Source organism: Microtus oregoni, unplaced genomic scaffold, assembly GCF_018167655.1.
Source record: "Microtus oregoni isolate MIOR12 unplaced genomic scaffold, Mior012 000025F_ref0000491, whole genome shotgun sequence".
NCBI classification, from domain to species: domain Eukaryota; kingdom Metazoa; phylum Chordata; class Mammalia; order Rodentia; family Cricetidae; genus Microtus; species Microtus oregoni.
Genome location: NW_024543084.1, coordinates 25,651,790 through 25,794,136, shown reverse-complemented (window position 1 = coordinate 25,794,136; position 142,347 = coordinate 25,651,790). Strand labels below are relative to the sequence as shown.

Here is a 142,347-nt window from a genome sequence, read left to right as displayed (position 1 = left end):
TTAAAAGTAAAAATAAAAAAAGAATTTAAAATTAAATCACTTAAAGATGGAAAACACACAGAGAATCTGGATACTGTATGTTATTATGTTCTCCTTGAATTGTTTGAATACTGAGGAAGGAGGAACAGCTACTAAAAGGTATTTGTTTATAAATGTTGCTGAATTAATCAAATATAGATATTTTGAAAATACCTTGACTTCTAAATTGAAGTCAAAAGATATATTACTTTGGAGAAGATTTGCTTTTGTTTTCGCAGGAAATAAGAGGCTGTGATTCATTCCAGTTTAAGAAAAATAAGGTTTGATCAAGGAAGGCCCCCTTGAGCAATCTCTGATAGGAGCAAATGGCCCAGATGTCTGAGTTCCACATCTAAAACAGATGTAAAACTGCTGGCTGAGATGATCAAGCCACACAGTCAAGATTTGGTCATAATTCTAAATTTTCTTTAGGTCTCCATAAGATTAGCTGCACCCCTAATCAGCAGGAAGTGGCATAGAAAACTATGCCCACATTCCCCAGAAATGGATTATGGATATTTATCTTTGTTTAGAGTGATGGTTACAAGATGTTATGGATAATAGTCTGAACAAGAAAGCTAAATAAAAAATATTACATTCAGAGTTCTTGTTTTGAAAAACATAGGAGGTAAGTTCTGTGGGACAGTGATCATTTATCTTGCCACTTGTGTTTTAATAAAACACTGATTGGCTAGTAACCAGGCAGGAAGTATAGGCAGAGAAAACAGGCAGGAAGTAGAGGTGGGGCAATGAAAATAGGAGAATTCTGGGAAGAGGAAAGAGTTGGTCTGCAGCCATCACCCAGACACAGAGGAAACAAGATGCAAATGCCTTGCTGATAACAGGGACCAAGACCCATGGCTACCACAGACTGAAATTATGGTTTAAGATGTAAGACATAAGAGTTAATAAGAAGCCTGAGCTAATAGGCCAACCAGTTTATAATTAATGTAGACCTCTGTGTGCTTCTTTGAGGCTGAACGGCTGCAGGACTGAGCAGGACAGAAAGCTCAGTCAACATACAATAAAGGAACTTCTGAAGGTATTACCATTCCTGACTTCAAACTCTATTATACACCTATAGTAATAAAAACAGGTTGGTATTGGGGGAAAAAAAGATATGTGGACACATGGAATCGAATCAAAGACCTGACATTAATCTACACACCAATAAACACCTGATTTTTGACAAAGAAATAAAAATTGTACTATAGAAAAAGAAAGCATCTTCAACAAATTGTGCTGGCATAACTGGATTTTGACATGTAGAAGAATGCAAATAGATCCATATCTATCATCATGCACAAAACTGCAGACTAAATGGATCAAAGACTTCAATATAAATCCAGTTACATTGAACCTGACAGAGAAGAAAGTGGGAAGTACCCTTGAATGTATTGGCATTGCAGACTACTTCCTAAATATAACACCAGTAGCACAGAAACTCAGAACAAAAATTAATAAATGGGCCCTCCTGAAACTGAGAAGCTTCTGTAGGGCAAAGGACATGGTAAATAGCACAAAATGACAGACTAAAAATGGGAAAAGAGCTTTACCAACCTCACATCTGGTAGAGGGTTGAACTCCAAGATAAAGAACTCAAGAAACCAGACACCAAAATAGCAAATAATACAATTAAAAATGGGGTAAACTGTTAAGCAGAGAACTCTCAATGGAAGAATCTTAAATTGACAAAAGACATGTAAGGAATTGTTCAGGACTACTAATCATGAGGGAAATGCAAATCAAAATCCCTTTAAAATATCATTTTACAATGGTCAGAATGACTAAGGTCAAAAACACTGATGGCAGCTTATGTTGGAAAGGATGTGGAGTAAGAGGAACATTCCTCCACTGGTCGTGGGAGTGCAAACTTGTAGAGCCTATTTGGAAATCAGTATGGCTGTTTTTCAGAAAATTGGGAATCAATCAATGCCAAGACTCAACAATACCATTTTTGGCCATATACCCAAAATATATGCAATCATACCACACGAACACTTGCTCAACAATGTTCATAGCACCATTATTCATAATAGCCTGAATTTGGAAAAAACCTAGATGCTTCTCAACTGAAGAATGGATAAAGAAAATGTGGTCCATTTTCACAATGGAATATTATTCAGCTGTAAAAACAATGACATCATGAAATTTACAGACAAATGAATGGAACTAGAAAAAAGCACCCCGAGTGAGGTAACCCAGACTCAAAAAGACAAACACAGTATGTACTCACTCATAGTGGATATTAGGTGTAAAACAAAGGAAAACCAGACTACAATCCACAGTTCCAGTGTAGCATGAGTTCTAATATAAACCCGGAGACAGATATTGGGAAAAATGCTGAAACCAGAGAGATGAAACTAAACCATGGCCACCTTACCTCTCCATGGCAGTCTCAAGATGCAACTTAAAATAAAAAGGAGGTAGTTCTATCCTCAGTCACCATGTAATGCATTAAACTATGCCCTCTTTAAATTTAAGTTTTTTGAATGTGGATGCCCAGGAACAGTTTGTCACAGATAGATTTTGGCATGATTGCACTCAAGCAACTTTTGCTCAGGTGAAATGGAAGGATCCTTGTGCTGGATTATTGAAGGTCCCTGATCCTGTTTTGATATGGGGTTGAGGGCATGTATGTGTTTTTTCACAGGAAGAAAATGAAGTTCTATGGCTATCTGGGCACATGGTCCAGTGTGTGGAACAGAGAAATGCTGGCCCTGATGGTATTGTGGCTGCTGATGTTCCCCAAAATGGGTTGGAGTGAGCCTTACTTAACGGATGTTCCTGATCCTCCAGTATTACTCCACAGAAGGGGGAAACAAGGAGGACACACGGATCGCCCTGGGAAGGGGAATCAGATAAGATCTCCTGGGAAAACTGGGGGCTAGGAGGGTTAGTTGGTAAAGTGAGGGGAAGGTGGATGAGAACATGAGGGAATGGGATGATGGGAGGGAGAGGACAGTGGAAGAGCAATAAAAGAGATACCTTGATAGAGACAGCCACTAGGGAAATTCCCAGGAATCCACAAGGATGACTGTAGTCAAGACTCCTAGCAATAGTGGAGAGGGTGCAGAACAGACCTTCCCCTGTAATCAAATTGGTGAATGCCCTAACTGTCATCCTAGAGCCTTCATCCAGTAACTGACAGAACAAATGAAGAGATCTACAACCACGCACCAGCTCAAACTCTGGGAATGCAGCTGAATAGAAGGAGGAGGGATCATATGAACAAGGGAGGTCAAGATCATGATGGAGAAATCTACTGAGACAGCTGAAGCAAGCTCGTGAAAACTAATCAACTTTAGACCAACAGTTGTGGAACCTCCATGGTACTGAGCAAGGCCCTCTGTATGTGGGAGACAGTGGTGAGGCTTGAACTATCTGAGGGTCCCTGGCAGTAGGACCAGGATCTACACCTGGTGCATGAGCTAGCTTGTTGGAGCCCATTCCCTATGGTGAGATGCCATGCCCAGCCTTAATGCCAAGGGGATGGGCTTGGTCCTGCCCTAAATTAATGTATCAGACTTTTTTGATTCCGCATGGGAGCTCTTACCCATTGGGAGGAGTGGACAGGACATGCATTTCGGGGGGCAGAAAGGGGGAGGAGAAGTGGGAAGAGAACTTAGCTCAAAATGTAAAATGAACAAATGTAAAATTAACAAAAATAATAAATTACAGAAAAAGTAAATTGGTGAGAAAAGGTGATAGGCATTTGCAAATGTGCAAAGAATAGTTTTTCTCTCTCTTCACTCATTTCTGTGACAAAGACCCACAAGCACTTAAGGGAGGAGGGCCCATTTGGCTCAGTTTAATGGCTCTAGGCTATCATTGAAGCATTATGATACAACTGGCCACATTGTCTACAGCAGGGAGCACAGACAGGACACAAACCCAGAGTAGGCACAGACACTTAAACTCTGCCACTGATCATCCAGTTTGGCTTCCCCTCCGTGTCTGCTCCCATATGAAGAACAAGTACGAAGCGAACATTTTCCTCTGAACCAGGACATTCCAGCCCTTGCCCCAGAATGTCATGGTCTTCTCATAATGTAGAAGGTGTCTCCCCATCCCTGACAGTCTGCACAGGGCAGGGTTTGTGTTGCTTCATCCCAGCCTGCTAAGCCTGCCACGGGACTAGACTCCCTGATTTTGGCAGGCTGCAGGCTAGAACTGTGCCCAGTGTCTTTCAGCAGCCCTGGGCTGCATGAACCACATCCACCTGAGCACACTTTATGTCGTGTACTCTGGGGAATAACTGCTCACACCTAGGTCAAAGCTCTACCTTTTTCATTTGTAGTGTTTTGTTCCTTTTCTGAACCGTTGCTCTGGATTTAAAGTCTTCCTTAAGCTTACTTGAGCATCACTGGGATTCCTGTGTTTCACCAGGAACTGTCTTGACCGAGCCTTGTCACATCAACCTTGGAGTCATGCCCACAGCTCCTTCATGTTGGCCTTTCCTGCTGCCTGCTCTTGCATTTCACTAACACCACCTCCATGCTTGTGTTTATCATTAAGACTGCCCAGCTTTTCACATCATAAAGGTCTTGTCTGACCATGGGCTTCAGATAAACACTAGAAACCTATACCTTCCCTGAGGTCCTTGCTGCATCAATCTTTTAACTCCCTAGCTAATCTAAACAAAAGCTCAGTGTTATGGGAATAACTCTTGTTGTAAAATAATATTCAAAAACACCTCCTCAGAAGACAAACCACAACCTAATCAGAGCCTTTGAACTACAGTGCACATCTGTGTTCTCAAGGACTGACCATTGGCAAGGCACTCTACTGATGGGAGAGGTTTGCCTCCTCCCAACTTGGTTTGCCAAGTCTCTCAGTAAGAATGCTACCTCAAGTCTTCCTTGCACAGAGTTTCTATGCAGTTCAAAACCAGCCCTCAGCTGGGCGGTGGTGGTGCACACCTTTAATCCCAGCACTTGGGAGGCAGAGGCAGGCAGATCTCTGAGTTCGAGACCAGCCTGGTCTACAAGAGCTAGTTCCAGGACAGGCTCCAAACCAAAAAGAAACCCTGTCTCAAAAAAGAAAAAAACAAAAACCCAAAACCAGCCCTCTACACAGGTCTATTTAAACTGTTTACCTGGTCTTGATTTAATTTTGGTATACGGTACTTATCTAAAAAAGTGTCCATTTCTTTCACATTTTCCAATTTTGTGGCATATAGGCTTTTGTAGTAAGATCTAATGATTCTCTGAATTTCCTCTGTGTCTGTGGTTATGTCCCCCTTTTCATTTCTGATCTTGCTAATTTGCGTGTTCTCTCTCTGCCATTTGATCAGTTTGGATAGGGGTTTGTCGATCTTGTTGATTTTCTCCAGGAACCATCTTTTTGTTTCATTGTTTTCTGTGTTTCTATTTTGTTTGATTATTTCCAGTCTTCTACTCCTCCTAGGTGAGTCTGCTTCTTTTTTTTTTTTCTGACAATGGTAGAGAACAGCTTAAGAGACTTAAAGGTACGTACCAGTCTAAAATATAAGACTCATGTTTTGTAGTCTGAAATGAGATGTAATAAATAATTATTATACGTAGAAAGAGTGAACAAGAATTGGGCAACGTGGACGCCTCTGACGGGCCCTATCAAAGGCATTTGACCATTGCTCAAAACACATTTAACAGAGTTAGCATGAGGAGATTAGTGAAAACCGAATGAAGAGGCAGGGTAAAACCAGGAGAGTGTGGTCACGTGATCTGGGCCTCAGCCAAGATGGTGGAAAAAGTCACCTGACCCATCTGTCCCTCAGCCAAAATGGCGACCACCACGTGTAGTCTGCTCTGTTGGAGAGCCGCCATGACATAACAGAAGCCGCAGCGGGGAAGGGCAAAAGGCTGGAACCGAAAACAGCCATCTATAGTTTTAATGGGGCCATTTATTTGGACAGAGACGGATAAGTGTAAGGCATTAAAGCATGAGGCCGGAGTGATAAGTCTGGATGGCTTGGCTCCCATGGTCAAGGCTGTGAAAACACTCGCAAAAACCGTGGCACCTCAAGCCTACAACGAGAACGGCTCCCCGTTAAGGCGAGATGCAGATGGCATGAACACCCAGGCCCTGTGAACAGGCATCCGAGCTCACAGGGGGGGTGCTATAACCTGGCTGGATCGACTCAAGCCTCCGACAGGAGAGGGATTCCCGGGCAGGAGGGATTCAGCCAAGGTCAGGCCGCACCGTAGCGGTGTGCTGCACCGTAGCAGCAGTTACGACAAAAAGAAGGAAGAAAAGGAATGAAAAAAGAAAAAGAGGGAGAACTGGAGACCCTGGGCCTCCAGGCGTGGGTGAGCTAAGGGGCTGGCTAAGGCCAGCCGTCTCAGGCACAGGCTTAGCATAGGAGACAAGCCGAATTGAATGCCAGTGAAGGGAACAACCAAGGCCCTGAAGGCCCCCCGTGGTTGGAGGTCCCCCCATCCCTAGAAACCGCGAAGGGTTGCCAGGAGCTCAACGGTCAATCCCTTGGGTTAAAAGAGATGGTTAAGCTGGCCGAGATGGGGACACTCACGATTAGTTGATTTGTTTGAAGGAGCTGCATCCAGGCAGATGGAACGTGGGTCGTTGTAGAGAAGGTACTCAGGTCCTGATTCTGCCCCGGGAGGGAGCTCAGAGTCCTAGACGGTGCCTAAAGCCAGAACTCCGGCCCCAGGTGGAAGTCCAGGGCGGGCAAATCATCTGAGTCATGCGGCACCAAAATGTTATTCTTTTTTAAAAAATGCTGCAAGATCCCCACGGCAGTAGGCAGCAGAAATAGCTGCTGGTCCCAGAGCGGTTGCCCAAGCGGTGGTGGCGGGCCATGTAGCGGCAGACAGCGGGCCCTGGGAGCAGCCAGTCCCAGGCAGAGATGGCTGCTGGTCTCAGAGCAGTGGTGGCGGGCCATGTGGCAGCAGGCAGTGGGTCCCAGGCAGAGATGGCTGCTGGTCCCCGAGCAATGGCTGGTTCCAGGCAGGGAGACACATGGCGGGCGGGCAGAAGACAGAAACATGGATAGACACGACATGCAGGGTGAGGTTGAATGTTTATTCAGGGGGTTATGGAGGAGGAAGGGTGAAGGGGGGGACAGAGAGAGAGGGAGAGAGAGAGAGAGAGAGAGAGAGAAGAGGAGAAAGAGGCAGAGAAGGGGGGAAGCAGAGAAGTGGGGAGAGAGGCAGAAGCAAAGCTGCCTCTCCGAGAGGAAGATGGAAAAGAGAACATGCTCAGGCTGGAAGCTGAAGATCAGCCTGCCTCAGCGGATGGAGAGGGGAATGGGTGTGGCTTATCTCTTAAAGGGACCAAAACCATACATTCCCAGGTCTTCCTTATAATAAAAAGCACACACGTCAAGGAAGCAGAAAAGGAAGGGCCCAAGATGGCGGCAGGCAGGTCAGAGGTAATGGGAGTGGGCGTGGCTTGTCTCTTAAAGCGACAGGAAAGCACAACACCCAGTGCACACGGTACAGCTCTGAGGGGACAGCTGTCCCCAGTGTTCACGGTACAGCTCTGAGGGGACAGCTGTCCCCAGTGCACACAGTACAGCTCTGAGGGGACAGCTGTCCCCAGTGCACGTGGTACAGCTCTGAGGGAACAGCTGTCCCCAGTGCACACAGTACAGCTCTGAGGGGACAGCTGTCCCCAGTGCACACAGTACAGCTCTGAGGGGACAGCTGTCCCCAGTGCACACAGTACAGCTCTGAGGGGACAGCTGTCCCCAGTGCACACAGTACAGCTCTGAGGGACAGCTGTCCCCAGTGCACACAGTACAGCTCTGAGGGGACAGCTGTCCCCAGTGCACACAGTACAGCTCTGAGGGGACAGCTGTCCCCAGTGCACACAGTACAGCTCTGAAGGGACAGCTGTCCCCAGTGCACACAGTACAGCTCTGAAAGGAAGTGTGAGGCCAGCTTGGGATACATGAGTCTCTGCCTCCATTTTAATAGCCTCCTTTTAAAAAATACATTTATTTTTATTTAATTTGCCTGCATGTAGGTCTGCATGAGGGTGTTGAATTCCCTGGAACTGGAGTTTCAGACAGTTGCAAGCTGTCATGTGGGTACTGGAAATTAAACCTGGGTCTTCTGGAAGAGCAGTCAGTCAGTGCTCTTAACTGCCGAGCCATCTCTCTAGCCCCTCTTAATAGCCAACTTGATAATGAAACCTGTGATGGCTATTCTTGGCTGTCAACTTGACTACATTGGGAATGAACTACAATCCAGAAATGGAGAGATGTTCTACTTGGTTTGAAGCAGGTGACTCTACTCCTGGTTTGGACCTTTGAGGTAGGAAGACACACCTGTGAACTGGATCTTGAAGCGGGAAGACACACATGGGCCACATCTCCTGCCAGGAGCCTACATAAGAACACGGAAGAGGAAGCTCTTGCTCTTAGCACATCTGACACTGGAGCCGACTTTGGGATTCCAGCATCTACAGAGGACCAGCTGAAACATCCAGCATCATGGACTGAGCAACTGCTGGATCCTTAGACTTTCCACTCACAGCCATTGTTGGATTAGTTGGGCTCAGCCTGTAAGCCATTCCAATAAATCCTTTCATAAGTAAATAGAGAGTTTCAGTCCATAAGTTCTATGGTCTAGAGAACCCTGACTGGTACAAAGCCTTTGCCTCCTGGATACAATAATGCTCATCTCAGGAGTGGGAATCCTCATAGAAGGTTCCTCCTGTTTCCACTCTCACACTTGCTCACCCGTCCTGTGGACTTCCTATGCACAATAAGTGGAGATATTGTCCTGTCTGCAGCCAGGTCCCTGGTCACCCTCCCTAAACTGAAATGGGTGGGAAGAGGAGATGCCTTGCCGTCAGTTGGAGATTTTCAACCTTGAGATGCAGTAAAACAACTTACAAGGACGGCACACTTGGAACTGAGTGACAGGGTAGCACTTTCAGTGGCAGTGGGTGCTGGCTGACAGCCCTTACAGCTCCAGGAAGTATCTGCTCCAAAGGCTGTTGGGGGTTTCACGTGCCAGTCACCAGCAGCCCCTTGCAAGGCTAGTCTGTGGTTACCAACGTAAGAGGCAGGATCAGGCCTCCAGCAGGTCTTTGGAGCAGCTGTGGGAGTGGATTCCCGTCTGCAGTCCAGCTGTAAGCTGAGACTTGGTGGACAAGGTGGGGACAAGTCCCCAGACCTGCAGCTTGTTCTAGTACAGGAGCTCTCTGAGGGGGAGGGGTGTGGAGGACTGGTAGGGCGGGGAGGGGGCTGGAGTGGGGCAGAAACCTCCAAGCCTGTCCCCAGGGAGCTGCAGGCATGCAGGCAAGCAGTGTGCAGCGCCTTCCTGTGAAGACCAAGTGTCTGAGTTCAGACCCTGAAGTCTTCCCTTCAGTTGACAGCAGCCCTGCGGTGTTGGATTCATTCCTCAGGTGCCGCTGAGCCTTGATCATGGAGTGTGGTCATGCTTACAGTGGACGCCGGCAGAAGAGAGGGAAAAACCACACACCCAACTTAGTGCAGAGAGGAAGATCCCTGGGTCTGTCCAAAGGTGTCTAAAATTCAAAGCCAGGTGCCCAGACCTCTTGTCACCACAGAGGTGGGAATCTTCCTGCTTCTGGAAGCTGCTGTGACCTCTGCAGCTTTTCCCTCATCTAGGTTGTCCCTTTTTGAGGTCACTGCCATACTAACAGCTTCCAGGAGCTGGCTCTCTGCAGCTCCTTACCCTCAGGGCTTGGGCCTGCTGACTGCCCTAAAGGTCCATGTTTCATTCACCCCTAACAAGAGCTTCCAGAACCCTAAGAAGAGTCATTGTTTGGTGTCACCAGTGTCAGGCAGATTTATATACTCCTTTACTCCAAAAAAGCAACCTGCTGACAGAGACAGATGCCTTGAGGCTAACGCCATGGACAGACAAGAGCATGGCAGGGACTCTGAGGAGTAGCTAAGACCTGTTGCTGTCCAGCACAGTGGCCAGCAGCCTCACCTCCCCAGGAAGCAACTCAAATGCAGGTTGGTGCTGGAGAGCGGCTCAGCTGGGGAGAACGAGCCTTGCAGCTACTGTGCACCAGTCTCTTGGGAACTCTCCCTCGAGAACCAGAAGGTCTAGCAATTTCCCAGACTCGGGAAGCCCTGTAGTTCTGAGCTGAAGGGGCCCATCCCAGCCTTCTAAGGCAGCAGAGGCAGGTTAGGGGAGGGGACCCTCCAGGCCAAACTGAGTGGTTGAGTCTGTCACACTCCCCCAAGAAAGCCCAGCAAACTCACTGTTTCTCCTCACTAAATTGGGTGCAATCTTTTCTTTGGCCTATGACTGGCACTTTGGGATGAACAGACATTTGGTCATGTCACCCCAGGAAAAGTCAACAAAAACGTGCATGGAAACCTAAAAAAGAAAAGGAACAAATGCATAGGTGTGTATGCCTGTCATCTGTGGGAAACACGACTCAAATTCTGCAGTAATCGAACTGAGACTCTCGGTAGCAAAGATGGCCATCCTGGGTTACATAAAATGAAGACAGGAATGAAGGGAGTCTCATCGAGGCCAGCGGCCTGCACCTTCAACTAGGTTTTGCTAACACACCTTAGGGACTGTAAGAGCTTTGTAGTTTGAGGGCCGGAGTGGGTGCCTCCACCCACCTGTACACACCTCACACCCTGGGCATAGATTACGCAAGCCTTCCCAGTACTCTTTCATACAAGTCTCAGGCTGGCCTTGAACTCCTGGCTTCAAGCAATTCTCCTGAGCTGGATGGCCTGCCATCCCAACAAGAAAACCAAACCAAACCCCAATGAGCAGTCAGGATAGTGCACACACCCTCGGAGGTCAGAGGATTAACTTGTGGGGTTGCTCCTTCCGTGTGGTACAAGGACTCTGGGCAGCTCAGTCAGTCAGCTGGCTACCAGCCGGGCCTTTTCACACATCGGGCACTTGTTAATGATTTACTTTTGAACTTTATGCAAATGAGTGTTTTGCTTGTATGTTCCTGTGTGAATCACAATGTGCAGTGCCCACAGAGGCCAGAAGGTGTCAGATCTCATGTGGGTGCTGGAGACGGAACACAATGTGCAGTGCCCACAGAGGCCAGAAGGTCAGATCTGATGTGGGTGCTGGAGACGGAACCCGGGCGCTCTGACAGAGAGCTCTTGACTGAGCTGAGCCATCTTCCCGTCTTTCCTATGGTGTCTGAACTCAGTGTCTTAGGAATCTTCTCATGAAGGATTCTTGCTCTCCAAAGCTCTCAGGAGCTCGCCCTCTGCATAAACAAGAGCCCGGAGTTGGGTGTGAAAGCTACTGTCAGTCACCTTTGCATCCTGATTGTTTGTCTATGTAAACAGGGTGTCACTATGTCACCCTGACTGGCCTGGAACTCAACAGGTCCACCTCCATCTGTGTCCTGCGTGTTTGCGCCACTGGGCTTGACTTTGCCTTAGCTTTTTAAAGCCTGGCTCTGCTTCAGACACGAGGCACACACCTCTCATCAAACAGGACAGGGTGAAGTGTCTAATACTTCATATAAACTTGGTGAAGATAAGGAACTGGTTGGATAGAAGGAAAGCGCCTAGCGGTCGCAGCTTGGCCCTGACTCAGGTCCAGCCATTTCAGAGGAGAGCCTGGCTATGATCAGTGAGTCCATCATGCCTGGGCAGGGACTCTAGCTACCAGAAAATGAAACTGGCCTTCAGTCTGTTTCCCACATCACTGACCTGGTCAGCTAGATGCTTAGCTAGCTGAAGACTGACTGATTCAAGGCTACGTAGCACTGGCTGCTCTAGCAGAGGCCCAGGTTCCATTCCCAGCACCCATATGGTGACTCACAACATCCATAACTCCAGTTCCAGGGGACCAGCTTTCTCTTCTGGCCTCTACAGGCACTGCACGGATGTGGTACAGAGACACATATAGGTAAAACACTTATACACATCAAAAATATTAATCTTTTAACAGTTAGCTGTAAGACACTAGAGCAATACTGCATAAACCTCATGTACCACATGCAGATCCAGAAAGCCTCTGCCCAGAGTGACTATGGGGTGGAGGATGAGGGTGCTGGCCTGCTAACAAGTCCATTGGTTATAACCATTCAGTGACCAATATGTATAGGTGGAAAGAAACTTAGAACAAAGCGAGCAGAAGACCTGCTACTGAGGTAGGACCAAGCACCCCAGAACATCTTCATCGCCATGCACACCACCAGATGAGCCGCCAAAAACCATGCCATGTGACAGCAGTGTGACCACGAGCACACTTTCAAAGCCAGGAAGAGGGTGGAGGTGCGGAACTTGCAGGCAGGAGAACCAGGAAGTGTGTGGAGGACGAACTGCTGTGTCTGCCTGGTCAGATCATCACAGACTGCCACATGCATGTTGTGGACAAATTAAAAAATAATGAACACACCTCCCCCCAAAAAAACAAAACAGAAAAGCACCATGCTGGAAATTGATGCATTCTGAAAACTATCTTCTGGCCAGGCTGGCTACGGTGTCTGAGGTGTCACTCCCGGGGCCTCGACCAGGAGCCCTCCAGAAGCAGGGACAGTACATGGTGACGCCATTCCTTCCACTCAGGCCATGTTAGGACAGCGAAACTTAGCTCTCACCAGAGTCCAGGTGAAAATGATGCAGCCCTTGACTGGCCACAGCTGCTGCAGGATGGCTATGCCCTGATGAGAGGCCCTGGACCGCACTCCTGGCACACCATGGCCTCTTGCACAAGCTCTTGCTTTTGGTACTGTCTTGGGGACTGTTGTACCCTCCAAGATGGGTCTTGCTTACCATGAAGCCTGTAGAACCCCGAAGGCCCTAAAGAGTGGACACTGCTGCCAGCCTGGGGCATGGCCCTTCTGAGCTGCTCAGTGACCTAAGGCACCCCTCATCTGAAGAGTCTTAGGTCACAGGGCTGCCCCTGGGTCCTAGGTGATACATACAATTCCACAGTTCTCCGTTGGTGGCGTACTTCCAAGGGTAGGAGTAGACAGGCCGCACATTTGTCAAGGCGGCTGACAAAGCCACCTGCAGACATTTGTCCTGCTTGTCAGTGTTGTAAGGAAGGGATAAAAAGAAGGCTTATCATTCAGGTTGTGCTGGGCAATGGGAGAAAGGAGACAGCACTTTTGCAGCTCAGAACAGGATGTAGGAGGGTCTTCTATCTATCTGTTGTTTTATTGGTTAATTAATAAAGAAAACTGCTTGGCCTGATAGGTCAGAACATAGGTAGGTGGGGAAGACAGAACAGAATGCTGGGAGGAAGAAAGTAGTGAGGCAGACGTCATAGCTCCCCTCTCCAAGATGGAGGCAAGTTAGAATCTTCCTGGTAAGCCACCACCTCATGGTGCTACACACATTAATAGAAATGGGTTAATCAAGATGTGAGAGTTAGCCAGTAAGAGGCTAGAGCTAATGGACCAAGCAGTGTTTAAAAGAATACAGTTTGTGTGTTGTTATTTCGGGTGTAAAGTTAGCCATGCGGGAACCGGGCAGGATGAGGCCTGCTCGCCTCATCACTACAAGAACCTAACAAAGAAACTCCATATCTCAGTGCTAAGGCCAGGTAACAGGTGTGAGCTTCAGGATCACAGAGTGGGGTTGTCACTTCAGGTTACACAGGTCTGGTGACAGCAGGGGAAAGAAGCAGCAGTTGCTTAATAGTGCAGTAGAATCACAGCTTCCAGAACCTCCCATATCTCAGTCTGGACAGCCCCCCAGCCATGCCCTCAGCCCCTTACTGGGGAATCTAGGCTGTCGCTCTACCTGAACCACATCTCCAGCCCAAGAAGTTTCTAAACAACTTTCTAAATAGACACTTCTATGGGGCTGAGGACATGGCCAGGAGGGACCCTGGCCCAGCATCAAAAAAAGAAAAAAAAAAAAAAAAAACAACCAGATAGATTTTCCACATGAACAGTGTCCAGAAACACTTATCCGAACTTAACGAGTTAATAGTTCTCTAGAAGAAAATACAACGGAACGCAAACCCCATGACAGCACAATTCCTCTCCAGAATGAAGGGAAGCCTTGTCTCCCCAAACCATGGTCCTAAGCAGAGGAAGGCAGAAAGGCATCCAGGCTATACAAGGTTAGGGGATCAGCCAGCAGCGACATGAGTCTTTGTTCTGATAAGAGAGTGAAGAGGTCAGGAATGCTAAGGGTGGAAAGGACGCAGTCGATGGCAATGCTTGCAGCAGCTGCGCAACCCTGGGCTTCAGTCTGACCTGGTTCAGTGACATCATCAGACTCTCTTCCACTCGCTGGAGCATCCTGCTGTAAAACGCTATTATGGCTCGGTTCAGTGATGCACACGCGTGATCCTAGCTCGAAATGGGTTGAGGCAAGGGGATTAAAGGTTCTAAACCAGCACAGACCGCATCATGACAGTCTCAAAGACAAAAACAAAACAAAACAAAAAACCTGATGTGGTGGTACACAATTGGGATCTCATCTCAGCACTCAAGAGAGCCTGAACTAGCCTAGGGTACTTGAGACCCTGTCTAAAAACAACCAAAAAGAGGGGCTAGAGAGAGGGCTCAGTGGTTAAGAGCACTGGTCACTCTCAAAAGACCCAGCACCCATAAGGCAGCTCACATTTGGCTCTAAGTCCACAGCATGCACATGGTGCAGACATGTGTGTAGGCAAAATACCTATACACATAAAACAACAATATATACAAGACAAAAACATCAGGGCTGTGGTGGCGCACGCCTTTAATCACAGCACTTGGGAGTCAGAGGCAGGCAGATATCTGTGAGTCTGAGGCCTGCCTGGTCTACAGAGTTCAGGGACACTCAGGGCTACATAGAGAAGCCTTGCCTCCAAAAACAAACCAAATAAAAAAAAATGAGCAAAAACAAACCAAAATGAAAACTCCCCTAGTGAGCCAGCTGTGGCTGCCCTCAAATACCTCCTCTTAGCCTCTCAGCTGGTCCCTTATCTCAGCACCGATGGCATGGCGACCTCTGGATCTCCTGCATTTCAGCATTGAGCTCACCTCACTCAAACAGACTTGGAAACATGAGCCTTCGGAGTATACTGCCAATATCACAAGCAATAATGTCATGGCCACCAAGCAGTAATGGAGAGGTGGCCCCAAAGTCACTTTATTAACAATCAGCTTGAAAGTACAGCAAGGTGTCTGCTCACTTGTCACCACCAGCAACTCTTCCAGAGAGGCCAAACATGTCACCCAGGCCCTACAGGCTATCAGCTTAGGGCCTAAAGAGGACGCTGGTGTCCTTGGGGCAGGACTGACTCTTTCAAGTCCTGGGGTGACTTCAGCTGCCCCAGGTGGACCCTGTCATGGGGTTGGGGGGAGCATTTGGAAGCAAGACTTCACTGGCCCCAGCATGGCCCTGCAGTGCAAAAGCAGCTGCTCCCTGTCACAGCCAGCCCTGCCCCCAGTTCATGATCCCACTGATTAATAACAATCCGTACAAATCAAACCAAAGCAACCCCTAAAAAGTCAACCCAGCAGTCAGGACAGGCTTCTGAGATGCTGGGAGAGGTGGGATGCCAGGACAAATGAAAGATTAGGTGTGTCTTTCTCCTACGGGAGCATGACTTTGTCCTGAAATCCCAGAGCAGAGCTGGAACCATGGCTGATGAGGGTCAGGTGGCTGGGAAGTGGGCCTTCTCCACCCAGATGAACTTGAGCCTTCTGGGAAAGTCCCTGGTTTTCCGGTGAGAAACATTCTTGAAATCATCAGAAACAGAAACGGAGCCCAGACAGCCAGTGAGCTCTGTCTGGGTTCTCAGGAGCCGAACAGTCTGAAAAAGTCAGGGAGGAGAGCGGCCATGAGGAAGGGAAGCAGGACACACACTCAAGACCAGCCTGGGCTACATGGCAAGACTCTATCTCGAGCACACTGTTGGGGGTTACATTCCATGATCATCACCTAGAATCATTTCAGGAGGTCTCATCATTACTGTCAAACTTGACGGCTCGAGTTTGAGCCACAGAACAACATGGTGGAAGGCGAGAACCAACTCCTGTAAGCTCCTGTAAGCTCCCCTCTGACCTGCACACGTGCACTGTATAACGTGTGCGCCCCACCCCCCACACTCACATTTCACACTGGGGCCTGTCTGCCAGGGGCCGATTCAGATCCATACCACACTATCTAAAAAAATCACTCAGGGTCCTAGGACCCACAAGTCTGTGGTAGAGCTATCGTAAGTTTGAGGGCAGCCTGGCCTACACAGTCAGACTCCATCCCCAAAAATTATGCCAGGCGTGATGGTATACTCCTTTAATGCTAGCACTTAGGAAGCAGAAGCCAGGTGGATCTCTGTGAGTTCCAGACCAGCCTGGTCTACAGAGCGAGTTCCGGGCCAGCCAGGTCTACACAGTGAGATTCTGTCTTAAAAGACCAAATAAATAAATCAAATCTAGCCGGGCAATGGTGGCGCACGCCTTTAATCCCAGTACTCGGGAGGCAGAGGTAGGCAGATTTCTGTGAGTTCGAGACCAGCCTGGTCTACAGAGCTAGTTCCAGGACAGGCTCCAAAGCCACAGAGAAACCCTGTCTCGAAAAACCAAAAAATAAATAAATAAATAAATAAATAAAAATAAATCAAATCTAAGAGAGTGGCCATAAAACAGAAGCCAATTGTGACCGTTCCTGATGGCTTCTACCAAGGCCTTTGAGAAAGGAGTCCACAGACTGCTGGACATGGGAGCCACCACCCACTATAGGTTAACACAAGCAGCAGGAATGGGACAAACATGGACAGGTGGGACCTGGAGCCCACACTCCAACCTTGTTACAAGCAGCCTGGCAGAGACCCAGCACCCTCACAAGTCACCCAGGGGTTGGCAACATGCATCAGTGGGCGCCTGCTGTCAAGTCTGACAACCTGAGATGGATTCCCGAGACCCACATGATGGGAAGAGAACCGACAAGCACCGAGCAGGGCGGGACTCACACAATCATGCAGAGCATCATGAACACATTCCACAGGGCGATGAAGATCCGGAAGTACCTCAGGCTCAGTAAGAACTCCCGGATGTTGTCTCCTGTAAAGCCAGAAAGCATGGTTCAGAAGGCCATCCCCCTGCTCACTGCTATCCAAATGGTGGCAGTTCCAAAGACTCTGACTGGTGCTAGAAAAGGCACGTGACTTAAGTCTGTCTAATAAGAGTCTGTCCTGGGACGTGGGCTCTAGTTATCAGGTCCAGGTTTGCTAGACTGAGAATTTGCCAGCTCTGGGTCCACAGCACAGCATAAACCCAGCACCTGCCACCACTCTTGTTTGCCTACTTGGTTGTTTTGTTGATTTTTTAAAATGTTGACTTTTCATTCATTTAATATTTAATTTAGATTTTTCAAGACAGGGTTTCTCAGTGTAGTACGAGTGGTCCTGGAACTCCCTCTGTAGACTGGGCTCGTCTTAACTCACTGAGATCCGCCTGCTTCTGCCTCCTGAGTGCTGGGACTAAAGGCATGTGCCACCACCAGCTAAAATGTTGACCTTTTTTTTTGTTTTGCTTTTTTTTTTTTTTAAATAGTAAGGCATGTTCAAGTCAGAGGGCAGACTAGGGGTCAATTCTCTCCTATAGTGAGAAACCTGGGGATTGAACTCACACCATCAGGATTGGTGGCAACTGCCTTTGCTGGCTGGACCATCTCAGTAGCCTCTGCAGGTTAGGCTTTGAGACTAGGTCTCTCCAGGGCTGAGGCTGGCTCGGAGTCTGAACTGCCTCCACACTGCCTGCTCAGCCCCCACCAAGTAAGACCTCAGAGGCCCATCACCTGTCCTGATTTTTAGCTGAGTTTTGTCTTGTTTTGCTTTGCTTTGTTTTTTGGAGACAGAGTACCACGTAGCCCAGGCTAGCCTTGAACTCACTATGTAGCTGAGGATGACCTTGAGGTCCTGATCCTCCTCAAGTGCTGGGAGGACAGGTGTGTGCCACCATACCCAACTCACTGTTTTTATGACCCGGCAATAATTTCACATCTCAAGTGAGGGGAAAACAGAAAAAACATATTTTTGTGAGACACAAAAATGACACTCGGGCACAGTGGTACCTGTCTGTAACTCTAGCCCTCACCAGGTCTGCCAAGTTTGAGCATCCTGGGCTATATGAGCTCTTGCCTCAAAAAAATCAAAACAACAAAGTGAGCCCAGAGACTGACTTTCTAGAAACTTCTTCCAGGTCTGAAGTCAACCATCCTCCTTGTTTCTCCAGAATCAAAATAATTGCTGATTAGGTGATCTATGGGGTGATCCCAGGGCAGCACCTGCAGGCAAGGGCTGTCTGTGAACACCTGGCAAGCAAGGTTGGAACCGTTGGCAGCCACCTGCCACCCTTGTCCTGCTCTTCTCACTGCGTGCGGGTTCCCATGGCACCCGCTTAGCAGCCAGCAGCACCATTTGTCCGTCTCCAGTGTCGTCTGCTACCGCACCACTGCGACAGGGACAGACACTAGGAGAGATGTTTAGAAAGCACCAGTGAGCAAAGCCCAAACCCTTGTACCAGGCTGGCGGGGTGGCTCAGTGGGTTAAGGTGTTCACATGCCAACCTGGTGACCAGACATCAGCTACAGCACAGGTGTGTGTGTGTGTGTGTGTGTGTGTGCGCGCACGCACACACGCGCATTTCTCATAAAACAAGAAAAACTTAAGACTGTTCCTCACAAACAGGACAGGAGACTGGGCCAGGCCCTGGTTCCTCAGTTCAGACACACAGGGAAAAAAAGACATGTACACCTGCCCAGAAACGCTCCAGGACAACTGGGACATATGTCTGTCAACCTCTTGGGCAGCCAATGAGAAGGCTCAGGTATTGAGGGTAAGAGGCACAGGAGAGTGACTGCAAGTGCATATCTACAGAGGGGACCCACCCGAGGAGCTGCACACGCGTGGCCCCACCCTTCTGTGAGGGTGCTCTGACCAATCCTGTATTGTCAGCCTGGGCACACATCCTCCTGTATGAACAGATGGCTAGGATGATAGCCAGGGCCTGGCTCATGTGCTCATAAAAATGCAGCCACATGGGTCAGACGGCTTAGTGGGTAAAGGGACGTGCCACCAAAGCTGGAACCTGAGGTCAGTCCCGTCCCTAGCAGCAGGTGGAAGAAGACCCCCACAGAGTGACCTAAGTTTGATGCCTGGGACCCACATGACAGAAAGAGAGAATGGACTTCTGCAGCTGTCCTCTGCATGACATCATGAGCACTCCCTCACACACAGGGCATGGGTGCAGGACAGGGGAGGGCAGGAGGAGCAAGGCTGGAGGAGGCCACTGCAACCGCATGCGGGAGAAGGCAGAGGCTCCAGAGGGCCCACAGTCTGACCATTTCTGGGAGGGTAGACAGATGGGTAGGTGGGTGGGTGGGTGGAGGGGTAGGGGATGGGTGAGAAGGTGGATGGGTGGGTAGGTGAGTGGCTGAGAGGGTAGGTGGAGGGGTAGGTGGGAAGGTGGACGGGTGGGAGGGTAGGTGGGTAGATGGGAGGGTAGGTGGGTGGGTCGGTAGATAAAGGGGCTTCCCCAGCACACACTGAACCCTGGGTCCCAATTTCCAGCACCTGATAATCCAGGAGCGGTGACAGGGTCTTGCAACCCCAGCACTCAGGAAGTAGAAACAGGAGGACCGGGAGCTTGAGGCTATTTCAGGCTACAAATAAAACCGACACCAGCCCAGGACACAAGAGACTGTGCCTCCAAAAAAAGGTAGAAAAAAGCAAAGGAAAACCCTGTTTCCAATCCTGACTCTTGCCTCCTGCTCCTTCCAGCCTCAGGCTTTGTTCCACCATGACTGGTCACTCAAAGGGCCTCTGCCACCCTCCTGTCACCCTGTGACACCCTCTGACTGGGATGTGGTGGGCACGCAATAAAGGTGATGAGCAAGGCACGGCACCCCTGCCAGTCCAACACCTAGGAGGCTACCGCAGCTCCACAAGTGTCTCAACCGTAGAAGGAAGAAGATGAGGGAGAACAGGGCCAGCAATCAGACCATGTAGATTGGCAGGAAGCATGCTTACCTGTGCTGGGTTCCCTCGACTCCTCCCCGAAGCCTTGTGTGTCCTTCTTTTTCCTATGGGAACATAAACACCTCTGGGTCTCCTGACCCTGTCACCCAGCACAGAAGGCCAGAACCTACCTTCGACTCGCTGTGTGACCTGAAGCAGTGATACACCTCTCTCAGGGACACTACTCACCAGCCTAGCTGGTGTGCAGCCAGACAGGGGGATCAGAGTGGCCCCAAACGCCGGTGAAAGATATTTTTGAGGGATGAGCATGAGGCTCTTTGGAGGTGCAAGTAGAACCCAGGAACAGAGGGTGCAGATCTTTTCTTTAATACTAATTTGTGACTGAGAGGAATGAGTGTGATATGCTATACAGCATTTGTGTGGTCAAAGGACAACCCACAGGAGTCGGGTCTCAGCTTCTACCATGCAGGCTCCGGGAATCGAACTTAGGTACTCAGGTTTGGCACCAAGCGCCTTTACCCGCTGAGCCACCTCCGGGCCAAGAGACTACAGATTTAAACGTCAAGGCCTTGGTAGGCAGCACGGAGGCGTGGCTAGAGGAGGACTGGAGGGGCGTGGACCACGCTCGGGGCTGGGCTAGCTGTGACCTAGGGCGTGGGCGGGGCCTGGGCGTGGGGACGCCGCCCAGAGCGGCCTACTCACAGTTTAAAGTTGAGAACAGCCCCGGCGTTCATCAGCAGCGTCCTGTGGAGGAATAGTTACGGTCACTAAGGCCGCCCCCCGCCCCGTCCGGCTGCCACTCTCCAGCCTCCGACACCCTCACTCTTATTACCCAAACAGCAGGATGTCTCCGATCATCCTTACAGCCGAGGAGGGCGCCCGAACCGGAAACGGAAGCAGTGGGAAGGGGCGGGAAGAGTCACACGAGGCGACCAATACCGAATCAACACTGACTGGGTTCCGGATGGAGCGTGACGTCACCCATGGGGCGGAGTTTGAGGTGCGCACGCACGCTCCGTGTTGCGTGCCGAGGAGTCCCAGCTGTGGATTCCCCTTGGCCGCGGTTCCGCGTCTACAAGGAAATTGTGCCCTTGATCCCTGAACCACCCCGGAGACGGAGTGCGGGCTTTGTGGGCTCCTTGGCTGCACGCCGGCTCAGAGTGCACACAGTTGCGGGTCAGGGTGTTCCCCGTGCCTGGGCTGTTCCCAGGGCCTTGGGCAATGACGGTCCTGATCGGACAGACCTTACAGAACAGGATGGGTGGAGGTTCTGACCTATGGGATCTAATGGGTCCCTACCTCAGTGTACCCTATGGGACACCAGGGTCTGGGCTGGAGTCCACAGAGGAGTTCTGTGGAGCCTCTTGAGACAAGATTCTCACTGAACAAACTAAATAGGACATGAGGGTTTGGGTTGAAGGCGCCTTGTGGGAGGCGGAGTCCTGACTTGCACATCCACGTGAAGAGACGGGCTCCTCAAGAATAAAACATGAAATTCTTGGCTGAGGTCCGCCGAGGCGGGGATCTGATCGGCGGGCATCTTGGGGATAACAGGGGTCGGGATTAGGCTAGTTCCACGGAGGAGAGACAGGGTCCTAACAGCTGCACAAGGACCGGAGTCCCGCTCGAGTGGGCTGGATGCAGGGGACAGACCGGCGGGCTGCGCAGCAGAACCGTGTTCTGGCCGCTCTGCGGCCCTGCGCCTTGCGCTGAGTGGCGCAGGCGGCCCCATCGCCCCTCCTCTCCCGGGGGCCGGGCCGGGGGCGGTGCCTGGCAGCGCTGAGGGCTCAGTGGCGGGGGCGCAGTCGCCTGGGCGGCGGGCGGCGGGACGCACCGGGTCAGGGGCCGGAGAGGTACCCGCCAACGCCATGGACCTGATATCAGCGCTGAGCCTGGGAGAGCTAGCGCTCAGCTTTTCACGGGTGCCGCTCTTCCCGGTCTTCGACCTTAGTTACTTCATCGTCTCCATCATTTACCTGAAGTATGAGCCAGGTGAGTAGGGGCTCCCAGGAGAGAGGTTGTCCATCTTTTGATGATGGAGGCGCGGAGGAGGCAGAACTGATCCTGGGACTGGATAGGAAGGAGGCAGAGTGCTCCCACGCGCGCGCAGGTGGAGGAGGTAACCCCGGGGATGGAGGAGCTGTGCAAAGCGGGCTGCAGATGGGTAGAACGGAAGGAGAGGCGAGCGCTTGCTTACTGTAGGGAGGACAGGTGCTATGGGGTTTGGGTGGGGTTGGGGTTGGAAAAAAGGCTAGGAGTCGGGTTAGACGAGGCTTCGTGAACTTGAACTTGGGCAAGGGGCATTGATGGTGGCGAAGGTTGCAAGCAAGAGTTGGCTTTGCCCGGGCGAGGTCAGATGTTCTGGACGTCGGCTGCCATGACCTCCCTTCACGCCCTTGGAATGACTGCCGAGTGACTATATAAGGACTGACCATGCTGGGGGCTGCGATCAAGTTCAGGGAAAGTGACACCGGTGTCCCCTCTGTACCGCATCTCTTGGCATCCTCTTCTCCTCCCTTCCCGTTTGTCGGTTGGGCCAGCTCTGGCCTGGGATTCTTCCCACTTAGGGAGCTGAAGCGGTTCCAGGATAGGGCAACTTTAGGTCAGGCTGCTCTCAAGAGTCACGGAAGGATAGACCCTACTTCTTTGATTTAAAAAACCAATTAATTACTTTTATTTATTTGTGTGTTTTGGACATGTGTGGAGGTCAGAGGACAATTTGCAGAAGTTGTTTTTCTTCGGTCATCACGTGGGCCTCCCGATGGAACTCTGGTGGTCAGACTTGTGGATGGGCTCCTTTAGCAGCAGAGCTAGCTCCTCTCTCCCACCCCTCCTCCACCCACTCTGTTTAATGAGGGCAAATGTAGCTCACTCTGTTAATGCCAGAACTCAGGACCTAGAGGCAGGGAATAGCAAAGCTAGCTCCAGGACAGCCAGGGCTGCACAGTGCGTTCTTGGCCAATTTGACTACAGACCGTCTCAAAAATAAATAAACAGACAGCGCCTCCCTGGAGTGTTCTATTTTTACACAAGTTCAGCAGAAGCACTTGTGTCCTGTTCAGCTCCCGTAGCTTTAGTTATTCTACGGAACCTGCAAGTTTGAGGGTCAGGATAGTTTCCTTCCAGGAAAGTGTAGGACCCTTTGAGGGCGCATATGTAAATCAGTTCTTTCTGAGGTGACAAAAATAGCCTGCAATGTTTACTTAAATATGGGGACCTTCAAGATGGCCCACAAAATGGAAGGGGAAAAAATTTAAAAAGGTGTTCCTGTTAGCTTCGCATGCATCGTTCTCCAGCACTTTCTTGGATGAATTTGTACACGTGTCCGAACAAGCATAAATACATGCTCTTATGCAAAGGGGCTGGAGGCTTGTGAGGCATCCGGCTTGTGTTTTTCTTCCCTTTGCACAAACAAGAGTCTGTGTCTCCAAAAGCTGCTCTGGGTAGCCTTGGCTTTGCAAGGCAAAGTTCTCACTTGTGCTTTCGTTTGGAGAAACTGGGTTTCCCATCAGGGGAATAATTCCTGGTGGCTTCTGCCGAACCCAGCATGCCCCAAGGTCCACCAGGAGGAGACAGGAGCCCCCAGAATGGGCTTAGTAAAAAGTGTGCTGAAAATGGGGGAGGGATTCAGCATTGTTATTTTCAACTCTTTTCATGTTTTTATTGTGTGTGTGTGGGGGGGGGGTGAGTGTGCCGGGATGTGCATGCGGAGGGCAGAGGACAATGTGGCGCAGCTGTCCTTCTTTCGGTGTGGATATGGGCGTGAGCCCAAGGCTTGGCAGTGAGTATCTTTGCCCAAAGTGCCATTCACTGCCCCCTTTATTTGTATTTTAAAATCTTTTCAGTTATCATCATCATCATTATTAACTCATGTGTGTATACATGTGTGCCACAGAGGTCATGGAGGTCAGACGACAGCTTTGTGGAGGGATCAGAGGTCATGGAGGGGTCAGACGACAGCTTTGTGGAATCAGCTCTCGTCTGACATTTTTACATGGGTTCTGGGGATCACACTCAGGTGGTCACTGGGTAGCAAGTGCTGTTACCTCTGAGCCCTCTTGCCAACCCCTATTTAATAAAACAAAACTAGGGCTGCATGCCTTTAATTCCAGCACTTGAGAAGCAGAGACAGTTGGATCTCAAGATCTCTGGAGTTCAAGGCCAGCCTGATCTACAGAGAGAGTTCCAGGACAATCAAGACTACATAGAAAACCCTATCTCGAGAAAAACAAAACAAGACAAAACACCAAAAAAAACCAAACAAAACAGGGTTCACTGCATAGCCCAGCCTGGACTCAAACTCAACGATCCTCTTTCTTCAGCCTTTCCTGTGCTCGAATTCTAGATGAGATCCATGTCCATTCTTGTCTGAATATTTCTGCAGGGGTTTCACAGTAAACCATCTGTGCCGCAAGTGTAGGTAGGAGTTAGAATGTTCCAGAAGGTTTGGGATTTATTCCCGAGAACTTCATTAGTTTCTTAACCTTACCTGCACAGCAGATTTCTAGGGTCTTTTAAAAGTCCATTTCCACCCAGAGTTTGTGGTACACACTTTTAACGCCAGCACTTGGGAGGCAGAGGCAGGTGGATCTCTGAGTCTGAGGCCAGACACTGTAAAATCAGCCTCAACCTAGTGCAGTGCCCACCTATTATCCCACCACTCAAGAAGCAGAAGCAGAAAGGTGACAAGTTCAAAGCCTTAGCCAGATCCTGTCTCAAAATAAAATTGTATTAATTTTTTTAAATTATGTATGTAGGTCAAAGGGCAATGTAGGTTTCAGGTCTCTCCTTTGACCACATGGGTCCCAGGGATTGAACTCAGGTCATGAGACCTGGTGGCAAGTATTACCTGCTAAACCATCTTGCTGGCTCTCAGGGGGAAAATATCTATGTGTGTGTGTGTTTTGTTTTCATTTTTGAGAAAGGGTTTCTCTGTGTAGCCCTGGATATCCTGGAACTCACTCTGTAGGCCAGGCTGACATCAAATTCACAGATCCGCCTGCTTCTGCCTCTTAAGTGCTGGGATTAAAGGCGTGTGCCACCACAGCCTGGCAAGATTAATTTTCATTTATTTGTGTGTACTCAGCAAGAGGGACAGCCTAGAACCCCCCAGTGTGGGGCTGCAGCCTAGAACCCCCCAGTGTGGGGCTGCAGCCTAGAACCCCCCAGTGTGGGGCTGCAGCCTAGAACCCCCCAGTGTGGGGCTGCAGCCTAGAACCTCCCGTGTGGTGCTGCAGCCTAGAATCCCCCCCCCCCCCGCGTGGGGCTGGGGTGGGGCTTGTTGGTAGAGCTCTTGCTGAGTGTGCAGAAGACCGTGGATTCCATCCCCAGACTCTAAAACCCAGACTGGTTTAATCAGAATACCTGCATGCTTGCATTTGAAGCCCATCCCCACCCATGTTTGCTGCATATCTGCCTGGAATAACTCCTTCAATATTTGGGGAACAGGATGTCGAGGGTCGAAGTAAACTAATATGTAGTGAGCCCGCAAGTCCCAAGGGACTGAGACTCATACCCAGGTCCCTGTGACTCCCAGAATAACAGATTAGGCTGCAAGAACTGTTCTTTTCACCCTTCCCTTAGGAAATCAAGGTGGTTGATGAGCTGCCAGGCAACACATACCTGTTATTTCGGCAAACAAGACTGACCCAAAGAACCTTAGTGTAGGCCAGCCTGGGCTTTTTCTCAGCCAAAGATGGTGGCACATGCCTGTAATTCTAGCACTCAGGCAGAAGCAAGTGTATCTCTAGATTTTAGACCAGGCTGGTGTGTACAGTGAGTTCCAGGACAGCCAGAGATCATGTCTTCACTGCCCCCCCCCCCCACCAAACAATAAAATAAAAAAGATGGTGAAGTATTCAGGAGGCAGAGATCGGGTCCTCAGGACAAGCTGGCTCCATATGTGCAGACACACATGTGCACAAAGCCCCTGCATATGCATCGTGTCGTCCCCCCATTCAAACATACATGCTCGACACACACACACACACATACACATGAAACAAAAGGAACAGGTGAGGGCTTCTGAGGTGGGACCAGTCTGCTTACACTAACTCAACAGTCAAACTGGCCCCCATGCCTCCATTTCCCCTTGCCTGTCTGTGACTTGGGCTCATTGGCAAATTGACCCCATTGCCCTGTTGTCTACAGGCATGTAGTCCAGTGATATGGAGATCTGGATTTTGGGTGTCTGGGAAATCAGTAAGAATTGGTTCTATGCACTTGGAAGGCTCTAGAAGAACGTGGGGACTGGTGTTTTCTGGGTCAGGCTTTCCAGAGAGTTCTTTTGCAAGAAAACTCAGAGTGTTTAGAGATGCAGGACACTGAACCGAACCAAAACTGCCCAAGAGAGCTTGTTCCAAATACCACTCAAGGGGATGGTTTCTAGAAGGGAGGAACTAAAATAAGTCAGGGCTGCTTGTTAAAGTGAGAACTCAACCCCAGCCGCTATGCTGTGTGTTCCCCCACCACATCCAACCTGCAGCGGAGGGAACCCAAGGCTGGGTGCCTGTTAGGAAAGTACCTCACCAACCGAGCTGTGTCGTTGGTACCAGTCTAAGCTGGTTTTATGTAGCCCAGGCTGGACTAAACTTGCTCAACAGCTAAAAAGGACCTTGAACTCTTGATTCTACTGCCTGCATCTCCCAAGTTCTGGGACTACAGACATGCCCAACAATAACAGACTTCATTGTTCTTTTAGGCCTCACTATGTAGCCCAGGCCGGCCTCAAACTCATGATCATCTTGAGTCCTGCGTGTTGTGATTCCAGCCACCACGCCTGGTTCCTGTGTGATGGCGATGGAATCCAGGGCTTCAGGCATACTAGACCAGTCCTCTGCTCCCTGAGCTACAGCACCAATTAATAGACAAGTTTATTTTTTAAGCTGAAAAATACAAAGCTTTGGGGCTTCGGTTGTGGCTCCTGAGCTATGCTGTTCTAAGTCTGTGCAAGGAATAGCACCAAAAAACCATAAAGAGGGCAATTTTTACATCTCCCGCAGGCCTCCCCAACCACTAATCTTAAGGACCAGGAGACACTGGGGATTCTAGGCAAGGCTCCACCCCCGAGCCACACCCCTAGCCTCTCACTGGGGGATTCTAGGCAGAGGTGCTACTGCTGGGCTATTCCTTGAGCTCACAGTGGGTGGATTTATCTGGTGTGTGAAATTTCCACCCCCCAGATATTTCAATCTCATGCTAGGTCCCAGAATATCTCTGGCATAATTGCTAAGGGCTAAGCAGTTTCTTTTTGTCCTGGTAGGCGATCTTTGATAGAGCCAGGGAGCCTAGGCTTCTCCAGGTTCTAAGTGACTGAACCTGACATCTCAGCAGTGGGGAGGTTGAGGCAGGAGGCTGGCAAATTAACGGCTAGCCTGTATTAGAGTGAAATACCATATCAAAATGAATAAAGAGGGCTGGAGCAATGGCTCAGCAGATAGGGCTGCTCTTGCAAAGGATCTAGGGTCCCTCGCAACCACCTGTGATCCAGCTCCAAGGGATCTGACGCCCTCTTCAGGCCTCAACAGGTACTTATTCACAGGATCCACAGACACATGTACATGCAAGCATTTATACACATAAAATAAATCTTTTCAAAATAAATAAAGATAATGAGTTGAATCATTATATCTCGAAGGCTATATGAGCTCATCCCTCTGCCTTTTGACAACCAAAGAGACAGGCTGGCTGGAGACTGGTGGCAGACACTTGCTCAGGGCTACATAGGCCTGAGTAGCAGAGTGAGGGGGTCAAGACTTTACATAGGAGGTGCTTAGGAAGCAAAGCCTGTTAGCCCCTCCCCTTCAGCTGTCTCTAGGATGGTCCCAAAGGGCACAAGAAACACCCTGGAATAAGACTGCCCCTGGCAGCTATTTTTAGAAGCACATGCAAGTGTCTTTTCTGCAGGGCAGGAGGGAGGGCTTCAGTAGCCTTGACCCTGTGGACTCACCAGCTGCTCTGGGATTAGTTCTCAGGGGAAGCAGTACTTTAAATAGATGCAGGAAGGGGTGTTCTTTCCCCTCCCCTCTCCCTCCTCTTCTGTCCCCTTTCCTCTCTCTCTCCTCCCCTCCTTTTTTTTTTTGAGATTGTAAGTATATACCAGGGTACTTGACAAGGCTGGTTATGCTTCTGTGTGTTCCTGAGTACATGCATGCACGTGTGTGTGCGGGAGTTGGCTCATTCTTCCCACCATATGTATTCCATAATCCATCTTGGTGGGTGAGCTGTCCCCACTGAGCCTCCTCCTCGCCAGCTTCTGGGTCTCATGATTTCGAAGGATCTGAATTCCTGTCCTCACGGTCTCACAGCCGCTCACCTGCCCTGGCTGTTCTCTGCGGCCATTAGTAAAAGATGGCGTCATTTACCTTGTTTTGTCCACACTGGGTGGAGTTTCTTAAAGGTTGCATTTATGTTTTGAAGTGATTTTGTTTGTTTGAAATGATTTATTTATTATATCTGTGTATGTGTTTGTGCGTGTGTGGAGAGCACGTGTAGACTCGGTGACATCTGGGGAAGTTGGTTCTCTCTACCGTGGGGTTCTGGGGATTGAACTCATCAGACTCGGAGGTGGTCGGCCTAGACAGGACCGTCTTGCTGGCTCATTTCCACTGTGATAACAATACACAGATGTCTTTGCTGACAAAGAGAAAAGAGGTTCAGGGGCTGAGGCTATGGCTCAGTGGGAAGCCCTGGGTTCCATCCCCGGCACTGAAGGTTGGCTTGGCTCAGTTTGAAGCCTGAAAGTTTAGAAGGGAGACTCCCTGTTTGGCCTTGTGGGAAATCACAGGGCAGTAGACACTCAGGGGAAAGGCAGAGGTGGCAGAGGCCAGCAGGGCCACCCTGGCCAGGTTGCTTTTTTTTTTCCCCCCTTTGAGACAGGGTCTCGTGTACCCCAGGCTAGTCTAGAATGTCCCCTGTAGCGAGGGATAACCTTAAATTTAAGATTCTTGCCAGGCAGTGGTGGCACACACACCTTTAATTCCAGTACTCAGGAGGCAGAAGCAGGCAGATCTCTGTGAGTTCGAGGCCAACCTGGTCTACAAAAGCTAGTTCCAGGACAGGCTCCAAAGCTACAGAGAAACTCTGTCTCGAAAACAAACAAACAAACAAACAAAATACCCTTAAGATTCTCCTGTTTCCCTTCCTGTGTGCTGGGATTACAGGCCTGCATCAACCACACTGACTTTATACGGTGCTATGGGTGGAACCCAGGACTCCAGCGTGCTACCCACTGATCCCCAGCCCAGCTATGCCTCTGAAACCACCACATTCTCCCAGGATGTATCTCCAGCAGGCTAGCCTTGGTATCCCAGACCTAATTCCATACCCTACACCCAATTCTTAAAGGATCCTCACCTCTAAGCCCAACACCTTGGGGACCACTTTCCCAATCCATGACCCTTGGGGGTCTGATCGCCTTCTCCACCAAATGAAACTGGTCAGAAAAGGAGGGACTCTCCAGTATAAGCTGTTACACCAGGGGACACCCAATGGTGGCTCAAGGGTGTGGCTTTATGAGATGGGGATGATGTTAACTTAAGAATAGAGCCTGAGTTTACTTATTTGAGACAGGGTTTCTCTGTGTAGCCCTGGCTGCCCTAGAATTTACTCTATAGACCAGGCTGACCTTGAACTCACAGATCTGCCTAAGTCGTGGACCACCATGCTAGGCTGCTTTTATTTCTTGTGTGTGCGGGGCGAGTCAGGTCTCCCCCATGCAGGTCCTGGGATGGAACACAGCTCATCAGGTTTGGTGGCAAGTGCCTTTACCAGCTCAGTGGGCCCTGATGAAATTAAATGAGTTTTTCCTATAAATGCCTCACCCCATCTGAGACTTCAGATGGCTTCCTCAGTAGGTACTGGCTAATCGCCACTGCCTCTTCCCTACCTTGGTGGTAGAACTCACGCTCAGCTTGCAGCTGGTTTCACAGGGGAAGCCCTGGGTTTAATCTCCAGCACCCAGAGGGCTAAAAGGGCAGCCTGCCTGCAGGTGTTGTCATGCTCCTGTAGTCACTCTTCCATGCCTTGCAGGAGCTGTGGAACTGTCCCGTCGCCACCCGGTGGCGTCCTGGCTGTGCGCCATGCTGCACTGTTTTGGGAGTTACATCCTGGCTGACTTGCTTCTCGGGGAGCCCATCATTGACTACTTCAGCAACAGCTCCAGCATCCTGCTGGCCTCTGCTGTGTGGTAAGCACCTGGAGGCCCTGGAAAGGCTGAGCCTGGGGTCAGGGAGGAGGGAGGTTAAAGGAGCAAGGACCCCAGTCGCCAGATGCTCCCCAGGATCTCCTGCTGGGCTATCCTTCCTCCTGACCCCAGGTCTTCTGTCCTCAAAGGTACTTGATTTTCTTCTGTCCCTTGGACCTCTTCTACAAGTGCGTCTGCTTCCTGCCCGTGAAACTCATCTTCGTGGCCATGAAGGAGGTGGTGAGGGTTCGGAAGATTGCCGTGGGCATCCACCATGCACACCACCACTACCACCATGGGTGGTTCATCATGATTGCCACTGGCTGGGTCAAAGGTAAACAGAACTATGACAAGGAAGATAAAAAATCCCCACAGGGGTCCCGTGAGACAGTCCAGTGAGGTGGTCAGTGAGATGGTCCAGTGAGACGGCCCAGGGAGACGGTCCAGTGAGAGACAGTCCAGTGAGGCGGTCCAGTGAGATGGTCCATTGAGACAGTCCAGTGAGGCGGTCCAGTGAGATGGTCCAGTGAGAGACAGTCCAGTGAGGCGGTCCAGTGAGATGGTCCAGTGAGATGGTCCAGTGAGGCGGTCCAGTGAGATGGTCCAGTGAGATGGTCCAGTGAGGTGGTCCAGTGAGACGGCCCAGGGAGACGATCCAGTGAGATGGTCCAGTGAGACAGTCCAGTGAGATGGTCCAGGGAGACAGTCCAGTGAGATGGTTCAGTGAACCCAGGGAGACGATCCAGTGAGATAGTCCACGGAGACGGTTTAGTGGTAAAGAGCTTGCAGCAAAAGCCTGTTGGCCTGTTTGATTCCTAAACCCACGCAGGAGAGAACTGACTCCCACAGGTTGTTCACAGCTCACCACATGGGCTCCGTGGCCCATGCACCTTCACACACCATGTGCAGTAACAATGAAGTTAATAATAATAGGGGCAGCAAGATGGCTTAGGGGAAGAGTGCTTAGTCCCCAGAACCCACACAGTGGAAGGATAGAACCAGCTCCTGAGAGTCGCCCTAGTCCTCTGACCTCCACACCTGTGTTACAGTTTGCTCATGTACATGGACACACTCCCCACTACCCCAAAAAGTATAAGTAATATGTAACTTCTTTTTCAGACAGAGTCTCTCTTTGTAGCCCTGGCTGGCTTGGAGCTCATTATGTAGACCAGGCTGGCCTTGAACTCACAGAGATTCTCCTGCCTCTGCCTCCCGAGAGCTGGCTGAAGGTGTGCGCCACCACACCTAGATAAATGTAATAAAACAACTGTAGGGGCTGGCAGGAAGGCTCGGTAGGTAACTGATTCCTGCCAAACAAGGTAAGCTCAAGCCTTGGATCCCACAGAAGGGAAGGAGAGAACTCACTTCATGGTTGTCCTCTGACCTCTGCATTACAGCTGTGGCATGCTGACACCCATACACAAAATTAACAAATAAATAATAAAATCATAAAAAGAAATTATTAATTTTTTTTCAGTAAGTGAGATCACAGCAGTTAGCTGGGCGTAAGGGTGGGCTCCTGTCATCCCAGCATTTGTGATGATGAACCAGGGAGGACTAGGCCTGGGCACAGGGAGGTCAAGACAGTCCCTTGTGGCTGGGGACACATCCAATTGCTTCTTGCTGGTTTGCCCCGACTGTGCCGTACGAACCTGGGTAAGGCTTTGCTGTGAGCCTCATTTCCCCAGCTGTCAGGGATGGTCTTCTCCAGACTCAGAGACCCCTCATGAAGAGAAGGCCCTTTGTGTCCTTGGGAACTGAGGCTAGGAGAAACGGGGCGTGCGGTGGCAAGCTAGTTCAGTGGTGCCCTCCCCACAGGCTCTGGTGTTGCCCTCCTGTCCAACCTGGAACAGCTGCTTCGAGGAGTCTGGAAACCAGAGACCAATGAAATCCTGCACATGTCCTTGTAAGTACCCCCTGTGGCCTCTGCCCCTCCTCCCCTGGAGACACTGCTGGGGTAAGGACAGGAAGACTTTCTGCAGAGGTGATATTTGACTGGGGTTTTGAAGAGTGAGTAGGGGTTTTCTGGCTACAAAAGACTCCCCACCCAGAGCCTAGCATCACTGCTAATTGTCAGGTTAGAAAAGGTGCATGGCCAGGGTGCAGAACATGAGTGGAAGGAAGGAAATGGAGTGGGATGGAGACTGGACAGGCAGACAGACAGACCATGTGGTGTGGAGGGCCGAGGGAATGACCCTTGCAGGACCAGTGCGTTGGGCCTGACACATCCTACTTCTCTTTATTCCTTTGTGTGTTTTTTTTTCATTTTCCTGTGTGTCTGTGTGGTGTGCACGTGTGGAGCACATGAGTGCGTGTGTGATGTGTGTGTGCAGACCTTGGGTTGTTCTGTGTGTCTGTGTGGAGCACATGAGTGCGTGTGTAATGTGTGTGTGCAGACCTTGGGTTGTTCTGTGTGTCTGTGTGGAGCACATGAGTGCGTGTATGATGTGTGTGTGCAGACCTTGGGTTGTTCTGGGATCATCAGTTACTTTCCCACCGTATCTGAGGCAGGGTCTCTCAGTCAAACCCCAAGTCCCTGATATGCCCAGGCTCACTACAGCATGGAGCCATCTCCCCAACCTCCAGTTGTTTAGTGCTGGGGAGGGTAGCCTGAAGGTCACCTCTCCCCGACATGTGACCTTTACTCACTGTCCAGGGGTTTGACTGTCACATCTGCCTCCTTAGCCTTTTGTATGGTGACCTCGGCTTCTAGCAGCTGCTGAGCAGATGTGACCCCCTGCACCCAAACCCCATAGCCACCAAGGTCACACTCTCTACACCTAGCTCAGGTGCTCAGCTGGCTTCTTCACGTCCAGTCCCAGACGGTGCCCCAATGGGGCACCCGCATTCTGCAGGGTCTTTACCCCCAACTGACCTAATCTAGATAATCTTGTGCCAAGAGATTTGCCTCTGGGTTGGTTTTTGTTTTGTTTTTCAAGACAGGGTTTCTCTGGGTAGCCCTGGCTGTCCTGAAACTTGCTCTGTAGACCAGACTGGCCTCGAACTCAGAGATTCTCCTGCCTCGATGCCTCCTGAGTGCAGGATTAAAGGCGTGCACCACCACCACCATTGGGCTCCAGGTTGATTTGTCAAACTGAAAGATTCAACATTACCAATCCAGGAATGGCAGTGTGCTCCTTTAATCCCAGTACTCGAGAGGCAGAGGCAGGGGATCTCTATGAGTTCCAGCCAGCCAGAACTACACAGTGAGAACCTGTCCTGAAATGAAAGGGAAGATTCCCCATTATCAGGGTCTGTCACCATCTATACATCCGCAGTCAAGAGATGCTGGTAAACACTGGCTGGAGCCATGGCTCAGCAGTTAAGAGCACAGGCTGCTCTTCCAGGGGACCCGGGTTTGATTCCCTGCACCCACATGGCAGCTCACAGGCATCCGTAACCACATTCATGGGGAATCAGATGCTCTCTTCTGGCCTCCACAGGCCCTGCATACATATGGTTCATAGACACGCATGCAGACAAAATACCCATAAACATTAAATTAAATAAGTAAGACTTTAAAAAAGAGAAAGATTTTGGGTTCAAGAACTTGCATTGGTTTCTCTAGGGTTCACATTTATAGACAGCCAGGCGCAGCAGCACACCCGTCACTCCGTGCTGGTGTAAGAAGCCAGGTGCAGCAGCACACCTGTTGCCCGGTGCTGGTGTAAGAAGCCAGGTGCAGCAGCACACCTGTTGCCCGGTGCTGGTGTAAGAAGCCAGGTGCAGCAGCACACCTGTTGCCCGGTGCTGGTGTAAGAAGCCAGGTGCAGCAGCACACCTGTTGCCCGGTGCTGGTGTAAGAAGCCAGGTGCAGCAGCACACCTGTTGCCCGGTGCTGGTGTAAGAAGCCAGGTGCAGCAGCACACCTGTTGCCCGGTGCTGGTGTAAGAAGCCAGGTGCAAGCACACCCGTCACCCCCATGCTGGTGTCTTAGCTGTTCTACAGTTCCTGGCACATGACCAAGTCATTCATTGGAGCTTAGGTTCCAGAAGACTGAGTCTGTCGTGGTGGGAGACCTGAGTAAGCAGGGGCGTGGCAGCAGGAGCGGGGAGCTCAGGGCTCACATCTTGAACCACAAGCAAGAAACTGAGGTGGCTAAGGCCCTTAGCTCTCAAAGCTAGCCCCAGCACTTCTTCAACAAGGCTACACTTCCTCAACCTCCCCAACAGCTCCAGCACCGGAGACCAGAATGGGTACATTCTCGTTCAGATTACAGCTGGGAATGCAGAGACACTGCCAGCCCACCTAGCAAAACTGGTAGACTCCAGGTTGGGTGAGTGAGAGACTTTGCCTCAAAAATAAGGTGCTAGGCCTGCGAGACAGCTCAGTGGGTGAAGGAGCTTGCAGCCGAGCCTGATGAATTCAGTCCCCAGACCCTACATGGTGGAAGGAGAAACCAGCTCCCTAAAATTGCTTACATGGGTGAGAGACAGAGAGATGCTGGGGTGGGAGCAGAGGAATGCCATGGGTGAGGAGGGGCAATAACTCAGCTCTAGGTGAAAGTACAGATCTTTCCGTCAAAAACGGTGGCCCTCACTTCATAATAAGAGCCTTGGAGACCCAGGAGAGAGAATCCTTTTATTTTACAACCTTGGGAAGTCAGGAGTCATCATAGGGAAAAGGCTAAGATGGCTGTCACCCTGGTTTGGTCACAGACCTTTTCTGTTTCCCTACTGTGTGTCACTACCCCATGAATTCCTCACTAGCTGAGTTCTTCCCCCTAGCATAGTTTCAGCCCCAAATTCCCCAACCTCAATGGGCCTGACCCCCCCCCAAGCTGTCTCATACATGAGCTCAGACCATAACCCCCCAACCCAACATAAACTAAAATGCTCCCTGGTAAGCAGGCCCCAGCCGCCAGCCAGGAAGACGGGTCCAGTGCCTCCTGGCCAGCTGTGACTCTGCTGGGCTTTTAGTGAAGCCTGAACTGAGAATGGAGCATAGTGACCCATGTCTTACACCCCCAGCCCCACCAAAGCCAGCCTGTACGGAGCCATTCTGTTCACCCTGCAGCAGACACGCTGGCTCCCCGTGTCCAAGGCCAGCCTCATCTTCATCTTCACCATGTTCATGGTGTCATGTAAGGTAAGTCCCTGGGATGGGACACTCGCAAGAATTTCATCGGGAGGTTGAGGGATGAGGGTTGAGGAAGAGAATGGGCATTGCAGGTGGGATGGAGGTGCTGCTCCCCTGTATGAGAGACCCCGGGGACAGGAAGCTGAAAGCCACCGTGATGGAAGCAGAAGGAACTTGGGCATTCCCTGTCTTTCTGCCGAGAATGCTGCCCCTAGCTCCCCAAGCGTAGAAGATCCTGCCTAGGGATGGTCCAGCCCTGGAGAGGAGTGAAGCCCTGGAAAGGGAGTGAGTCCTGCTGTGGAGGGGGCAAGAGGATCAACATGAGTTTGAGGCCAGACTGGGCTATGTAGTGGGTTCCAGACCAGCGAGGGTTACCTAGTGACATTCTGCCTCAAAAAATCAGAACAAACCCCCTGGGCCCTGTGGCAGGGAAAAGGGAGGGCCCAGGATCAGGAACTCAAGGTCATGTTCAGCTACACAGTAAGTTAGGGACCTGCCTGGGCTATATAAGACCCTGCCTCAAAATACAACACAAACTAAAAGCAAGCAAGCAAAGACAAGCAAGTGGGGAAAGAGGTTGAAGAGAGAGGATGGAAGGGTGTGAGGGAAGACAGGAGGGAGAGAGAATGATGCTCAGAGCTCTTGAGTGTGGTGGCATGGGGGTCTGGGGGTGGGGAACTGTGAGGGACTCTTCCCAGCTTCAGATGGTTGACACCTATGTTCCCACATGAGCGAAGGCAATGCCTGTCTCTTATGTTCAGACTTGGCTGTATAATGAACAGGATGCTAGCCTGAGCTACATGGTACCCTAACTCAACACCAGCAACAAAATTAGCACCCAAGTGTAGGTGTTGGGAGGGTGACAACTGGTTGCAGCATCCCTGGAAGTTGGGGCTTACAAGCTTGGAGGTGTGGGAAGCCAGAGGGCTATGGCAGGCCCACTCCCCCTCACTGCTCCTTTGTCCGCCCCCTCCCTTGTGTTTCTTGGGCTCCCTTTAGGTGTTCCTGACGGCCACGCACTCCCACAGTTCTCCATTTGATGTCCTGGAGGGCTACATCTGCCCGGTGTTGTTTGGGGCAGCTTGGGGAAGTGACCATCACCATGACAACCATGGAGCACCACATAGCGGAGGCTTGGGCACCCAGCACACAGGCCTGCCTGCCAAGGCCAGGGAGGAGCTGAGTGAAGGCTCCAGGAAGAAGAAGACCAAGAAGGCGGATTAAGGAGCAGCCCCAGGCATCCACAGGATGTTGGGGAGAAGGGTGTGGACTCAGGGAACCTCAGAACTTAGGGGCATACAGAACTCAAGAGCTCCCCTCCACCAGCCTCTACTTCCCTCTCCGCGGTTTGGAGCCATCCGCTGCTCGCAGGGCTGATGCAGGGCTGAGATGCGAGGGTACAGGAGTTGGGTAGGAGTGAGAAGCCCTGCTTTCTGCTAGACCCCCTCATGACGTCACAGCCTGGGATCACACCATCTTCACAGTGCCAGCTGCGGAAGCCCTGGCCAGTCGACTCTTGGTTTTCTTTCTTTGTTCTTTCAAAATATATCTTGTAACCAAAAGCCACGTGGAGCCTCAGTTAGCCAAGTTTTAAGGACATGCTGGGGTGCCCCGTTCTTTCCAGCCAGGACTTCCCTGTGACTCCTTCTGGGCATCTCGGGGCAATTACCTCCTCTGAGCCTCCTGCTTCCTCTCAGTAGCGTGGAGATCCCAGGTCTTCCTGTGTCCAGAGGGTAGAGAATGTCAAGTTTCCTAAGCAGCATCCTGGGCCAGGGAGCCTGCGTGAAGGATGGCACCGTGTGCTTTGTACGTTAGGCCTAGGATGTTTGTGTTTGGGCTCAGAAGGTCTCACAAGTTACTCCACTGAGCAGACAGACCCAGGGCTAACCACAGGCAAAAGGAAGGGAGCCACCTTCATGCGGGGCAGAATGCCCAAGAGCTAACAGCCTTGCACACTCATAACTCATAACACAGCAGGTGTTCCTCATGCCAGTCAGCATCGTTCATTCATTCAGTCATTCAACAAACATGGGTCCACACCTACTCCGTGTGCAGTGTGGTGCTGCTGCTGGGGCGGAGTGGGCCTTGGACAGGGCAAGGGCATCTGGGGGAGGTGAGAGTGGGGCACGGCTGGGCTTGGGCTTCTGGAAGCACCCCGTGTTGCCTTTTTGCAAGAAAGCATCTCCTCATACCTGAGCCTGGAAGCTCCTGGGTTTCCCCATCCTGGTGTCGATCAAAGCTCAGTGTGAGTCATCAGACAATAAATGTGTGAGTGAATCAAGCGCTTCTGCTTTATTCGACCTCAAAATGTAGGAATGCCGTGGGGTCTGTTCTTAGGGACGCTGGGGCCTCCGGGACAGGAGGAAGACCTGAAGCCTGCCATGCAGGGTCAGACACGTCCGTCTTCTTCAAGACACTGGAAAGGTTCACAGTACGTAGGAAGCTGAGGCAGGAGGATGACCACTTCTAAGCCAGCCTGAATTACCAGAGTAACACCAAAAAGAAAGGAAAAACGCAGGACAGACGGGGAAGGTGTGGAGATGGGGAGGCAGGGAGGGAGCATTGCCAGTTAGCACTGTAGCTTTCAGGAGTTGCCCAAAGGGGCCTGGTGGTCCTGGCCGCCCCGTCTTCACCCTGCCTTTTCACAGGAGCTGAAATGCGGAGGCAGGAAGAGTCCTCGGCTCTTGGCAGCACACCCCAGGCATGGGAGCCAGGTGGGTTTGTGCTTTACGGAGCTAGAGCCTTTCCCTGTTCCTGCTTTTTCATTTGCCTAGGAGTTTACCTAGGATGGCAGAACCTGTGTATAAACCGTGGAGGCTCTGATCTCGGCTGGACTCAGAGCAGCTGAGGGGATTTCAGGGGAGCCGCCTGCTGCCCTCCACCCCAAGGCGCGGGGATCTCATATTCTGACTGGACAGACAGGATGGAAATAAAGAGCCTCCCAACCTATTTTGGGAAGAAGGTGTGATAGCCTCTGGCTGGCTTGTGGTCAGGGATCCTTGCCAGGCCCAGCTGCTTTGGTGTCCATGAACAGATGCCGGGACTCTGACAGCCGGATCTTAAATTCAGGTTAATTATAGGATTCAAGCTTGGTAGGATCTGTTGTCTGATACCAAGAACAGGGTTCTTCATGTCATTTAAAAATTCTATTTAATAGTCCTTGAGGAATAGCTTAATGGTAGAGACCCTGTCTAGAATCCCCCAGTGAGGAGCTGGGGTGGGCTCAGGGGTGGAGCCCCTGCCTAGGATCCCCAGTGAGGGGCTGGGGCGGGGCTCAGAGTAGAGCCCTTGTCTAGGATACACAAGGCCCTGGGCTCCGTCTACACCACCATACACACACTGAAAGATATAAGATATACATTCATACTGTGGAGCACAGTGACAAACTGATTTGTTGGTTTTGTTTGTTTGTTGTTTGTTTTGTTTTGTTTTGCTTTTTTCGAGACGGGGTTTCTCTGTGTTTTTGGAGCCTGTCCTGGAACTAGCTCTTGTAGATCAGGGTGGTCTCGAACTCACAGAGATCTGCCTGCCTCTGCCTCCCAAGTGCTGGGATTAAAGGCCTGTGCCACCACCGCCCGGCTGTTGTTTGTTTTTTTTTTTTTTTTTTTTTTGGAAGTTTTATATTTATGTACAGAAAACTCAGCAGTACATTTAACCCAGTTTAGTGGCGAGTTCTTTGGCCTTTGCCTTTTCCAGCTTGGCAATTCGAGCCACAGATTTAGGACCCAGGACGTTGCCTCCCCAGTGGCGGCGGATCTCATCATATCTGTCGTTGTAATTGGTCCTAATAGCTTCCACCAGCTTGGCCAGAGCACCCTTGTCTTCCGAGTTAACCTGTGTGAAGGCAACAGTGGTGCATGTCTTCCTATGGACCAGCCGCCCCAGCCTGGCCTTTCCCTTGATGATGCAGTAGGGGACCCCCATCTTGCGACACAGAGCAGGCAGGAAGACCACCAGCTCAATGGGGTCTACGTCGTGGGCAATCACCACCAGCTGAGCCTTCTTGTTCTCTACCAAAGTGGTGACTGTATTGACGCCCGCTCGAAGGACAGGTGGTCTCTTAGTCGGGACATCCCCTTTGCCGGCAGCTTTCTTCTCAGCACGGGCCAGCAGCCTCTGCTTCTTTTCCTGCTTGGTCTCTGGCCTGTACTTGTGGGCAAGCTTAAGCAACTGGGTAGCTGTTTGCCGGTCCAGGGCTTGGGTGAACTGGTTAATGGCTGGAGGAACTTTGAGCCGCTTATAGAGGATGGCCCTCTGCCGCTGCAGCCTAATGTAGCGGGGCCATTTGACGAAGCGCGTGAGATCTCTCTTGGGCTGGATGTCCTGCCCAATGCCGAAGTTCTTAGGCCTCTTCTCAAACAAAGGATTCACCACCTTCTTCGCCTCCTGCTTCTTCACGACGGCGGGGGCCGGGGCCACCTTCTTCCCCTTGGCCTTCTTTCCCTTGGGCATCTTGCCGGGCTGGAGAAGAGAGCCTGTTGTTTGTTTTGAAACAGGGTTTCTCTGTGTAGCTCTGGTTGTCCTGGAGGTCACTCTGTAGACCAGGCTAGCCCTGAGCTCACTAAAATCCACCTGCCGCTGCCTCCCAAGTGTACTGGGATAAAAGGCGTGCACCACCATGCTCAGCCTCCGGTTTTTATTTTTTAAGCAGTGCCTCACTGTGTCCCTGGCTAACCTGGAACTCTGTGTAGACTAGGCTGGCCCCGTGTGTAGGTCCTACACTCACAAACACTCACAATCTCGGACGGAATCCTGGACCCTGCTCATGCTCAGCTAGTGTCCTGCTGCAGAGCCCCGCCCTCTCACATTCTCTGCCTCTCGTTCTACTTTCTCTGTTTCATCTGTTTTCCCTTATGTCTAGCGATATCCTAGGAGCCTATAGTATTTCCCCCACCACCACCATCCTCTTTCACTTTGCAGAATGTCCTCCAAGTTCATCTGATTTTTACTTTAGATGGGTCTCATTGTAGCCCTGCCGCTGCCTCTAAGGGCTGGTACTGTAGGTGTGCATTCCGTTTCTCTCTCTCTTTTTTTTTTAATATTATTTATTTATTATGTATACAATATTCTGTTGGTGTGTATGCCTGCAGGCCAAAAGAGGGCACCAGACCCCATTACTGATGGTTGTGAGCCACCATGTGGTTGCTGGGAATTGAACTCAGGACCTTTGGAAGAGCAGGCAATGCTCTTAACCTCTGAGCCATCTCTCCAGTCCCCCATTCCGTTTCTCTTTAAAGACGAGCAAGGAACACCAGAGGACTTAGCTGGGCACCAGCCCAGCACATGCTGGCCCCTCTCCAGGTCCCCTGGCCTCCTTCCAGCAGCCACCGCATGCGTGGGCAGACCGCGTTTACAGTGTGGGATTTCTCTGCTGGCGTCCGCCTGGGGCGGCTGGGAAAAGTCCCAGCTCAATTAGCAAAGGAAACCAACATCTAATTGAGCTGGCAGAAGACAGCAGAGAGGTCAGAGGTCAAACATAGGCTCCTGGCAGGCGTCATTGTTTTACTCAGAACTGGTTGGGAACCCGGTGAGCTCCTAGGCAAATGGAAATGCTGCACCAAGGAAAGGCTCCCGTGCCTCGGGTGTCGCCTGCCAAGCATAAGGGCCACTGAGCATTGATACCCCAGATACCATCCCAGAGCAGACTCAGCGTGTACGTGGAGCCCAGGTTCTTTCTTCGCCTTCTTAACAAACACGGCTTCTCACTGTGTCTTTAAAGTTTTATTGGTGTGTGTGACCCCTGACTATTTGTACCGCATCTGTAGCTGCTCTTGGTTGTCACATCGGGATTAAGACATTTCAATCTCCTCAACAGTTGGAAGTATAGATTTTTTTTTTTTTTTTGGTCCTTTCTAGAAAAGAGTTGGTAACTCCTAGACTGGCTGGCTGGCTGGTGTGTATGTGTGTGTGGAGAGAGAGAGAGACAGACAACTAGCCATACCTACTCCAGTACTAAAGAATCTGATGCCCTCTTCTGGTCTCCTCAGGTACTGTGTGCATATGGAGCACAGATGCATGCAGGCAAAATAAAATAAAAATAAGTACCCAGGCACACGCCTTTAATCCCAGCACTCGAGAGGCAGAGACAGACAGATCTTTGTGAGTTTGAGGCCGGCCTGATCTATAGAGCGAGTGCCAGGAGAGGCTCAAAGCTGCACAGAGAAACCCTGTCTCGAAAAAACAAACAACAACAACAAAAAAGAAAAATAAATAAATAAATCCTGATATCATTTTTTTCTGAGACAGGATTTCTCTGTATAACAGTCTTGACTGTCCTGCAACTTGCTTTGTATACCATTCTGGCCTGGAATTTACAGAGATCTGCCTGATGAGTGCTGGGATTAAAGACATACGCCACTATCGCTCTGTAGACCAGGCTGGCCTCGAACTCACAGAGATCCGCCTGTCTCTGCCTCCTGAGTGCTGGGATTAAAGGCGTGTGCCACTACCTGGCTCCCCTTTTCTTCCTTAGGAAAAAAAATAAATTTGCTTGGTGGTGGTGGTGCACACCTTTAATCCCAGTACTAGGGAGGCAGACAGAGACAGGTGGATGTCTGTGAGTTCTAGGCCAGCCTGGTCTACAAAGGGAGTTCCAGGACAGTCAGGGCTATGCAGAGAAACCCTGTCTCAAATATATATATGTGTGTGTGTGTGTGTGTGTGTGTGTGTGTGTGTGTGTGTGTGTGCATATGGTGTTTTGTCCACGTGTGTCTGTTTACCATGTGCATGCCATGCCATCAGAGGCCAGAAGAGGGCAATGGATCCTCTGGAACTGGAATACAGATGGTTGTGAAACTCTACATAGGTGCTGGAAACTGAACCAAGGCCCTCTGCAAGAGAAGCTAGTGTGTTCTTAATCTCTGAGCCACCTTTTTTCTTTTCTTTTCTTTTCTTTCCTTCCTTTCTTTTATTCTTTCTTTTCTCTTTCTCTCTTTCTCTTTTTTTTCTCTTCTTGGCTTCTTGGGGATAGAACCTAGGGACTCACAGAGGATGAGTGGGTGTATTACACACCCGCACCCCTCCTCTCTTCCTGCTTTTAGTTTAGATGAAGGGCCTTGTTAACTAACCCAAACAGGTTTTGACTTCTTTAAAGTTTTTTAGTTTTTTAGTTTAAAAAGTTGTATGTGTGTTTATGGGGTACATAGCATATATGTGCCTGTGTCTGCAGGGGCAGAGGAAGAGATGAGCGTCCTTTATCACTTTTTGTCATTCCCACAACACAGTACCCAGGAGCCTGAAGCCAGGCTGCCAAGCCAGCACTTGTCAGGGACCCCACACAGCCCTGGGGTTGCACGTGAATGGGACCATGACCAACTTTTTTAAAAAGTTGGATCCAAGCTTATTTTATCTTTTATGTGAAAGGAAAAAAGAAAATAAATGCCTATAAAATTATTCTAGGCGATTCTCTAATGAAACTTGAGTACTGACTGCAATGGTTTAAGTAAAATGCTGCAGGTCCCCGAGCGGCGGCAGGCAGCAGGCAGCAGGGCAGCGGGTCCCGAGACCACAGCAGGCTACAAAGGCAGCTGGATCCTAGGCAGCGAGCCCCCGAGTGGCCCATGGGCCACGAGGATCAGTGGGGTCCTAGGCAGGAAGCTACATGGCAGGTGAGAGACAGAGACAGATGGGCACGCCATGCAGAGTGAAGTTGGAAATTTAGTGAGTTATGGAAGGGAAGGGGAGAAGGGGGAAGAGCAGAGAGAGAGGGGCAGAGAGAGAGAAACGGAGAGGGGGAAGGGGAGAAGTGGGGAGAAAATAGAGATAGAAGCTGCGTCTTTGAGGGAGAGACAGAAAGGGAAGGGACTCAGGCTGGAAGCTGAAGACCAGCTGGGGGAGTGGGCGTGGCTTGTCTCTTAAAGGGACAGAACAGACCATTACAGTCCCATCTCTTTTTTATAATAAACAGGCGGGAGGTTAGGTACCACAGGTAAAGGAATTGGGGCGGTGGATTCTCAAGACTGCTTCCAACTTGTTTGTGCGTGTCATCTTGGGGGAGAACCTGAGAAAGCTGGGTGCTGGTCACATCCTGGTGTAGCTGGTCTCTTTGTTCCTTCCAGTGTTTGTGTTATGGAAATATCTGGTGTCTCTTACAGCTGCTTAAGGTATTGACAGAACAGAGAACAAAGTTAAGTTTAGGGGGAAAAAATTTAGGACCAGGGAATTGAGAAGGGTGTATCTGACCTGTATAAGGTGGATCCTTCAATTTGGCTCCCTGGAACTCACAAGAATTCTGTGGGTTTGTGAAAACAGAAGTTTTAGACAGCAGCAGAATGATTGTGACAGATGTCTTTGCTCAATGAAAAGTATTTTTAAGACTATGGAAGGCAGCGTGAGAGAGAAATTTCATCGTGTGTATTTGTCCTCACTCTTTTATAACTTGCAGGTACATGTCTTAATAACTTGTATTTTTCTGAAATTTCTTTGGTGAGGTTGTCCATTTAAACTGACAAAACCTCTCAGCTGTCAAACTGCATCAGAGATCTTTGAGAAGGATAAAATTTTACTTGAGTTGTTGATTTAAAAGCGACAGGGAACTTACTTGGTTGGCACCTAGGCTACTCCTCAGGGTCCTCCATGGTTGCTGAGGGTCTTATTTGCCTTTTACTGTTTTATACAGGGCGTGCCAGGCTCCAGAAGATCCTGTGGGCTAAGAAATCTGTAGGAAGACAAGCCTACCTTGACCTGAGCAGCTAGGCTGCCAATTCCAGTGATTCTGTCCACTGTCTGGAGATCTTCAGTTTAGATGAAAGGCAGTTTTTCCCAGTGGTCAGCACATGGCAGTTGAAATGAAGTGTGGATGGATGTTGTTCTGTGCCCATTTGTCTTCTGTCTTCTTTGGAGGAAATAGAGTGCTGCTGCTATGAGCCAACCTGCCTCTTTTTGTTATATAAAAAGTTGTTTAATAATTAAATATTTAAATGCCATATTCCCCAGATCTCTGAGCAGTTGAGGGCTGTATATCAGGTACAGCTATAGTATAGAATCTGCCTGGAGAGCTGGGCCCAAGCTAGACTGTACTGGCTCTCAACTTAACAGGTAAAGCAAGGTTGGATTAAATATAAAGTATTTTTGTAAAAGGCTTAAAAATACATAAAATTTAGCTGGGCAGTGGTGATGCATGCCTTTAATTCCAGCACTCGGGAGGCAGAGACAGGAGGATCTCTGTGAGTTCGAGGCCAGCCTGGTATACAAGAGCTAGTTCCAGGACAGGTTCCAAAGCCACAGAGAAACCCTGTCTTGAAAAAACAAAACAAAACAAACAAACAAAAAAACCCAAAGCAAACCAAAACAAAACCCCACTTAAGTCATACTATAAGTAAGTACAGAGGACCTGGTGCACACCCTTGTGGGCCCAGTCCACACTGCTTCAGTCTCTGAGCTCATGTGAGCTTCATTCCCCTGGCGTCCTCCATCTCCTCTGGTCCTTATACTCTTCCAGCCTCCTCTTCTGCAGGGTTCCCTGAGCCCTGAGGGGAGGGATTTGATGAAGACATCCCATTTAGTGCTGAGTGTCCCAAGTCTCTTACTCTGAGTCTCTGTATTTGTTTCCATCTGCAGCAGGGGGAAGCTTCTCTGATGATGGCTGAACAAGACACTGATCTATGAGGATAGCAGAATCTCAGTAGGAGTCAATTTATCGCTACATTTCTTTTAAAGACTACTAGTATTTGGCTTAGCTCTAGGTCCCTGGGCTATCTAGTCTCTAGTTCTTTATCACCCAAGTGGTGTTGGGCATGGATTCCATCTTATGGAGTGGGCCTTACGTCCAATCAGATATGGGTTGGCTACTCTCTCAAGTTGGTGCCACTATTGTCCTAGCATATCTTGAATGCAGGGCACCATTGTAGATCACAGTGTTTGTGTCTGAGTTGATGTTTATGTTTTTCCTTTGGTAGCCTGCAGAGCACCTTCCTATACCAAAGACACCAGCACGTAGGGGTGGATGCTCTGTGTAGGCACCAGTTCAACATCTCCATGTTCAATGGTTCATGTGGTTGTTGTCTTCAGCAATGGGGCCTTGCTCACAGTTTGTGGAGAGGAATCTATTGTCTTAGCAACAACCTGAATTGTTTGGGGATATCCATGGAACCCCTTTAGCCCAAAACTCAATTAGATGTGACCCAGATCCCAGCACTGGAAGATGGCCAGTCGGGACTCTGTCTCCCCCATTACTTGGTCATTTCGTTTAGATGCCCTTCATATATGTATATATTTTAGTAAGTTTCTACTGTATTAGGTTTCCTTACTATTCCTCAAATGCTCCGTAATTTTAGCTGTCTCTTCCCGCACTCCCTTCTCTCTTCCCTCTCCCCGCTCTCTACTTGATCCTGTCATCCCAGCTGCACCCCATCTATCCATCCATAACTATTCTACTTCCCTTTCCTGGGGTGATGGCCTGTCCACACCTCACCTTCACAAGTCCCTTACTCTGTCCATACCCTCGGTGGGTCTATGGATTGTAGCTCGGTTACCATTGACTCACCAGCAAATGTCTGCCTATAGCAAATGCAGGCCGTGTTTGTCTTCCTGGGTGTGGGTTACATCACTCAGTATGATTTTATTTAGTTCCATCCATTTGCTTGCAAATTTCATGATGTCATTGCTTTCTAGCAGCAGAGTCGTCCTCCATTGTGTAAATGGACCACACTTTCTCCATTCATCAGTTGAGGGGCATCAGGTTGTTTCCAGGTTCTGACTATGACAAATACTGCTGCTGTGAACATAGTTGAGCAAGTGTGCTTATGGTAGGATGGATTCTCTGGGTAGATGCCCAAGAGTGGTGCTTCTGCATGTAGGGGGAGAGGCTACTTGTTCATCCTGCTGCCCAGTTCCTGGCCGCCCTGCTAGCGTATCTCTGAAATAACCACACAGAAACTGTATTCTCTAGATCATTGCTTGGCCCATTAGCTCTAGCATCTTATTGGCTAACTCTTACATTAATTTAACCCATTTCTATTCATTTGTATATTGCCACGTGTCAGTGGCCTACCGGCAAAGATTCTAACTGGGGGAGGATTCTAATTCTGTCCCAGGAGGAGGATCCATGGCTTCTCTCTCTCTGCTTTCCTTCTCCCAGCATTCAGCCTAGCTTTCCCGGCCTACCTAAGTTTTCCTTATCAACAGGCCAAGGCAATTCCTCTATTCATTAACCAATGAAAGCAACACATAGCCAGAAGGACTTCCCACACCAGCTGGGTCTTAAGGTAGATTGATTCCCAATTTTATGAGAAATCACCCTATTGATTTTCAAAGGGGCTGTACAAGTTTGCACTCCTACCAGCTATGGAAGTGTGTTCCCTTGCTCCACGTCATCACCAGCATGAGCTTTTACTTGTGTTATTGATGTTGGCCATTCTGATGGGGGTAAGATGGAATCTGAGTCTTTTTTTATATGCATTTCCCTGATGGCTAAGGATGTTGAACATTGTTGCGGGAGGTCCTCCCACTCCTCCAGCCTATCACCGCTGAGGTACCAGCCCACTGGGGCGTGGTTTCTCTCCCTTTAAAAAAGCGGCCACTTCCCTCTTCTCTCTCTCTTCACTTCCTGCTCCGCCTGCGACTAGACTCCTTTCCTGGTTGCAAAGAGGGCTGTTGCCTGGGACAGTGATCTGTAAGTTTTTTCCCCTTTAAATAAATACCACCCTAATAATCATAACCCCGAATTGGTGTGGCATTGTTTGTGACTTACGCCTTCATTTTGGCGCCCAACATTTGGTTTTAGAACCTCTCCTTTCCCCACTCGCAGCCGCAAGTTCGGCTTGGCGGCTGCGGGCTTGGCGGGCGCAAGTTCAGCTTGGCGGCCGCGGGCTTGGCGGGCTCTAGTTCGGCTTGGCGGGAGCCCTCCCCTTCCTCAGCCGCCAGCGGCCTTGGACTCCCCACGTGGATTTAAACTTCACAGGCCCGCGTAGTCTCTGGCCGCGTGGTTTGCTCTTTTCTGAGTCATTTTTAAATCTCCCTTGCAAGTACAGCTCTTAAGTGGCACGAACCAGAGCACGTGGTTGCTGAAAGCTGCAACCCCTCAGGGTGACTTGTTCCGTCTCAGGAATTGATTTAATTAGATTTATTTTGTTGAGAAACTTGAATTTTCCAGTTTTTAACATCTACTAAGGCACTGAAACAGGACCATGTTTTCACCGCGACTCTGCAACAGCGCCACCTGCTGGATAATAGGTAATATTGCAGTTTTTGTTTCTAACGTAAATTTTACTGCTTTGTTTTCACTAATACAATGGATTAGTAAATTTATATTTACTAATACAATGAATTACATCATACAAGGTTTATATGATTATGGGGATACCTTAATTTGCTTGTTACTAGCCTTCAGTTTTCTTTTCCATATTCTATCATTAAGGAAGAATATGGCACTCCTAAGAACTATTGAATCTTTACGAACTAATAATGAACAACTAATTGACAGGATTAAAATTATTGAAAATCAGAGGTTATCTGAACAAGTGGATACTATGACAGACAAAATTGATTCCATATCCAAGGGTATTAGAAAGTTACCTGAAAGGATTCAGGCTGTTGAATTTGACGTTCAGACTTTATCACAAAGTTTTGATAAGGTAACAGACAGAATGTACCTCCAAGATGGGAATCTACATGATATACAAGAAAAGTTTAAGGAGGACATGTTATCTTTTAAGGAAAAAATTAAAGCTTTGGAATCACAGGTGCAGAATGGGGACCAAAAAATTGATACCTCAGTGAAATCACTGGAAATATATACAGGTCAGGAGATTCAGGATTTAAGAGAGACAATGATAAAAAGATTTGAAAAGATTGGGGAAATTATTGCAGCTGGTGAACAGAGTAAGGAGGCACAAGGACAGGATACAAGGCCTCCACCAGCTATTAGAACTGGCTTACCCAGGGTTCTAGCGACATACCCTATACTTAATTCTGAAAAAGCATCAACTTCTAAAGGCTCAAAGGGAGTCAGAGAAGCTAGATGGACGCCAATAGCAATGAATGATCTGAAAGAAATTAAGCAAGCTGTTGTTAATTTTGGCTTGCACAATGCATATGTAAAGGAAATGATAAGGACTTGGGCTTCTAATGCTAGAGCTACTCCCCATGATTTCCATCAGTTAGTGTCTGCAGTTTTAGATAATGGACCTTCCTTGATGTTTGGAATTTATTTCAGAGAAGAATCCAAACATATGGAACAGCAAGGAAGAGCAAAAGGTATTGAGGTTTCCCAAGATCAAATTCTTGGTGCAGGAGAATATGCTGATCCACAGGTCCAAGCTCTTTATGACGATGAAGTACTGTGTCTATGTCACCAAGCAGCTTTAAATGCTTGGAATAGGATACAAGATCCAGCAAAAAGGGTCGAATCATATACCAGAATTAGGCAGGGACAGAGAGAACCCTTTATTGACTTTTTGCAAAGATTAATTAAGGCTCTGGACATAGGGGTAACAGACCCAGAAGCTAGACGAATACTTCTTGAATCTCTAGCTTTTGAGAATGCAAACATAGAATGCAAAAAGATAATTGGGCCTTTAAAGTCTAGATCAGCACCTATGGATGAATGGATTCAGCATACGATGAATGTTGAGACGTTTAGCTATAATGATGAATCTTGGGTAGGAGAAGCGATTTCCAAAGCAATGAGGAGACATCAAACTGCCAGGTGTTTTAATTGTGGTAAATTAGGACATTTGCAAAGGAATTGCAGGCAAAGAATTTCTAGGAATAATATCTCTTCTGGGAATGACAAAAATAGGAGACCTCGGCCTTCAGGTATATGTAGGAGATGCGGTAAAGGCAGGCATTGGTCCAACGAATGTAGGTCAACAACAGACAGACGGGGCAATCCGATATCATCGGGAAACTCCTTGGGGGGCCTCTCGCAGGCCCCCAAGCCAACAGTGGCCCAGTCATTCCCAGTCACAGTGGAGAACGTGCCTCACCAAGAAAATTAAAAGCTCCAATTTCTGCTGTAAAAAGTAATACTGGTCTAAATGAAGAATTACGTGTGGAGGATGAGTCAAAAAACCCAATAGGACAGAGTAAACGTATATTTTGGCAGACTTCTATTAATGATCAAAGACCAAAGCTAAGAGTCTGTATAAATGGCACTTTTATTGAAGGCTTATTAGACACAGGTGCGGATGTAAGTATCATTACCCCAGAATCTTGGCATCCGAATTGGCCTCTTCAAGAGGTAGATGTTCAATTCCTGGGAATTGGAACCCTATCTCGTGTAAAACAAAGCACAAGATGGGTTGAATGCATAGGGCCCGAAGGGCAAATAGGAAGACTAAGGCCATATATAGCCAATATTGCCATAAATTTATGGGGCCGTGACCTGCTACAGCAATGGAATACCCAGATTAACATTCCTGTATTTCCAGGAACTCATAATTCTGGGAAGGATATGATGAGGTATTATGGGAAAAGGTCACCAGCCATTCAGGCTGTACAAGAACATACAGCAAATACCAAACCTTTAGAGGTACCAACGGCCCTACCTTTAAAATGGCTAACTGAGAAGCCAATATGGACCAAACAATGGCCTCTAGCTGAAGATAAACTACAGGCATTGGAACAGCTGGTGCAAGAGCAACTAGATGCTCACCATATTGAAGAATCAACCAGCCCTTGGAATTCTCCTGTATTTGTTGTAAAAAAGAAATCTGGTAAATGGAGAATGGTGACAGATCTAAGAGCTGTCAACAAAGTAATTCAACCTATGGGCCCACTACAATCTGGAATTCCTTTGCCTTCTCTGTTACCAAAAGGATGGCCTCTTATAGTTATTGATTTGAAAGATTGTTTTTTCACTATACCGTTACAAGAAAAGGATAGAGAAAAATTTGCCTTCACAGTGCCTACTTATAATAATTCTCAGCCTAATAGGAGATATCAGTGGACTGTCCTCCCACAGGGTATGCTCAATAGTCCTACACTGTGCCAATATTTTGTAAGTAAGCCATTGGAAATAATTCGTAAACAATTCCCCAAGTCCATCATTTATCATTACATGGATGACATCTTATTATCTGATTCAAATAAAGATACTTTAGAAAGGATGTTTGAAGAAGTAAAGAAAGTCTTGCCTAGGTGGGGATTACAAATTGCCCCTGAAAAGATTCAAAGAGGAAATTCTATTAATTACCTAGGTTACAGAATAGGGTTAGAGAAAATTAAAACGCAAAAGGCACAAATTAGGAGAGACCGGTTAAAGACTCTTAATGACTTCCAAAGATTGTTAGGAGACATTTCCAGTCTACGACCAGCTGTTGGGATAACACCTGATCTAATAGTTCATTTAAACAAAACCTTAGATGGTGATAAAGATTTGAATAGTCCAAGAGAACTGACAGCTGAAGCAGAAAAGGAACTGACAATGATTGAGGAAAAATTACAGGAGGCACATGTGGATAGGGTGAACCCAAATCTTAGCTGCATCCTAGTCATATTGCCTTCCAGAATTTCTCCTACAGGGATTCTAATGCAGAGGGAAGATATTATTTTAGAGTGGATATTTATACCTAATAAACCAAGTAAAAAATTAAAAACTTATGTGGAAAAGGTCTCTGAATTAATTATAAAAGGTAAGCTGAGACTTCGTCAACTAGCAGGTATAGACCCAGCAGAAATTATAGTGCCTTTTACTACTGAAGAAATAAAAAAGTTATGGGAAGACAATGAACCGTGGCAAAGAGCTTGTGCTAACTTTTTGGGAGAAATTAATAGCAACTATCCCAAAAGTGATAGACTTAATCTCATAAAAAGAACTTCTTGGATTCTTCCTAGAATTGTACGTGATGCTCCAATAACTGGAGCCCGTACGTTCTATACTGATGCAAATAAATCAGGGAAAGCAGGTTACAAGTCAGATGAATTGAGTAAGGTGGAACAAAGCCCTTATAATTCTGTCCAGAAGGCAGAATTATATGCCATTCTTATGGTGCTAAGGGATTTTAAAGAACCTCTTAATATAGTTACAGATTCACAATATGCAGAAAGAGTTATCTTGCATATTGAAACCGCTGAATTTATACCAGATGACACAGAGTTGACTTCACTGTTTATCCAGGTACAAGACATAATCAGGAACAGGCTTTGTCCGATGTACATAACACACATCCGGTCCCATACAGGTCTGCCTGGTCCTCTAGCCCAAGGCAATGCTGAGATTGATCAATTATTGATTGGAAGTGTGTTGCAGGCCTCGGAATTTCATAAGAAGCATCATGTCAATAGTAAAGGCCTAAAGAAAGAATTTTCCATTACTTGGCAACAAGCTAAGGACATTATAAAGAGATGCCCTACTTGTTCTTTCTATAATCAAACACCGTTGCCTGCAGGGAGTAACCCAAAGGGTACTAAGAGAAATGAAATCTGGCAGATGGATGTGTTCCACTTTATGGAATTTGGTAAATTAAAATATGTACACCACACCATAGACACGTATTCAGGTTTTCAATGGGCTACTGCCCTGAGCTCAGAAAAGGCTGATTCAGTAATCACACATTTATTGGAAGTTATGGCCATCATGGGTATACCTGCGCAAATAAAGACAGATAATGGTCCAGCATATGTATCTAAGAAAATGAAACGCTTTTTTGATTATTATAATATAAAACACATTACAGGTATACCAAATAATCCTACAGGTCAGGCAGTTATAGAAAGATCAAATCGTACTATAAAGGATATGCTGAACAAACAGAAAGGGACTGAAAATACCCCCAGAAATAGATTACATAATGCTTTATTAACCTTGAATTTTCTTAACGCTAATGAGAAAGGAACGACAGCAGCAGAAAGACATTGGATAATGGAAAAGTCTGCTGAACTAAATCAACCGATTTATTTCAAAGATGTGCCGACCTCTCAGTGGAAGCCAGGAGATGTGCTACGTTGGGGAAGGGGTTTTGCTCTTGTTTCCACAGGAGAAGAAAAATTGTGGATACCATCAAAATTAATAAAGTTTCGATTTGAAGAGGAGAAACCTCTTGGAAAGGAGAAATGACAACTCATCCACAACGATGATATTCATACAGGTGGTAAGAAAAACATATAGAATGGGGGCAGGGTTCTGTTCTTATCTCCACAGGAAAACACTCATCTTTGAGAAATTCAAGGGACCCTGGATGTTTGGATACTGACAAATGGAAAAATACCTGCCCAATAGGAAATATGAAGACAACTGAATGGATTGTGTAAGTAATATTAAACCATATTTCTAAATTTTTATAAAGCTGGTTTTGAAGTTGGACTTTGGCTCAGTCCCTCTCCAATTCCAAGCCTGTTAGTAAGAGAAAAACCCAGAGTTTCTGGAGTTTCTGTCTCATGTCAAGAGCCATGATATGGGACAGAAAGAAATATGAGTTTAGAAAACATCTTTGCTTTTCTTCATATCTATCATACTTTTCATTGAATATATCTATCATGTCTTTCATTGAATATATATATATGTTTATATATGTCTATATGATTAATGTTTAAGTTTTTCATAATGAACAATGAGTTTTTCCTGAAGTGACATTTGAAGTTTCCAGGAAGAAGATGGGGCCCCATAACAACAACTCCACCTGGTTGATATGACGTCATGATGCTGATAGCGCTACTACAAGACCTGCTTTTGGTACCAGCTGCACAAGACAGTTCCAACTTGGTTAGCTGAAATGGTGCACATCTTATACAACATTTTGGCCAGACCTGCACAAAATACTCAGAGACTATTGGCAATTTTAAAAGACATTGATCTTGAAATTTAACCATCATTTCACTTTCACAGGATCCCCCAGAAAGAACGTCGCCCCCATGACAGCTGGAAGTAATTCTAGAGGACGACGTCCCCTTTCCCAGTAAAACTTGCCCTTGGGTTTAGGGACATCATTTAGGGGTTGATTATAATTAGTACACGATTGAGGGTTGGGGGAGGAATTTTATACGCTCAGGGATCATTTAAAAAAAAAAAAAAAAAAAAAAAAGAGGGATGATGGGATAATAGATTTGTAATTGTGAGTTACTGTTTTTAGACAAATACATTGGTATAGATTCTTGTATATTGATACAAAGTTAAATTATATTGACTATTGTACGCATGCATGTTTCTACCTCTGTTTAAAACATTTTTTTTATGTATTGACATATATTGTATTGATATATATATATATATTGTATATATTTACCATATTGCAGTGTACATTTCTACCTCTGATTAAGATACTTATATAATGATTGTGTATTGATATATATTTGCCTACTGCAATGTATATTTGTACATTGTTTATATTTGGAGGTCATTGTCCTCATTTGTTTCACAGTCGTTTATTGTCTTAGTCTTTAAGTTAGATAGATATTGAGAATTATATAGACTAATAGTCATCTAAGTTTGTCATTTATAATAGACTAATCAGGTTCTTTAGATATATAGAGATTATACTCAGTATAGATAGATAATCTTCAACTTCTTCAAAGAGCTGTAGAAAATGGCCTTTAATCTAACTCAGAGTTTTGTGGTAGTGAGACACAATTGCTCCTGGCAACACCACTCTATTCCCGAGAGAATGTTGAGCACCAAAGACACTCCACCTGGAGCCTTTCTTTTTGGCAGAACTGGCGTTTGGGCAAAGAAATGCCCATACCTCAACAACTGACAAAGATACAGAGCATGCATCAATGGATAAAACAGGACTGTCATATCCTGCCAAGACAGGGTAAGATAGTTTTGAAAAGTTGCTTGCCTTAGAAAATGGTATGTCAGTTATGTTAGGCCTTAGCCAAAGTTGGTTGCTTCAACGCTGCTAATGTGACTTTGGGTGATTGCCCAGGTAGCTAGTTGTCTCTGTAATTTGTTGCATGTTTTGGAAGTTGTTCTACTGAACTTCCTAATTACCCAGGTAACATTATTTCCCTTCTCAGATCTTCGATGGGGTTGAAGACTATATAAATGTAGTTACTTTCTCTCATGACTTGGCCAAGTTATTTATTATACAAGACCTAAGCTAGTTAGAATAGGATATTTGTACTTATTGTATATAATTTCATAGTAGGTTTAGAACTCTCTTATTTAAACAAAAGGGGGAGGTGTTGCGGGAGGTCCTCCCACTCCTCCAGCCTATCACCGCTGAGGTACCAGCCCACTGGGGCGTGGTTTCTCTCCCTTTAAAAAAGCGGCCACTTCCCTCTTCTCTCTCTCTTCACTTCCTGCTCCGCCTGCGACTAGACTCCTTTCCTGGTTGCAAAGAGGGCTGTTGCCTGGGACAGTGATCTGTAAGTTTTTTCCCCTTTAAATAAATACCACCCTAATAATCATAACCCCGAATTGGTGTGGCATTGTTTGTGACTTACGCCTTCAGAACATTTCTTTAAATGTTTCTTGGTCATTTTAGATTCTTCTATTGAGAATTCTCTGTTTATGTGTGTACCCATTTTTAATTGGATTATTTATTTTCTTGTTATATAGTTTTTTGTTCTTCTCCCATCCCATAGGCTGCTGCTTTGTCCAAATGCCCTTGTCCTTTCTGTGTAGAAGTTTCTCGGTTTTCTGAGGTTCCATTTATTAGTCGTTGATTTTAGTGCATGTGCTAACCACAGCTGATTTTTTTAAAAAAAAAAACTTTATTTAACCTTATTTCATGCACATTGATATAACAATGTCAGATTCTCTGGAACAGGGTTACAGACAGCTGCGAGCTGCCATGTGGTTGCTGGGAATTGAACCCAGGTCCTCCGGAAGAGCAGTCAGTGCTCTTAGCCACTGAGCCATCTCACCAGCCCCCACAGCTGATTTTTAAATTTTATTTCTTGAGGCCAGGTCTTACTATGTATACCAGGGTAACCTGAAACTCCCTATGTAGACCAGGCTCGCTTTGAACTCACAGAGATCCGCCTGTCTCTGTCTGTCGAGTGCAGGGATTAAAGGTGTACTCCAGCACGCTCTGCCTTGGGTTTTCTGGGGGCAGCAGAAGTCCATCACCCCCTCAAATGTGCAAGCGTAGCGGTGTTCTGATCTTTCTAGAACCTCTGTGGTCTCTGGGACAGGGAACTTCGCCCATTCACGCACATTTCCCGTACCTACCCACAGAGGGCGCCACTGTTCCTCTCTGCATTCAACTGTGGCTTGACGTCACTCAGCTTGGATCCCTTCCTGACAAAGGTGGGGATGTGTCAGGCTTGTGGGAGACCGCCAAAGGCACAGAAATTCCCTGGAGTCCAGTGCTTAGGTAAGCCACTGTGAGACCAAAGACCTGATGGCTCTCCACACAGGTTGGAGGCAGCAAGATGAGGAGTTCAAGACTATAGGACGGGATTTGTAGAGATGGCTCAGTGGTTAAGAGCTCTGGCTGTTCTCCCAGAGGACCCAGGTTCAATTCCCATGCACCCACATGGCAGCTCACAACTGTCTGTAACTCCAGTTCCAGGGAATCTGACACCTTCATACCAATCGCACATAAAATAAAGTTAAATAAACATTTTTTAAAAAGACTACAGGACCCTGTTTTAAGCATATGCAACTAGAGCTTGTTCACATGGCTTTCTGGAGACATAAGGATTCCTCTGACTTCCAAAGTGATTTCCAGGATAGCCAGGGCTACACAGACCCTGTGTCAAAAAAAAAAAATCACCCCAAACCTCACAACATATAAATAAAATGTTGTATACAGTATTACACTGACATATATTTCATGGCTATAATATGTATCATAAGTATAGTTAATGTATATTGTGTGTTATGTGTTTATGTGTTATATGTTGTATGTATGATTCATATAATATACGCAACTAAGGAGTAATGTGTTACATATGTAAAACCTACACTATCTACATATGATATATAGTGTGAATTACATACATGTATGCATGAATATATGTACAGGTAATAGCCAACATATTTACTAAGTAACACAATACATTACTGCATTATTTAATATGCAATATATTATATAGTTATATGTCTATCATATAGCACACATATAACACATGTTATATGCCTATAATGCTTCTATAATGTATGTCATGTGTGTAATACATATTGCATTGCATCGTGTAACTTATTTTACACATATTATTTTGTTATATATACATAGCATAGATTAAATATTAGTTATGTGGGATGCATTATATATTATATGCACAGGTATTACATTATACATATACAATACAGAACATGTTGTGTGTTACATCTATAGGATATTGTTACATGTGCCAGTGGGTCATATGTTCTACGTGAATGTGTCTGCGTATGATTCTCCCTTAGGATAAGGGGGACACCTACTCTTCAGCACCTACCAAGCCCTCGTGGTGTCTGTGTTCCGCTCACCTGCACTTTCCAAGAATACATAAAATCACAACTGAAAATCACAGCACACACTGTACTGTATCATCACTAGCGGCAAGCCGAAGGGAGGAGACGGCACTCCTGCAGGGACCCTGGCAGTGTGGGAATTCGTCTGTGACTGTCTGGTAGGGCAGAAGCCAGGCATACTGCTTCTCCTGGTTGGTTTTGCTGGGTTTTTGTTGTTTTGTCAGCTTGACACAAACGACAGTCATCTGGGAAGAGGGACCTCAGTGGAGACGACACTACCATACGACTGACCTGGGCAAGCTGGAGGGACATTTTCTTTCTTAAAAACATTTTAAATTGAAGCTGGATGATGGTGGTGCACACCTTTAATCCCAGCACTCGGGAGGCAGAGACGTGTGGATCTCTGTGAGTTCAAGGTCAGTGTGGTCTACAGAGTGAGTTCTGGGACAGCTAGGGCTGCTACTCAGAGAAACTATGTCTCGGGAAAAAAAAAAGACAAAACTCAAACATTTAAAATTGGAGTATAGTTATACCACTTCCCCTCCCCTTTCCTCCCTCCAGCCCTTCCCAGGTTCCCTTCCTGAATCCCTGAGATGTCCCTGACTCTCACAGTGACAGCCTCCTTTCCTCTGACAGTATTGTCACACACGTGCATGTGTGAACACACATGTATACACACAACCTGCTGAGCCTGTTTTCATTGTCTGTGTGTATGGCTTCAGAGCTGACCACCCTGCACTGGACAGCCAGGGTCCTCCTCCTGGGAAAGGCTAACTCTCCCTCTCCCAGCAGTCGTTAGCGGCCTGTAGTTCTTTGTCTGGGGTGGACCCTGTGAGATTTTTTCCCTTCCAGATTGGCAAGTCCGCTGATATTGTCCCCGTTTTGTTTATGCAGCCGTTCCTAGGGAGACTGCTTCACAGTGGACTTCCTGGGATTCTGGCTCTGAGGATCTTCCCGGCCCCTCTAAGCAGATGCTCTCTGGGCTGGGATGCAGGAGCTGGGATGAGGGCGTATCACTGGGGCTGTGCTCCCACATCTGCTGATCCCCACTGTCCAGCTGTGGCTGGCTGTGATGGGTTCCAGTTGGTGTGAAGAGGCTTCTGCCACGAGGGGTGGGAGCCACACTCAACTGTGGGGCTGAGGATGAGATGCAGTCTGCAGTACGGAACCAGGCTCATCTATCACAGTTGCACTAGGTCCCTGTCTTAATTAGGGTTTCTGTTGCTGTGAAGAGACACCATGAGCACAGGAAGAAAGACATTTCATTGGGGCCGGCTTACAGTTCAGAGGTTCAGTCCCTTATCATCACGGCAGGACAGAGCAGCATGCAGGCAGATGTGGTGCTGGAGCTGAGTGTCCTACATCTTGATCCCCAGGCAACAGAAGATTGTGTATCACACTGGGCATAGCTTGAGCACAGGAGCCTGCAAGCCCACCTCCATGGTGACACACTTCCTCCAACAAGACCATACCCACCCCAGCAAGGCCACACCTCCTAATAGCGCCAATCCCTAGAGGTGAGTCCATGGGGACCGTTCCTTCAAACCCACCCAGTCCCTGACCTCACAGCCCCGAGAAACTGGCTCGAATTTCAGTAGCAGGCACAATTTCCTTCCTGCTGAGTGGGCTTCAGGTCCAATCAGACAGCCATATTTTCTTAGTGATTGATGGGGGAGGGCCATCTCACTGTGGCCGCTTCCATCCTTGGGCAGGTGGTCCTGGGATATCTAAGGAAGCAGGCTGAACAAGCCACGGGGAGCAAGCCAGAAACAGCATCCTCCACGGCCTCTGCTTCAGTTCCTGTCTTGAGTTCCATCAGACTGTGACCGGAAGCTAAAATAAACCCTTTCCTCACCAAGTTGCTTTTGGTCGCGAGGTTTCACCACAGCGATGGAAGCCATGACTATTCTACATTCTGCATGCTCGGCAAAGCATACCCAGCCCCAAATGTCACCCTTCCTTCCCCACTGGGGCTGCCTAGTTAGACCAGATGACTTGGGTTTGAGATCTCCAGGACCCATATTGCACAGGCCCCTGTGGTTCCCTGAGACCAGAAGGTGGTGGAGGTACAGGTGGCCGTGAGCCACATCTGATGTGGGTGCTGGGTACCAAATTCGGGTCCTCAGGAAGAGCAACAATCCTGCGGTCCTGGGATAGGATCACAGCTTCTCCTTACCGTGCTGGTGACAGATACAAACCAACCAGCAGCCTGCAACGCCCCCCTCCATAGAGGGCACACTGCTGAGAGCCTTCAAACCTGGCACACAACAGTTAACCACCGGGCTTGGCCAGGTGCCCAGCCCGGGCTGTTCCATAGTTCCTTTCCTTTATCCCAGTTGCTGGGAGAACTCGGTGGGGTGACCAGAAAGTACCTAAGACAAAAGCTACCAGGAAAGACAGAGCCTTGTTTTCACTGTGGCTCTGGGCCCAGGCAACTTCCTTCTCCCAGGGACTTCAGAGCTGGTGCTCTGCCTGCCAGCAAGAGGGAAGCTAGCGTCCCCAGGAGAGCCTGGAGCAGGCACTGCAAAGGGCGCTGAGCTTGGGGAAGACCCACACACACTCTTGTTGAGGTGTCTTCAGTAACACTCGGGAGCCAAAATGATGGGTGGCTGCCCAAGAACCCACTGAGGCACAGATTCTTCACGAAGCCTCTTACTGAGAGCCAGGCGTGCATCTGTGGAACCCACATTCCCCGGGTAATTGAAAATGGAGAGATGAGCGCCCTGAGGGTGAGTACCTACTCCACAGGACACAGGGTGTGAGTACCCACTGCACAGGACACGGGGTGTGAGTACCTATTCCATAGGACACGGGGTGTGAGTACCCACCGCACAGGACACGGGGTGTGAGTACCCACCCCACAGGACACGGAGTGTGAGTACCTACCCACAGGACACGGGGTGTGAGTACCTACTCCACAGGACACGGGGTGTGAGTACCTACTCCACAGGACACGGGGTGTGAGTACCCACCCCACAAGACACGGGGTGTGAGTACCCACCCCACAGGACACGGGGTGTGAGTACCCACCGCACAGGACACGGGGTGTGAGTACCTACTCCACAGGACACGGGGTGTGACTATCCACCCCACAGGACACGGGGTGTGAGTACCCACCCCACAAGACACGGGGTGTGAGTACCCACCCCACAGGACACGGGGTGTGAGTACCCACCCCACAGGACACGGGGTGTGAGTATCCACCCTACAGGACATGGGGTGTGAGTATCCACTACACAGGACATGGGGTGTGAGTATCCACCCCACAGGACACGGGGTGTGAGTACCCACCCCACAGGACACGGGGTGTGAGTATCCACCCCACAGGACACGGGGTATGAGTATCCACCACACAGGACACGGGGTGTGAGTATCCACCCCACAGGACACGGGGTGTGAGTACCTACCGCACAGGACACAAGGTGGCCTCCACGGAGGTGGCGGGAAGGGGCCATCAAGTCAAGCACCTTCAGGAAACCTCAGAGGAGACTGGGAATTCCGCTCTGAAAATGGGAACGAATGTGAGTCACACAGATTGGGTTTAATGTGTAAAGGCCCTGAAGTTAAACTAGAAATGGATTCTCCTCTTTCTCTCCCCCTTTTTTCCTTCTCCCTTTCCCCTCATTCCTCTTCCCCTACCATCTGCCTTTTTGAGGCAGGATCTCATATAATCCAGGCTGCCCTTGATGTGCTATGCTAACCCAGGCTGGGGTTGAGCTGTTGCTGCTCCAGCATCGGCATCTGCCCCCCCCTCCCCCTTGGTCTCGCTGAGCCTTGATTGACCTTGAATTCACCAGTTTGTAAGATCCTCCCCTCCTCCACCTTCTGACTTGGGACTGTAGGGTGCACTGCCGTTCCTGCAGGTGAAGTTCCGAGGGCAGGGGCAGGGGCTGGAGCGTGTTGGCAAGCCCTCCGAGTGCTGTGGCTACAGCTCCGCCACCACGCCTGCTCAGACCAGGGCAGCTTTTGTTTGTTTGTTTGTTTTTTAAAACATGGTCTCTCTGTAGCTTTGGAGCCTCTCCTGGAACTCGCTCTGCAGACCAGGCTGGCCTCGGATTTACAAGAGGCCTCCTGAGTGCTGAGATTAAAGGCATGTGCCACCACCGCCCGGCTAGGCCAGGACGTCTTAACCAAGGGGAATCCTGCCCCCGGGGAGGCACCAAGTCTGGACATATTTTTGAGTGTGGGCTTTGGTGGCAGTGAGGGTAGGTTCCGAACACATGAAGAAACCCGGCTCTTGTGGGGAAGATCAAGACCAAAGAGTTAAGAGCCTCCTGTAACACCCAGAGGGGGCAGTTAACGGCTTGTGAAGCTGGAGCGTGAGCTGGTCTCGTGTGTGTTGGTATGCTCCTTTCATAGCCTTGCGCAGACTCCAGGGACCAAACACCTTTACCCTCTGATCTCTCTTGCCAGCTTTCTTTTGTTTTGCTCTGTTTTTAAAGGATTTATTTATTTCATTTTAAGTGGATGTTTTGCCTACATGTACATATATGCACCACGTGTGTGCAGTGCCCTCAGCAGCCAGAAGGGGGTGTCAGAACCCCTGGAACTGGAGCTACCAGTTACCAGTGCCACAGGTAAGGCACTGTGTAGGTGCTGGGGACTGAGTGATGTTGCTATACACCCAGGTCAATCCGAGACTCATGACCTTCCTGCCTCACCACCCTCCAGAATGCTGGGATCGCAGGTGAGCCACAGCATCACACCAAGCCATTCCTGTAGTACATATTAATATTTCATATAAATACCATACAATATAATATAGTGCACATATCAAGCATTCTGTGTTTGGCGCCTTGCAAATCCGTGTGTTCTCAGGGCCTTCTTCTGTCACCATGGCTACATTGATATTCGTTGACCCATGATGCTTCCTGACAGAGTACTTATGAAAAACAGATGACCTGAGGGCGTTTGCTCTCAGTTCACAAAGACAGGGCAGATGCCTGGACCAGGAGGCATGACGCTTCCACATTCCAAGAAGACAATGGAGGAGGCTGTGCTCTCGCCACAAGAGAGACCATCTATGCTTGTCACCGAGAGTTGGTCTTGCACAGTGGTGCTCGACCTTCCTAATGCAGCGGCCCTTTGGGAAGGTTCCTCTTGCTGTGGTGACCCCCCCCCCAAGCATAGTTATTTTCATTGCTGCTTCATAACTGCAATTTTGCTACTGTTATGAATCAGAATGTAAATATTTTCGGAGATAGAAGTTTGTCAAAAGGGTCGTGACCCACAGGTAGAGAACCGCTGGTCTGGGGTCTTAGGCAGGCTAGAAACCAGACTGCATCTGAGCCATCTACACAAGTCACTGGGGATTCTAGGCAGGGGCTCCACCCTGAGCCACGCCCCCAGCCCCTCACTGGGGATCCTAGGTAGGGGCTCCACCCTGAGCCACGCCCCCAGCCCCCCACTGGGGATCCTAGGCAGGGGCTCCACTCTCTTGAAGTTCCTGGCACTCCTATTCCTGAGAATCATAAATGTCTGCAGACACTGGGGCAGCTTAAGGCTCCAGGTGATACAACCATCTTGCATTACTTTCACGGTGCATGAACACTGGCTTATGAGAGGCACAAAGAGGAGTCTCGACCCAATGCCAGGACTACGTATGGCTCCCAGAAACCCTTGGTCTCTTCTGCACATCTGGGCTCAGGCTCAACTTACACAGAGGCCCCAGGGGAGCCTGGTGTTGGAAAGATTGTCTGGTCCCTGGGCTCCGGTGCCCAGAGCTGTGAACCATGGCTGCTATGGCAACTACTGAAGCTTCCATGAGAAGCTGGAAGAAGACTCTGGTGCCTGAAGAACAACATCCAGTCACCCGGGAAAGCCGCCGCTCCATATCCTGTTAGTCTTTGCAGACAAGCAGAGTGGAAGCAGCATCTAGGCAACCCCGAAGGAATGCTGGGGTGACCAAGGCAGCAAGTAACCAAGGGCCCACAGAGCCTGGGATACACCCCCTCTTCCACATGGCTGTGCCTGGCCAGTCTCACAGAGGAACTCCTCGGCCACTGGTGTGAGGTGCATGGGTCTCAGGCCCTTGATGGGAAGCATGAATGTGGGCCCCCTTAGCCCTGGCACTCGCCAGCGGCTTCTCCAGGGTCAGGCAGGCTCCCTCCCAGCACCCATTCCCAGCAGCGGTGTGGCCATCTTCATCAGCTCTGCCATCTCAGGTAAGGACAAGTTGGGGGCTAGAGACAAGTAGACACTCTTGATGGTGGCTATGCCTCACGGGGTCCTCCAAGAGATGTGTGTGAATACAGATAGGCCGGTGACCCACATAAGAACCTTTGTCAGGGGTCCTCCTGGGTCCTCTGCTCTTTTCTTCATCATATGAACAGTTGAATGCAGTCCTGTGAGTGGCCTGATATTGCATCCAGTGGTCACAAGCAGTGTCTTGTGTGTGCTACTCTTATGCTTCGCCTGTGTGTGCTTGGCAGTCGCAGGAGGAAGAGCCCAGCATCTCGCACTCACTTAAGAGCCGGGGTGGGGACTTGCGTGCAGACAAGGGGCTGCTTCGTGTCTGCCCCGCAGTGTTCTCTATTGAGCCACACCCCTAACCTCCTGCCCAAGGATTTTTTTTTTAGAAAATATTTTTTTGCTTATTCATTTTTTATGCTGTTGTTCTGGGTTTTAAACCCAGTTTGTGCTAGGCAAGCACTTTTACTAACGAGCTACACTCCTAGGTCCGCCTTATTTTCATAGATGTATTAATGTGTGGGGTGCACACGAGCCATGCAGAGGACAGCTTTTAGGAGCTGGTTCTCTTCTCCCTCCAAGTGGGTCCCAGGAATTGAACTTGGGCTTTCAGACTTGATGGCAAGCCCCTTCACACAGTGAGCCATCTCAGTACCCCCATGCTTTAAATTGTATGTTGGTTTTCCCTCTAACCAAGCTAAGAGCTTTGTGATAGTACCAGCTGCATACAGCTGCACACAGTTGTGTGTTCTTCACATTAAATAAAACCATGTATGCATGAAAATGCCTGATCTGCATTAGCTCCCAATTTCCATGATGTGATTACTTTTACAGTCATGTTCATGCAGCACTGTCACTGAGCATGAAGCACTCTCACTGAGCACGCAGCACTGTCTCTGAGCACGCAGCACTGTCACCAAGCATGCAGCACTGTCACCGAGCACGCAGCACTGTCTCTGAGCACACAGCACTGTCTCTGAGCATGCAGCACTGTCACCGAGCATGCAGCACTGTCTCTGAGCACACAGCACTGTCTCTGAGCACACAGCACTGTCTCTGAGCATGCAGCACTGTCACCGAGCATGCAGCACTGTCTCTGAGCACGCAGCACTGTCTCTGAGCATGCAGCACTGTCACTGAGCATGCAGCACTGTCACTGAGCATGCAGCACTGTCACCGAGCATGCAGCACTGTCTCTGAGCATGCAGCACTGTCACTGAGCACGCAGCACTGTCACTGAACACGCAGCACTGTCTCTGAGCACGCAGCACTGTCACCGAGCATGCAGCACTGTCTCTGAGCATGCAGCACTGTCACCGAGCATGCAGCACTGTCTCTGAGCACACAGCACTGTCTCTGAGCATGCAGCACTGTCTCTGAGCATGCAGCACTGTCACCAAGCATGCGTGCCATAGGGCACTAACACCTAATGGTCCATTTTCTCAGTTTGATCTGGATGAGCGTCTTCAAGTGCAGAGCTAACCTTCAGATCTCAGGTTGCTAGAAGACACGTGCTTTGGGTGTTGCTGGGTTTTCTTCCCAGCGCAGAGTATGTGCTACCTTTTGATTTTTATTTTATTTATTCACTTTTTAAAAAACATTTTTTCGAGACAGGGTTTTCCTGTGTAGCTCTGGCTGTCCTGGAACTCACTCTATAGACCAAGCTAGCCCAGAACTCACAGAGGTCCATCTGCCTCTGCCTCCCAAGTCCTGGGATTAAAGGCGTGTGTAGCCCTGTTTAATATTTTGGTAACGGCTGTGTGGCAAGTGACTGGTGACACTACTGAAGATTCTCTGTTGTCTGCCGCATGGATTGCATGTATTCTTTTGATCTACTGGGGACTGAGCTTGGGGTCCCCACACATGCTTGACAGGCTTCCCCAACTCTGCATATGCCTGAAAAGTTCAGATGGTAGAGTCACATGCCAGCCCCTGATTTCAGACGTTGCTGTGTCTCTTGATGTAACCCTCATGCTTAGCACGAGGGCCTGAACTTAGTATCTGATAAGAATTTTATGAACACATCCAAATAGCCTATAAAGCTGATAAAACAGATTGGGAAGGGACAAGCGAGTAGGAGATGAATCCCAGACTCCCCATCCTGGCAGCTCCCAAGTTAGAGTCTGATTGATACTTTGAGTCACTTACTTTGGGTTATGGAGGAGCCCCTGCCTAGAATCCCCAGTGAGGGGCTGGGGGTGTGGCTCAGGGGTGGAGCCTCTGCCTAGGATCCCCAGTGAGGGGCTGGGGGTGTGGCTCAGGGGTGGAGCCTCTGCCTAGGATCCCCAGTGAGGGGCTGGGGGTGTGGCTCAGGGGTGGAGCCTCTGCCTAACTTGAGGCTCTAGCTTCTGTGTCAGCACAACAGTCACACCTGGTTCACTCTGCATTTCAGAGGAGCTGGGAATAATTTTTCAGTGTGTTAGAAGCAGAGCCTGGAATAGATCAGCATGCACTTGAACGTGACCTCCCGGGCTGGGTCCAGAGGGCCCCATCCACCCATGTTCCATGACTTACCTTTTATCTGGCTGCCCTCACTTAGCTCAGGCTCACCCTGCTGGGCCTGGCCTGAGGGTGTCTTGGGCGGTGATATTTGTGGAACTCACACAGGCGACTCCAGGTGTTCCAGACAGTTGGATTCTTTGATTTGATTCCATGTAATTTTTAAATGTCATCAATTTTGTGTGTGTGGTCTTTCTGGGGAGAGAGTTACATCTGCACCAGGACAGCACACGTGTGTGGAAGTCAGGACAGCTTTCAAGATCTGTTTCTTCCTTCTGTCCTGTGGGGCAGGTGGGCAGAGTCATCTTGGTCCCTTCTCCTTCTTTCCTCCTCCTCCTCCTCCTCCTCCTCCTCCTTCTTTTCTTTCCCTCCTTCTCTTCCCCCTTCTCTCCTCCTCTTTTTTTTCTTCTTCTTCTGTATTTTTTTTGCTGTTTAAGACTCCAACCTTCCAAGGGTCTGATGAGACAGAACTCAGTAGGGGCGGAACAGACTTCTGGGATCTCCTCTGTAACACACTCCGGCTGTGTCTTTCAGATATGGACGCAGAGCGAGAAGCCCTGCAGTGCACTGCCTACCCCGAGGTGCAGAGCTTCTGCCGGAAACATGGCTTGACATTTGAGGTAAGCATCTGTGATCTCTCCAGAGTCACACGGTCCCTTGTCATCTGTTTGGTGCTTTAGCTCTGGGTCTCAAAACTCAGAATGTTTTTTTTTTGTTTTGTTTTGTCTTTTGAGATGAGGTCTCATTTAGCCCAGGCTGGACTCAAATTCACTGTGTAGCTGAGGATGGCCTTGAACTCCGCCTACTTCCACCTCCAAAGTGACAGGGTGACAGGTGTGTAGTGATATATCTGGACCCCTAGGATTCGTGTGTGCTAGGCAGGTACTCTGCCAACTGACCTGTAAACACTACTTACTGAGCTATGTCTCCAAGAGGTCCACCTACTGAGTGATGGGATTAAAGGCGTGTGCCACTGTGGGGGGTCCCTACAAAACCATGATCAGTAGAGAAATGATCTTTGAGAGGCAAGAAGGAAACCCAGTTCAGCAAAACTTAGCCAGCTGCAATGGATTAGGCTTCTGGAGTCTGGCCCCCGGCGGTTTAGTTCAGGCATATTTAAGTCCAGTACAACTTTGACCAAAAGCTGGTTACAGATTTCCCAGTCCCTGTGCACAGTAAAGCTTAAGGTGTGACTAAATGTGGTCCCCACCTTAAAGAGTTCTGTAGCTTAGGGGCCCAGGATCTGCTGTAGTCTCTGCCCAGGATAGCGTAGAGGGCAGCAGGCTATGAAGTCTGTCAAAGTTATGCACCACCACTGCCCGGCCAAGCCTGGCTTCTGCGTGGGTTCGTGGGATGGAACTCGGGGCCTCATGCTACAGACAAGATCTTAGAGACCTGCCATCACCCAGCCCTCTCCATACTCCTTCGAAACAAAGTCTGCCTTGACCTGATCCTCCTGCCTTAGCCTCCAAACCATTTGGGGGACATCCCTGCCACCCCCCCCCAGATCCATCCATTTTTCTCTTTCTTTCTTTCTTCCTTCCTTCCTTCCTTCCTTCCTTCCTCCCCCTCCTCCCCCTTCTCCTCTTCCTCTTCCTCCTCCCCTTCCCCTTCCCCTTCCCCTTCCCCTTCCCCTTCCCCTTCCCCTTCCCCTTCCCCTTCCTCTTCTTCTTCTTCTTCTTCTTCTTCTTCTTCTTCTTCTTCTTCTTGGTGGTTTTGGTTTTTTGAGACAGGGTTTTGCTGTGTAGCCTTGGCTGTCCTGCAACTCAGAGACATCCACCTGCCTCTATCTCCCAAGTGCTGGTATTAAAGGTGTTTGTCACCCTGCCAAGCAAGACAGTGTTTCTAAAGGTCAGCCCCATTCTTATTGTTGTTATTGTTCCTAAATGTTATGTATGAATTTATACAAAACAGTCCAGACCAATGCGTCTTAATCCTTGGAGTCCTCTTTTTCCTGGTTACTCTGGAAGTGTTTCTCTGTATAACAATCCTGGCTGGCCTGGAACTTGCTCTGAAGACCAGGCTGTCTTCAAGACCCGCCTGCCTCTGCCTCCCGAGTGCTGGGACGAAGGGTGTGCCCACCACCTCCCGGCTTGTAGGTTTCTGTTGCTGGCAATATCACATAGCTGTCTCAGAGACTGTTGTTCTCAGAAAGACATTGAGAAGCGACAATGACCTTGTTCTTGTGCTGTTTGATGGTCACCCCTCCCAAGATTCCCAGTTTTCCAGTTCACCTTGATTCTCTCCTGGAGAGACTGCTTGGAATTGGCAGCATCCATGACCTCCAACTTCTCCAGGGTGAACTTCAAAACCAGCCTCTCGGCCAGGCGGTGGTGGCGCATGCCTTTAATCCCAGCACTTGGGAAGCAGAGGCAGGCGGATCTCTGTGAGACCAGCCTGGTCTACAAGAGCTAGTTCCAGGACAGGCTCCAAAACCACAGAGAAACCCTGTCTTGAAAAACAAACAAACAAACAAAAAACAACAACAACAAAAAAAAAAAAAACCAGCCTCTCGTTTTTGGTCCCCTTCTCCCCAAGCTTTTCTGTGGTGCCATGGTGGCAGAGGAGGCAGAAAGCCCAACTCCATTCTTGATAGACTCCTGAGAAAGGGCAGGACTTTCCTTGCAAGTATGAACATCTGAGTTCTGACCCCAGGATCCACATAGAAGCTGGGTGCAGTGGCATGTGACTGTAGTCTGAACATGGTGGTCGGGCGAAGACAGGTCCAGTCCCAGAGCACAGTGGTTGTGCAGGCCAGTCTGACGGACCCTGACTCAAAAGCCAAGATGGGAGGAGTAAAGGAAGACGCCAGACATAATTGACCCTGGGGTTCCATACGCACAGGCACACACTTGTACACGCACACACACACACACACACACACACACACACACACACACACGAGCATGCACACACGTATAGCACATGGAAAAAAGGGGCTGGAGGGATGACTCCGTCGTCAAGAGGACTTGCTGCTGATCTATCTGACCAGAGTTTGGTTCCCAGCACCCATATTAGGCAACCCACAACCACCTATAATTCCATTTCCAGGAGACCCATTGCCCTCTTCTGGCCTCTGAGGGTACTGCAATGCACAGACACACTTGTGTTTACATTGTGTGTATACATAATTAAAGAAATAAAAGCACATGCAGCCCAGCTGTGGTGGCTCACATGTTTAATCCCAGCACTTGGGAGGCAGAGGTAGGCAGATCTCTGAATTTGAGATCTCTGAGTTTGAGGCCAGCTTGGTCTACAGAGTGAGTCAGGACAGCTAGGGCTACACAGAGAACAGACCCAAAAAAATCACACAGAAATACAGTGTATTAATTACAATACTGTTCAGCCAATGACTCAGGTATTTCTAGCTAGCTCTTACATCTTGAATTAACCCATTTCTATTAATCTGTGTATTTCCATGAGACTGTGGCTTATTGGGTAAGGGTCCAGTGTCTGTCTCCTTCGGCAGCTACATGGCATCTCCCTGACTCTGCCTACTCTCTCTATCTCTGTTCTGATTTCATGCTTGGCTTTACTCTGCTAAGCCATTGGGCCAAATAGCTTTATTTATCAACCAGTAAAGGCAGCACATCTACAGAAGGACATCTCACACACACACCCAAATAATAATAACATTTTTGAAAAAAGAAAATAAGGAAGGAGCTGGGTTGGGAATTCTACTATTCCTGTCATTGATCAAGAGACAGAATTCAAGCTCAGAGACAAGGGGACAATGAGTCAGGTGAAGTGGCTGACACCTATGCTTCCTGTTACTTCAGGGACTGAAGGAAGAACATTGCTTGAGTCCAGAGTTCAAGGCCAGCTTGGGAAAGACAGGGAGATGCTGTCTCAAAATAAGCAAATAGAATAGATTAAACAGGACTTGGGGGTATAGCTCACATGTTGAGGCCCTGGGGTCCTTCCCCTGCACTATCAGAACAAAACAGTGACAGAAAGGGAATCTTACACACTTAGGGCTCACAAAGCCCTGTGCTTGTCACTTTAACACCTAACACCCGCTGGTGCCCCAGGCTAGCCCAGGAGGCGGGGGCGACTGGAGGCTACTGCCCCTCTCAGCCTTGGCTCCTGCTGCTGTATTTGCTTGGGATTTGCATTTCTAGGCTGCTGAATTGACAAAGCTGGTGTCAGCTCCCTCTGCCCCTTGTCTTCCTGTCACTCCAGCCTTCACTGGGCCAGTGCTACAGGCTGCCATTCTGCCCAGTTCCCAACACCCCCCTCCACTTCCACCTCCCCCAGCTCCCTGCCAGTCGGTGACAGAGGTGGACCTGACCTGTAGTTGCTAAGGAGAATTGGCTGGGTCATTTCCTGCTGGTCTCAATGTCCTCCCTCCCAAAGCCTGTTCTCAGCAAGCTTGGACATGCTCCCCTTTAACAAAGGACAAGGCGAGAGACAATTAGCTTCCTACAGAATTTCTCAATTGCTCAGACAGGGTCTTGTGAAATCCAGGCTGACACTGACCTTGCTATGTAGCTAACCATGGTCTTGAGCTCAAGTTCCCCTGCTTTCAGGTGCAGGGATAAGAGGCATGCCCCAGCCCTTCATGCTAGACAGCATTGGGCATCAAATTCAGGACTTTCTGTGGCCAGGCACTCACCCTACCAACCAAGGTACAGCCTCAGCCTTACTAAGCCTGGTTTTGTTTTTCAAGATGTATTATTTTTATTTGTGTTTGTGTGCATGTGTGTGCATGTATGCCTGTGTATGCGTGCGTGTGTATGCATGTGTGTACGCGGGCGTGCATGTATATGTGCGTGTGTGCGTGCGTGTGTGTGTGTGTGTGTGTGTGTGTGTGTGTGTACTGGAGAGGACTCTGGATTCCCAGAGCTGGAGTCTCAGACTACTATGAGACACCCAGTGCAGCTCTGGGAAATGAACTCAGATCTCTGAAAGAGCAGCAAGTGCTCGCAACCACTAACACAACCCTCCAGCCCCACAAACTTGTTTTTAAGTAAACCGTTCTTTTCTCTTCTCTTCTCTTCTCTTCTCTTCTCTTCTCTTCTCTTCTCCCTTGAGACACGGTTTCTCTGTAGCTCAGATAGGCCTTGAACTCAAAACCTTCCCTCCTGCATCAGCATCAGGAGCCCAAGGGTCTTTTCTTGAAGTTCATGACCTTCTGAGAAAGAGACAGGTGGGAATTTGGGAGCTAGCAAAGACATCCCCTTAGTGTGGGTATGCATTTTCCTGTTCTCATAATTACACCAAGAATCCACTTTTTCCTTTTTAAAAAAATTTTTATCTTCCTTTTTAAAAATCTTTTTTAATTTTTTAAAAATGTGCGTTAGTGTTTTGCCTGTATATATGCCAGTATGAAGATGTCAGATCCACTGGAACTGGAGTTACAGACAGTTGTGAGCTGCCATGTGGGTGCCGGGAACTGAACCTCAGTCCTCTGGAAGAAGAGTCAGTGCTTTTAACCTCTGAACCAGGTCTCACAGGGTTTGCCTGTGTTAGCCTGTCCTGGAACTCACTCTGTAGACCAGGCTGACCTCAAACTCACAGAGATTCACCTGCCTCTGCCTCCTTCCCGAGTGTGGCGATTTAAGGTGTGCCACTTTTGTTCCTTTATTCTGGTGTAGAATGGAATCCAGGGATCGACCATATGCATTATGTAAACCGTCTGCCACACACCGCATCCCCAGCCCCTTACTCATGATTCTAGGCAAGCGTTTTACCCCTTAGCTACATCCCTAGCCTCCAATTTGTCTAATCTAGAAACCCCTAGAAGAGAGATGCTGTCAAAGCTGATTGGGAGAAACTTCTTCAGTTGAACAAAATTGTAGAACAAGTCACTCATTGGAAACCTCATTTTTCTATCCCAAGGCGGTTGATCTGAGGTGGGGCATCCCAGACACGCAGGCTGCTAACCGCTTGACCACAGAACTTTGCTTAGAAGAACTTGACCGCTGCCAGAGAACGTCCGTAGGACCAGCTTTTGTGGTGAGTGTGCCAGGGTAGGTGGAGTTGCCCTTATTTGTTTTCCATCACAGTGTGGCTCCTGACAGCTATGCAGACAGAAGAGTGACACAGTGGATGGCAGCTTAGCAAACATACCAGTCCCTGCAAACTGGTCATGACAGACATAACTAATCAGTAACAGAAGTAGCTGGAATTCAGGTATTAGTAATCAAATGCAACAGTAAGTGAGCTGGAGAGTATAATGATAACTTGGAAGGGAATCTTCCAGGCTGGTTTAAAATTTCCTTCACTCTTCCCACCCGGTCCACTTTACATATGTAAATGGAAGGCTGCTTATTCATTCTTGGCTGCCCAGACCTGAAATAATCACACAGAAACCATATTATTTGTAATACTGTTTGAACAATAGCTTAACAGTATTGCAGCTAGCTCTTATATCTTAAATTAACCCATTGATGGTAGAGATATTGGGTGCTTAAAAGAAATCTCACACTGGCTCAGAACTGAGAGATAGATATTTATTTAGGGGGAAAACTTACAAATCAGGATTCTCTGCTTGAACAATGGATGGAGATCCGATCCAAAACAAATGGAACGAGCAAACAGGGACAAAGGGGGCGGAGAGAAGAAGGGCCCGACACTCTTCAGCATCCGGGTAAATAGTCTATGAGGCCACGCCCCATGTCTCTGCTGGTCTGGAATCCACACCTGTGCCCTCCTCTGTCACCAAAATAATCTCCAACCTGGTGGATGGAGCAGGCCTGTAACTCCAGCACCCAGAGCAAGAGGTCAAGGTCATCCTTGTCTGCCAAGTTCCAGACCCTGTCTTAGAAGGTGGAAGACAAACAAACAGAAAACCAAGCTGGGAGCACCCAGCACTTGGGAGGCAGAGGCCAGCCTGGTCTATAGAGTGAGTTCCATGAGTCAGAGACACATGAAGAGACCTTGTTTTGAAACAAAACAAACAAACCCCCTCAGACCCAGTAGTTAAGAGCCTGTGCTTTGTGGGGAACAGAAGGAGGGGAGGCAAGGTGAACTGTGGTTCCTGTGTAAAATGAATAAAATTTTTTTTAAAAGTAAGTAAATAAATACATGAAAATAAAAAAAGAAAAAGAAAGTAAGCCCAGTAGTGGTGGTGCATGTCTTTAATCCCAGCACTTGGTAGGCAAACAGGAGGATCTCTGTGTGTTTGAGGCCAGCCTGGTCCACAGAGTGAGCTCCAGGACAGGTACTAAAGCTGCAGAGAAACCCTGTCTCAAAAAAAAAAAAAAAACCACCAACAACAACACAAAAAAGTCTGTACTTCTCTGGTCTTGCAGAGGACTCCAGTTCAGTTCCTGGCACCCATGTCAGGTGTCTCACAACTATCACAACTCCAGTCCCTGGGGTCTGATGCCCTCTTCTGGCCTTTAAGGACACTGCACCCATGTGCACATACCCACTCACAGGCTCCCACATGACCTCAGTGCCCACGGTAAGGGCTACAGATCCTGCGCAGCAGCATTCGCATTACCTTGATCGTGTGAGTGTGTTGGCATCACGGATTAGCAATCTCCCAGATTTCTAGAGTGTCCTATGGCTAGTGTGGCCTCAGAGAACAAAGCAGAAGAAGTTGGAGGTGCAGGCATATACTTGTCATCGCAACTACTTGGGAGACGGAGGCAGGAGGATTGCTTCAACCCAGAAGTCTGTTTTTAAAGAATATTTTTAAAAATGTCTTCTTTGACAATTTCTTACCTTCATACACTTTATCTTGATCAAATACACCCCAACTTCCTCTGCCTACTTCCCTCAATCTCCCAGACACCCCTTCTCCCACTTTTGTGTCTTTTAAAAAGGTAACCGGGCCGGGCGGTGGTGGCACACGCCTTTAATCCCAGCACTCAGGAGGCAGAGGCAGGAGGATCTCTGTGAGTTCGAGGCCAGCCTGTTCTACAAGAGCTAGTTCCAGGACAGAAACCAAAAAGCTACGGAGAAACCCTGTCTCGAAAATCCAAAATAAATAAATAAATAAATAAATAGGTAACCGGATGAGTCCAGTTAGTGCACCTGAATGCAGAGCCTGCAACCTGCTAGAGGTCCCACCCTTGAAACAAAGTGCCTCTCCTTCCCCGGCAGTCATGGACCGCCAACAGGGTCTCAGACCAGGGCACCCCCTCTCCCTCCCCCAGCAGTCATGGACCGCCAACAGGGTCTCAGACCAGGGCACCCCCTCTCCCGCACACACAGACTTTAGCTGTCTTGGGCATGTGCAGGTATAGCTGCCATGGGTCCGTGGGCTCAACAGCCACGTGTCCACAGCACCCTTCCCATCCCTTCGGGAGGGAATTGAGAGAGATGTCCCATTTAGAGCTAATGACTTGGAGTCCAGCCTAGGCAACATGATGAGACCTCATCATAAGAAGAGCAAAGCAAACACTGGGACTGGGCAAGAGCTGAGGCACGCCTCTGCAGATGTGTCTAACATGTTGTTGTGGTGGTGGTGGTTGTTGTTTTGCTTTTTTTTTTTTTTTTGAGACAGGGCTTCTCTGTGTAGCTCTGACTGTCCACCATTCCTGGTCATGTGACTTAACTACAGCGCCCTAGTGTCTTCAGACTGTGCCCTGTCCTCTTCATACTCAACTCCCAGTATGTTTTCATTGCTACTGCTTTAAGTTATTTTCTCAGGCTGGGGAGAGGGCTCAGTGTGTAAAGTATCTGGTGTGCAAGCATGAGGACCTGAGTTCAAATCCCAAGCACCCGGGGGCAAAGACGAGATGGATCCCTGGAACTCACTGACCAGCCAGTCAGTGAGTTCTTGGCAGTCAAAGAACTCAGGTTCCTGAAGAGACTGAATGTGGACTGGAGAGATGCTAAGCAGTGATCTGTGCCTGCTGTGATCCCAAGGACCCAGCACCCACATCTGGGAACTTGCAGGTGCTTGTAAACTCCTGCTCCAGGGGATCTGACACCCTCTTCTGGCCTCTGTGGGCGCTGCGTCCACCACAGCACACACTCACACACATGTAAATAAACTTCAAAAAAATTGATAAGATAGAAGAGGGCTAGGAGCCATATTGTGTGTGCCTTTGGCTTCCATGTGCACAGACCACACACACACACACACACACACACACACACACACACACGTATGTACACATGCACGCACACACACACGTGCACACACACAATAAAAATGTCCTTTTGCTTATAACTCCCTTTCTCAGTTATTATTCCCAGAGACCTGGAATCATGTTGAGTTAGCAGGGAGAACAGGGTTTCATTTTTCCCTTTTGAGAAGAGATCGCAGGTGGCCCAGGGCGGCCTCACGCTCACAATGAAACTGAAGCTGGTCACTGACTAACTCTCCAGCCTCTGCCTCCAGCGCCGGGATGGCAGGCCTGTGCCACCAGCCCGTCCCCGTCTGTGTGTTTATTTATCTATGGCGACAGGGCGCAGGCCTTAGCACACATGTGGAGGTCAGAGGCCGACCTGCAGAAACCGCTTCCCTCATCCCACCATTCGAGTTCTAGGGGCTGAACTCACGCTGTCTGACTCCACAGCAAAATGCCTTTACCCATGGAGCCATCTTACCAGCCCTGAGAAAATGCTTCCTTAAATGAGAAAGGACTGGGAGATGTCGCAGGGAAAGTGACTCCCAGCCCTCACTGCAGGCTGAGAAAAGCAGATGCTCCAGCTGCAAGGGGAAGGAGGGTCCCCAGGCCTCCCCCATCCACAGGCCTGCAGCTCCGAGTTGAGGTGTCCCGACTCCTCCACGGCATTGCCTGCTTTGTCCCCAGAGCCTGTCTATCACTGTCACTCTTGTTGGGGACTTTCCACGAAATCAGACCCACACTAGGACCCTGGAGAGACAGTTCTGTGGTAAATAACTCATTAGCAGTCCTCGAGTTCCCCATGTACCTCCTGTAGAGGCTGGGCCTCCTGGGACTCCAGCTGCTCCTAGAACCTCCCTTGCTCTGTGGATCCAGCCCCAAACCTCCCTCTGAGGTGGGCTGGACCTTGTTCCTGGGAGGCTGTGAGGACCCTGGAGGAATGCCTAACAGTCCTGAACAGGATGTGTGGCCTGGGCTTTTCTGCTACTCAGGAGGCTGAGGTCAGAGCTAGCCTGAGCAACATGGGAGCCCTGACTCAAAGCACCAGAAACTTGCCTGTTTCCTTCATGTGTGCCCATGAGCGCGCGCACACACACACACACACCACATGTGCGCACACACTTGCATGCACAGGCCTGCCTCAGTTTCTGCTTCCGGGTGCTCTCCTCCTTCCCCTCCCCCTGTGTCCCTTTCCATCACCTTTCCTCCCCGCCCATCTTCCCCTCTCTCTCCCCTCCTCACTCTTCTTTCTCCATCTTGTGGCTGTCGTTGGGCTTCGTTCTTCTGAGACAGCTTTCCTTTGCTGTCCGTGTTGGCCTAGAACCCACACTCCAGCCTCAGCAGGAGTGCTGGCATCCCCCGTACCCCCACACCCAGCTCTGACCAGGGTTCTTTCTGTAACTGTCACCATGATGCCATACCAGGCTGGCGTTCAGAGCCTCAGTGTGCTTCCTTCACAGCCCTAGCATTCAGTGTCAAATGGGATTTGAACCCATGCCCCATCTGTATTCCTGCCAGGCTCTCCTGGGCGACCAGTATGGCCCCTGTCTGGTTCCCCAACGGATTGAAGAGAAAGAGTGGGAGGCACTAAGGGCCCAGCTGACCTCCAGGCCTCGAGATCTGGAGCTGGTGGCCAGGCATTTCCGGAAAGACGACAACACCATCCCTCCCACCTACGTGCTGCAGTCTGCAGGTTCCGCTGAGGCCCCAGGGCCTGAGGAGGCCACCTTGACCTCTGTCTTGCAAGGAGGAGCCCAGGAGGCCCGGAGGCTGGGCCTCCTCAGCCAGGAGCAATGGAAGCGCTATCATCGATCAGGTGAGGCCCAGGGAACCCACGGGGAGACAACAGACATCCCCCAAGACCTCAAATACAAGTGTTTCATCTCAGTCAATGCCAAATCTGCCTGACTCCCTGGAGAATGCACAGCCCGAGCCAAACCAGGGTCAGTCTCTAGGATCTTTTCCTGTGCCTGGGACTGAGCGTGTTCAAGAATGTGTTTGCTTTTTTATATGCATTTGTTTATGGGCAGCGGAGTGTGTGCCCGCTGTGGAGAAGTACAGAGGACAGAAGACAGTTCGCAGGAGTCAAACTCAGGTCGTCAAGCTCGGTTACAAGGACCTTTACACACTGATGCATCTCGCTGATCCTAGAAAGCTGTGTGTGCGCGCGCGTGTCTGAGCATGCTCGTGTATTCACAGGTGCACTAGGGTGTGCGCACATATGTGGCCTGCACTTGTCAGGAGTCACCTGACTGTACACTGAGGCTGAACACTGTCTCACTGAACCCTGATCTCATAGGTAGATGACCAGCTTGCTCCCCAGAGTCCCTGTCTGTTCCCAGTGTGCTGGTGTCAGTCAGTTGTCACCTAGCACGCCTTTCTATGGTTACTATGATGAACTGAGATCCTTGTGAATATATGGCAAACTCTTTACCCACTGAGTCATTGCCCCAGCCTCTGGAGGATTTTTATTTATTTATTTATTTTTTTGGGTAGGATCTCCTGTAACACAGGCCAGCCTTGAACCTGTTACATAATGAGAATGACCTTGAATCCTCCCCCCCCCTCCGCCTCTAGAGAACTGAGGAGGTTGCTGTTCACCATTACACCGGTGTGTGGTGCTGGGAATTTTGCTGTGCATGTGCTAAGACTCGGAATTTAACATTGGTGCATTCCAGTTAACTGGAATCCAGACGACGCCAGGTCCTTCCAGCCCAGCTGTTTTTAGTCTTTCATTTTGCAGCAAGTCACCCAGGCTGGCCTTGAACCTGTGATCATCCTGCCTCAGCGTCCTGAGCAGCTGAGTAAGCGACCTGCCTCCATGCCTGCCTTGGAGAGGACATTGGGTGATTCTTGTCCTTGACTGGAGCGCAGTGTCCCTAGGGGCCTGGCTCTCCCGTCAGCTCAGAGAGGCTTCAAAAATAACTCTGGCTGCAGTTAAAAAACAAGAGCCTCTTGAGAAAAGTCAGTGCGAGTTCTGGCTTCTAGAAACTAAGGTCTAGGGAGATGGCTCAGCGGGAGAGCACTGACTGCTCTTTCAGAGGACCCCAGCTCAGTTCTTTTCTGTCCCCACACCCAGACTCTCTACTTACAAGCACAAACCCACACACATATGCACATAATTTAAAAATAGACAAAATTTTATTTCTATAAATTCCTGGACTTTGGGATCCATCCCCAGCACCACACACACCGTAATGGTGTACAGCAGCCGCCTCAGTACTCGAGGGGGCAGTTCAAGGTGGTGGTGGCACACGCCTTTAATCCAAGCACTCAGGAGGCAGAGGCAGACGGATCTCTGTGAGTTCGAGGCCAGCCTCTAACAGTCTACAGAGGGAGTTCCAGGACAGCCGAGGCTACACAGAGAGAAATCTTTAAAAGATAAAAGAGCCGGGGGGTGGACAGAGGTGCTGCAGCACACCCCGGGGGGGTGGGGTCAGCCAGCTGTGGTAACGGGGTCAAGCCATTGACACACTCAGGCACATTCACTTGGTTGCCATCTGTTGCATTCCTGCTTCAATGTCAGAACTGTCTGATTGCGACAGATTCATCTTCTTTGGCCCTTTGTGGGTGAGGTGCCAAGCTTGTTCCCAGACAGCGCTTGCTACTTCTACCTAACTGGTTAGTAAAGACTCCAAACTCTGTAATAATCCTTCCTCCTTCCTCTCTGCCTGCATAGCCTCCTGTCCCCACGCTCATGTCTGGGAGGACAGTCTCCTTCCTTTCTCCTTCCTCTCTGCCTGCACAGCCTCCTGTCCCCACGCTCATGTCTGGGGGTACAGTCTCATTCACTCATCACCTTTTCCAGAGGTGACCTTTGACGTGGAGTCCCCATGTGGACCACAGAGGCTAACACATGCAGGAGCAGAGTGTTTGTTGATTGACTGTTTGAGGGGACACTCACAGAGTTGAAAACCCCATTTAGAAAGCAAACAGTTTAATACTCACCATGCTGTGTACTGCCACCTCGGTCTAGTTCCAGAACATTCTATCACCTGAGTAGGAGGTTGCTCCCTGGGGCCAGCTGGTCTAGTTCCAGAACATTCTATCATCTGAGTAGGAGGCTGCTCCCTGGGGCCAGCTGCAGAAGGCCACTCATTGGCTAGCTGTCTACACACGTGCCTGATCTGGATGTCTCATCAATGGAGTCACACACCTGCTGGCTTTCATGGTTTTTTTTCTTTCGAGGCCGTCTCCTTATGTGGTCCAGGCTGGCTTAGAGCATTGTATGCTAAGCCAGCAATGTGACCCAGAAGGTGTTTGTGCCGTGCGTGTTCTGTGCACACGGCTGTGCGGGTACATGCAGGTGGAGGCCAGAGCAGGACATGAGTGTTGTCGTTGGTCACTGATTCCTTTGAGACCAAGTCTCTCCTTGAACTCGAAGCTTGTAGTTTCGGGTAGGCTGGCTTGCCATCGAGCTTCTGGCATAACACCGAAGAGGCTGGTCACTGGTCTACACACGCGCACACACACACACACACACACACACACACACACACACACAAGTGCATATCCCCCGTGGGCTTCTGCAAGCTACCCCAAGCGACAGTCCCACTTGCTCACCTTGACAGCTTGTGTTCCCTGGAACCTGTCACCCTGAAGCCCCTCACAGGCTTCAGTGACCCAATGACCTCTTCTCTTGTTCTCTCTGTTTTGCAGTCATTGAGTGGGAGATTGAGCAAGGCCTCCTGAGCTCAGCACGAGGGGACCAGGGAGCCACTGTCTTCCTGAGAGATGTGCAGGACCTTAGTAAACACATCTTGGACGATTGCTCTCTGAAGATGGTTGATCGGCTGGCAGACGGCTGCCTGGACACGGATGCCCAGAGTCTTCTCAGCGGCCTCAAGGGACGCATCCTGGATGCTCAGCCTGGAGCCCTAAAGTCCCACCACCTGCCCTGGAGCCGAGACCTGGTCAATCCCAAGAATAAGGCCCACGCTCGCTACCTGAAGGAGCTGAGCGAGCAGTTCGTGGCCAGGACCAACCATCAAGTCCTGGAGCAACTGCGAGAGCTAGAGTCAGGCAGACAGGAGCTGGGCTGGCTCTACCAGGAGATCCGCCAGCACCTCTGGCGGGGTGCAGAGTCTGCCAGAATCTTCTGCGGCCGGCAGGAGCTCCTGGCTCAGCTGAGGCAGCGGCTCAGACAAGATGACATCTGGCCCCATACTCCGCTGGTTCTCTTTGGACCTCCTGGCATCGGGAAGACCTCCCTCATGTGCAAGCTAGCCGAGCAGGTACCAGCGCTTCTCGGCCACAAGACGGTGACTGTCCTGAGGCTGTTAGGTACATCAACCATGAGCCTGGATGCCCGAAGCCTCCTCAAGAGCCTGTCCTTCCAGGTGTGCTTGGCCTACGGGCTGCCACTGCCCCCAACCCAGGTCCTGGAGGTCCATGGCAGGCTGGGCCACTTCTTTCACACTCTCCTTCACACGGTGTCCTGTAGGAACTTTGAGTCCCTGGTGCTGCTCCTGGACTCGGTGGATGATCTGGATTCCACACGCCATTCTCAGAGGATTTCCTGGCTGCCCCTCAAGTGTCCCCCAAGGGTACACGTCGTCCTCTCTGCATGCTCAGACCAGCAGGTGTTACATACCCTGCGACAGACCCTCAAGGACCCCAGTGCCTACCTGGAGGTGAAGGCTCTGTCTGGATGCCAAGGACAGGAGTTCATCCAGCTGCTACTGCATGCAGAAAGGAGGACGCTGAGCCCGGGTCAGAGGGATATCCTCTGGGCCAGCCTCCCAGAGTGCGGCCACCCAGGGCGGCTACGGCTGGCCTTTGAGGAGGCTCGGAAATGGGCTTCCTTCACTGTACCAGTGCCCTTGGCCACCACAGCTGAGGAAGCCACACACCAGCTCTGCATCCGCCTGGAGGAGACACATGGGCAGCTGCTGGTGGCTCATGTACTGGGCTACATTGTGTCTTCCAGGTAAATCTGCCCATGTTCCTATGTGCCTTCCTTCCTCCTCCCTCCCTCCCTTCCTTCCTCCTCCCTCCATCCTCCTTTCCTCCCTCCCTCATTCCTTTCCTCTCCCTCCCTTCCTTCCTCCTCCCTCCCTCCTACCTTCCTTTCTCCCCTCCCTTCCCTTTCCCCCCTTTCCTTCCTCCCTCCCTCCCTTCCTTCCTTCTCCCTCCAACCTCCTTTCCTCCCTCCCTCATTCCTTTCTCCTCCCTCCCTTCCTTCCTCCTCCCTCCAACCTCCTTTCCTCCCTCCCTCATTCCTTTCCTCTCCCTCCCTTCCTTCCTCCTCCCTCCCTCCTTCCTTCCTCCCTCCCCTCCTTTCCCTTCCCCCCTCCCTCCCCTCCACCCCTCCTTTTCTGTTGGTCATGTACATGTGTGTGGTGCGTGCATGCAGAGCCGGGGGAAGATGCAGTACCGGGCTCTCACTGACCCAGCTGGGGTTATGGCCACACCCTCACAGCCAGACCCATTCCTTTGTATGGATGCTGCAGATTCCCACTAAGGTCCTCACACTCCCAGAGTAGATGCTCTTTCTACCAAGCCATGGGCAGCCCTTCTTCCTTCCTTTTCCACAGGGATTTGGACAGAACCAGTGTTTTGTGGAGGTTAGGTACATGCTGTAGGGCTGAGCCTTGGTCCACCCTGTGTGTTGATTTTGTAGCTTGCTGCTTGGCTGAAAGTGCTGGTCAACTCCAGGAATGTCCTGTCTTAGGGTCTTTTACACACACAATCATGTTCCTCTTACATTACTCCAGGAACGTCCTGTCTTAGGGTCTTTTACACACACAATCATGTTCATCTTACATTGCTCTGGCCAAGACTGCAAACTCTGTTGGATGAGAAGAGACAGTGGCACACTTGTCCTGGTTCAGCTCCACTTGGCACTTGTACGATGCCGGTGGTTGGTTTGTTGCACGTAACTTACCCCCTCACAGCTGTAGTAGTTGCTGTAGGCAGAGTTTTCCTGTCCCAGCAGACATTTCCTTTTGAAAGGAGGCTGCTTGTTTGTTTTCCAGCCACATAGACTCCTGAAATAATCACACAGAAACTAGATTATTTAAGTCACTGCTTGTCCCATTGGTTCTAGCTTCTCATTTGCTAACTCTTACATCTTAATTTAACCCATCTCCATCCATCTGTGCATCACCACAAGGTCGTGGCTTACCAGCAAAGTTTCATTGTGTCTGTCTCTGGTGGAGTCTCCATGGCTTCTCTTCATCTCTGCCAGCATTCAGTTTAGGTTTCCCCGCCTAGCTCTGTTCTATCCTATCAGGCCAAGCCAGTTTCTTTATTCATTAATAGTAATCACAGCATACAGAGGAGAATCCCACATTAATTTCACAAATAACCAACACTGATACTTAATATTACTTATAAGTGCTTCTCCAATAGCTCAGGCTTGTTGCTAGCTAGCTCTTACATTTAAATTGACCCACATTTTGTATCTACACTCTACCATGTGACTTAGTACCTTTTCTCAGTGTCTGCTTGTGACTCCTGTTACTCCACCACTCTTTATCCCAGCATTCTCTCTGTCTCAAGCTGTCTTGCCCAGTCTCTTCTTGCCCAGCTGTTAGCCAACCAGCTTTTTATTAACAATGAGAGCAATGCAGTGTGCAGAAGGGTTATTCCCCAGCAGTTGGCTTTGAATGCCTTGGCCTTGACATGCAAGGAAGCCTTAGTGAGGCATTGTCTGGATCTGGTTGGCCCAGGTGTGTGTGTCCATGTCTGTATACACAGGTGCATATGTATGTGTGTGCATGTGTGCACATGCACATGTGTATATTGTGTCTCTGTGTGCATGTCTGTGTGTGTGCACATGCGTGTGTGTTTATGTCTCTGTGCTTGTACACATGTCTCTGTGTGTGCCTGTATTTGTGTGTCTGTGTGTGCATATCTGTTCGTGTGTGTGCATGTCTCTCTGCATGTGTGCGTGCGTGTGTACGTGCATGTCTTGGTTGTTTGTTGAGGAGGGAAGACCTGACAGAGCACAGTAACAGTGTCCATGGGCTAGGCCTGGACCGTGTTGGAGGGAGACGAGCCAGCTGAGCATGAGCAGCGAGCGGGTGGCATGGGTGCATTTGTTTTCTGCACCAGTGATTATGGCTCTGCTGTGACTAGCCACCTACAACACCTGTGCCTGTGGCTTCCTTGCCTACCAGCCTCTCCCTCCTTGTGGCAAAAATATTTTATTATAAGGGCTGTCAGTCTTCATCCTGGCCTCTGCTGCTGTTTGGAGATGCTTATGTGACTATTTTTTTACCCCTGGTTCGGTGTTAGAGTTGTACTGTATTCCTTTATTATCTTCTCTGTTTTTAAATCTGTCTGTCTCTCTGTCTGTTTGTCCATCTGTCTGTCTCTCTACCTATCTATTTTTGAGATAGTTTCTCCATGTAGAGCAGGCTGGCCTGGAATTCACAAAGACCCTCCTGCCTCTGCCTCCCGAGTGCCGGGATTAAAATGTGTGCACACCACACCCGTATCAATTCATCTTTTTAAAGGTTTATTTGATTTTTATTTGTGTGAATGCATGTGTCGGAGGTGGGGCTTGTGCACATGCATGCTGGTGCCTGTAGAGAGCAGAAAAAGTGTCAGATCCCCAGGGTCTGGTTTTAGAGGTGGTTGTGAGCTGCTGGATGTGGGGGCTGGAAAATATAGCCAGGTCCTTTGCAAGGGCAGCAAGCGCTCTTACCCACAGAGTCATCTCTCCATCCCTAATTCATTTTTTAACTGACAAAAAATAACCACGTGTAGTTATGAGGTGTGGGTTGATGTTTCAGACATATGTAGCTTGTAATCATTACAGCAGGATATCTGATTTTCTGTCATCTCAGACTGTCCTGCCTATCAGTGCACAATCATCCTTGTAGTGAATGTAACGAAGATCCCTTCGTGTGTGTGAGAGAGATAGATGATAGATAGATAGATGATAGATTGATTGATAGATGATTGATAGATAGATAGATAATAGATAGATAGATAGATAGATAGATAGATAGATAGATGATTGATAGATGATTGATAGATAGATAGATGATTGATAGATGATAGATAGATAGATAGATAGATGATTGATAGATGATTGATAGATAGATAATAGATAGATAGATGATTGATAGATGATAGATAGATAGATAGATAGATAGATGATTGATAGATAGATAGATAGATAGATAGATGATTGATTGATAGATGATTGATAGATAGATAATAGATAGATAGATGATTGATAGATGATAGATAGATAGATAGATAGATAGATAGATAGATAGATAGATAGATAGAATTGTGTCTATATGTGTGTATGAATGTATATGTGGTTGTATGTGCATATGTGTGTGTGTCTGTGGGCATGCCTATGTGTACTGTGGAGTATGGTACATTATGGTGGACAGTGGGCAGTCCTGGGTGTAACCCTTGTTGGAGACAGGGTTTTGTTGTCTCCATGTGCTCTGGCCAGCTAAGCTGCAAGCTTGTGCCGACTCCCTGTCCCTATCCCCTATCTCCCTCACAGGGTATGGACACACGCACTGCTGTGCCCACGTTTCACAGAGGTGCTGGGGGCTCGAACTCATACTCTCACGTTTGTGCAGCAGGCACCGTGCACTTCGAGCCAGCTCCCTAGCCCCTGGAGTATTTTTTTGTAAAATTGGTACTTAAAAATAATTTGACATTAATGACTGACTGTACCACTGGCACGAAGGGCAACTCAGCCTCCACATGGAAGCCACAGAGACACCTGGGCTCGAATTCACCGGGGCTACCGCTGCCCCATCTGAGATGGAACACAACACGTCCCGGCAGCCTTAGCGGGCGGGCATGGGTGAAGTTCCTGCTCCCGTGGACTCACCAGCTTCCCCCCTCCCTCCTCTCCTTGCCCCTGTCATTCCCTCATCATCACCTCCATATTCTGTGTGTCTTTATTATCTGTCATCTATGCTATGAACTACTTATCACCTGCATGCATCACGTATTGTGACTCAGTATGTATCTGTCTGTTATGTACAGATCCATCGCCCACAGATACATTGTCCCAGGGCTGTCTGAGACATCTAGTCCCCATGGACGACATTTCTTTCCCTCCTAAGTATTCCACCAAGCTGTTAAGAATGGTCTGAAACCCAAATTGGGACAATCATAAAATTCAAGAAATCAGTCACAGGAACGTTAATACAGAGTACACAACAAATGTGTCCATGTGCACGCATGTGGTGGGGGCGGGACCGTGGTGTCATCTCTCAGGCAAAGTCTGTCTTTTTAAATTTTATTTATTTATTTAGAGACACAGCCTCTTGCTGGCATTGGGCTCACCAAGCAGATACCAAGGAGCCCACACGTCTCTGCTGGCATGCTCAGTGTTTCTGTGTCACTGGGGATGGAGGCCAGGTCCTCACACGGTGCCACAGGCACTGTATTGATTGAGCTCCACTCCAGCCCCACAGTCATGGTGTCCCCAGGGTCAGCACATTCTTTATAGCTCCTCCCTCTCTTGACCCTGACCCAGGATCATGTCTGGCACGGGGCTGAATGAGTGACAGTATGACCCAGACTCCTCACGTGTGACCCAGATTCCTCACACGTGACCCAGACTCCTCACACGTGGCCCAGACTCCTCACACATGACCCAGACTCCTCACGCGTGGCCCAGACTCCTCACACGTGATCCAGACTCCTCACATGTGACCCAGACTCCTCACACGTGGCCCAGACTCCTCACACGTGACCCAGACTCCTCACGCGTGACCCAGACTCCTCACGTGTGACCCAGACTCCTCACGCATGACCCAGACTCCTCACTTGTGGCCCAGATTCCTCACACGTGACCCAGACTCCTCACGCATGACCCAGACTCCTCACGTGTGACCCAGACTCCTCACACGTGACCCAGACTCCTCACGTGTGACCCAGACTCCTCACGCATGACCCAGACTCCTCACTTGTGGCCCAGACTCCTCACACGTGACCCAGACTCCTCACATGTGACCCAGACTCCTCACACGTGACCCAGACTCCTTACACGTGGCCCAGACTCCTCACACGTGGCCCAGACTCCTCACGCGTGATTCAGACTCCTCACACGTGGCCCAGACTCCTCACACATGACTCAGACTCCTCACATGTGGCCCAGACTCCTCACACATGATCCAGACTCCTCACACGTGACCCAGACTCCTCACACGTGATCCAGACTCCTCACACGTGGCCCAGACTCCTCACACGTGGCCCAGACTCCTCACACATGGCAGACAAGAAGGACGGGAGGGGGGCAGAAGCTGTGGTAATCCTCAAGGCTGTTCCATTGAATTTTTTTTTTTTGCTAGCCAGGCTCCACCTTCCAAAGATGACCCAAACTCCCAAATCAACTAGGTACTGTGTGTGGGAGACATGACACACTCAAAACCACGCAGTCCTAAAAAGGTCTTCAGTTTCTTAGTCCCTTCGTTGCTACGACAAACTCCACAGGCTGGACTCAACAGTAAGAAATGGCCAGTCAATTTCCTAGGCATAGGAGCCACACCCAGGGCCCCAACCGACTGCTGGTTCACAAACTCGGGCAGCGCTTCCGCTTCCGCCAAAGCTCACTGGGCAGAGAGCTTGAGGCTCAGCAGTAGATGGAGTTCTTTGAGCTCAGCGGGCAGAATGCGTGCAGCTCAGTGGGCAGATGGTTTAGTTGGCAGAGCATTGTCTGACATGCACGAAGGCCTGGATTCCATCCCAGCACCGTCTGGACCAGACGTGGTGGCGCACACCTGGGAGGTGGAGGCAGGAGGACTAGGACTTCACAGTTATACTTGGATACATAGTGAGATTGAAGCTAGCCTGGGCTACATGAGATGTCTCAGAATAAATAAATAAGTAGGGTGGGGAGAATGGGCTGTGGAGGTGGCGAAGATGTTAAGAGCACATGCTTCTCTTGCAGAGGACCAGGGTTTGGGCCCTGTATTTTGCAGCTTACAACTGTTGGATTAGGGTTAGGTTAATTCTAGTTCCAGGAGATCTGACGCCCTCTCTGACCTCTGTAGCCACCAGGCAAGTGTGTGGGGCACATAAATTCACTCAGGCAACACACACACACATCAGATAAATAAATAAAACCCAAACCAGCCGGGCAGTGGTGGCACTCGAAAGGCGGTCTCTGTGAGGTCGAGGCCAGCCTTGGCTACAGAGTGAGTTCCAGGACAGCCAGGGCTACAACAGAGAAACCCTGTACAAAAACCCCAAATCAGCAGAGTCCAGTAAACGGCCAAAACCTGTGTTGAGCACGTTGGAGCCTTGTTTTCGGGACATTGCTCCCTACGTGACACAGTCTGGTGACTGTGTGTGTCCACATCAAGAGCACGGTGTGGATGAACTGTGAGCTCAGGCTCTCCACAGATACTAAGCCATTTCACAGAGGGGCTCCAGCAGCCAGACTACAGGTCTCCTGGTGTCCTGTGGGCACTGCAGGGTGGAGGCTGGAAGCCAATGATCTGTGCTGGCAATGGTTGAATTACGGTGAGGGTCTTTCCCTCTCCATATTAACTGACATTCCATAGACATCATTTGTTGTTGTTGTTTTGTTTTCTTCTGTTTGCTTATTCAAGGCAGGGTTTCTCTGTAGCTTTGGAGCCTGTCCTGGAACTCAGTCTGTAGACCAGGTTGGCCTCGAACTCAAGAGATCCACCTGCCTCTGCCTCCCAATGCTGGGATTAAAAGCATGAACCACCACGGCCTGGCCTCATAGACATCTTATATAGAGGTAAAAACAGAAGAGTCTCTGGGTCTGTCTTTATTAATTATTTAGTGTGAGCCGCCATCTTTAGTGTGGGGATGTATACATTCTTGGACTGTGCCCTTTCAGGTATTTATTGCTAGAAATTCAAAATGACGGTGATCAGTCCAGCTTGGGAGGGGTGTGTATGTGTGTGTATGCATGCATGCATGCATGGTTGTGTGAGAGCACGTGTTTGTGAGTTCACATGTGTGTATGAACGTGTGTGTGTGTGTGTGTGTGTGTGTGTGTGTGTGTGTGTGACAAATCCACTCATCAACATTAGCAGATCAGCCCCTGGAAGCCGAGGTGGCTCCATGGGGCAATGCTTGCCCAGATATGAAGAGCAGTGTTCGAGTCCCTAGAGCCACACACATGCCCGTGAGCGTGGAGCCTGCCTGTGATTCCCTGCAAGTTGTGTAAGCTGGCTAACAAGACCAGCCACACAGCCACGCTGGTGAGCTCTGGCCTTGACTGACAGACCTGTCTCGGAGAATAAGGTGGCTGAGACACTGAGGATGATTTCTGCCATCAGTCTTGAGTTCCCGCATGCCGGCCCACACACGTGCACACCAGACACACATGAAACACAGAACGAGGAATAGAATTAAAGAAGTACGGTTTACCAGGCATGACAGTACATACCTGTTATCCCAGCACTTGGGAAGTCAAGATAACAGGTTGGTGTGCTCTGGGCCAGCCTGGGCTACAGTGCAAAACATTGTCTTAAACACAAAGAAGCAAGAGCATCATTCCATTATAAAGCTGGGAAACCACCTTCCAGCGGGCTCCAGGGATGTACCCTAGAGTTCCCTATCAAACCCAGGTCCCACGACTGGCAGCATAAGATGCAGTGGGGCAAAAACTGGCATTAGTCAGCCTGTGTGATGCTCTACATGTTGAGCAGGGCATTGGTGGCACATGCCTTTGATCCCAGCACTCAGGAGGCAGAGGCAGGCGGATCTCTGTGAGTTCAAGACCAGTCTGGTTTACAGAACAAATTCCAGGACAGCTAGGACTGTTACACAGAGAAACCCTGTCTCAAAAAACATGAGACAGACTCTCAAGTAGTCCAGGCTGTCCTGGAACTCAGTACGTAGTTAAGGGTGACCTTGAGCTCACAATCCTCCTGCCTCCACTTTCCCAGTGCTGGGATGACAAAGTGTGTCACCATGCTGGACTGAGACCCCCTGAGCCTGGAGAGTGGCCTGTGCAGGGCTCGCCAGATGTGTGTGAAGGGGTCTGAGCTGGAGGTTCCCTGAGAGAAGCTGCACACATGGTCCCTGAGCATCCTCCTCACAGGGCCGTCACAGTGTGCATCTGCAGTGGTCTGAGCTGCACGCATGGTCTGCAATGGTCTGAGCTAGAGGTTCCCTGACAAAAGCTGCACGCATGGTCCCTGCACGTCCTCTTCACAAGGTGGTCACCGTGCTGTGCTGCCCCTTACCCCACAGGTACGGTCTGTCAGAGGCAGAGCTGAAGGACGTGCTGTCTTTGGACGATGAGGTCCTGCAGGCCGTGTACCAGGACTGGACACCACCCAGCAAGGAACTCCTACGCTTTCCGCCACTGCTGTGGGTGCGGCTCCGCCGGGACCTGGGACACTGCTTGACCAGAAGGCCCGTGGATGGTTGCACACTGTTGGCCATCGCACACAGGTAGGCCTTGGGAGGGGACACTGCCTTCGTGGAGTCCTGAGAGCAAAGTCTCCCAATCAAATCCTTGACTCCCATTCTGGGGTAGTCAAGCAATCCAGCACACACGAGTCCCAGGGTAAACGCTACACACCTAATCTGTCTGTTTTGTGATGGTGTGAATGTTGCGTGATGTGCATGGGATTCTAGGCAGGGGCTCCACCCCTTAACCACTGTCCTGGTCTCTCTCTCTCTCTCTCTCTCTCTCTCTCTCTCTCTCTGTGTGTGTGTGTGTGTGGTACCCTCATGTGTGTGTGTGTATGTGTGTGCATGCATTTGCCTGTGGTACCCTCACGTGTGTATGTAGTTATGAAGGAAGGATGTTGATCTCAGGGTTGAGCTCCGTAACTCTTCACCCAGTATTTGGAGAGAGGATCTCTCAGTTCAGCCACAATGGCTGCACAGCAAGCATGCCTGCTAGACTCCTCTCCCTTTTGCTTCCTCTCAAGCACTGTGATTGCCAGTACTTCCCCCCTCACCAGGCTTTTGCATGTGTGCTGGGGATTTGAACTCGGATCCTCATGCTTACACAATACACACTTTGTCCACGAAGCCATCTTCCCGACCTCTTTTCACTTTCTGATTTGCCATGATGTCTTGTTAAGGTACCCAGGCTGGTCTGGAGCTCTCAATTCAGTGCAGCCACACATGACTTCAGCCTGTGACCCCCGCCTCTGAGTAGCTACCATGACAGTCTTGCACCACCCACCACACCAGAGCAAAGGTCATTTTTACATTTATTTATTTATTTATTTATTTATTATTTCTGTGGGCAGGTAGGTGTGGGTGTGTGCTGTGGTGTCTCTGGAGGTCAGAGGACTTGTGGGAGCGAATTCTCACCTTCTGCAATGTATGATGGGGATCGAACTCCAGTCATGAGGCTCAGCACCAAGCACCTCTAGCCACTGAGCCATCTCATTACCTTCAAAAGCAAAACTTGTTTGGTTGTTTGTTTTTCAAGACAGGGTTTCTCTTTGTAGCTTTGGTGCCTGTCCTGAAACTAGCTCTTGTAGACCAGGCTGGCCCCTGCCTCCTGAGTGCTGAATTAAAGGTGTGCGCCACCACCACCTGAGCAAAAGCAAAACTTTTTAAGAGAGAAAGAGAAATAAAAGAGAAGGGCTGTTTTAGAGAGCAGCGTTGAGTGAAAACAGGACACGGAGTGGATAGCCTCTGCACTTGTGTAGAGAGCAGCGTTGAGTGAAAACAGGACACGGAGTGGATAGCCTCTGCACTTGTGTAGAGAGCAGCGTTGAGTGAAAACAGGACACGGAGTGGATAGCCTCTGCACTTGTGCAGAGCCGTCAGCCTGTGCCCTTTCTCCACAGACAGCTGTCCAAGGTGATCCAGGTTCGATACCTGTCTGGGCCTGAGAGATCCAAGAGACATGGCGTGCTAGCTGAATTCTTCTCTGGAGCCTGGAGCCAAGGCACCAAGAAACTCATCACCCTGCCCCTCGTGGGGAAGCCCATTAACCTGGACCGCAAGGTGAGGCCACCCATTCCCAAAGCCACACCCTGGCGTGACTGTCCTTTTCCTTCTCCCCCGTTCTCAACGCCCTTCGAACCCACAGCATCGAGGGCCTCCTTCAGCCCCAGGATGTAATTCTGGGTACAGGGCTCAGTAGACATGGGTGTGTATGTGCTCTTTTGCACAAAGTGTTTATGGGGTGTAGCCTTCTTAGCATTGATGAGGATGAAATCAAAATATCAGTCAGTGGTGGGACTTGTTGAAGACGGTCCACATTCTGCTAGGTTAGATGCTCAGCTGGGAGGGTGCGGCCTCCCTGCAACCCACGGGCGGCTCCTTGGCTGCACCTGAGGACAGAGCTGTGTGTCTTCTTTACATGAAGACTTGTATCTTGGCTGAATATTTGAACCCACATAAAAAGTCAGGGACTGGAGAGATAGCTCAATGGTTGAGAGCGCTGGCTGTAGCCCAGCGATGGTGGCGCACACCTTTAATCCCAGCTCTAAGGAGGCAGAGGCAGGCAGATCTCTGAGTTCCAGGCCAGTCTGTGAGTTCCAGGACAGGGCCACACAGAGAAACCCTGTCTCAAAACACCCAAAGAAAAAAGAAAAAGAAAACAATATCACTGGCTGGGTTCGATTCCCAGCACCTGCATGGCTGCTCACATCGGTAACTCAGTTCCAGGGAATCCAATACCCCATTCTGGTCTCTGTGAACCTTGTACCATGTAGTACATAGGCACACATGTAGGTGAAACACCCATATACATAAAATAAAATAAACCTTTCTTAAAAAGGCAGACACAGCCATGCATGGTGGGATTCAAACCTTAACCCAGCACTCCGAGGCAGAGGCAGGAGGGTCTGTGTGAGTGTGAGGCCGACCTGGTCTACAGAGCGAGTTCCAGGATGGCCAGGGCTGTATAGTAATACTATGTCTCAAACAAAGCAAAAGTCCATGGTGAGGAGTTCGGGGGCTCTTCTGGGCTAGCTGGCCAGTCTGCCTCCCGCAGCTGGTGTGGTGCAGTGTGAACCTGTCTCAAAAAGTCACGTGGAACACAATTGAGGAAGAATTGTGACATCTACCTCTGCACTATGCATTCTTGTATGCGCACACACATGGGCACACACACATGGACACACACTCAGGGACACACACATGGTCACACACACATGGACACACACTCAGGGGCACACACTCAGGGGTACACACACGGGGAACACACGGAACACACTCAGGGGCACACACTCAAGGGCACACACACATGGGCACATGTACATGGGCACACACGGGCACACACACAGGGAACACACTCGGGCACACACACACGAGCGCACGCACACACACAGATATGTGCGATTACTGGGGAGCACACTGAAGAGAACAAAGAGCAACACACCCACACTCCCGTCAGCATTGCATCATTCTGCCTGGCCCTTTCCCTCCTGTGCCTTGGTGTCCATAACCTGGATGCTGTCTGCGCATGCTCATGGTTTGAGGCTCAGCTCAGCCACTTCTCCACCTTTGAGCAGCATCCAGGCCCTCCTCTCTGCTTCCCAGTCCTTGATCTGCTCTGTGTCATCTTGTCTTCACAAGGAACCGTCCTAGAATGCAGTCTGGCCGCGCCCCTCCCCAACATCCCCCATAGCTCCTCAGTGCCTACATCTCCAGCCTGCCGACCAGCGCGTTCCCATCCAGTGCTCCTGTCTGAGTCTCTTCACCTGCCTGTCACTGGCCCTTCCTAAACTCACCGTGCTCGGCCTCTGGGTCTCTGCCTATGCTATTGGGTTTTGGTTTTGGTTTTGGAGATGGGGCCACACCTTGCTGTCTAAGTTGGCCTAGAACTCCCTTGGGCTCACATAATCCTCCTGTCTCCGCCTCTTGAGTATCAGTGGCTGCAGGTAAGCACCATAGGGCCTGGCAATGCCACTGCTCTGACGTATTTTACCAGACGCCTACTCATCCCCCGAGCCCCAGCTCCAATGCCCACTTTCAGCAGCAAGGTTCCATTTCCCTGCCATGCCTCATCCTTGAAATGCTCAAGTCCCAGGTCCCTCTGTCTGGGAAGTGGTGGGTATCTCTGCTTGCCACAATATTCCTGTCCCCTCTAGCATAGACTGGTGCCAGCTTGGCCAATGTTTGTGGGGTGACTTGAATTCTAGCCCAAGCTGATGCCCCTTCCCACCTCCACCAGGTGGCCCCACAGCCGCTGTGGTTCTCAGGCACAGTGGCCAACCAGAGGAAGCTGACAGAACTGCCCTTCCATCTGCTGCATGCAGGTCGCATGGAGGAGCTGAAGCAGGAGGTGCTGGGTAAGGGTTGCCATGACAGAGACCATGAGGAACTTAGCCTCCCTAGCACACCCACCCACCCACCCATCCATCCACCCACCCATCCATCCATCCATCCATCCATCCACCCATCCATCCACCCACCCACCCATCCATCCATCCACCCATCCACCCACCCACCCATCCATCCATCCATCCACCCATCCATCCATCCACCCATCCACCCATCCATCCACCCATTCATCCACCCACCCATCCACCCACCCATCCATTCATCCACCCACCCATCCACCCATCCACCCACCCATCCATCCATCCACCCACCCATCCATCCATCCACCCACCCATCCACCCATCCACCCATCCACCCACCCATCCACCCATCCATCCACCCATCCACCCACCCACCCATCCACCCACCCATCCATCCATCCATCCATCCACCCACCCACCCATCCATCCACCCACCCATCCATCCATCCATCCATCCACCCATCCATCCACCCATCCACCCATCCACCCACCATCCACCCATCCACCCACCCATCCATCCACCCACCCATCCACCCACCCATCCATTCATCCACCCACCCATCCACCCATCCACCCACCATCCACCCATCCACCCACCCATCCATCCACCCACCCATCCATCCACCCATCCATCCAGCCATCCATCCACCAACCCATCCACCCATCCATCCACCCATTCATCCATCCATCCATCCATCCAACCACCCATCCATCCATCCATCCATCCATCCATCCATACCTGTGATCTCAATGGACAGATGGATGTGTTGGAGGGAAGCTGCTTGTTGGTTCCTGGCCACCCAGCTAGCTTAGACCCAAAATAATCACACAGAAACTATATTAATTAAATCACTGCTTGGCTCTTAGCTCTAGCTTCTTATTGGCTAACTCTTACATATTAATTTAACCTATTTTTATTAATCCATGTATTGCCAAGTTGTTGTGGCTTACTGGGTAAAGTTCACAAGTTCACAGCATCTATCTCTGGCAGTTCCATGGCTTTTCTCTGACCCCGCCCTTCTTTCTCCCAGAATTCAGCTGACTTTTCCCTGCCTAGCTCTGTTCCCCTATAGCTATGCTGTAGGCCCAAAGAAGTTCCTTTGTTTAGCAATGGTATTCAAGCATGCAGAGGGAAATCCCACATCATGGATGAATAGATGAATGGACATAAGGATGGATGAATGAATGAGTGGTTGAGAGATAGGAAGGGGAAGAATGGATGAATGGAAGTTGGTATTGAGGGGAAAAGTACAGAGTTAAACCAGTAAAGGTATGGTAGATAAATGAATGGATAAATAAATGGCCATACAGGTAGATGATTATAGATACAGATGGATAGATGGAAGGATGGATGGATAGATGGATAGATTGGGCGCCACTCTGTAGTAATAGGAGCAGAGGGCTGCTTCCTGCCACCCAGCTAGCTTTACCCAAAAAAATTACACAGAAACTGTATTCTTTTAAACACTGCTTGGCCCATTAGTTCCAGCCTCTTATTGGCTAGCTCTTACATATTGCTCTAACCCATTTCTAATAATCTGTGTAGCCCACGAGCTGGCTTACCAGGAAAGATCTTAACCTGCATCTGCCTGGAGTGGGAGAATCATGGTAACTCCTTGACTTAGCTTCTTTCTCCCAGCATTCTGTTCTGTTTACTCTGCCTACCTAATTTTATGTCCTATTAAAGGGCCAAGGCAGTCTCTTTATTTAACCAATGAAATTAACACAAAACAGAAGACTCTTCCCCCATCATTTCCCTTTTTTCTGTTTAAACAAAAAAGAAAGGCTTTCACTTTAACATAGTAAGATTCATATAACAAAACAGTTATCAAGCAAGGATTACAGTTACAATATTTATATCTACTTTATCTTTTATCATAACTAAGTATAACCATTCTTCAACTCCATCAAAGACTCCAGAAGGATATAATATTACCTAAGCAAACAAGAAGTCCAAAACTCTGGAAATGACAGAGACATCTTGCTGCCTGGACAGTCACCCAAAGTTCCTCTGTACCGTTGGGGCATCCATCTTCGGCCTACAGGCCCATAGTTTCCAGCAGACATTTCTATGAAGCAGGAAAATTCCAAAGACAGTTCAGTCACTTTCTACTGTGTCCTGCAGAATGTCTCGCAGACTCTTTCATAAATCAGGAACCCCAAAGGATCATCTTACCTTTAGGCAAGTTCAGCAGTCCTCTCTCTGTGGGTTATCTGTGTCCAGTTTATGAAACAGTCCAAGCAAGGGCAGTTTCTTGCCCAAATGTTTATCAAACTCCATAAGGAGCCTCTTCGATGCCCACTTAAAAGTAGCTGGTGCTGCCAGGAGCAGACGTATCTCATTGTCATGAAAAGCCCTAAATTATTAAAACCTTAAATGCCATATTCTGTAGTCTTTGAAAGATATGAAGAATGCCTATCTAACTAAAATATATCTCTGTATATCTAGAAAATCTAACTAACATGACTACAAGCTTTACTATTATCGATGATTATCCATTAGCAACCTATATTTCCTATTATACATTACATTTTAAAAATGAACTACACAATCACAATACCTTAATCAAGATTAGAAATATGCATATACATATAACAAAATTGACCTTAAAATCCATACCAATGCAAATTATTCATATCTATATCATATCCCCCTTTAAATGTAAAAGAACATTTATAAGCAATATTTGGGAACATGGGCGCAGTTTTTTCTCTCCAAACTGCTTCCTGCTGAATGGGGGCGCTGTTAATCAGATCTTTCATGGTATAACTTGTGTGCCAGGGTCATCTCAGTCGGCAGTTGAGTGAAGTAATTTTTTGAGGGTGTTCACAGCAACCTTTCAGGAGGTCATGGTCTATCATTCCATATTGGGATAGAATCAATCCACAGGGTCTGGTCCTCTGTGAAAACAAAAGAAGACCCTCTCCAAAGCATCATATCCTTAGACCCAAATTTTGAAATCGTAATACCCTTGTATCCATTCTGGTTTAGCTTGGCAGCCCATGTAATGAAATGTCTCTCTGTACTTAGCTCCTTCACAGTCAAAAATTTTAAAGAAAACACAATGTACATAATCCAGACTCTCTGAGATAGATAGATAGATAGATAGATAGATAGATAGATAAATAGATGGGATAATAGATGGTGTGTATATGTGCATGTATTTATAGATGGACGAATGTGTATGTTGGTAAACAGATGAGTGCATGAATAGGTAGACAAGTAGAAGAATGGATGGATAGATGGTTAGGTGGGTGGCTGGTGCCTGGATGTCTACATAGCTATTTCATCCACTTATTTTCCCACCCACCTGTGATTTTCAAAGGACATTCTTCCTCTAGGAGACACTTGGCAAATCCTGGAGACATTTTTGAGTCGTACTTGTAGGTAGAGGTGTCATCACCTTCTGGTATGGAGGCCATGTTCTATCAACCACAGCTCAGTGCCCTCCACAGAACAGCCTCAGTGCCAGACTTCAGAGTTCCAGAACCCCAGGAGGAAAGGGCAGCCATCCTCCCACCCTCAGAATGAGCCAGCAGGAAGCAAGGGCTCCGACTTTCCTCACTCTTTGTCCTCCACAGGGAACATGAGCTGGATCTCCTGTAGGGGCATCTCTGGGGGCATTGAGGACCTGCTGGATGACTTTGATATGTGTGCCCCTCACATGAACTCTGCTGAGGTTGATCTGGTCAGAGAAGCCCTCCAGCTGTGCCGCCCTACTGTGGAGCTCCTCGGGATGGGTGAGTGCCCTGGCCCGATAAGAGGGTATGCTCTGTGCTGCTCTCCAGAAACCTCAGAAACCCATTCTTCCCAGGGGACTGCGAGTTGATTTTCACCAACGTACACCTTCATTTATCAACCATTGACTCATCTGCTCATCCTTCTATTCATCCACCTGCCTATCCATTTACCCATCTACCTACCAGTCCCTACCTTCCATTCATTCATCATTCACCCACCCGCCCAGCCTTCCACCCGTCTGTATGTCTCTATCAACCCATCCATCCATTTGTCCACCCATCCATCCATACATCCACCCACCCATCCACCAACCCTCTCACCCACATATCCACTCCATCCATCTGCCCACCCATCCATCTACCCACCCACCTATCCATCCATCCACCCACGCACCCATCCACCCACACACCCATCCATCTACCCACCCACCTATCCATTTATCCACCCACGCACCCATCCACCCACCCATCCATCTACCCACCCACCTATCCATCTATCCACCCACGCACCCATCCACCCACCCATCCATCTACCCACCCACCTATCCATCTATCCACCCACGCACCCATCCACCCACCCATCCATCTACCCACCCACCTATCCATCTATCCACCCACGCACCCATCCACCCACCCATCCATCTACCCACCCACCTATCCATCTATCCACCCACGCACCCATCCACCCACCCATCCATCTACCCACCCACCTATCCATCTATCCACCCACGCACCCATCCACCCACCCATCCATCTACCCACCCACCTATCCATCTATCCACTCACGCACCCATCCACCCACCCATCCATCTACCCACCCACCTATCCATCTATCCACCCACGCACCCATCCACCCACCCATCCATCTACCCACCCACCTATCCATCTATCCACCCACACACCCATCCACCCACCCATCCATCTACCCACCCACCTATCCATCTATCCACCCACCCACCCACCCACCTGTATGTGTCCTGTCTGTCCACCTACTGTGTCACTTTCTTGTTTAATCCCATGACATCTCCTTCAGTACTAACTTATAGAATTTGGAATGCAGTAGGAAGGGAAGAGAGAGAGAGAGACAGAGACAGAGAGAGAGAGAGAGAGAGAGAGACAGAGACAGAGACAGAGAGACAGAGATGCAGGGGGAGAAAAAGAAGAGAGAAACAGAAAGCTGCCTCCTTAGAAAAAGTGGCAGAAAGGAAGAGAGTGGGAAGAGGCGGGCTTCTCTCTTAAAGGGACAGTGTACTGTCTGCCACGCATGCAGGCATGATACAGGGTGCAGGGTGTAACACACTGTGCCTAGTTCCCAAGGGGCAGGACCAAGATGTGCCTTGATGCTAACATTCCTCCCTTCTTTTCTATTACAAAGGTGAGGAGTTAGGTGTGGTAGGTTAAGGGAACAAGAGCATCGAGTTCTCGAGTCTGCTTCCTGCTGACCTGGGGTGTGTCCACCATCTTTGGGGGGACCTGAGAAAGCTGGGGTGCTGCCACATCCAGGGTTGTTTCACTGCTGTCCAGGCTCTGAGGAACTGTCCAGTGTCTCTTAGACATGGTGAGTGCCTCAGAGCGGAGGACAAGGTTAAGTTTAGAGAATTTTTTTTCTTTAGGTCCTGGTGATTGAGTGGGAGGGTGTCAGGACTGGGGAAAAGTGGGGAGGCTTGGACTCTTAGGGTCTGGTAATTGAGGGAGGGGTACATCTGACCTGTTTGAGGCAAATCTTCCAAGTCGACCGCTGGAACTTACAAGAGTTCTTTGAGTTTGTGAAAACCTAAGTTTTAGACACATTAGCATTTCCACTGTTTATAATCTGCACTGAAATTTGTTTTATAGAAAGGGCAGTGTACTCATGTCAGAAATGATGGTGACAAATGTTTGGTTTGGATTTGGAGACAGGGTTTCTCTGTAGCTTTGGTGCCTGTCCTGGAACTAGCTCTTGTAGACCAGGCTGGCCTTGAACTCACAGAGATCCGCCTGCCTTTGCCTCTAGAATGCTGGGATTAAAGGTGTGCGCCACCACTGCTCAGCAACAAAGTTTTTTGCACAATGAAAAGTACCTTTTAAGTTTATAGTTAGAAGACAACCAAAGAGAATTTAAAATCCCGAGCTTGCAGCCATGATCATGGTAGCACTCTGTCAGACAAATGGCTTTTTCGAATTTTATTGATTAGTATTAAGACTGTGACCCTTGGGGTCCTCATATAACAGTAGCATAATGAGAGAGGGATCCAGAGAGTGTTTTTTTCTTTCCAGGGCCACACACCGCTTGCCTTTGTCATCACCTAAGCTTCTTATCCTCAGACTTCATAACTTGCATTACACACCTTAGGTCCCTTTCTCATACTCTGGAACATTCTTATTCTCAGACTTCATAACTTGTATTTACACACCTTAGGCCCCTTTTTCGTACTCTGGAACATTCTTATCCTCAGACTTCATAACTTGCATGAGGATCCCTTAAAACGCCCTCTTAAACCCTAAAACATTCTTGGGTTCTCACATCTGAAGCTTTGCGTTTGCATAGGTGAACCTTAAAGCACCTGTTCCTCCCATCACCATGGCGTCACCTTGACATGTAGGGGAAATCTGTTGTGAGAGTTAATTTCTTACCTGGGCCTGGTATGAAGTAAACGGTGTCTAGACTTAACATTAGCTCTAGGAGAGTGAGGCCTGGGACCTGAATTTTACACGGAGAACTGAGAAGGCACTGGCAAAGCTACCAGTCGTCAAACTGCTTTAGAGATCTTGAGAAGGATAAATTTTACCTGAGTTAGTGATTTACAAAACTTTTTTGATTGGCTGCCTAAACAGCCACCCCAGGGACCCTCCACGATTGTTGAGAGCAGGGCATAGGGCAGCCTCCATCTTTCGGCTGGCAGCTCAGGGCCTGTCAGACTCCAGAAGATCTGTGGATTAGGAGTGTGTAGAAGACCAGCCCGCCTTGTCCTGGTCAATGAGGCAGTCGATTCCCCAGTGTCCTGTTGTCTGCGGTCTGAAGAGGTTTTAGCGGCTGAGGTGAGAGGCAGGTTTGTCAGTGGCTAGCGCTGCTACTTGAGAAGCAAGCTCCAGGCGGAGATTCTTCTGGACCCAGCCATCTTTGGAGGAACTAGGGGTTGCTTCCAGGAGCTAACCTTTCTCTCTGTTACGAAAAGCCTTTTAAATTAAACATTTAAATACCACATTCCCCAGATCTCAGCGTTTGAAAGCTGTCTGTTGGGTAGATAAAAATTATGACTTTAGCCGGGCGGTGGTGGCGCACGCCTTTAATCCCAGCACTTGGGAGGCAGAGGCAGGCGGATCTCTGAGTTCAAGACCAGCCTGGTCTACAAGAGCTAGTTCCAGGACAGGCTCCAAAACCACAGAGAAACCCTGTCTCGAAAAACCAAAAAAAAAAAAAAAAAAATTATGACTTTAGTGACATTAGAGCAGGATCTGCCTGGAGAGCTGGGTCCACGCGGAGAGGCTGTGGAGGAGTGCTTTACCCAGAATCCTCCAGCTGACTTTAACTTAGCAGGACAAAGAGGTAAAGAAGGAAATTTGCTGTGGAAGCTGAACAGTAAAAACTAACAGTAGTGAAGACCGGCTTGCAGGAATGTCCATTAGCTTTTGTTCATCTGAATAGATCTTTAGAACCTTACAGTTTGACCACCATGTAGAATGTATGTTAAAGCAGAGTTGAATCAGACAGTATGTTGTAACAGATCTAATCACATTTTTATCATCATCTAAAAGCACTTACTAGTTTAAAATATTTAAGACTTGTTATATTTTTGTCTAGAAGGAGATACAATGAACAGACTTTGTTGGGACTGCTTAAAACAGTTTTCTTTAACAGTGAGAACATGGACACATACACATGGTTGAACTTAAGTTGCACACACATATGCACACACACATGCAGAGTTAAAACTAGCTTATATTCACACATAAAGTGAAATGAAAAGTGAGCGAGAGGAAGACGGCCTTTTCATCTCTGACTCACACGTTGTAGCAAGCAAACAGGGCTTTTAGAGAGAGAGAGAGAAGATAGACATTTGCAGGTCTTTGGAACAAAGAAAACTGGAGAATCAAAGCCACCAGTGAACAAGAAAGCAGACTCATTGCAGGTGGGAGAGAACCGATCCGCTGTAGGTGGGGTCCCTGCGTGAAACGAACACCTTAGCGGGCCCTGCCAAAGCACACCATCACGCAAACACGCCAATGTAACCGAGTCGGTGTAAGGGTAAGGTTTAAAAGCACAGGTTCCCAAGGGACAGGACCAAGGTGTGCCTCTGTGCTAACACTGTCCATGTGAGCTGATCACTGTAGTCTTGGGGCTCACAGGGGAGGAACAAAGGAAAGCAGAGCTGCCCTGGTGCAGCACAGTCTGGTTGATCATTGTCTCAGGTCCATTCTGCGGGATCCTGTTGGCACCAGGGCAGCCAGACACCACAGGGCACTGTGTTCTTGCAACTTGAGATAACCCAGGGAGTTGGTGACCCAAAGCAAGAATAGATCAGAAGAGTAAAAATGGAGCTGGAGGTGCAGGCCTGTCATCCCAACCTCAGGAAGTAGAGGAAGAAAATCGGGAGTTCAATGTCAGCCTCAGCTGTGACCCTGTGCCAAAAGGAAAAAAAAAGAGAGAAGGAGAAGAAGAGGAAGAGGAAGACGTAGGTCCTGGGACATGGCAGAGCTAGGACAGTGTTGCCACACAATCCTGAGGACCTGAGTTCAGAGCCCTAGCCCCACTTCAAAGCTCAGCGGAGCAGCAAGCACCAGAGTTAGGGTTCAGTCAGGCGGACTCCGGCCTGACTGGTTATGTGAGCTCAGGTTCAGTGAGAGATCTTACCTAAAAAGTAGAGTGGAGAGCCACCTCCGTGGCTCAGCAGATAAAGACACGTGCTGCCAACGCTGCCAACCTGAGTTCAGTCCTGCGAACCACGTGCTTGGAGGAGTAAGGGGATTCCCACAGGTCCTCTGACCCCACAGTGCACCAGGGTATATGTGCGTCTGTGTACGTGCACACACCACAAACAGAGTAAGTGAAATGAAATTTAAAGAGTTAAACTGTCAAACAATTCAAAGAAAAGGTGGGTGGTTTTTGTTTTTGGTTTTTCAAGTCAAGGTCTTTCTGTGTAGGCCTGGCTGTCCTGGAACTCACCAGGCTGGCCTCAGACTCAGAGATCTGCTCCCTCTGCTTCTGTCATGCCGGGATTTAAAAAGATTCAGTTTTTTAAAGTATTTGACTTTAGAGTTTGGCAAGCCACACCTCTGGGTGTGTCCTATGAGTGTGTCCAGGGGGTATCCTTGACCGATGTGTGTGTGGTGTATGTATCTGATGTGTCTGATGTGATATGTGTATCTGATGTATCTGAACTGTATGTCTGATGTGTGGAGTGTGTCTGATGGGTGTGGATGTGTCTAATGGGCATGTGGGGTGTGTCTGATGTGTGTATGTGGTGTGTCTGATAGGTGTGCATGATGGGTGTGTCTGGTGGGTGTGTGGGGTGCCTGATAGGTGTGTGGGGTGTCTGATAGGTGTGTGGGGTGTCTGATAGTTGTGTGGGTGTCTGATGGGTGGGGGGGGTGTCTGGTGGTGTGGGGGTGTGTCTGATGGGTGTGTGCGGTGTCTGGTGGATGTGGGGTGTCTGATGGGTGTGCAGGGTGTGTCTGATGGGTGTGAGGGGTGTCTTCGATGGCCATGGAGCTCCAGGGATCCACTTGTCTCTGTCTCCCCAGTTATGGTGCAAACCAGCTGGCAGGGCTTTTGCAGGGTGCTGGGGTCAAACTTAAACTCCGCCAGTCAGCACTGCCACCTGCTTAGACAATGTGCCATCAGGCTCTCTCCATAGCTGCGGAACCATCATCACCCTCCTTCCTTGCTATGGCTGGTCCCTATGCCACCCTCATTCCCCATCACCCTCCCTAAGTCCTGGTTCCTCCTCTTGGGGCTGCTTCCTGAATTTAAGAACCTGAAGGCTCTACATGCTTCCTGAAAATTGTTTGAGGTATAGTCTTATGAGTTCCAGGCCCAGGGCTTTGTGCATGCTGAGGGAGCACTCTACCTGCTGAACCACCCCAACACACACACACACACACACACACACACACACACACACACACACACACAGAGAGAGAGAGAGAGAGAGAGAGAGAGAGAGAGAGAGAGAGAGAGAGAGAGAAGAGAGGCATGTACATACGCACAGAGTCAGCAAGAGCTTTGCAAAAGCGCCTTCCTTTACAACCCCTGGTTCCCCCAGCAGAAGGTGGGAGGTGGTGAGAAATATCACCACCAGAGGGCGCCACGGCATCGTGTGTTCCCAGAGCATTTCCATCGCTGCTCGGAGATGCCCTGTACAGGATTCTGTAACCGCTACCCCAGGCGCCAGTGTGGTTTTCATGAAGTAGTTTCTGAGCCTCCATTTTTATTTTTGTATGTGTGTGCGGGTATCCATGCTCGGTAGTTTGATTTACAGGTGAGCCACCCAATTGTGGGTGCATGTTCAAAACCACTGAGAATTCTCTCCAGCATCCTCCTTTTCAAAAGTGTTCTGTTTGCATGTGCCCTCGTGTGTGGGAAGTCAGAGAACAGCCTGAGGGGGCTGGCTCTCCTGGGTCCAGGATATTGAACTCAGATCACGAGGTCTGAAAGCTAGCACATTATCCCTGCTAGTCTCTAACCTCCGTCCTTTTTCAGTCAGGGGGTGCTATCCAGCTGAGTGGGTGTCTGTGCTGTGTGTGCATCTACAGCCAGGCAGATGACTGCTTGTCCCTGGCAAGCTGAAGTGTGGGGCAGGGGGCTGAGGACAGCCAAATGGGTTCAAGACACAAGGTCAAACAGCAGTCTAGGCGGGGGGCTGAGGACAGCCAAATGGGTTCAAGACACAAGGTCAAACAGCAGTCTAGGCGGTAGAACCAGACAGGAGTTCGGAATGGATTTGGCAGAGGTGGCATAGCATTTGAAAACTGGGCACAGTTCACCCATCTACTGAACCTCCTACTCTTCTCGTTGCTCTTTCATCTGTCTGTCTGTCTTCCCTCCACACTTTACCAATTCGCCTGTCTACCCGTCAGTCTGCCCATCCACCTGTCAATCTGCCCATCCACCCGTCAATCTGCCCGTCCACCCGTCAATCTGCCCGTCCATCCGTCAATCTGCCCGTCCACCCGTCAATCCGCCTATCCATCCATTTATCAATCTGCCCGTCCACCCGTCAATCTGCCCGTCCACCCATCGATCTGCCCGTCCACCCGTCAATCTGCCCATCCATCCATCGATCTGCCCGTCCACCCGTCAATCTGCCCATCCACCCGTCAATCTGCCCATCCACCCGTCAATCTGCCCGTCCACTCGTCAATCTGCCCATCCACCCGTCAATCTGCCCGTCCACCCATCGATCTGCCCGTCCACCCGTCAATCCGCCCATCCATCCATCGATCTGCCCGTCCACCCGTCAATCTGCCCATCCACCCGTCAATCCGCCCATCCACCCGTCAATCTGCCCATCCACCCGTCAGTCCGCCCATCCACCCATCAATCCGCCCATCCATCCATCGATCTGCCCGTCCACCCACCAATCTGCCCATCCACCCGTCAATCCACCCATCCATCCGTCAATCTGCCCGTTCACCCGTCAATCTGCCCGTCCACCCATCGATCTGCCCGTCCACCCGTCAATCGGCCCGTCCATCCGTCAATCCGCCCATCCATCCGTCAGCCTCTCACCCTCACATCCGTCCATCTTCCCACCCTCCATCCACCTTTCCATCCATCTACCCACACACTCCCATCAGTCAGGCATCCTTCCTCACTCTACCCACTCACCCATGCACCTGGGTCTCAGCTATTTGGGGAGCTGCAGTGAGAGACTCTCTTGAGCCCAGAAGTCAAGACTGATCTGGGCAATAATGAAACAAGTTAGTTAATTAACTCATTGATGGAGAAGTGCCTCTGGAGGAGAATGACTGGTTTGAGGAAGGGCTCAGGAAGCGCAAAGCGCGCCAGACAGAGGGAACATGGTCAGCGGAACCTGGAAGCTGGCGGCTATTCTGTGCTCAGGAGGCAGGGGGATGGAGGGACACAGAAAGTGAAGCAGAAGGGGTTTGAGGGCCTGGGGCTTCTCTTCTGCATGCCTTGGGGTTTATGGGTATGGCGAGGTTCAGCCAGGCGGTGATACACCCCTTTTTATTACAGAGAATAGTGTCCTATACACCGAGCTCCTGGCCAGGCTCCTTTTCTTTGCTACGTCGTATCCAGCAATGATCGGGCAGCTGTGCCAACAAGCACAGAGCTGGTTCCGTGCCTGCCCACACCCAGTGCTGGTGCCCTTGGCAGGATTTCTACAGCCACCTGGGGGAAGATTTCGAGCCACTCTCACTGGATGTCACAAAGGTGAGTGTCCCCAACATCACAAAAAAAAAAAAAAAAAAACACCAGCTCACTGTATACCCAGGGGAGCAGATGCCAGATATTTGGGACTGCTCTCTGGGGCTCCACTTTGCCAGACAGGAGGCCCCAAGGTACCATGGGGGCCTTCACTTGCTATCTCGTGCCGGCCTTCTCCATCCCTGGGGACTGTGGATGACTGCTGTAAATACTGCTAATGAGCCCGAAGCCGGCAGATGCTTCTGAGGTTCTGCCCCAGAGAGCTGCTGGCTAGAGTCCCACAAGCTGGAGGTCCATGCCAGGCAGTCAGCAAGTGTCATGTGAGCTGACTGCCCTGCCAGGGGGAAGAGGGCTCAGGCTTGGCCACACCTTGTCATCATGCCTCACGTACCCACTGTCCACACACCTGTGCACACACAATCCACTCATCCACCAACCCCCCCACCATTCTTCTATCCAGTATCCCACCCTGCTTCCTTCTATCTATCTATTTATCTATCTATCTATCTATCTATCTATCTGTTTTTAAGATTTCTTTTCTTAGGCTGCGTGATGGTGGCGGCACACACCTTCAACCCAGCACTTGGGAGGCAGAGGCGGGCAGACGCTTTTCTTTTATAAAAATTGATCTGTGTGTGTGCGTGTGTGCATGTGTGTTTGTATGTGTGCACGCATGCGTGTGTGTGTTACATATGTCTGGGGATTCCCACAGAGGCCAGAGGAGGCCATTGGAGCCCCTGGAGCTGTGACTCGCCTGATGTGGGTGCTGGGAACTCAACCCAGGGCCTCAGGAAGAGCAGGTAACACAGCGCTCTCTGATGCCCCTGTGTCCCCCACCACCACTGCCCTCACCCCCACATTTCCCTCACCAGGATACCCCCACCCGTCCTCCTCCCTCGGGCTGCTCACAGTCACTTACAACGCACCCTGTAACTCTGGCCTGAGTCGGCACACGTGGAGAGCCTCCCGCAAGCCTCCTCCTTCTCTCCAGGCTCCAGTTCCCATCATCCCCGTCCCCAGGCAGCTTCTCTCCACAATAGAGAATGAGAGGCACAGAGAGGAAATGACGCTGGTGACAGTGGCTGTGCTCGTTAGGAGGATCCGGGCAGAGTGGGTGGATAGGAGCCCGCACAGCAGCTTCAACAGACAGCCCTGTTTGTTAGCTGGAGCATCCCTAGGGTGTCAGGGACGAGGACTGCTGCTGCAGCCCTTACTGTCAGAGTGACATTCCTGTCAGTGAGGAGGGGGCTGGTGGGCCTCTGCCTATTAGAGGCACCCCCAGAAGAACTTGTTTCTACTCTAATGTCATTGACCAGCAGTAGGACTGGGATGTGGTGAGGGATGTCTCCCTGCAGGATGTAGCAACCCTACTCTTCTCCTCCAGGAGTCTTTATAGCTGAGCTCTGATCTCTTCCCCTAAGGAAATGTCCTAGCAGATCTAGCCATTTCTTTTTCTGCTCTCTTCAGCTCTGGCCCAAGATGTTTCTTCTGTTTTATTCTGCTAAAGGGGAAGCCTCTATAGAAATGTAGCAATGCCCTCTGGCTTCAGTGAAAATTACCTTTTTCTGCTCAACTCCCAAGGGAGTTTCCCAGCAGATTTAACTGTTTCTTCTGTTTTTGTTTTTGTTTGGTTGGTTGGTTTTTGTTGTTTTGTTTTTGCTCATCCCTCCCCCCCAAAGGAAATGTCTCAGCAAAGATTCTTCTGCTCCGTGCCTGAGAAAGAAGATCTTCACCCAAAACTCTTTTAAGAAAGAAATTTATTTGGGAAGGAGGAGTCTGCCAGGGTGGTTCCTCTGCATATAGCTGAACAGGCAGAGGGGCTTTTGTATAGGGCTTCTTAGGGGTAGAGTTTTCCCAGGGAAAAGATTTTCTGCTCAGAGAGTGATTCGTTTTCCTGCTCAGGGACTGGTTGGTTTCGTTGGTCAAGGGCAGAGTTGGCTCTGGTTTCAGGGCCAAACTGTGTTTCTTTCACTGGTCCTGTTTTACCTTTTGGTTCTGTTTTCAAGGCTAAGGCGTATTTCTTTTACTGGCTCTGGTTCTATAGCCAAAGTGTATTTCTTTGGCTCTGATTTCAGGGCTAAAGTGTTTCTTTCACTAGCTCATGTTTCAGATCCAGGGTGTGTTTCTTTCAGGCTTTGGGTTTAGGGTCAGTGTGCTAGATTTTGTGCCCAGGGATTGGTTGGTTTTTCTGCTCAGGGATTGGTTGGTTTCATGTTTAGTTGGTCAGAGGCAGAATTGACTCTGGTTTCAGGGTCAAGTTGTATTTCTTTCACTGCCCCCCCTTTTTTTAGCTTTTTGGCTCTGGTTTTAGGGCAAGGGTATATCTCCTTAACTAGCTCTAGTTCCAGGGCCAAAGTGAATTTCTTTGGTTCTAGGTTCAGAGTCAGGGTATGTTTCTTAGGTCCTGGGTTCGGGATTAAGTTGTTTCTTTCACTGGCTTGGGTTTCAAATCCAGGGTGTGTTTGTTTCACTAGCTCAGGTTTCAGGGCCAGGGTGGGTTTCTGATATCCAGGGTGAGCATAGATATAATCTCTGTCTCTGTCTGTCTTAGTCTCTCTGTCGGTCTCTGTCTCACTCTGCTCTGAAGATTGTGTAGGTAACTACATATCCTCATATAAAAACACATGAATTTGGGGGCCTTCTTACTAAATAAAGAACATAAAATGGCTATGGGTACAGCCACAGATGAATCAGTGATGCTGTGATGGGTTAGTGATGTCTGCCATGGCACAGGCAGGGGAAGTTACTACTGAGAGGCGTGTTCCTATCATGTCTGGGACAGGGAAGCAACTGTGTTTTCTGCACTTCTGCTTGTCTGTTAGGGGATGAGGAGGCTTTGCCCCACTCTGGGCTTCTGTTTCCTTTTTGTTAGAGTGGTAAAAATGTGATTTAATGTTTAAGAGAAAACAAAGAAATAAAATATGTGTCTGTTATAGCTGGGCCAATTGTGACTTAACAGCCTCCAACAACCAACCGCTTTACATCTTGGGAAACGGAGGCATGTAGAAGGAACAGGACCCACTTAAGGGTGTTCCAAAAAGTCTGGATTTTCCATGCCTAAGCTGGCTTCTCTTTTTAAAAAAAACTTCATTAATTTTAGTTTTATGTGAATAAGTGTTTTGGCTGCATGTGTGTCTGTGGGCCCTTTAGATGGAGCCCCAGATGGACCCAGAGCTTACCAAAACAGCTATTAGCCAGCTTGCTCTAGAGACCTCAGCTCTGCCAAATTTACATAGGCTCTGGGGATTCAAACCCTGGTCCTCAAGCACAGCTGCAAGTATTTCATCCACTGAGCCATCCCTCCAGGCCATAGACTGGTGTTATCTAAGGCTAACTGGCTGCCTCCCTGTTCAGTGAGGGCTGAACAAAAATCCACTCATCAGAGACTGTTTGCGTAAGTGTGTGCGAGTGTGTGTCTGCTGTGCGTGTGTGCATGTGTGTCTGCACGTGTGTGCATGCCACAGCCCGTGTGTAGAGGTCAGAGAACAACACTGCAGAGCCAGCTGTCTCCTTCAGCCTTTAAACAGTCCTGGGGGATGGAGCTCAGGTGGCCAGGCTTGTAGGGAGAGCTGTTACCTGTTGAGCTGTTCATCTGTCTGTTTGCCTGTCTGAGACAGGGTCTCCCTTGGTGTCTCAGGCTGGCCTGGAACTCACTTCATAGCCCAGGTTGGCTTTGAGTTCCTGACAATCCTCCTGCCTTAGGCTCCTGTTTTCTAGGATGGTGGCCCTGGGCTAAGAGACTGTCAGTTTCTAGTTCCAGCCCTGACTTGGGCATGAGCCTGTTGAGAAACTTTTGCAGCAAGTGCCACCAAACCCTTGGGGCATTCCGCTTCCAGAGGCTCCACACTGTAGGGCCTCACAGCTCTGATGCTGAGCCAGTCTCTCCGTTACTCTCCTACAGTGAAGACCAAACGCCTTGCCTGACATCCCGGAAATGAAGGTTCCATATGTGGGTACTCAGCATCACTTGACAATGATGTGTGATAAGAACTTCTGGAAGGGGCCTGGGTGTCATCACACTCCTAAGGACCCACCTCCCATGTCCTACTTCCAGAACCTTCCAACAGCACTGCCTGTTATCAGTTATAAACATATGGTGGTGGGGGAACAGTCCCACGAGGGGCAGTGGCAGGTCACCCGAGGTCACGGCCCATCCCCCGGCAGATGGGAGACCGCAGAGAGTGAGAGGCAGATGGATACATCATAAAGAGAGAGAGAGTCTGGGTATAGAGTTTATTTAGTGGGTTATGGAGGGGGACAGGAAGGGGAGAAGCGGGGGGGGGGGGATGAAGGGAGAGTGGTATAAATTCTTTAAATTTAGCCAAATGCTGGTAGAAGTTAGAAATGTCAGCCTGTTTCCCACGGGTGAGGAGGAAAAATAAACAACCAGCTTGGGCCATTATCCATTCATCCACAAGATAACGGGGCACAAGAAATGGCAGTCACACCAGAGACACTAGGCCATAAAGGGAACAGTCTCACCAATTGTCCCAGTGGACTGATGGAAAGTTGGGAAGTGGGCTGGTAGAATCCAGGGCAGCAGTGGTAGAAACAGAGCTCTGTGAATGGAAGAGAGACAGATTCTGCTGCTGTGGTGAGAGACAGCACAGGGCAGGGGGCAGGGACAGAATAACAGTTACTTACACTGCCAAGTTGAGAACCGGGAACTGTAGCTGAGCCCACTAGACGGAGGGGTTCCGGTGGGCAGCAACCGGACAGTTTAGCATGGGTGTGATTACCGTGCCGGGAACGAAAAGCAGATAGTAAAACAGAAAAAGTAGGCTGCATTTTCAGCTAACAATCACGACCAGAATGTAAGCCGATGATAGGGAGCTATGTAGCTTGATATCCGAGGGCGGGTGGTGCAGTCTCCATGAGTAAGGCGCGAAGATCCAGAGATGGAACTCCAGTGTCCCGGAAGCTGAGCTTTGAGTCGTCACTCAAAGTCCCAGGGCCGTGAGAATGGGTGGATACAAACCAAACCCCTACGTGGTCACATGGAGTTGGAGGCCCAAGGAAGGGGCTTTAAGCCCGATTGGCAAGCGGCTGACCAGTACTGGGCCGTTTCCATGCGGGAGAACCACTGTTGAGCGATTGCACACTCATGGAGGCATGGCCAGAACCTACCATTTGATGTTGGGTGTAGAACTCCAGCCATTTTCAGCTGGAAAAGAGGCCATATAGAAGAAGAGTTAGAAGATTACAGGATCCCTAGCAGTCCTCAGCTGCAAGAGATAGCCTGCGAGTGTCCAGGGTCCTCACATGTCCTCAGCCGGCCCACCCACAGGCAGAAGGGAAGTGAAGAGAGCCTGGCCAAGTCAGGAACCAATGTTACCATTTATAAGTAGGTGGTAGGGGACCAGTGCCATGGGGGGGAGGGGCAGCAGCGGGTCACCTGAGAGCTCAGCCGATTCCCTTGGTGGGTGGGAGACCGCAGCAGGTGAGAGACGGATAGATACTGTTGTTCTTAATTCCTGCGGGTTAGACGAGGGTTACGCGAGGAAAGACACAGACACGCGGTGGTCCCACGTGGTACACTTTTAATGGGAGGGGGAAGGGTAATAACAGGTAAGGGAAAATGTGCAGACACACTAGGAAAAACGGAAGGAAGGGGCAAGAAGGGGAAAAAAGGGGGCGAACTCGTGACTTGTCCTTGATTTTAACGGAGGATGCAAAGGCTTCTGGGAAATGTGTCCCCAGGGGAACGCTGGGAATTGTAGTGTTGCAAGAGAACAACAGATACAACATGCAGAGAGTTTGGGTATAGAGTGTATTTAGTGGGTAATGGAGGGGGAAATGAAGGGTAGAAAGGGGCGAGAAGAGAGAGGCAGAAGCTGCCTCTCCAGAAAAAGGGCAGAGAGAAATAGAGGGTGAGAAAGGGTACATCTGCCTCAGTGGAAGGGGGAGGGGGTGGGAGTGGGCAGGGCTTGTCCCTTAAAGGGACAGGGACCCAGGTGGCAGACCAGGCCTGCAGATTATAACAGTACACTACTAACAGGAGTTCTAGGCGTCTGTGGGGGACTCTCCATGGTCAAATGGTAACACCAGGTGCATCTTTGTCTCTAGTTGCTACATCTAAATAAAAAATATAGGGGAGACTGTAGCTCTGCAGAATCCCTGGGTGCAGAACTATCCCTTGGTGAGGTCGTTGGCTGAGCTGCACTTTGGGCTAGGTTCCTCTTTTTATTTGTTTTCCAAGACAAGGTGTTCTGTGGCCCTGACTGACCTGGAACTCTGTAGACCAGGCTGCCTCGAGCTCACAGATCCGCCTGCCTCTGAGTGTGCCACCACCACCCTGCTTCCTCTTTTAATTTCTATGTATTTATTTTTAATGATATGTATGTGTGTACTATGTATGTGCATGTGGATGCAGTGCACACAGAGGCCAGCAGATTCCCTGGAGCTGGAATTACATCAGACAAGAGCAAGTGGGCGTCACCTTTCCAGCTCCCTTGATGTCAAAGGACAACCTTAGTGTCCATTCTAACCTTCTGCCCTGCGTGTTTTATTTTATCTTATTCCTTTAGATTTATTTATTTTATGCATCTGTCCAAGTGTATGCATTGGATGTGTGTACAGACAGATAGGAGCTGCCTTGTGAGTGTTGGGAAATGAACCCTGGTCCTGTGCAAGGGCAGTAGGAGATCTTAACTGCTGAGCCATCGCTCCAGTCTTCCTTTGGCTTTGGATGAGGCAGTGTCTCTTGTGCACAGCAGACTACCTGGCCTTCAAGCTCCCACTCACCTGCCCCTCCCCCATCTGTAGGAGGCGGGGCTGCAGGTGTGCTCCTGCTGTTTCTGACTCTCCTGGGCTCTGGGACCCAAACTCCTGCCATCAGGCTTACACTGCATGTGCTCTGCTCACTGAGCCATCTCTCCAGCCCCCTTTCTCATCACACTCAGGGGCTGGTGAGAGGGTTCAGTGAGTGGAGGGGCTTGCCAGCAAACCTGATGACCTGGGTTCAATCCTGGGGACCACAAGATGGAAGGAGATGACTGACTCCTGCAAGTTTTCCTCTGATACACACACACACACACACACATACACACACACACATGTACACACACAAAATTAATGTTAATTTTTATTTTATTTTAAGGCACTGGAGAGGTGACTCAGGACTTAAGAGCACTTATTGATCTTTCAGAGACCTGAGTCATAATGGAGGTCCCAGCCCTGACAAGCTCAATAGAGGCCTGAGTCTCAGTAGTTTACCCTGAGACAATACCTGATTTCGAGAAAGACCACAAACTGAGACTGCCAGGCGCCACCCAGGAACAGACCATCCAAAGGAAATTCCTAACGTTCCAACTGTGTTGGATCACCTGCCAACACACACTCACCAGGACACCCCACACCCTGCTAATGTAACTTTTATGGTTTTTGCCTTTAAATAGTGCCATCTAGAAGGGCGGGGTCCTCCTCTGCTGCTGTGTTGATGAGGTCCCTCCTGGCTTGTAACGGGCGCCCAATAAACCTTGCTTTTGCATTTTGGTGAGTTGGCCTCCGGGGTGGCCTTTTGGGGTCCCCATGGACTAGGCATAGCACATGGGGGCTCTCTGGGATCCTCCAGGCCCACAGTTTTAAAAATGCTACAAGATCCCTGGCGGTTCCTGAGCGGTGGCTCATCCCGGGCAGGTTGGTCCCGAGCAGCAGATCCCTGACTGGGAGAGCTGCCAGTCTGGGCGGGGCCCAGCCATGTGGAGCTGGGCTGATGCCTGGCTCCCAGAGAGTCCCTGAAAGGTGTAGTTTCCCAGCGGTGAGCGGCTGAGCAGGTGGCGGGTAGAAGGCACATAGACAGGCACATCGTACAGAATAGAATTGGATATTTATTACTTAGAGGAGAGAGGAAGAAAGAGAAGAAGAGGAGAGAGACAGAGAAGGGCCCAAGGGGGAGGAGAGAGAGAGAGAGAGAGAGAGAGAGAGAGAGAGAATGCCAAGAGAGGACCATGAGAATCTAAGATGGCGGGCGGGCAGGGGTTGCCAGGAATGGACGTGGCTTATCTCTTAAAGAGATGAAAACCATAACATTCCCAGCACTTTTTTTACAATAAAAAGCAGGAGATTGGACACCACAGTTTGACGGAATTGGGGCGGCGGATTCTCAAAACTGCTTCCGGCTTATTTGTGGGCGTCATCTTTGGGGGGGGAACCTGAGAAGGCTGGGTGCTGGCCACATCCTGGCATAGCTGGTCTCTTTGCTCCCGACCGGTGTCTGTGGCATGGAAATGTCTGGTGTCTCTTATCCTGTTTAAGGTATTGGCAGAACAAAGAACAAAGTTAAATTAAGGAAAAAAAATTTTTTAGGACCAGGGAATTGAGGGGGTATCTGACCTGTTTAAGGTAGATCCTTTAATTTGGCTCCCTAGGACGCACAAGAATTCCTTGGGTTTGTGAAAACAGAAGTTTTAGACACATAATGACTGTGGCATATTTTTGTACAATGAAAAGTATTTTTAAGAGTATGGAAGGCAGCATAAGAGAGAAAGTTGATTTGAAATTTGTTTGGTGAGGTAACCTGGCGAAACCTCTCAGCTATCAAACTGTATCAGATATCTTTGAGAAGGATAAGATTTTATTTGAGTTACTGATTAAAAAATGACAGAGAACTTACCTGGTTGGCACCCAGAACTATTCTTTTTGGGTCCTCCATGGCTAGGCTGTCGATTCTGGAGATTCTGTCCACATCTAGAGGTCTTTAGTTTAGATGATAGGCAGTTTTTCCCAATGGTCAGTGCTCAGCAGTCTAAGTGAACCACAGGAGGACATTGTTCTGTGTGTCCATTTGTCTTCTATCTTCTTTGGAGGAAGCAGAGTGCTGCTGCTGGGAGCCAACCTGTCTCTTTTTGTTATGAAAAGTTTTTTTTTAATATTTAGATATCACATTCCCCAGATCTCTGAGCAGTTGAGGGCTGTTTATTACATATAGCTGCAGTATAGAATCTGCCTGGAAGGTTGGGTCTGAGCTTGACTGTACTGGCTCTTAACAGGTAAAGAGGCAGAAAGAAGAAGAAACTGCTTGCAATAGAAGGTTAACGGCAGAACTGACAATAGTAGAGAACAGCTTAATATATTTTAAATGAGGGTTGAATTAAATATAAAGTATTTTTGTAAGAGACTTAAAAGTACATACCAGTTTAAAACATGAGACTTATGATTTTGTTGTCTGAAATGAGATGTAATGAACAATTATTATACACAGAAAGAGTGAACAGGAGTTGGGCAATGTGGGTGCCTTTTATGGGCCCTATCAAAGGCATGCCACTGCGCAAAACACATGTAACAGAGTTAACAAGAGGATTTTAGTGAAAACCGGGGAACAAGGCAGGGTATACTTAAGTAAAAATGGGAGAGCTTGGTCACCTGGCCTGGCTCTCAGCCAAGATGGAGGTAAGGTCACCCATGTAATAAAGTTAGCACTGGGGAACCCAGCAGGTAATACCTCAGTAAAGATGGTGGAATTTGGTCACCTGACCTGGACCTCAGTCAAGATGGTGATAAAGTCACCTGACCCCAGTCAAAATGGCAGCATCCACGTGTTGTATGAAAAAGTCACAATTTTTGAGCTGTAAGGATTTTAACCTTAATGAAAGGGACCTAAAGGCATGATCTGCCCTGTTGCTGAGCCGCCATGCCACAACACAAGCCACAGAGGGGAGCAAAAGGCTGGAACTGAAAAAAAAAAACCACACCATGCCATGGCTGGAATTTTTAAAAAGCCAGGGTTGCTATCCAGAGCCAAAATCATGAAAACCCATGAAACAGTGGCACCCAAGGCCTATACGGGAACATCTTCTGGAAATAGGCGGGATGCAAATCGATGCAAACACCCAGGACTTGCAGACGAGGACCGCGAGTGGGGTACTATGACCTCGCTGTATCTGATCGGGTGACCCAGAAACCAGAGAGTCCAGGCCACTCTGAGTAGTGTTTATGACGAGAGAAGAAAAAGAGGAAAGAGAAGAAATGAAAAAAAGAGATAAAAAATTGGGGGGCCCTGGGTCCCCAGTTGAATGCACTGTACGGGGAGTGTGCAGTGCTAATGTGCGGGCAGATTGACCCAGGGGTCAGTCCAAACACGATTCCGGTAGCAGAATGGGGGAAGACTCACAGATTGAAGCCGGGAAGCCGGTGGTGGGAGTGGAAAAATAACCCAGTTCAGGATATCCGAGTTGCACGGCACCAATTTTAAAGAATGCTGGAAGACCCCTGGCGGTTCCCGAGTGGTGGCTCGTCCTAGGCAGTCTGGTCCCGAGCAGCGGATCCCTGACCGGGAGAGCTACCAGTCCAGGAGGGGTCCAGCTATGCGGCACTGGGCTGGTGCCTGGCTCCCAGCGAGTCCCTGGAAGGTGTAGTTTCCCAGCGGCGAATGGCTGAGCATGCACGTGGGTGGGAGACACATGGGCAGACACATTGTATGAAATAGAATTGAATATTTATTACTTAGAGGAGAGAGAATGTGGGAGGAAAAGAGAAGAGGAGAGAGACAGAGAAGGGCCAGAGAGAGAGAGAGAGAGAGAGAGAGAGAGAGAGAGTCACGTGCATGCACCAAGAGGGGACAGACAGAATCTAAGATGGCGGGAGGAGGGCAGGGGTCACCGGGAGTTGGCGTGGCTTGTCTCTTAAAGAGGCGAAAATCATAACCCAAGACCATTGCCCTGTAGAGCTTTCAGTAGTCTGATAAGTTTTCTGTATGTAAGCTTTGTTTTGTGTCCTTCTGTTTGAATATCCTTCTGTAAATGCGCCCAGGATCTCTGGGAGTCTGTAGACGGTCTGCACGGGGCCCAGGATCTCTGAGAGTCTGTAGACTGTCTGCACGGGGCCCAGGATCTCTGAGAGTCTGTAGACTGTCTGCACGGGGCCCAGGATCTCTGAGAGTCTGTAGACTGTCTGCACGGGGCCCAGGATCTCTGAGAGTCTGTAGACAGTCTGCACGGGGCCCAGGATCTCTGAGAGTCTGTAGGCGGTCTGCACGGGGCCCAGGATCTCTGAGAGTCTGTAGACTGTCTGCACGGGGCCCAGGATCTCTGAGAGTCTGTAGACTGTCTGCACGGGGCCCAGGATCTCTGAGAGTCTGTAGACTGTCTGCACGGGGCCCAGGATCTCTGGGAGTCTGTAGACTGTCTGCACGGGGCCCAGGATCTCTGGGAGTCTGTAGACTGTCTGCACGGGGCCCAGGATCTTTGGGAGTCTGTAGACGGTCTGCACGGGGCCCAGGATCTCTGAGAGTCTGTAGACTGTCTGCACGGGGCCCAGGATCTCTGAGAGTCTGTAGACTGTCTGCACGGGGCCCAGGATCTCTGAGAGTCTGTAGACTGTCTGCACGGGGCCCAGGATCTCTGAGAGTCTGTAGACTGTCTGCACGGGGCCCAGGATCTCTGAGAGTCTGTAGACTGTCTGCACGGGGCCCAGGATCTCTGAGAGTCTGTAGACTGTCTGCACGGGGCCCAGGATCTCTGAGAGTCTGTAGACTGTCTGCACGGGGCCCAGGATCTCTGGGAGTCTGTAGACTGTCTGCACAGGGCCCAGGATCTCTGAGAGTCTGTAGACTGTCTGCACGGGGCCCAGGATCTCTGAGAGTCTGTAGACTGTCTGCACGGGGCCCAGGATCTCTGAGAGTCTGTAGACTGTCTGCACGGGGCCCAGGATCTCTGAGAGTCTGTAGACAGCCTGCGTGGATGCACGAAAGGATCACAGGTGGGGCACCTGAGGAGATGTCCCCAGGGCCCTTCTGTATTTGGGTCCCAGGACCCTTCTGTATGAGAGTGGATCTCTCTGGTTTCTGTAGACAGACATATGGGATGCTCCAGGTGTCTCAGTTCTGTAGATAGACAGCTTAAGGCTGTCATCTTCTCAGTTTGGTTTTGCCTCCAGGCGCCAGGAGGAGTCTGTTTTGTTTTGTGTGTTGTTTTGTTTTTCTCTTTTGTGCATCCTCTTTCTGACTTAAGAGACAGATGTGATGGGACAGACTCAAGGCACGACTTCTTTGACTTTGATATTGGATCACTTAAAGGACTTTAGAGATAGAGCCATAAGCATAGGGGTATATTTTCCTAAAAGAGATGAGACGAACAACCTCTACCCACCTTAAACATTTCATGGAAAGGAGTTGGCCTTGGCCTGTAGTACGGGGACACGGGGGACAATGCAGGCAGGTTTGCCATATAAGCACAAGATCCAATGGGTTATAAACATCTGTCATCATTTAGAGGGGCTGATTACAAGTTACTATTGGTTAGGGTATGGGAAAAAAAACCCTGCTGTTTGTCTCAGATGCTTCACGCTGGTGCAGGATTTTATGTGATGTGAATTTAAGTTATTTTTGTTATAGTTTCTGTTCTTGTTTAAAATATTGTGGCTATACAATATGTTATATACTACTGAGGGAAGCTATAAGAAAGATTTCAGTAAGAGTTTTTATATTGTCTGAAAAGCGAGAAAGACTTTAGTGAAAAGTGATGGCTGTGTGCTGGCAGGTGATCCTATCTAGAATGGTTGGATCGTCAGGAATTTCCTTTGGATGGTCTGTTCCTGGGTGGTGCCTGGGTGGCCTCAGTTTGTGGTCTTTCTTGGAACCAGGTATTATCTTCGGGTAAACTACTGAGACTCAGGCCTCTGTTGAACTTGTCTTGGCTGGGCCCTACAACACATTCCATTTCAAGTAAAAATAAGTCTTTAACAAAAATAATCCGTACTGCAGGCAGTCTCTAGGTCACCTTCTAAAGTCTGTCCTCTTGGCTATGTGACTACAGGATGGCCACTTATCTGTTTATTCCTTGGTTTTCCATCTGTAAACGTAGGCTCCCAGACCCTGTCTGAGCCACCAGGTCCTCACCGACCCCTTTGTGTGTTTGCAGGGGTCACCAAGTCCTCTCTGTCCCCTTTGTGTGTTTGCAGGAGTCACCAGATCCTCACCGACCCCTTTGTGTGTTTGCAGGGGTCACCAGGTCCTCTCTGTCCCCTTTGTGTGTTTGCAGGAGTCACCAGATCCTCACCGACCCCTTTGTGTGTTTGCAGGGGTCACCAGGTCCTCTCTGTCCCCTTTGTGTGTCTGCAGGGGTCACCAGGTCCTCACCGTCCCTTTGTGTCTGCAGGGGTCACCAGGTCCTCACTGTCCCATTGTGTCTGCAGGGGTCACCAAGTTCTCTCTGTCCCCTTTGTGTGTCTGCAGGGGTCACCAGGTCCTCACCGACCCCTTTGTGTGTTTGCAGGGGTCACCAGGTCCTCTCTGTCCCCTTTGTGTGTCTTCAGGGGTCACCAGGTCCTCTCTGTCCCTTTGTGTGTCTGCAGGGGTCACCGCCATAGCATGGAGCCTGGAAGAGAAGCTGCTGGTGGTGGGCACCCAAGATGGCGCCATGGTAGTGTGGGATGTGGAGGAACAGCAGGTGGTCCACGTTCTAACAGGACACACAGGTGATGCGTGGGAAGCAGGGTGGCTGCACATTGTCCCCAGAGTGACTTCACCCTCACCCACTTATGTCCTTATGCGGAGACTGCATCAGTCAGCTAGAACTGCGCAACAAACAATTCGCCGCCTCACACACAGTGGCCGCAAACAAGCTTTTTATTAAAAAACATATAATGGAGGGCAGGGGCCAGAAAGATCGGCTCAGTGGTTAAGAGTGCTTCTCGGTCTTCCAAGGATACACGTTCACCCATGTTGGGCAGCTCACAGCTGTCTGTAACACCACCTCCAGGATATCCAATACCTCCTGGCCTCTTCAGGCACCTGCAGACACAAAGACAGACAGACAGACAGACAGACATGCACATAAATGAAAATCTTAACACTGTTTCAGGGAGGGGGCACTGCTGGTAAAGATACTCGAATAGGTGCCTGGTGAGCTGAGTTCAAACCCTGAAACCCATGTGGTGGAAGGGGAGCAACCTTCCAGAAGTTGTCCTCTGACCCACACACACACACACACACACACACACACACACACACACAATTCTAAAAGGGCTGGGTGGTGGTAGTGCACACCTTAAATTTCAGTACTCAGGAGGCAGAGGCAGGCGGATCTCTGTGAGTTCGAGGCCAGCCTGGTCTACAGAGCAAGTTCCAGGACAGACTCCATAGCTACTGAGAAACCATTTCACACTTACACACACACACACACACACACACACACACACACAAAAGCAAGCAAATAAACAAACAAAAACCTAAAAAGCTAGACTCACAACCAAAAAAATATATGTATATAATGTAATGACTTCAGCCACACAAAGCTGGTACTTCCAGGCTCTAGGGTTCATGCAGGTGCAGACAAGCCCTCAGGCAGAAGTGTCTAATGGCCCCTGGGGATGTTAAAGGGCCCTGCGTGATCCACATATGCACACATGTGTGAGCCCCCCCTCCACCCTCCCATCATCTGCCTTTGGCATAGACATGTCAACCCCATGTGCGCATGCGCTAGGCAGCTTTTAAAAGCTGGACGCACCATCTTCCTCCCTCTCTGTGCACACTGACTTCCCAGGCCTGTGCACGCCCTCTAATAAACTCCTAAGTGTGTTTGTTATGTGTTCCATGTTTCCTTCCCACTCGCACCAGGTACTTTCATATAAAACTAAACCAAAGTTTTTTAGCAACTATTAACTGTGTAAGGATGTGTTTCATTGTAACATCTCATGTGTCACATCTATAATGTGTGACATCTACATCTTTGGATCACATTCACCTCCCTTTCCTGCCAGTCCCCTTCTCTTCCCAAGTACCCATCTCTACTTTTCTGTGTGTGGGTGGGGGAAGTGGTGACCAGAGGAGCATGGGCTCCTCCCAAATGCCTCTTCCACTGAAGTAAACATCTCCCTCCCCATGAACTGCCTGAAAATCCTCAAGGGGAGATGGGCCCTGTGACCCCCTCCACTTCTGTCTTAGGGATTTTATTGCTGTAAAGAGACTCCGTGACCATGGCAACTCTTATAAAGGAAAACATTTAACTGAGGTGGTGGCTTAGAATTCAGAGGTTCGGTTCATTATCACTGTGGCGGGGAGCATGGCCATATGCAGGCAGATGTGGTACTGAAGGGGTAGCAGTCACACTGGGCGGTGTCCTGAGCATAGGAAACCTCCAAGTCTACCGCCACAGTGACGCACTTCCTCCAACAAAACCACACCTCCTAATAGTGCCACTCCCTACAAGATTCCGGGGGCCAACTCCACACCCCCTATGACAGCCGGTGATGGTCCCTACCCTGCGCAGACCTTTTCAGGGTCACAGCAACTGTGAGCTTGTGAGAGGGACAGTCCCATCACGGCCCGAAAGGCACCCACAATGCTCCAGTGCAGCTTCCAGATCCTACACTCTGTTCTCTTCCCGTCCCATGAGCCTATCTCTGAGCTTTGTGGGGGACTGATATACATGACCCATTTTGAGGGGCAATCACTTGGCAATCACTTTATTCTCACAAGCCACTTCTTCTGAGGGTTGCTAACTCAAGCGGGCTGTGCAGGGTTCTTCAGGCCCCGCCCAGCTGACAAGCACTGATACCCCATCATAATCGCATGGGGGAGGTGGCTAGCTCACGGTGTTCTTGACTGAGCCCGTTGACGCCTTGAACTACAAAATTACCTTGTCAACAGTGTGCTGTGTGTCAGGAGAGCGGGTCACGTTGTCAACAGTGTATGGTGTGCATCAGGAGAGTGGTCACGTTGTCAACAGTGTATGGTGTGTGTCAGGAGAGCGGGTCACGTTGTCAACAGTGTGTGGTGTGTGTCAGGAGAGCGGGTCACGTTGTCAACAGTGTATGGTGTGCTTCAGGAGAGTGGTCACATTGTCAACAGTGTGCTGTGTGTGTAGGAGAGTGGTCACGTTGTCAACAGTGTGCGGTGTGTGTCAGGAGCGGGTCACGTTGTCAACAGTGTGTGGTGTGTGTCAGGAGAGTGGGTCACGTTGTCAACAGTGTGCTGTGTGTGTCAGGAGAGTGGGTCACGTTGTTGACGGTGTATGGTGTGTGGTGTGCGTCAGGAGAGTGGTCATGTTGTCAACAGTGTATGGTGTGTGGTGTGTGTCAGGAGAGTGGTCACGTTGTCAACAGTGTATGGTGTGTGTCAGGAGAGTGGTCATGTTGTCAACAGTGTGCTGTGTGTCAGGAGAGTGGTCACGTTGTCAACAGTGTGCTGTGTGTGTCAGGAGAGTGGTCACGTTGTCAACAGTGTGTGGTGTGTGTCAGGAGAGTGGGTCACGTTGTCGACGGTGTATGGTGTGTGGTGTGCGTCAGGAGAGTGGTCACGTTGTCAACAGTGAATGGTGTGTGGTGTGTGTCAGGAGAGTGGTCACGTTGTCAACAGTGTATGGTGTGTGGTGTGTGTAGGAGAGTGGTCACGTTGTCAACAGTGTATGGTGTGTGTCAGGAGAGTGGTCACGTTGTCAACAGTGTGCTGTGTGTCAGGAGAGTGGTCACGTTGTCAACAGTGTATGGTGTGTGTCAGGAGAGTGGTCACGTTGTCAACAGTGTATGGTGTGTGTCAGGAGAGCGGTTACGTTGTCAACAGTGTACGGTGTGTGTCAGGAGAGCAGGTCACATTGTCAACAGTGTGTGGTGTGTGTCAGGAGAATGGTCACGTTGTCAACAGTGTATGGTGTGTGTCAGGAGAGCGGTTACGTTGTCAACAGTGTACGGTGTGTGTCAGGAGAGTGGTCACGTTGTCAACAGTGTGCTGTGTGCGTCAGGAGAGTTGTCGACAGTGTGCGTTAGGAGAGGAATGGGTCACGTTGTCAAATGCAGTGGTGGTGCGTGCCTGTAGTCCTAGCTATCTGGAAACAGAGGTAATAGGACCTCTGTGAATTCCAGGCCAGCCTGGTCTATAGAGTGAGTTCCTGGACAACCAGGGCTACACAGAGAAACCCTGTTTTGAAAACCCACCACCAATAATAATAATAATAAATCTGTTTTTAAACGATGCTAAAATATGGTATAAATGCTGCTCAGGCTGGCAAGATAGTTCACTTGGTAAAGGCACTTACATCAAAAATCTGGTGACCTGAGTTTGATCTCCAGAACCAATGTAAAGGTGGCTGAAGAGAAAGACTCTAGAAAGTTCTCTGACCTCCACATGCACTGCATGGTAGAGGCATGTCTGCCATCCCCTCCCTAACATCATGTGCAAACACAAAGATGATGGGTTTTTGTTGTTTTCTTTCTGTCCTGGAACTCACTCTGTAGACCAGGCTGGCCTTGAACTCACAGAGATCCTCCTGCCTCTGCCTCTGGAGGGCTGGGATCAAAGGTGTGCGCCACCATCAGACCCAGCAGTTGTTTAGATTTTTTAGCCTGAGGTAGAAACCAGGACAAACTGTCCCCCTAACATGCTCTCCCCCATTTTGTGCCCATGGCAGCTGAGGTGAGGTGCATTCGAGTGTTTGCCCTAGGGACTCTCGCCATCTCTGCATCAAAGGACCACACCCTGCGCCTGTGGAGCCTGCTCTCTGGCCAGGAGAAACTCACCATTTTGGACAGAGGCTCACCAACTTCCATAGAGCCTCAGAGCTGGGAGCTCCATGTGGATGAGATGAACAAAGTCGTATACTTGACATCTAGTGCAAAGGTAACAAACTGAGGCGTGTGTGTGTGTGTGTGTGTGTGTGTGTGTGTGTGTGAGAGAGAGAGAGAGAGAGAGAGAGAGAGAGAGAGAGAGAGAGAGCAGTAGTGGCAGTACACAGCTAGAAACCCAGAACTTGGAAGCAGAGGCAGGAGAATTGCTGAATGCCCCGGGCCATCTTGTTCGGCGTCTGTAAGAGCGTTGGTCCTGGGTAAAGCACCATAGAAGCATGGGGACCAGAGTTGGAACCCAGCACTCAAGTACAGCCAAATGGGTGGCATGCCGGTAACCTGTGCTGCAACAGCCTGGAGCTCGCTGGCCAACAGCACAGCCCAGCAGATGAACAAGGTGAGTGGCCTGGCAGGACGCCGCCACAGGCTTGCCACCAAGTCTGATGACGGGAATTCGGTCCCCCACCGGCACAGGATGGCATGAGATAATGATGCGGGAAGGTGTGTGAGTGTGTGTGGGCACACATGCTGTGGTGCGCACCCTGAAGCCAGAGAATAACTTGGGCATCAGTTCTTGCTGTCCTTCGGGTTTGAGGGCGAAATTTCTGCAGCTGCTGCCGTGTGCTCCAGGCTGGCTGGCCTGTGAGAATCTCAGAGATTAGCTCTCCACCTCCCTCAGGAGCAATGGGCTCGGGTCCTCTTCCTTACGCGGCAAGTGCTCTACCCACTGAGCCATTTCTCTGGACTCCAGAATTTTCCTTTTGCTTTCTCCTTTGATGCTGGTTTATGCTGACATGTGATATTTGTGTCTGAGTACTTTGGTTTTTTATTTTATGTCTAGGGCTCTTTGGCCTGCATGTGTGTCTGTGCAGTATGCATGCGCAGTCACGGAGGCCAGAAGAGGGTGTCGGACCCCCTGGGACTGGAGTTCCAGACAGTTGTGAACTGTCCTTTGGGTGCTGGGAACCGGACTCAGAGCTTCTGGACAAGCAGCCTGTGCTCTTACCCACTGAGTCCTGCTTTATAATCTCACTTAGTTCCAGACACATCTAGAACCCATGTCTCCCAGTGTGTCCGTCCTGGCATTCATAGCTCTGCCATCTGACAGGGAGGTAATGGAGATACACTCCCCTGGAGATACACAGACTGACTGTGCAGGCCTTCAGGGCCTGAGACCAAGGCCACCACTGGGTGTGTAACAAGTTCAAGGCCAGCCTGGGCTGCGAGAGCCTCCCACAAAGACAGGCTGAGGAGATGGCTCAGAGGATGATGCTGGTACGCGCCTGGCGAGCTCTGAGCAGATTCTCAGCACCACGTGCCATCTGAATGTGTGTGGGGTGATCCATAAGTCAGGGCCAAGGGGCAGACTGGCAGACCTGACAAGTGGGTCCTGGGATCTCAGGGACAGCCTAATCAGTGAGCTCCAGTTCCAGGGTCCGCCTCGTCCACTCCGAGAGGTTCCTGTTGAATGTGGAGTGTATTGATTTGTCTGCATAGCCAGCTTTCTCTGTGGTCCTCTGATTCTGCCTCCCAAGGGCTGGGTGACAGCAGCAGCTGCACCTGCCTGGCCTTTCCATAGGTGCTGAGGCCTGAAATCCAGTCCCAGGCTTGGCCAGCAAGCTCTGTGCCTGCTGGCTGTCTTCCAGACCTCAGCATCTTTTCATTTGTTTTTTGAGACAGGATCTTGCTGTACAGCCTCAAACTTGTGGCGGCTCTCCTGCCTCGGCTTCCAAAGTGTGAAACCTGGCTTTAACAACAATATTTTTTTCTTTATTTTATTTTTTGGTTTTTTTGAGAAAGGATTTCTCTGTGTAGCCCTGGCTCCTGGAACTCACTCTGTAGCTGGAACTCACTCTGTAGACCAGGCTGGCCTTGAACTCACAGAGATCTACCCCCCAAGTCCTGGGATTAAAGGCGTGCGCCACCATGGCCCAGCTGACATCAATATCTTTTTGTTTTGTTGTTTTGTTTTGTTTTTCGAGACAGGGTTTCTCTGTAGCTTTGGTGCCTGTCCCGAAACTAGCTCTTGTAGACCAGGCTGGCCTTGAACTCACAGAGATCCCCCTGCCTCTGCCTCCCGAGTGCTGGGATTAAAGGCATGCGCCACCACCGCCTGGCTTGACATCAATATCCTAACATTTATTTACCATATGTGTGGCCCATGTGGAGGTCAACGAAAAACCAGGGGAGTTGGTTCTCTCCTCTATCCTGTGGGTCCCAGGGCTTGAACTCCGGTCATCAGACTTAACTACAAGCCCCTCCACTTGGTAAACCATCTCATAGGCCCCGTGACCAATATTTTACAACAAGGGCACACTTATAGCAGATGAGATCAGTCTTGACTCCTGTCAGCTGGAACTGACACCTTGTCCTGTAACATGAGGGCCTGCTTGTTGGGGTTTCTGTCCTGCCCAGTTCCCACAGCTGGTAAGACCCCAAAGAAAATCACAGAGAATCTATATTAATGATAAAACTGATTGGCCCATTAGCTCAGGCTTCGTATTAGCTCTTATAACTTACATTAACCCATTATTCTTATCTTGCTTGGGAATCTTCCTTCTAATTTTTTAAAATTTATTCTTTTTTTGCCGGGCGGTGGTGGCACACGCCTTTAATCCCAGCACTCAGGAGGCAGAGGCAGGCGGATCTCTGTGAGTTTGAGACCAGCCTGGTCTACAAGAGCTAGTTCCAGGACAGGCACCAAAAACTTCAGAGAAACCCTGTCTCTAAAATCAAAAAAAAAAAAATTATTCTTTTTGTTTGCTTGTTTTTGTTTTGTTTTTAGAGATTACCTCTCTCGCTGCTCAGACTGACCTTGAGCTCCTCATGTAGTTAAGGTGACACTGATCTTCCTGCCTCCACTCCCCATGTGTTGGGATAACACACACCATACCCGCTTTATGTGAGTCTGGGTCCCAGCCCATGTCTCCCACTGATGCTGATGTTTCTCTTGCTTTTCACGGCTCCACTAGATCAGCGTGTGGAATCTGGAAACCGCAAAGCTGGTTTTCTGTATCCCAGTATATGCGTCTGACCCCTGGGCCTGCGTGGCGGTGCTGGCCGCTCGGGGTGTGCTGCTCTCTGTGTCCAAGGGCGGTCAAGTCAGTCTGTGGGACTCAGCCACGGGAAAGCTGCAGGAGAAACACCAGCTTTCCAGCATCAAAGAGGAGACACCCACCTGTGCCGTCTCTATCCAGACACGGGCAAAGCTGGTCACTGGCTTCAGTAGCGGCTCCATCGTCCTGGTAAGCGATTTTCCCACTCAAGCATGAGAACCTGAACTCAGATGTTCAGCACCCACATAAAGCCAGATGTGGGCCCCAAATGTGTGTTCCTGCCCTGGGGAGGCAGAGTCAGGAGAATCCATAGGGAGCCTGGATCAGGCAATCTGGTGGAATCTGTTGAGTTCCAGGTTCAACAAAAGATCCCACCTCAAGGAATAAAGTGGAGGGGCTGGAGAGATGGCTCAGCAGTTAAGAGCACCAGCTGCTCTTCCAGAGGACTCAGTTCCCAGCACCCACATGGCAGCTCACACCTGTTTGTAAATCCAGTTTCAGAGGATCCAACACCTTTATGTACAGATATATGTACAGGCAAAATACAAATGTACTTGAAAGAAAAATAAATTATTTTTAGAAAAAGAGCACTGACTGCTCTTGCAGAGAACCCAGGTTCAATTCCTAGCACACACATGTTGGCCAATACCTGTCTGTAACTCCAGTTCCAGGGTGTCTGACACCCCCCTCGACCTCTGTGAGTATGCATGTGGTGCATGTAGACACATGTAGACATGCACCGTACACATGAAATAAAATAAATAATTTAAAAAATAAGGTGGAGTGGTAGAGGAGAGACACTGAGGTTGACCTCTGACCTCTGTGCACACCCCAGGTAGTGCACAGATGTCCTGGAACTTGGGAAGAACAATGGTGCCTTTTACCTTTTTTGGCTGTTGGGTTCCCATTCCTATTGCTGTGCTGAAACTCTGACAAGAGCAACTTGGGGAGTAATAGGCTTAATCAGCTCTCGGTTCCAGGTTACAGTACGAGTCAAGATGGTGGCTCCATCCACAGTCTGATCAGGGAGCACAGAGGCCTGGGTGCCAGTTCTAGGCTCCCTCTCTTCACTCAGGCCAGGGCCCAGCTCCTAACAAGGTTGAGTCTTCACACAGCCGGTAACATGATGAAGACAGTTGTCTCAGCTGCCTCAGGCTTCCCAATCCTGATAATCCCTTACTGATGTTCCTCCCTGTGTTCTTCACGGTGTCAACATGCTGTTAAAGTTGTCACGAGGATTGGAGACCTGGCTGTACGGTTAAGAGCACTGGCTGCTTTTGCAGAGGCCCAGTTCAATTCCTAGATCTTCCTAGATCTAAACCCAGAACCAATGGCTCCGGCGCCCTCTTCTGGCTTCTGCATGCATCTGTGCCTGGTTTTTCTTTCTTTCTTTTTTTTTTTTTAAATTTATTTATTTATTAAGGATTTCTGCCTCCTCCCCGAAACTGCTTCCCATTTCCCTCCCCCTCCCCCGATCAAGTCCCCCTCCCTCATCTGCTCAAAGAGAAATCATGGTTCCCTGACCTGTGGGAAGCCCAAGGACCGCCCACCTCTATCCAGGTCTCGTAAGGTGAGCATCCAAACTGCCTAGGCTCCCCCAAAGCCAGTACGTGCAGTAGGATCAAAAACCCATTGCCATTGTTCTTGAGTTCTCTGTATTTCTCATTGTCCGCTATGTTTTTCAAGACTGATTTTTCTGTGTAGCCCTGGTTGTCCTGGAACTCACTTTGTAGACCAGGCTGACCTCAAACTCACAGAGATTAGCCTGTCTTTTCTTCCCCAGTGCTTGGATTAAAGGCATGCACCACCATTCCTGGATATAAGCAAAACTCTTAAAAAGCAGAACAACACCAACAGCAAAACCATAATCCTAACATTGAAGGCCCTGTGAGCCGTCCCCACAGAGCTGTCCCTCAGCAGAGCTGTCCCTCAGCACATCTGTCCCTCAGCACATCTGTCCCTCAGCACATCTGTCCCTCAGCAGAGCTATCCATCAGCAGAGCTATCCCTCAGCACATCTGTCCCTCAGCAGAGCTATCCATCAGCAGAGCTATCCCTCAGCAGAGCTGTCCCTCAGCACATCTGTCCCTCAGCAGAGCTGTCCCTCAGCAGAGCTGTCCCTCAGCACATCTGTCCCTCAGCAGAGCTGTCCCTCAGCACATCTGTCCTTCAGCAGAGCTGTCCCTCAGCAGAGCTGTCCATCAGCAGAGCTGTCCCTCAGCAGAGCCGTCCCTCAGCACATCTGTCCCTCAGCAGAGCTGTCCCTCAGCACATCTGTCCCTCACCAGAGCTGTCCCTCAGCAGAGCTGTCCCTCAACAGAGCTGTCCCCACAGAGCTGGGGGAAGTCCCTGCTCCAGGCTGCAGCAGATGTCCATCTGTCCCACACGGGCTCATGTGTTTAAAAACTTGGTCCCCAGCTGTTGGTGCCGCATTGCAAGTTAGTGGGACCTTTTGCACGTGGGGCACAGCTAGCTACAAGCCTGTCACTGGGAGTGGGCTGGAAAGAGTCAGCTTCTTCCAGTTCTGGCTGGCGCTTCCTGCTTCCTGATCCATTGGGAAGCTCAGACACTATCCAGGGCGGCCAGGCCTTCCTCTCTGTGAGGGGGTGTGACCTGGAACTGGAAGCCAAGATAAATCCTGCTTCCCTCTGTTGGAGCCCAGGCCAGCATTCTCGGTGTGGGGAGGTGAACACACACAGGCACATAGTTGCGTCTAAAGAGAGGACAACAGAGGTTATACAAGGAGCTAATGTAGCAGCAATGTCTGCTGTCCTAACAACTGGAGATCTCTGTGAGTTCGAGGCCAGCCTGGTCTACATAGTGAGTTCCACAGCCAGGACTACACAGTGAGACCATGTCTCAAGATAAATAGAAATAATTTTTAAAAAGAAAGAACGAGACTGGGCGGTGGTGGTGCACGCCTTTAATTCCAGCACTCGGGAGGCAGAGGCAGGTGGATCTCTGTGAGTTCGAGCCAGCCTTGTCTACAAGAGCTAGTTCCAGGACAGGCTCCAAAGATACAGAGAAACCCTGCCTCAAAAATCCAAAAAAAAAAAAAAAAAAAAAAAGAAAGAAAAGAAAAGAAAAGAAAGTACATAGCGGTGCACACCTTTAATCCCAGCACTAGGGAAGCAGAGGTAGGCAGATCTCTGTGAATTCAAGGTCTACAGAGAGAATTTCAGGATAGCCAGAGCTACACATTGAGGCCCTGTCCAGGAACTGAGCAGGATAGAAAAAAAAAAAGTTTCCTCACGGCTGGGAGATCTGAGTCTTAACAGCAGGTACAGGCCACATCACATCAGTCAGCTGGTTTTGAGATGGCCTTGTATAGTCCAGGCTGGCTTGAACTCTGTGCAGTCCTGCCTCCTTCTCCTCCAGGCTGGGATGACAGGCATGGGTCACTCTGCCTCATTTATTCCAAACACATTTCTATCTCATTGAGTTCCACGGTTCCTTCAGGGCCAAAAAGTCCAGTAGGTTCCCCTGGAACTGGAAGTCAAGATAAATCCTGCTTCCCTCTGTTAGAGCCCAGGCCAGCATTCTCAGTGTGGGGAGGTGAACACACACAGGCACATAGTTGCGTCTAAAGAGTGGGCATGGATGGGAGGACAACAGAGGTTATACAAGGAGCTAATGTAGCAGCAATGTCTGCTGTCCTAACAACTGGAGATCTCTGTGAGTTCGAGGCCAGCCTGGTCTACATAGTGAGTTCCACAGCCTGCGCAACGGCGGTTACTGTGCTAAGGTCACACACTGGGAAACGGTTTCTACACACTCTAGCCCTTCATCCTGGAGAGTGTAGCCTGAGGTTACCTCTTATCCAATAGGGAAACTGAGGCACTGGGGGGCTAAGGAACTCTTCAGTGTGACAGAGCCAGCTTGGGGTGGGGGGAGTCACATCCCGGTTCAGAAGCTTGACTCTCATGTTCCACTGTGCAGGTTTCCTCAGGAGAAGACAGGTTGCTGGAGAAGCTTCCAGAAGCTGTGGGATTCCTGGTGGTGTCTGAAGATGATTCCGTTCTTGCAGCAGGTAGCTTTCATCTCTCTTTGAGTGTAGAGAAGGGAAGTAAAATTTGGCTGGAGGCTGGGTGCCTGGCTCCCAGGTAGAATGAGGCACTGGTACTTCTCCCTTGTCTCCCCACACCCTTCTTCCTTCCCAACTGTGCCCATCATTATCTCTCTACTTCTTTGTTTTATAAAATATTGTTACATTTTGTGTATATATGTGTGTATCCTCGCGCATGTATGCATGTATGTGTGCATGTGTGCATGTACATGTGTGCACATACATGTACGTGTGTGCGCATGTATACGCATGTGGGTATGTGTGTATGCACGTGTGCATGTACATGAGTGCACATACATGTACTGTGTATGCATTATACGCATGTGGGTATGTGTGTATGCATGTGTGCATGTACATGCGTGAACATACATGTGCGTGTGTGTGCATGCATACACATGTGGGTATGTGTGTATGCATGTGTGCATGTGTGTGTGCATGTGTGTATGTACATGTGTGTATGCACATGCGTGTATGTACATGCGTGCACATGCATGTACGTGTGTATACGCATGTGGGTATGTGTGTGTGCATGTGTGTGAGTGCGTGTGTGTGTTGTGTATGTGAGTGTGCGTGTGTATGCAGATGTGGAGGGCAAAGGAGGACATGTACCAGTGGGCTCTCTCCTTCCGGTCCTGGCATTTGAACTTAGGTCGTTGGGCCAATCAGCAGGAGCCTTTTCCCACTAAATCGTTGTGTAGTGTTCTATCTACTTTGAAGTCAAGACTTTTAACTTCCCCGTGTGAGTGAGAGTGAGCCCCGTCTGTCTCCATGTCTGATCATTCCACTCCACAAGAAGCTCATTAGCTCTGCTCATGTTCCCGTGAGTGAGGGGGTTCTAAGGGTTCCATCACCCATCGTATGCTGCATCCACCATGCACGCCTCCACCTACATACAACACACAGACCTGTACTGTGCCCACCACACACCTGTAACATAGAAGCACGTGTCCCACCATACACCTTACACACGTACCCCTCCACATCACACAAACCTTTAACCACCACGCATCATACACACCTGTAATCACCTCTTGAGATTTTAAATGTTTTTATTATCTTTAGTTGTATGTGTGATAGGTGTGGGTACCCAATGAGGCAATATGCAACAGAACCCCTGGAGATGGACTGACAGATAGTTGTAAGCCACTATCTGGGTGGTGGGAACTGGACCTAAGTCCTCTGCAAGAGCAGCAAGTGCCACTAAGTATTAAACCATGCTCTAGTCCCAATAAAAAGCTTTTAATTAATTGTGATTATTTAAATTAATATTAACCATAATAGTTAATAAATTAGAGTGAATATTCAATTTGTTTTAAATCAACCCATATTAATCACATAGATTATTTTACTTAATATGCCCAAATACTTAACATAAAATCAATATAAATATTATGAATGAGTGATTTTTCTGTTACTGTACCAAGTTTTCCGAATACCAGTTAAGACACGAGCCGCTCTTCCAGAGGCCCCAGGTCTGGTTCCCAGCACATCCAGGGACAGGCAGTGCCCACCCTTGTGTAACTTCAGTTCCAAGGGCCCCAAAGCCCCCCTGCCCTCTACGGGCTCAGCTCTCACAGGCATGCGCCCGGGGCACACAGACACGTGCACCGCAAAACACACTGGTGCAGAGAAAGGAGAGGAACAGCCGTGGGTTCCGAGCGGCCCTCTGAGAGCCATCAGGCCTGCCTGACTGTGACATGGACCCATCTTGACAAGGAAGGAGGTGACCCATGAGCCAGACTGATCCAGGCCCCGGCATGGGAACACTCAGAGCGTGCCTAGCTGGTTTGGGAGACGGTGTGTCCAGAAGCCAGGGAGGGAGGGCTCTGACTGGCTTCTCCATTCTCAGCCTGAAGGAACCAGCCACTGCAGCTGGAACTGTCTGACCCTGACTTGGGTCACATCTGCAGTTTTTCAAGAGCTATTGTTTCATGAGCAGAATTGTGGGGTGCTGTCCCCAAGAGTTTGGAGAAAGCAGCAGCTGTCCCTCCTCTGTCCACTCCTGTGACTCTAGCAGGACGATCCCAGGGCCTCCCGGTCAGTCCGCCTAGCCAACCGTGGGCCCTAGGCCTAAGAGAGACCTTGTCTCAAAACGTGAGGTGGGGCCCATAAGTGGTTCTGTGGGTAAAGTGCTCGATGGACAAGTACAAGGCATTGAATTTGGATTCCCAGCACGCACACCAGCTGGGCACGGAGACAGCCATCTGTAACCGCAGGCAGATGCTGGGAGTTCAGTGTCCTAGCCAAGATGCCAAACTCCCTCAAAAGCAATTGATGACAACATTGACAGCAACCTCTGACCTTGGAATAGGTGCATGTAACGACACATGCACACATGTGTGCGGGGGGGTCCCACATACATACACACGCAAAATCTGCAAAGGAAAGAGCAGGGACAGTGTCCCCCAGTGGTGCCAGGAGACTTGTGACATGAGGCACAGTGTGTGGTGTACCCCCAAGCCCTGATAGTAAATTTGCCAGGAGCTGGACACACTGGCATTGTTGACAGCCCAAGAGGCTGACCTTGGTCTCCAGCCCCTCCTAAGATGCCTGTCCAAAACTCCCCCAGGAACTCACTTTGTTACTTTGAAAAACACAGAGATAAAGAAAGAACATGGTTATCAGGAAGGAAGCTCCATGGGTTGAGAGGCCTTGTCCCCAGAACCAGGCCAGGGCCACAGAGTGTGGGCACGGGGCTCAGGCCCTATGGTGTGCCCTATGGTGCTGACTGGTTGACGTGTGTGTGTGTGTGTGTGTGTGTGTGTGTGTGTGTGTGTGTGTAGAGTGGTGCTTGTGAGTTCAGAGCACAACTTCAGGGAGTCCGTTCCCTTCCTCTACCATGTGAGTCCCAGGATGGAACCCAGGTTACTAGGTTTGGTGGCAAGCACCTTTAACTGCTGAGCCATCGCCCTGGCCCCAAAGAGTCATTTATTTAGTGTCCAAGATTAGACCACAAGTGCAGAAAACATCATGGTGTGCTTCCTCAGTTAGAATCCTGGAACGTTTTCTCCTGGGGAGCAGCATTCAAGGACCCTAGAATACAACGAACTCCACAGAGGGTGTGGAGAGGCAAGAGACAGACTTGGAGCTAAGACTGGGGCTCCACGGCTAGAATGTTTGGACTCAGTTGATATAGTACTCATAGCTCAGGGAGCTCGTGGCTCAGTGGGTAGAGTGTGGCTCGGTCAGTAGAGAGCTCGTGGCTCAGTGGGTAGAGTGCTTGCCTAGCAAGCCTGAGGTCCTGGCTTCCATTCCCAGCACCACACAAACTAGGCATAGTGATATCTTCCTGTCATCCCAGCACTTGGAAGGTAGAGGCAGGAAGATTGGGAGTTCAGAATCATCCTTAGCTACATAGTGAGTTGAAGCCAGCCTGAGCTACAAGACACCATGCCTTAAAATCAACCTCAGGTTTCCAGCTGGCTCAGCTTGGTCTGGGAGTTCAGGGAGGATGAGCCTGAGGCACGCATTGGAGAATCCCACAGTGAAACCTTCACATGGTGTCACTGCTGTGCACGTACATGCATGTGTGTGTGTGTGTGCGCGCGTGCATGTGTGTGCATGCGTGTGTGCATATGTGCATGTGCGTGCATGTGTGTGTTTGCAGTTGTAGCAACTATCCTCAATGGTATGCATGTGCTGACTCTGCTGGCCCATGACAGTCTTGGAGCCCACACCGTTGGTGTCCTTATGCATACATGGGGGAACGAGGGCTGAGGAGATGGTTTGTTGGGTCAGAACATCTGCTGTGCAAGCATGAACAGGAGTGTTCACGTCCCCAGCATGGAAACACTGGGGTATAGTGCACGTGTGCAACCCCAGTGCTGTGGGGAGTGGAGGCAGGAGGCCAGTCGGACTTGCTGGCTTCTGGCCAAGTTCCAGGCACAGCGAGATAGTGGGCAGTGATAGAGAAGAGCCAGTGGCCTTCTTTGTCCTCTGAAAGTGCATAGACGGAGATGCACAGGCACACACACACGTACACACATACACGTGCACACACACACGTACACACATACTGAAGACGGGGAAAGTGCGGTCCGTGAGAGTCCAGTGGGTAAAGGTAGTCGCTGCCAGACCTGCTGACCTGAGTTTGGTCCCTGGAACTCACATGGTAGGAGAGATCCAACGTCCTTGAAGTGTCCTCTGGCCTCCTTTCCTCATGTGTGCACCATAGCAAATCATGTGTATCATCATACACACGTGCACACACACATACAATAAAGAACAGAATAGAACAGAACAACCTTTTTGATGCAGGGAAAGTAAATGATGTGGTGGCTCCAGGGACAAATGCCTCCCATGGTCTGGGATCTGAGGAAACTCAGTGTGTCCTGACAATAGAGAACTTCACGAGTTTCTCGACAGCTCCACGACTGTCACCTCCAACACACATCTGCTGTTCAGGGTGGGGCCATGCCCCCTCTGGCCTCGGGACAGCCTTCCCCTGGGACACCGTAGGTGCTCCGCCAGGCTCAGGGGTCTGACTGGGCTCTGCTACACAGGCTTCGGAAGATGGGTGCGGATTTTCTTAGCCGACTCTCAGGGCTTCCACCGGTTCATGGCCACGGATCTGGAACACGAGGACGTAGTAGAGACAGCAGTTGTGGGTCCTGAGAACAACATGGTCGTCACAGGCTCCCGGGATGCGCTCATCCAGGTGAGGGCGGACCCAGGACCCTGACCCAGAGCATCAGATCCCCAATGCCTGCTAAGTTCATATACACAGAAAACAGATGAGCTCAGACCTAGAGAGGGGTGTTTAGTGGGATGGTGTGGGGTGCTGGTATTTTGTGCTCAGACTTGGAATGTTCCCCAAAGCAGGCAGCATTCCTGTCTGACCTGAGCATTCAAGATAGTGTTCTTCAGGGCCACAGAAGAGAAAAATTCTCAGCAGCCAGCACAGGCGAGACTGGCAAGGTAGGGACTTTGAGTTTCCCAACATCTTGGTCTTATGACCTCTCTACAGTCTTACGGGTTCTTGAGGACCCAATAGAATTTATTTATGTAGAAACACATATTTATTTATTATAGGCAGTATACATATATGCCAATGTCAGGGATACATTTTCTGTTACCGTAAGAAAATACCTGGGGCTGGGAACTATATATAAAAAAGATCTGCTTGCGCTGGAGAGATGGCTCAGAGGTTAAGAGCATTGCCTGCTCTTCCAAAGGTTCTGAGTTCAATTCCCAGCAACCACATGGTGGCTCACAACCATCTGTAATGGGGTCTGGTGCCCTCTTCTGGCCTGCAAGCATACACACAGACAGAATATTGTATACATAATAAATAAATAAATATTTTAAAAAAAAAGATCTGCCTAGCTCACAGTATTCAGAAGTTGACTAACTGCAGAGAATGTCACCAGTTCTGATGAGCCTTCCTTGTCCATAGCACATCTGTGCAAACAGTGTGAACCTGTGTGAGGGGCGATCACACTTAAGGATGGGAGGCCAGACCTGCCTGCATAACAGTCCCATTGAGTTCTGTAACAACTGCTTCCCCCTCCCCTCATTTTAGAGACAGGGTCTCTAGCTCAGGCTAGCCTTGAACTAGATAGGGAGCCAAGGATGATCCTGGAGTTTTGCTCTCCCACCTTCTGCCTTCTTGGATTTACAGATGTGCACAACCACAGCCAGCTACTTAGTTACGTCCAAGGACTGCATCGCCTCCCACTAGGCTCCGCCTCTTAAGTCCCATCACCTCTCATGCCACCCCACCACCCCCAAGACCGAGCCTCCCACCCTTGAGCCCTTAAGAAACCACACTCGAGTGAGGAGATGAAGCCCAGCCTGTCTCAGCTATATGGCAAGTTCATGGCTGGTCTGGGTAATGTGAGACCCTGTCTCAAATAGAAAAAGGGGGGCAATTCAAGAACACACAGCCATGAATTCACCAGTATGTGTTCACATGATGCCATAGTTTTATCACTGTTCTTGTTATTTTATGTGTATGAGCATCTTGTACCATGTGCGTGCCCGGTGCCCTCGGACACAGTAGAGTTTGGATCCTCTGGAGCTGAAGTTACAGATGGCTATGAGCTGCCATGTAGGTGCTGGGAATTGAACCGGGGTCTTCTGCAAGAGCACTGGGTATTCATAACAGTTGATCCATCTCCTCAGATCACATGGTGGTTTCCTGAAACACCACACGTGCACGCACACACATGCACACACACACACACACACACACGCACACACACGTCTGCATGTGTGCACATATCATGTATCCTACGATCTCACTCATTCAGCTCTTGCAGAATTCTGCCGCTTACCCAGGAGGACAGGCCATGCTGTAGGATTATTCTGAAGATAGTTTGTTCACTGCTGCAGACCAGAGAGGCCTGCATGGTGTCTCCTGGGGTCCCCGGGGCATACTGTGAGAATGCTGGGGCCCTGCAAAGTCTTCAACAGCCAGGATGGGTGACGACATTGGAGCCAAAGCCTCCATGTTCAGCAGAGGCAGGTGCACAGCCAAAGCATGTCCCTGGGCAGACCCATCCTTCTGTTCTCATCCTCAGATGTGGAGTCTGTCAGAACAGGGGACCCTGCTGGATGTCCTCGAGGGCGTGGGAGCCCCTGCGAGCCTGCTGGTCCGGGGCGGGATTCTGGTAGCGTCTGCTTCCTCAAAGTCTTCGTCTGTGAAAGTCTGGGATCTCAGGTCCACTCAGAAGCCAAGGCCTCCTGCTCCGTTTCTGGACCGCACAGGCCTCGCTGCCGTGTCCCATCATGGCAGCTACGTCTACTTCCCCAAGGTCGGGGAAAAAAACAAAGTCACGATTTGGGATTTGGCAGAAGGTTTGTGAGAGATGACTAGCATTTGCGTGGTGAGTTCTGGACTTACTCTCCTGGAGGCGGAAGTCCAAGATGAGGCCAGGATTTGTCTCTGTTGGTAGAGTGCTTGTAGCTTAGTTGTGCAGTGTCTTTCTGGCATACGGGAAGCCCCAGGCTCTGTCCCCAACACCACAGAAACCATGTGTGCTGGCCATGGTTGGTAGTAAAAGCTAAAAGGACAGGAGTTCAAGATAAAACCACAAACTCTGGCTCATAAAGTAAAGAAAGGGGACTGGAGGATGTACTCAGTAGGCGAAGCACTTGCCGTGCAAGCATTCAGACCTAAGTTTGGATCCCCCCCCCCATATGAATACTGGGTTCTAATTCCAGCAGCTGGAAGGCAGGTCCCCAGAGCAAGCTGGCTCTAGGTTCAATCCTGCCTCAGTGAATGGATGGATGGAAAGCAACTGAAGGAGACTGCTGGCCTCAGTCTTGTCCTACACACACGCCTTCACCTACACATGCCTCCACACGCACGTGGACATGCATGCACCTGCAGCCGTACTCATGTGAACAAACACACGCCACATACACATGTGCAAAGAGGTTGAAGAGCATGTGAATAAACGGCACTCAACCTTGATGTGCACACATGAACATGGACACAGAGACGCACAGACATGCATGACAAGGCTAGAGGTGCTGGAGGGGCCGAGGGCTGCGCACTTCTGGTTCACAGATGCATTTGCTATGTCTGTGCAGGATTGACCCAACAAGGCAATGCTCTCGTCTTTGGTTTTTCTTTAAATCAGGCACTACCCCTCTTCTGAGGGGTTCACCCCAGAAATCTAATCAACTCCCAAGCCTGCACCTCCCAAAACCATCATGAATATATATATATAGTGGTTTATGTATATGCACCACGTGTGCCTGGTGCCCATGAAGTCAGAAGAGGGCATCAGAGTCCCTGCAGCTGGAGCTTCTGAGCTGCCACATGGGTGCTGGGAAGTGAACCTAGGTACCTGCAAGAGGAGCAGGTGCTCTTAACCACTGAACCATCTCTCCAGTCCCCAGATGGACACCGAATTTGGCATAGTGTGAGGGCTCAAACATTCAGCCTATAATTACCAGGGTGTGAAGGGGAGTGGGGACAGGTGCACTGTGTCCTGAGGGTTGTAGGACACCCTGGGAGGGTTAAGCAGGACTATGAGGTGATGCAATTTTCATTTAATTAGATTAGATTCCAGTCAGGCTGGTCCTACACCTGGCTGTAATCCCAAACCAGGAAGGCTGAGGCAGGAAACCGAAGAGCTGGAGATCAGCCTAGGTGGTTAGGGAGGTCCCATGTTGCTAGACTTCCCCTAGGCGTCTATCTCTGTGCACCCCAGATACGGCAATCACCTCTGACAAAGCCGTGCTGGGAGAACCGGGAATCTGCCGGAGTTACAGGAGTGCAGGTGCGCGCTGGGGGAGGGGTGCAGGGGGAGAGCCTGCTGTGTTATCCCAGTTCCCACACAGCGCTCAGACACTCGTGAAAGCTACAGGTGTGGAGCTTTGTGCACCCTTTGCAGACAGCTCACAGCCTGGGGCACCTCCCTCTCCTATCAGAAGGGAATGTTTCAATATGGAAGAAAGAACTTCATGACACCGCTCTGAATTTAACCCAGAGGCCAGTCTAGCCGTGGCGGGGGCGGGTGCTGGAGAAGGCTGCCCCAGTGCTATTTCCCAGGGCCCAGCAGGGCCAGGTAGACAGTGTAGCAGCATGGAGCACGTGCAAACCTAGGTTCTGCCCTCCCAGCTGCCGCGCACAGCCCCGCCCCCTAGCTTCAGATGCCATTTCTTCCCAGTCCCTACTGAGCATGCGTCAGGCCCTGGCTTCCATTTTTTGCCTCAGGGCTTACTGAGTATGTCTGTAGGTGCAGGGTTCATTTGCGGCTCCAGGCTCAGTCAGAAAACTATCCAAACTGAAACTTAGGGTCAGAAAATAAGAAAGCTAAGGCCAGCTAAACGCCCACGAGGTAAGCCTGAAAATGTGAGTTCGAGCCCCAGGAACCATATGGTGGAAAGGACACACATATAAAATAATTGTAATTTTTTAAAAGCTTAAGAAAACCAGACGATCCATCCCTGACTCTCTTCTCCCTGAGCAGGTGAGGAACAGGATTCCCTGGACACGTCCAATGAGGTCCGGTGTCTGGAGGTGGCCGAGCAGGCCAAACTCCTCTTCACAGGCCTGGTTTCGGGGATTGTGCTTGTGTTCCCCCTGAATTCCAGGCAAGATGTGCTGTGTATCCCCCCATCCGAGGCCCGCAAGGCTGTCAACTGCATGTCCCTGAGCAAGAGTGAGGACCGGCTGGCCATCGCCTATGACAACATCGTCCTGGTGCTGGACATCAGCCCCGGGGACCCATGTCCCACCATCGAGGGCCCCACCTACACCTTTTACACCCAGCTGCCGGAGACCATAGCAAGTGTGGCCGTGCTGGCCGACTACCGTGTTCTCTACGGCATGACTAACGGCGGCCTCTTCCTGTACAACTGTGCAAGCTCCAAAGTCTTCCCGCTGGAGGCCCACGGGAGCAGGGTGAGCTGCGTGGCGGTCAGTCACGGGGAGCAGCTGGCCGTGAGCGGGGCGGAGGATGCACTGCTCTGTCTCTGGGACCTGCAAGCTTGCAGGGGGATGTTCGAGATGAGCTATGAGGTGGGTGGCCCGGCCTACTGACATCCATGCTGTGCCCTTTCCTCTTCCCTCCTGTGCTCCTTTCTTATTTTGTGTTTACACTGTTTCTAGCTGTGAGCATACATCTTTGTGTGTGATGGATAGAGGTCCACCTGGGTGTCATTCCTCACCTTGTTTTGGGAGCCCTCCCATTAGGCTGCAGTGGGCAGGGTGCTCCTATCCACAACTCCCCAAAGCTGGGATTGCAAGTGTGGGCCACCATGCCTGCTTTTTTTTTTAAAACATGAGAACTAGGGCTCCATTGCAGGTCTTCATACTTGCCCAAGAGTTGACTCGAATGAGGAGGAAGGCATTCCTAACGAGGCGTCCCCTAGCCCCCAGATGCGTGCCCAGCCATCCACGGGTGCATTGCACCTGTGCTGCGCTGCAGGAGTTCTAGAGCTGCGGCCTGCACACACACCTGCGCATGCATTGCACCCTGAAGCTCTCGCCTCTGTGAAGACAGACCTTGCTCCTTGGAAAGTCTGTCTCTCTGGGGTTTGCTCTGCTCTGCCTCCTGTGGGGAACTGGGTTTGGGACACTGGCCAGGTGAAGGACTGGTCTGATCGCAGCTGGAAATGGCATCATGGGTACACTAGTTATTTTGTTACCAGATCACTGACCAGAAGCAACTGAAGGGGGAAGAGCCATCCGGGCTCCCTGTTGTAGGGGACACAACCTAAGCTGGAGGGAAGGCATAGCACCAGATGGCTCTATGGTGGCAGGGGTGTGAAGCTGGGACTCCACATCTTGGTGGAACAGGAAGCTGAGAATGAACAGGATGTGCACTGGGCTATAAGCCCACAAACCAGAACCACAGTGACCCGCGTCCTCTAGGGAGACAAACCTGAGAAAAGTCTTCAACTTTCCCAACACCAGCTGTGGACCAAGGGTTAAAACACATAATCCCAGGCAGGAGAGAGGGCTCAGCTGGAAAAGGTGCTTGTAGCCAAGCTCGATGACCTGAGTTCTGTCCCCATTAACCACATGGTGTAAGTCGAGAACCAACTCCTGCAAGTTATCCTCCCCCACAAACAAATTCAATACAAGTGAACAACAACAACAGATACCATGTGAGCAGGGGACATTTCTCACGCTAAGCCCATCATATGGTCTGTCTCCACAGAGCTCCTACTGCAGTGGGGTGCAGTGTGCCTGCTTCTCGAAGGATGACAAGTACGTGTTTACGGGCATGAAGGACCGCTCCATCATTGCCTGGAGTGTGCTGGACGGTGAGTCCTGCTTTAGCATGGAGCTGAGCTATGAAGAAGCCTCTTTTATTTTATATATCTCTCTCCCTCTCCCTTCCTCCCTCTCTGTGTATGTGTGTGTACACAGGTGCACAGGAGTGCACCTGGACATGCGTACACGTATAAGTGGCAGGTGGAGGCTGAGGTTGGCCTAGTCCTCCATGTTATTCAGCTAGACTGGACACTAAGCCCCAGGGACCCACCGCAGACTGTCTCCACCCCGCTAGGCTTACAAATCCATGCTGGCACACCTGGCTTTTGCATAGGTGCCAGGAATGCGAACTCAGGTCATCACGCTTGTGTGGCATACCCTTCACCTACAGTCCTCCTTTGCTTTTCTGTTGCTGTAATATCTTGACCCAAAGCAGCTTGGGGAGGAAAGGGTTCATTTGGCTTAAAGGCTGTAGTTCATCACTCAGGGAAGTCAGGCAGGAGCTGAAACAGAGGCCACGGAGGGGTGCTGCTTACCAGCTCACTCTGATGCTCAGCCTGCTTCCTTATACAGCCAGGGTTAACCTGTCCAGGAGTAGCACTGCCCACAGTGAGTTGGGCCCTCCCCCACCCCTCATTAATCAAGAAAATGCCACACAGACCAGTCAAATCCAGGCATTTTCTCAGTTGTGGTTCCTTCTTCCCAGCCGACCTGAGCTGGTGGCAAGTTGACAGAAAACTAACCGCACACCTGCTAAGCACTTGCTGAGCACCTACTGAGCACCTGCTGAGCACCTGCTGAGCACCTGCTGAGCCATGCCCTAGGGCTGAGCTCTGACCTGGCAAGAAAAGAGTCTCTTGGGTCTTAGCGGGCCTGCTTCAGCCTCTAGCTTGGTCCCTCAGCTTAGGAGGTCTGCAGGACCCATGATGTCCCTGCTAGGCCTGTGCTCTGGATCCACAATGCCCTCTGCACATGGCCTGCAGACCCCTTTGGGGACAGCACGGACTTCTTCCCCAGGCCTGCATGAGGGTAGAAAGTGCCCAGTGAATGTGCAGTCTGTACTTGGGTGGTGACCTTGTGCTGGAGAGGATGGACTTTGGAGTCAATGGTTAAGTCAAACCAGGTAGACAGGGAGCCCCAGGGAGCCCCGACTCTCCCTCCACAGCCCTGAGATTGTCAGCGTGCAGGGAGCCCCAGGGAGCCCCGAATCTCCCTCCACAGCCCTGAGATTGTCAGCGTGCAGGGAGCCCCAGGGAGCTCCAACTCCCCCTCCACAGCTGGGCTTGCCAGCATGCACCACCACACTCAGCTGGGATCAAACTCATGTCTTGTGTCTGCAGACCTCTGTGCCTCAGCTTTCTCATAAGCAGCCCTTTCCCCATCACAGGCACCCTGCTGGCTGTCCAGTTTGTCCACGCTGTCATCAGCCGAATCATCCCCACCTCCAGTGGCTTCATGGCCCCCACAAGCCATGGTTATCTCATCAGAGAACATTTCCAGTGCCCATCAGCCAGAGCCTCCCAGCAAGAGCCTCTCAAGAACTTCAAGAGGGCAGTGTGGTTAGTCAAGAGGCAAAGGAAAGAGCAGCTGACTGCCGCAGAGGCCTCTCAGGACACAGGGTCAGTGGCTGCAGAGGGAAAGGAATTGAAGTCAAATAAGCTCTCCCAGGTCTGCCTGATACTGTGAAGGCCTTGGGAGGCTAGGGCTCGGCTCATCTGATAGAACAAACTGTCCAGCTCTCCTGGTGCCATGCGGACCCCAGGTCTCCCTCAAGCATCTTCCATTTTCCCGCCTCTTTTTCTGTTGGGTTTTCAAACCTGCTCCCCTCAGGTTAGCAGCCCTCATCTCCCACACTGCTCCAAGAACCTGGATCAAAGCCTTGGTTCTGCCTCTGTTGGTTCCAGTAGGCACAACTCTTATTGTTGAGCCAATCACTGGCTCTGGGAGGATCTGCAATCACTGTGGGAACCACAGGTGACCCACTGGAGGGCAACCCTGTGTGGCAGAGTGACAGACTGCAGGGATTTGGTGGGCACTGTCCTGTCTTGGAAGGCAGTGGGCATCCAGCCGCGGTCCAGAATCCACATGGCAAAGCCAGCCTGTGACTCAGCCTTTCCTTTCCCTGTGTGAAGCCAGAGGTCTGGGCTGTCATACCACGTACACGCTTGCCCATTTGAACTTGTGACTGGCACACGTGGTCACAGTTAGCCTGTGCGTAGCTCCTGCCCTGACAGTGACGCAAAATGGATTGTACAAAATCTACTTCGGCTGCTTGATGACTTAGCCTTAATCCCAGCACCAGGAGGTGGAGGCCAGCCTGGTCTACAGAATAAGTTCCAGGACAGACAGGAGAGAGAGATCCTGTAGAAAACGGGGCAGGGAGGAAAAGAAAATAGAAAAAGAAAGAAATCCACTTGAGGCTAGGGCTGGCTCAGGGCTTAAAGCACCTGCAGTCCCGCTGTGAGCGCTAGAGTTTGGAACTCAGAACCCAGGACCATGCCAGGTGGACACTGTCACCAGCCTGCAGGCCTCGCCCCAGAATGTGGACGCAGGCTGTTCTCGTTTCACAGGCTGCTGTGACAAAAACGCTCTGACCAAAGTGACCTAGGGAGGCAAGGGGT

General features: G+C 49.8%; 4 protein-coding genes and 1 long non-coding RNA gene across 7 annotated transcripts; 2 read left to right on the top strand and 3 right to left on the bottom strand.

The window, feature by feature from the left end:
- Positions 1-15,007: 15,007 nt before the first annotated feature.
- Positions 15,008-20,770, bottom strand: Smim7 (small integral membrane protein 7). Its single transcript, XM_041674526.1, has 5 exons — positions 20,701-20,770; positions 20,571-20,612; positions 19,920-19,972; positions 16,860-16,950; positions 15,008-15,701 (listed from the first exon to the last, which is right to left on the bottom strand). Exons 1-5 carry the CDS (start codon positions 20,724-20,726, stop codon positions 15,686-15,688), a joined length of 228 nt encoding a protein of 75 aa, XP_041530460.1. The 5' UTR covers positions 20,727-20,770; the 3' UTR covers positions 15,008-15,685.
- An 865-nt stretch (positions 20,771-21,635) lies between these two features.
- On the top strand, positions 21,636-37,402 carry Tmem38a (transmembrane protein 38A). Of its 2 annotated transcripts, XM_041674524.1 has the most exons (6): positions 21,643-21,860; positions 29,898-30,054; positions 30,201-30,385; positions 31,870-31,957; positions 35,022-35,139; positions 36,130-37,402. In XM_041674524.1, the coding sequence occupies exons 1-6, from the start codon at positions 21,737-21,739 to the stop codon at positions 36,352-36,354; spliced, it is 897 nt and encodes a 298-aa protein (XP_041530458.1). In that variant the 5' UTR covers positions 21,643-21,736; the 3' UTR covers positions 36,355-37,402. The 2 variants fall into 2 exon arrangements, with proteins under 2 accessions (XP_041530459.1, XP_041530458.1); XM_041674525.1 differs by lacking the exons at positions 35,022-35,139; positions 36,130-37,402 and adding an exon at positions 34,224-34,350 and having other exon boundaries at positions 21,636-21,860.
- Positions 37,403-38,781: 1,379 nt separating this feature from the next.
- On the bottom strand, positions 38,782-39,598 carry LOC121462873 (60S ribosomal protein L7a). Its single transcript, XM_041674840.1, has one exon. The coding sequence runs from the start codon at positions 39,580-39,582 to the stop codon at positions 38,782-38,784; it is 801 nt and encodes a 266-aa protein (XP_041530774.1). The 5' UTR covers positions 39,583-39,598.
- Positions 39,599-65,634: 26,036 nt separating this feature from the next.
- Positions 65,635-141,709, top strand: Nwd1 (NACHT and WD repeat domain containing 1). 2 transcript variants are annotated; one of them, XM_041674941.1, is made up of 18 exons: positions 65,635-65,718; positions 70,940-71,056; positions 75,646-75,943; positions 78,787-80,056; positions 88,294-88,497; positions 89,859-90,018; positions 92,195-92,312; positions 95,907-96,065; positions 104,242-104,439; positions 117,724-117,846; positions 121,776-121,984; positions 124,902-125,174; positions 128,925-129,015; positions 133,554-133,708; positions 135,684-135,849; positions 137,976-138,526; positions 139,671-139,776; positions 141,114-141,709. In XM_041674941.1, the coding sequence occupies exons 1-18, from the start codon at positions 65,635-65,637 to the stop codon at positions 141,410-141,412; spliced, it is 4,581 nt and encodes a 1,526-aa protein (XP_041530875.1). In that variant the 3' UTR covers positions 141,413-141,709. The 2 variants fall into 2 exon arrangements, with proteins under 2 accessions (XP_041530875.1, XP_041530873.1); XM_041674939.1 differs by having other exon boundaries at positions 135,573-135,849.
- On the bottom strand, positions 108,741-110,048 carry LOC121462960. Its single transcript, XR_005976379.1, has 3 exons — positions 109,829-110,048; positions 109,078-109,597; positions 108,741-108,992 (listed from the first exon to the last, which is right to left on the bottom strand). It is a non-coding gene; the product is annotated as an uncharacterized LOC121462960 (long non-coding RNA).
- Positions 141,710-142,347: the final 638 nt, after the last annotated feature.

Coding starts and splice junctions, on each gene's coding strand:
- Smim7 (XM_041674526.1), bottom strand. CDS start 20,726: ATGATCGGAGACATCCTGCTGTTTGG. Junction 20,613..20,700: donor GGAGACATCCTGCTGTTTGG/GTAATAAGAGTG, acceptor ATTCCTCCACAG/GACGCTGCTGATGAACGCCG. Junction 19,973..20,570: donor GCTGTTCTCAACTTTAAACT/GTGAGTAGGCCG, acceptor ATGTTCCCATAG/GAAAAAGAAGGACACACAAG.
- Nwd1 (XM_041674939.1), top strand. CDS start 65,635: ATGGACGCAGAGCGAGAAGCCCTGCAGTGCACTGCCTACCCCGAGGTG. Junction 92,313..95,906: donor GCTGAAGCAGGAGGTGCTGG/GTAAGGGTTGCC, acceptor TGTCCTCCACAG/GGAACATGAGCTGGATCTCC. Junction 96,066..104,241: donor TGTGGAGCTCCTCGGGATGG/GTGAGTGCCCTG, acceptor TTTTTATTACAG/AGAATAGTGTCCTATACACC.
- Tmem38a (XM_041674524.1), top strand. CDS start 21,737: ATGGACCTGATATCAGCGCTGAGCCTGGGAGAGCTAGCGCTCAGCTTT. Junction 30,386..31,869: donor TGCCACTGGCTGGGTCAAAG/GTAAACAGAACT, acceptor CCCTCCCCACAG/GCTCTGGTGTTGCCCTCCTG. Junction 31,958..35,021: donor GAAATCCTGCACATGTCCTT/GTAAGTACCCCC, acceptor TTACACCCCCAG/CCCCACCAAAGCCAGCCTGT.
- LOC121462873 (XM_041674840.1), bottom strand. CDS start 39,582: ATGCCCAAGGGAAAGAAGGCCAAGGGGAAGAAGGTGGCCCCGGCCCCC.